We start from the raw sequence: 144,179 nt of genomic DNA on the forward strand, positions 1-144,179 counted from the left end.
GGTCTCTCATAATTATGACTATATGATCATGATAATATTGATTGAATGAAAATATCGAAAACCTAAATCAAAATGGCATCATCAATTCATCATGATAATTGAGACGCCCGTGAAAACATTGAAATTGCGCCCCTTCTTTCCCGACTGCACTTATGTACATGTATCGTATCTCTATTGTCATGATCATTATAGGCAAGGGGTGACTGGACAATTGCTCCGCCGACAGTTGCTCCGTCGACACTTGCTCCGCCGATATCAAGCGTGTGAGAGCTTTATTCAAATTGAATCCATGCCACGTGATTTCTTGCACTTTATTGCTCATGAAGCTAAAAAAATGCACTTGAACAATGGAAATGATAATAACATATTTGATATTAATGAACAGTCTTAATTGACTAAGTGTAAAGAACAAGTCCACTCCAACAGAATGTTGATTTGAATAAAAAGAGAAAAATGCAACAAGCATAATGATGAAAATTTCATCAAAATCGGATGTAAAATAAGAAAGTTAAGAAATTTTAAGTTTCGCTTAATTTCACAAAACATTTACATGCACATACCGATCGGTATGCAAATGAAGGAACTGATGACCTCACTCATAATTTATTTTGCATTCTGCCGAATGTTAGGGCCTCATGGAAGATCAAATTTTGTTGAATGATCTACCCTGGTGAAATATGAATAAATGAATGAATGAATGAATAAATAAATAAATAAATAGATAAATAAAAAAATAAATAAATACGATATATTATAATTTTCTCCCCATTGTCCTATGAAACGCAGTTTTATTTCTTCCTGAAATGTGGAATTACCATTGTTTAACATTTTATGGTTCAGTCAAATTGGTCCCTATTGTCAATCTGTAAAACTTGAAATATTGTATAATTCAAATAATTAAAAAATAGAAATAAAATAATATAATGAGTGAGGGACATAATCGATTCTCTCATTTGCCATGTTTGCATGTGACTAAATTGTGCATATACTATTTTGTGAAAATCAAGCGAATCTTTAAAATATCACTTTCTTATTTCACATCCGATTTTGATAAAGTTTTCATCATTTTTGCTTGTCTTTTCTTTCTTTTTTATTCAAATCAACATTTTTCTGAGGTGGACTTGACCTATAAAGATTAGATCCTATAGGCCTAATTTTGTTAGAAAAGGATTAGCTTTGCAATTTGTAGTTTTAAGTGATTTTTATGGACATAACCTCCCCCCACAACAACAACCGGTGTTTTGGGAAATGATATACGCATCATAACAGATTATTTGTTTGATAAAGTACACCGACCCTAATTAAATGTGCTAAAGGGAATTAATTATACACACAATATAGGAAAATACATCACAAAACATTAAATTTTGTACAGGTACCCTTTTGCTAAAATTGGAATAACAAGGAAGAAATAAAAATAGATGATTTAATAACTCAATGAGGAAAACTAATAGTTTGCCGGGAGATATTGATGGTTTATCATTGCCCTATCAGGATGATTTTTAGATTGAAAAGGTGCAAATTATGTGTGGCGAATCAGGAGTGTGCGTTGTGAATTTTTATTTTGGAAAGAGAAAGATCAAAATGTCTTATCTAATTTTTCTTCTGCAAGGATTCATTACTTCATAGAATTTCAATATCTGATATGATGGCTCAGACACTGAGTTTGAAATGAATATAGTTGCATTATTTCCTTTGGTTTCTGTATTAATTAATACACATGCATTCAACTCGATTTCAGATATTGAGCTAGCCTTTCTTTCGTCTTCGTCATACGTATCATGTAAGCTTACTATATATATAGTCCCTTCCCTCACATGCAGCAAATGCTACATTAACACTAAACTGCTAAAAGCAAACATATTTTATTAAATCGAACTGAGCGTTTTAATCATTCCAAATATGATAATATGAAGGATGAGTTAGGCTTCCGTTTTGTCTTCATGATGATGATAATAACGCCTTTTCAAATCTATCACTTTATATACCCACTATGACACAAGCCAAGTTTATCTTGCACGTGCAACGAAAATAGCTGGAAATTTCTAGAAATGGCCATCGATTACTTGATCGTTCTATGGGGGCGTCCATCTCAACGTGGGTAGTCGAATGGATTTCACAGAAGAGCCCTATAGCATGTTTATAGAGTGACACGTTTCGTTAATAAAGTAGATTCCTCTATATGTTAATCAATTCTACCCACACTTTGCAGATGGCCTATAGTTTACCACATTTACCCATTTCTCCGTTTTACTTTCCTTAGTTGGCAAACAACATTTTATTGATCAAAATTTGCATTGAAAGTAATATAGAACATTATACTTATGCTCATTGGCGGATCCATCCGTGCCCCTGCCCCCCCCCCCTTTAGAGAGCCATAATCAAACTTGTAATGTAAATATAATAATATACCGCTTTTGCCCAAGTGTGCCCCCCCCCCCCGAAAGTGATCAGGCCCCCTTCTTTTATTTAATTTTTATTTTTTCTTTTCAAATTTTCATCGGAAAATATGCCCCCTCCCCTTTTTGGAAAATCCTGGATCCGCCTCTCCTTATGCTGCAAGATTCCACTGACGATCCGATGAAATAATTTGATTTGATTATCACAAGCTTTATAATTCTTCGTAGCGTTCTTTCATGACCATATGGAACAAGGGAGTTACTCCATGATTAAAGGTCAAGTCCACTCCGGAAAAAAAGTTGATTTGAATCAATCACGTCAATAGAGAAAAATCAAACAAGAATAATGCTGAAAACGTCATCAAAATCGGATGTAAAATAAGAAAGTTATGACATTTTAAAGTTTCGCTTATTTTTCACAAAAACAGTTATATTCACATCTCAGTGATATGCAAATGAGAAAGTTGATGATGTCCATTACTGCCTATTTCTTTTGTTTTCTATTGTTTGAATTATACAATATTTCAATTTTTACAGATTTGACAATAAGGACCAACTTGACGGAACCATAAAATATTGAAATATTGGTAATTCCACATGTTCAGGCAGGAACAAAATTGTTTCACATGGCGATGGGGAGAAAATTAGAATATTTCATATTTCATATAATAAAATACAAAAGAAATAATGAGTGGATGATGTCATTAGTCCCTCATTTGCATACCGACCAAGATGTGCATATAAATATTTTGTGAAATTAAGCGAAACTTGATAATGTTATGACTTTCTTATTTTACATCCGATTTTGATGAAATTTTCAGCGTTAGGCTTGTTATATTTTTCTCTTTTTTTCAAAGCAAGTTTTTGTTGGGGTGGACTTGATAATGATCCTCAAATCGGTTCAGGAGGGGGGTGGGGGAAGAAACAGGAAAAAGGGGGAAGGCCTACACTAATTTGATTTGTATTAATTCTCTGCTTACTTTTATATCAAGAGTTATTAACTGTATTACGTAACTCTTGAAAATTAGCTCTCTTTCAATGAATCAAGTGCAGGACGTAAACGCAAAGAGTTGGATATAACTAAATGAAAGATTCAACCGACTTAGGACGATTATAACTGTTATTTCAGTCAAAGGCATATTTGAAGATATTTTCTTTTAAAATTTGATAAAACACACTACATCCCCACGGATATCCCCAGGGAGGGGGGACGTGGCTCCCCTACCCCCCAAAAAATAGGGGGACACAATATGAAATGTCCCCCTAATATTTTTGGTCTTTTATGATGGAGAAAAATACATCACTTCACAATATGGAAATAATACATGTATTTTGGACTAAATGACCTTCCAATTTGGGTGAAAACTTTTTTTTTTGCTTGTCAAATTTTCCATGATTTAAAATGGCTATACATTTTTGGTAATCATTTTTTTTGGCTTGTCAAATTTTCCAGGCCCTGGTCCCCCTAACTTTGAGGACAGATTTCTGCCAGTGCACGCTACCATTCGCGACTAGAATATAGTAAGAAATATGACCAGACAAAGTTGCACTCAGCTGACTACGACTTTCGAGTATATAGAGATTTACCAGGGGAGTCTTGGGGAATCGAAGGTGTGGGCGGTTGTCGGCTAAATGGAAATGAAACCATGCTTGTAACGTATACCTATATCATTTGAAAATAATTTTTTTCTACCTTGAGTACGATAAACATTCTATGTATATATGAAGTGCATGCCCTTTCTTAAAGGACAAGTCCAACCTAACAAAGAGTTGATTTGAATGAAAAGAGAAGAAAAAAATCCAGCAAGCATAACGCTGAAATTTCATCAAAATCCGACGTAAAATAATTATGAAAGTTATATACTTTCTTATTCTAATCAGAAGGATTCGATGATAAAAAACACACGAACGACGGTATAGAGGTGTCCTAATTAGATATTTCATTTTCAACTTTTCCCGAATTTCGTTGCTGTAAAATTATCAGAACTGTCTTTTAGATGGAAAACTATACAACGAGCCAAGGCCCATTGAGGATAAGGATCAAACTTGGACACTCATCATGACAGACAATGGTCGTGATGTTGACGAGTTCTGTAATACTTTTCTCTATCATTGCAGCTGTGGGTAGCCTGAGCATATACCGCGTTAACTCCACAAAAAAGCTTCAAATCCTTTCCAAAGGGCGAAAAGAGCAATTCGGAGGGGGGGGAATAAGAATAAAAGTCAAAATTTTCTTTGTTATTCAGACCTTTTGTCCTCAAAGAACCTTCATTGTTTACGAAAGTGCGCGTGCCTCACGCAAAAAATGCACGAATTTTAGTTGTCTTCTGTTCGCCGTCGAATCATTTCTTTGTGTTTCCTCGCGCTTGTTTCAACAATCGCCTGCATATAATGGTGTTTGCACGTATACTTATTGTCACAATTGTGGCACGCTTAATTCACTTTGTAACGAACTATTACAAAGATGGCATGAGTGCATACCTTCAATTTATTTAACCTGCCAACTAGTGTATTACGAGTGTATTTGATGACCACCACCAGCAACAACAACAACAAACCTATTCGTTTACAGGGAACAATTTTGAATAGCTGCCGACTGCAAATGTTAACCAAACCAAAAATCTTTCTTATTTACCCACAAAGATATAAGTTAGTAACAGAAACTACCGTTACCCGCTTATGTTTCTTTATCCCCGTTACCCTCCTATGTTTCTTTATCCCCGTTACCCTCCTATGTTTCTTTACCACCGTTACCATCTTATGCTTCTTTATCCCCGTTACCATCTTATGTTTCTTTACCCCATTACCTGATTATCCTCTTATGTTCCTTTACCCCCATTGCACTCTTATGTTCCTTTACCCCCGTTACCCTCTTATAATCCTTTACCCCCATTACCATCTTATGTTCCTTTACCCCCGTTACCCTCTTATGTTCCTTTACCCCGTTACCCTCTTATGTTCCTTTACCCCCGTTACCCTCTTATGTTCCTTTACCCCCGTTACCATCATTATGTTCCTTTACCCCCGTTACACTCTTATATACCTTTACCCCCGTTACCCTCTTATGTTCCTTTACCCCCGTTACCCTCTTATGTTCCTTTACCCCCGTTACCCTCTTATGTTCCTTTTCCTCCGTTACCCTCTTATGTTCCTTTACCCCCGTTACCCTCTTATGTTCCTTTACCCCCGTTACCCTCTTATGTTCCTTTACCCCCGTTACCCTCTTATGTTCCTTTACGCCCGTTACCCTCTTATGTTCCTTTACCCCCATTTTACTTGCACTATATAGTTTAGTTTTGTTCATTTGCACCAAATGTCATGTGTTTTTGTGATTGCGGCCTCAGCCAAGCACGACTACTCTGTAAAGAGGACTGTACTCAACGGAAGAAGAAGATCAGTCTGTCCACTTTTCATCATGATCCTGAAAAAAACACTTTTTGGAATTATCCTTATAAAACAAAACAAAAACATGAAAAACTAACAGTTGTTTTGTAGACGAAATTATGATTTCGCGAGTGTTGGTTGATTGTTTAACATAATAAATTTATGTTTTAAAATAGCATGTGACCGTTTTTTTTTAAATATATTTTATTCATGTAATGATTATAGCAAATTCCTTCGCTTTCTGTGCCCATATATTATTTTAATTACATGCCAAATCCATGCACTCAAAATGTGTAAAGCCAAATCAGTCAAACGATATTTTTTTTTTCAAAATTGAAATAGTAAAAATAAGTAAGTTCCGGAGTTAAATAAAAGGTAATTTTTAATTGCTTAGTATTCAAAGAAGTGGACAGGAAATGATTCATTTGGAGTATTTTTTAGTTGTTGCTTATTTATTATCACAGAGTCACATTTCAAATGTACCTAATAAAAGCTACACGATATACGCAATAAAAACGACACATGCACATAACATAGAATGACTGCAAAAACTACAAATAAAAATTTCTTACGAATATGGAAAAATAAACCGACACTGTGAAAACTGTGGTGTTAAAACTGACACCAATTGGTGTTAATAGATGACCACACCCTGAGGTGTTAAAATAACACCCTAGAGATTGAACATAACACCAAAGAAATGTAACAACCATAGGTGTTGTAATAACACCTATAGGTGTAAAACTAACACCACCAATTTAACACCGGTGTAAAATAACTGGCGTGGTCCTCTATGTACACCGGTTAACACCACAGTTTTTGCTGTGTATACTTACAGATTGGATAATCAAAATTGAGGAGTTTGGAGGTAGTCCCAGCATGAGATTTCCTTCTATTATCACGATAGTTCATGAAATTGATATGGGTATACCATGGAATTGTTAGAAAACGGTGCAAATAAATAGGTTGCGAAGGAGGCATATTTATTGGAAATTATTCTTCAAAAGGAATATTATAGATTCCGATTGTCAAAATTGAAGTATTGCATGCATGTAGTGTTTTGGGCAGCATAACGATGGATTTTTCTCTTTTCTTCTCTCTTTTAAATAAATTTGACTTCAAACATCGTCATCATTAACAAAAAAATTCATTCGTCTATATATACTATATTCAAATTGGATAAAGTGTGACTGTTAAGGAAAAGTAAGGCAAATGTACCTAAAGATTAAACGATTTAAGCGACGAGGGGGCGGGGCGGTAACCATCCTACTCATTTTCAAATATATAGTGAAGAAAGAAAAACGGGATAATGAGGAAGAAAATTTTAAAAAATGCAGAAAAGGAGAAAGACGATTAATAAAGAGAAGGGTTTTCGCCGTCAATGTGGATTATTCTTGTGGTTCTATTACCACGTGTATCGCAAGAATGTGTCAATATAATGTTAAGCAATTATTCATGGGGAGTTTTGTCGTTGTTGCTTAAAAAATCGAGTGTATGAAAGGGAGGTTAGAAACAGTGGCGGTGGAAGCTAAAAATTTTAGGGGGACCACAACATTTTTTGACAAGCCAAAAAAAAAGAAGGTTGTCAACCAAAAATTTGAGGGGGGACGCAGGAAAAAAAAATTGACAAGCCCCCCCCCCAAAAAAAGGTAATCAACCAAAAATTTCGGGGGGGGGATTGCCCCCACCTCAAACTTGGGGGGGGGGGGCACGCCCCGCTTCCGCTTATGGTTAGAACTAGAAGTCAAGTTAAGTAGCTTGGCTCCTGGTCTGTCTGGTAATGTTAACCCTATATAGCTTGCATCCGTAAGCATGGTATTAAGGGCTGCGAAGGGGAAACCCTTTGTAACTCCCTGGGGGTTGACTGCAAATTCAATCTACACATTATGGTCATATTACCGAATTATATGTCTTGAAGCTAATGGTTTATGATTTGGTAAATATGGGTCATTTCTAATCATATCGAGTCCGAAATGTCAAATGAATAAATTTGAAATAAAATAAACTATGTGCGACGAGACGCGTTAAATATAGCTAAACTATTTAAATTCGTCGCATGTTATGAAAAAGGACAAGGCAATCGTCATGATTTTCATGACCGTGATCTTTCTCCTTTTTTCTCTTTTTTTTTACTAACCACAAAGAATTCAGAATACCTAGCTCAAAGTATGGTCCGTGTGTGTTGTGGACATGTCAGATTCAGGATTTCACATTGGGGAGTGTCCGGAGGGGCAGCGCGGAAACTTTTGTTCGATGTTTTTCATTAGCAATCCCCTAAAAGCAAAATATCCAATCATATTTGAAGGAAAATAAAAAGTAGTTTTAAACCTGAATTGCGATTCAAGAGACAGACGCACTACCTGGAAATCGCTTATTTTTTACCGTAATTTCGTGAAAATGTGACCCGCCGCTCATCTCCTTCCTGTTATTACAGTTAAGACACGCTTGGTTGAAAAAGAACGTTTTTTATCGGTACCATACCCTGCTCGACCAATGCCAAGATAATTGAGTGACATGTCATCCAAACTATGGATAAAAATGGAAAAATAAACCTATATATACTTACAGATTGGATAATCAAAATTGAGGAGTTTGGAGGAAGTCCCAGCATGAGATTTGCTTCTATTATCACTACAATTCATGAAATTGATGTAGGTATATCATGGAATTGTTAGAAAGAGATGCAAAAAATAGGTTGCGAAGGAGGAATATTTATTGGAAATTATTCTTCAAAAGGAATATTATAGATTCCGATTGTCAAAATTGAAGTATTGCATGCATGTAGTGTTTTTTTTTAGCAGCATAACGATGGATTTTGCTCTTTTCTTCTCTCTTTCAAATAAATTTGACTTCAAACATCGGCATTTTTGTCACACCATTAACAAAAAAATTCATTCGTCTATATATACTATATTTCAAATCGGATAAAGTGTGACTGTTGAGGAAAATTAAAGCAAATGTACCTAAAGATTAAACGATTTAAGCGACGAGGGGCGGGGCGGTAACCATCCTACTCATTTTCAAATATATAGTGAAAAAAGAAAAACGGGATAATGAGGAAGAAAATAAAAAAATGCAGAAAAGGAGAAAGACGATTGGTGAGAAGGGTTTTCGCCGTTCTTATGTGGATTATTCTTGTGGTTCTTACCACGTGTATGGCAAGAATGTGTCAATATAATGTTAAGCAATTAGTCATGGGGAGTTTTGTAGTTGTTGCTTTAAAAAAATCGAGTATATAAAGGGGAGATTAGTAACAGTGGCGGCGGAAGCCAAATATTTTAGGGGGGCCACCAAATTTTTTGACAAGCTAAAAAAAAAGAAGGTTGTCAACCAAAAATTTGAGGGGGGACGCAGGAAAAAAAATTGACAAGCCCCCCCAAAAAAAAGGTAATCAACAAAAAATTTAGGGGGGTCGCCCCCACCGCAAATTTAGGGGGCACGCCCCGCTTCCGCTTATGGTTAGAACTAGAAGTCAAGTTTAGTAGCTTGGCTCCTGGTCTGTCTGGTAATGTTAACCCTAGCTATAGCTTGCATCCGTAAGCATGGTATTAAGGGCTGCGAAGGGGGAAACCCTTTGTAACTCACTGGGGGTTGACTGCAAATTCAATCTACACATTACGGTCATATTACCGAATTATAATGTCTTGAAGCTAATGGTTTATGATTTGGTAAATATGGGTCATTTCTAATCATATCGAGTCCGAAATGTCAAATGAATAAATATGAAATGAAATAAACTATGTGCGACGAGACGCGTTAATAGCTAAACTATTTAGATTCGTCGCATGTTACGAAAAGGGAAATGGAAATCGTCATGAGTTTCATGGCCGTGATCTTTCTCCTTTTTTTTCTTTTTTTTTTGTTTACTAACCACAAAGAATTCAGAATACCTAGCTCATTGGATTAACACAGCTCTAAATAAGATTCGTGCATGCATGGTCCGTGTGTGTTGTGGACATGTCACATTCAGGATTTCACATAGGGGAGTGCCCGGAGGGGCAGCATGGAAGCTTTTTTTCGATGTTTTTTCATTAGCAATCCCCTAAAAGCAAAATATCCCATCGTATTTGAAGTAAAATAAAAATGCAATTTTAAACGTGAATTGCGATTCAAGAGACAGACGCACTACCTGGAAATCGCCTATTTTTACCGTAATTTCGTGAAAATGTGGCCCGCCTCTCACCTCCTTCCTGTTATTACAGTTTAGACACACTTGGTTAAAAAAAAGAACGTTTTTTTTTTCATATGTACCATACCCTACTCGACCAATGCCAAGAAAATTGAGTGTCATCCAAACTATGGATAATTGATTTCATGTTAGATACAGGATCTACCAATGGAAGTAGTGGGCATAGAGGGAGGCAAGAAAATAATGATAATTTTCTCCACGAAGATTTTGACAAATCCTCCCTAAAAAGAATCATTTGAATGTAATCATGGTAATATTGGATTAACAAAACTGCTTTGATGGGGCCAAACTCGTTTTAGATAATACGCAACAAATTTGTTTTTTGGAAAAAATGAAAGTAACTGACTGAAATGTAGTCCTTTCAAGATGAAAAAAGAAAATTTAGAGACCGGATTCACCTTCTAAGAAAAATTGTTCTATTCCTTTTTTGTACTTTGGTCCTCATATTACAGTCACACCTATGGAAGCAAATCCCAAGCGATCGATGGCTTGTCTTGTCAAGGCAATGTCTTTGATCGATGCAGTGTCGATTTCATTGTGTGTGACTGTATCATGACAAAGGTAATGGTAGCCATCAAGTTTGACAGCAAAGAGGAGGTAATAGAGGAAGTAATGAAGATAGTGATATACGATCTTAATCATCATAGGACGCTCAGGGGTGACCTGTACTAATTTGGATGATATCCGCCAACCGTCACGGCGACAATATCCGAAATATCCCCAGGCTATGTATCCGCTCGGGAGAAGGGCATTTTTCTAAAGTTCACCCCATAGAGAACATTTATCAAGAAAAAAAAAGGAAGAAATAATTTTTTCTTCACCATATCCAGCCCTCATTTGAAATACAAATCTATTATTTCTCTTCTGCCTCCCCCCCCCCGAATTTTTTTTAAAATTTTCCCTCCTTCTCTCACAACACCATCTGAAATCTGTGTATGATTCCAGAATCCAGATTTTGCCCCTTTCCGTCTCCTTTTCTACAAAGACACAACCACTCCATGCCTTCACTTCAACACATCCCCATTCTCACCCTCTACCACTTTACATTGTATCCGTCGTTGAGGTGACTTGTCATACAGTCCCTCTTATGTCCTTTATCCCCGTTACCCTCTTTTGTTCCTTTATCCCCGTTACCCTCTTATAATCCTTTACCCCCATTACCCTCTTATGTTCCTTTCCCCCGTTACCATCATTATGTTCTTTTACCTCAGTTACTCTCTTATGTTCCTTTTCCCCCGTAACCCTCTTATGTTCCTTTACCCCAATACCATCATATCTTCCTTTAGCTCCGTTATCCTCTTATGTTCCTTTTCACCCGTAACCCTCCTATGTTCTATTGCCCCAATTACCATCATATCTCCCCCCCCCCCGTTACCCTCTTATGTTCCTTTACCCCCATTACCCTCTTATGTTCTTTACCCCGGTACCCTCCTATGTTTCTTTACCCCCGTTACCCTCTTATGTTCTTTACCCCCGTTACCCTCTTATGTTCCTTTACCCCCGTTACCCTCTTATGTTCCTTTACCCCCGTTACCCTCTTATGTTCCTTTACCCCCGTTACCCTCTTATGTTCCTTTACCCCCGTTACCCTCTTATGTTCCTTTACCTCCGTTCCCCTCTTATGTTCTTTACCCCCGTTACCCTCTTATATTCCTTTACCCCCGTTACACTCTTATGTTCCTTTACACCCGTTACCCTCCTTTCCTTCCCTACCCCAGTTTACGAACTACCCCTCCACCCCAACTAAAACTCCCTACTCCCTCTCTTTCATCCTATATGTTTTTACCTGTGCGTCAGTTGTAGGAATGACCTTTTCTCGTCTACTTTATTCGATCCAGACACTCGATAATAAACCACGAAGTCTCACATCATCCCTCTATATGCTAAATAACAACCAACATAATCAATCAAAACCTGAAATTGTACACCTACATCCAAAAGAACTCTGCTCGATTTATATTCTTCCTTCTCATTCCAAGAGTGTTCTGAAGGCGATGGCTGATGAGTAATTCCGTCTTTCAATTTCGAGCAAATCGTTAAGTTATCATGATTTTCATATCATTATCAAAGATGTTATATTTAAAATATTTGTAATTACAAATACATCATGGTGTAAATGTTTATGCATGTGTTTTATGCAATATTGTCAGATTGTGATACCAAATATCAAGCGCTAGCGCCCTTTGGTAAGACACTTACCAATAACAATAATGGATATCCACTAACAATCCTGATTTGATCTTAAAATCGAGTTTTCGAGAGTCCTGTTTTGAGGTCGGTGATATAAATATCAATTCCCCTTGGATATGTCTGAGAGGGTACAATTTTCCCCATAGGGAAATGAACCAATAGCATAATCATTTCGGTAGATTCGAACACCCAACGATATTTTTTACGTCTGTCTGGTCGAGTCATCTACCCCCCCCCCCTCCATCGCTCCTCCGTGTTGATAAGAAAACGAATAAGAGTTACTTGCTTCTTCAATTCTAAATAGGAAGTTCTTAAAAGTAATTTTCCCTATTGTTCCTTTTTGCAAATACTTTTAAACACATCACATGGACATGATGGGACTGCATGGGAGGATCTCCATTCATAATTGAAATAAAGAAGAAAACCTATTGCGGTAACTGCAACGTGCAAACAAAACAGTTGTATCCTTATCAACAAAAAGGCACCAAAAAATTACAGTTTTTTGATACAGTTTAATAACCTTTATTGATGTAGGATTAAATATTCTTTAATTTGGCTATATTGTACTATGATGAAGGCAACTGCTGCCAGAACAATTATCAAATATTATTGTTGTAAATATCGGAGAGACAGCAATAATCGACTTTTCCCCTCATGTTCACTTGCTTTTTAGTGTTTTATGTCAAGAACGTATGGTAAACTTCCCTCTTTAATCACACTTCCGTGTTCGTTTTATTAGCGATGCACTCAATTAAGATAGGTTTTCTTAAAATCTTCATTTTTATCATTTTAAATTGTAAAAAGGAAGTTATTTGAGCGGTAGTTTGATTAACGAATTGCAAAAAGAGGGATAATGGGAGGGGAAACCCGACCTTCAATTATTGTTAGTTACGTATCACATTGCTTGTTTTTTTTTTCAATATTCCGCATGTCTATCTACTTTTATTGTGTTATATTTACTTTGATTGGACTGTAAAATACATAGAACCAGAAATAAAATTCAAAATGAGAAAGGAAAAAAAAATAAAAATAGGAGTGCTTCTCTGCTTCGTATTAAACGGTACTGGGGAAGTAGATTCCGAGTGGATAGGATCATAAAAGATGTCAAAGATTTCGGTATCTAAAAATCAAACCCTTTTCACAATATGACGAGGAAAAAATTAAGATAATTGGAAATGTAAAAAGAAATAGTGAGTGGGTGATGTCATCAGTCCCCTTATTTGCATACCGACCAGAAAGTGCACAATAACCATTTTGTGAAATTACAGTATGCGAAAATTTAAAACGGCATAACTTTCTTATTTCACGTCCGACTTTGGTGAAACCTTAACAACGGTATGCTATGTAGTTGGATTTATTTATTTTTTTGCTACGGTGGATGTGCCCTTCAAGAAGAACATGCAGAAGAAAAAGAAAAGAGAGAGAGAGAGAGAAAGAGAGATGGGTGGGGGGGGGGTCTTGTGATAGTTCGCCCACCTTTGCGGTATATGTATTATCGATTTGTTATCGACGTCACGAGTTCTCGATCGTGCTCAAATCGTCTGCAAGACAGGAACTGGATACTGTGCAAATAACCATGGCAACCATAAACGGAAGTAGAGAGAAAAAGAGGGAGCAAATGGCGGGGCATCAACCTCAACAAATTAAGATGTTGTTTTCCCCGTTGCATTACGATTTCCGGGTAAAGACAATTAATTTCATCCATTCTATCAGGGACTATCATGCATGTCGATAAAATCCTCGAAAACGGAATCGATGTTCTTACCGTGATATTTTTTTCTTCTTCAGGTGTTTCATCTTTATCTCATAGTCGGTAATACTGCAGTCACATCAACTAAACCGACTCCAAACCGACCGATGGTATGTCATTCACTGTTAAAAAAACCGTGATTTTACAGAAAATAAACAGAAGATTTTGTAGAAAGCAATGACAGATTCATTTTGTAAATTCATAAAACAAGAATTTTTCTGCAACTTAACAGAACAGGTCTGTTTAAAAAGGGGAAAAGGGTGTTTTATTCAAGGAAATTTGTAAGATTCCATACATCAAGTACAAATTTCCTGTAAGATTACGCAATTCGGTAAGATCACAAGTATTCTCGAGACTCTGCTGCAGGAACTTCTTTTATTTTTTCTAACAGTGTTGGTAGTAACGTATTAGTATAGATCGGTCCGGAGTCGGTTTCTCGCTTTGACCATGGTAGGTCCATGCTTTGACCAAGGAGCTTCTTCTTGCTTTGACAGAAACAAAAATCATGAAGCAATTAAATTCCGCTTTGCGTTTAACTTGCTCCCCAACTTGATTTTGGATATTTTTAATAGACCTATGTATTTCGGTGTAAACAAAATAGAAGTACTGAATTAATTGTGCCGGGCTGTGTCTAGTTTTAAATCAATGCTATAAATGGGCGTTCTTGTCTTAAAAAAAAAACAGAAAGGGGAGAGAGAGAGTTTTACGGCGTTCTTTCTAAAAAAGAAAGAATATATCTACCTTGTCTGATTATGTTTTAGGGGGTATCTTTTCGAGCGAGCAAGCCCCCCAAAAAATGTTGTGTAATTATATAGCCCTTTTGCGTGATAATATTTTGATTATTTTCATCGTTTTGTAAAATATTCAATAAAAATATCGTTTTGTTTCATTACTACTAAACATGCTAAAGTAAATATCTTTTTCAAGACGCCACTGACTTCAATACACTCTAAAAACCTTGAGTAAAATATTACACAATATTGGGTAGAAAGGGAACATGCATGTTTGCTTGGTATCTTTTTTTTACCCCATATTGGGCTATTTCAACGCAGCATTGCGTAAAAATTCACAAAATATTGGGTATATTTTCACCCAACAAACTCGCATGTTCCCATTTTACCCAATACTGGGTAAATCTTTTCTTAGAGTGCAATGTTAAAAATGTTCACTAAGAAACAATAAATAAGAATCTCAGTATCTAAATCATCCTTGAGCTTTTTGTAAAACCTATAGTCTATCTCGTTTTAAGATTTAAAACAAAACATGTTTGGCAGCGGTGGGATTCGAACCCACGCCATCGAAATGACTGGTGCCTTAAACCAGCGCCTTAGACCGCTCGGCCACGCTACCTCTTACTATAGTATCATGATCATGATGATTAAAGTATTAAGTAAATTATTGAATTACGTTACGTTAGGTTGTGTGATACGTTATGTTACGTTACGTTAGGTTGTGTAATATGATATATTACGCTATGCTATGGCTCTCCTTGCAAGATAATCTTTTTTTTTTCGTTTTGTAAAACTTTATAAAATCGTTATCGTTTTTGTTCATTACGATGTAAGCTAATACCTTTCCCAGACAGCACTGATATTAACAGTAAAATACATGTCATAAAAATGCCATATGAATGCTCTAAAATTTAAATTCACTAAGAAATGAACAAATCTCAGTACGTCAATTATCCTTGAGCTTTAGTAACATCTATAATTGATCACATTTCTATAAAGAGTTATGAAAAAACTAATGGCAGCGGTGGGATTCGAACCCACGCCATCGAAATGACTGGTGCCTTAAACCAGCGCCTTAGACCGCTCGGCCACGCTACCTCTAGTTGGGTAGTCGATTTTGGAGTTGAAATTTTGAAACGGTATAACTAGGCCTATTACAAAGTTATTGCACCATCCGAAATGTCGTATAAGAACAAAAAAATGTACGGTTTATTTTTAAGGAAAAGGAAACGATCCTACACATGTTTACTCGTCAATTCAATAGACACAAACTCACACAACATGTTCATTTTTACTTACGATTCTTGTTTGCCTTGTTTACCATTTTCATAATTAGACCTACCTTCAAGAATGTCGCAACGCAAAATCGGTATAATTTCCAGACAAAGTGTTATTACGTCATCCTGATCTGCGTTAAACATGATAAGGTTTCAATCGCAAAAGATTGCCTTATTAAAATACCTTCACATCGATTCGAAACCTAACAAATTACTTGTATTCATAGAATAGTTTATATCATCAATTTTATCATTTTGCAAAAATAGATGATCTCAGTATAGTAATGAAACTATAACTAAACTAGGGTATTTTTGGCATTCGGGAAGTCATGGATTTCCGCCAATTTTTCTTTCAACATCTTGCTTTGCCTTTAAAGACCATTACAATACATGCATAACCACTATCACTTTAATGCATTCATTTTTTCATTCTTTCTTTTTCATTTCATTCGTTTCGTTACGTTATTTCAGTGGTTTATCACTGTTCACAGAATGATTATTGATTGCTACTTGCATTCAATCTTGCTAAATACTTTATAAAAATAATGATAAACAAATGAGCTTAACCAATAAAATGATAGCAAATTCCAGAGGAAATGGCCGAAATTAACAGGGTGCAATATTGTGTCCTTTACGGTACCCACGACTTCATATCAATAAAATTACTTTGTATTTTTAGAGGCGATTATTATTGGCAAAAGCCAGAATTTAATACATAACATAGCTTTTCTTTTGGTTATAATCATTAGAAAATAAAAATTTATAATTGGCTTTTCAGTGTAATACCATTTCCAATGGTATACGTATTTAGAAATTGTACTCTGTGTGTTCGGCATGAAGAACTACTTATACATTTAATGAACACCAAATATGGGCACAATTATGGAAGTTTATTACGATATAAGGATTTAAGGAAGTCAAGAATTTCCTCATGTTTGGCTCACACCTCCTTCAGTTTTCAAAAGATAGGTGATTGATTATTCAAGAGAAGTGTGAGAGAGCAAGAGAGGGAGAGAGGGGGGGGGGGGAGAATGAGAGAGAGAGAAAAAAAATGCAGTGGGGATAGAAATTGGTGGAGAGGGAAATTGAAGGAATTGAGAAGACATTCAGGAGGGGGAGAGAGAGGATAAAAATGAGAAAGAAAACGGGGAGGAGATAGATAGATAGAGAGGGGTTGGGTCAGAACAATTAATTTCGTTATAATTATATTTCATTTCACTACATGACTTGTGTGACATCACAGACCTTGTTCTTGCTATATACATATCACCGATAATCCACGTATAAAATAGCAAAGATTTTCACGATCATGTTCTTATTTTTTATCCGATTTCTAATGTAATTCTTAGCGTTGTGTACGTTTAATCTTTTTCCTTTTGATTTCAATCATTTTTTTTTAGAGTGGACCTGTCCTTTATGAAAGCTTTACTGAGAGTTACAGTGCATTAAGAATTGATAGAACTATCCTCAAATCCGATTCCATTTCCCTTACATACTCTTAAAAAAATCAGGTGATGTCATGATTTTCTCGATTGAATTTTATGGGTTTCTCGGTCACACTTTTCCCTTTTTATTATATATTTTTTCTTCTTCCCCCACTTTTATTTATTTATTTTTTTTTTTTTTGGGGGGGGGGTTGAAAAACCATACACTCTAAAAACAAATCAGTCAAAAATGACTAGTTAATAGGATCAGCTGGGTGCAACTGTTATTCTAGTCATATTTGACTATTTTCTAGTCATATTTTAGTAGAACAGAGTATTTCTGACCAGAATATATGTCAGAAATGTGAATATCAGTGATTGCCATATCAGTTGCTCCCAACTGACTACTGGTCTAGTCAATTTGACTGATTTGTTTTAAGAGTGTAGGGGTAATCACCCTCTACCCCCTCCTCCACTTTGGCACCACCCCTGTGGTTTCAAAATAATTTGAAAACCAGCAGAAATTGTGCTTTGTTATCTAATCTCAACCAACCCTGGAAGTCCGTCATTATATATCTCCTTGGTCAATCTGTATTTCATGACGTTGTTCAAATGTCCTATGAATAATACTCCCGATCCTTATCACGTTTTTTTTTTATCATGTATGAATAATAACACATTTGTTTACTCATAAACATGATTTCAGTGTAGATTTTATTTCATCTTGATCTCCAATTCTCCTAGCGATTGTTTGTGGTTCCTTATCGTTTTATTCCCCTTAGCTGTCTCTATCATGATCACCCCCCCCTGACTATTCACCATTGTATTGCATTGTATTTATTTTCCATTCATAAAAAACATGCAAAATACAAGCAAAATACATCAGATATAATTACAAAATAAAATGAATACATATGAATGGCTGGATTGCCCATTGAGAGTGGTAATTGTTACCACTCTGTTCTGCCTGGGGGTCCAGAACATAACAAAATAGATCAAATTGTATTATAAACATAATTAACAACAGAAAAGAACATTGTTAAACAAAATACAAAGTAATGAAAACTATTTGAGACATAAAACAAAATTTAAAGTTACGAGTTCAAGCTACAAACAAATACACCCCTCCCCTCCTGGCAAAACAACGCGTTGTTCAGAGATCAATATAATTTGAAATCTTAGAGCTCAAAGAAGTAATAAATGTAGTTAAGTTTTTGATAAATTTATACATACAACCTAAACTAACTATATCAAATTATTCAAGTTGATGACCTAATTCTCCATCTATGGTCGTAGGTAGGGGGCAGTTGTCATTCAGAAATTTTGAAAATTTATATTTTTTTACTGAAAATTGTCACAAAGTCTGCACCAAACGTATATAGGAATTAAATGCTTCAATTTCACTTTACAAAATGCAAAAGCACCCCACTGCCACCGAAGCTCGGTCGCTTCGCTCCCTGACTTTTGCTTTTTTCGGAAAATTTAATGAATCCTGCCCCAAGCAAAAAAGAAATCCCGCGTAAATACGGCAATGCCATTTATTTTCTCTGTAAACGAGAACGTTATTTTTGTAAATTGAGATATATTCACTGGCAGAAATGATTAAATTGTTTCCTCATTCAAATTTGTATTTTTTAAAACAGATTTGAATCCAACCCTGATCATTTATTGCTATAAACCCTGATATATCACTTAACCCCTCCACCCCCCCCCCCCCCCTCCGTTCTAAAGTCTTGTGACAAATCCGTTCCGTTCTGACTCTTCACGATCTGACGTCATCCATGACGCCATCAAGAAATAGCGGTTTGCTGGGACAGCGACAACGTCCTTCTTTCTTCCATTTCGTTCTATTTTGTTTTCTTTTTTCCCCCTCCCCCTATCACAAGGGGGGTCACCCCTTACCACGCCCCTGTTCTTGCGGTTCCGCCCCTGAACGAGAAATGGGAGTCTGGTACGTTTTGTCAGGGAAAATGTTAAATCAATTACATGTTTTGTGCAAATTGTATTAAATGGTATTCGCAGATGGAGGGGCGTAACCATCATGTTCATTACTGAATGAGGCTAAAGAAACCACGGGTTTGGTATCAAACATTCACAACGCGTTGTAGAGGATGCTATTGTATAAATTAAAGGGAAACTTTGTTTATGCAGGTTCAATAGAATAGAATATTCTACAGAATAACACTTGATCTATGAACTAATCCAATTTCCGGCGCCATGTCAGATACTGAATATGGTTCCCAAAGAATTGTGATTTCTCACATTTTCTTGAATGATCAACACAATCGATGAACAGGGTTTATGGTGTTATCAGGTTTATAGCCTTTTTTCAATTTCCCGTCCACGTATCTTTTCAAATAATACATCATACTGTATATTGTAATACAAATGATCCATTTATTGTATTTGATTGACTGAGAAGCGCTATTACTATGGCAACTGTCGGATAAAACAGGGCTTGTCAAAGAAAACGTCCGGCAAGTTCTTTCATAAAACGCTCCCCTAGCAGCGTAGTCGTGCTAGTAGTAAGAACAAAAGGGTAACGCTTTGATACTATTTTGTCTTCTCTCTTCATCAACATGATCAACTCCTTCGTTTTACCTTCTCTTTCTTTACTAATTGAAAAAAAAATCACGGGGGGCAGTCATCCTGCCACCCCCACTCTAGCGAGCCACTGAATACCAGTTGTCAATAATTCAGTAATTTCAATGAATTTTATACTACACTATGAGGCAATTTGCACTGTTAAAAAAATTATCCTTAATATAAAAGAAGTTCCTGCAGCAGAGTCTCGAGAACACCTGTAATCTTTTTTATACCAGATTGCGTAATCTTACATTATATCATGTAAAATTACAGGAAATTGGTATTTGGTGTATGGAACCTTACAAATTTCCTTGATTAAAACACACCTTTCCCCTTTTTAAACAGACCTATTCTGTTAAATTGCAGAAAATTCCTGTTTTATGAATTTACAGAATGATTCTGTTATTGCTTTCTGCTGCAAAATTGTTTTTTTCTTCTGTAAAATAAGGTTGTTTTTTTTTTTACAGTGTACCCCTCGTTTTGGTACAAGGGATCTCCGCACCCTGGTACCACCCGCAGTATTCCAATAAATTTAAGTGTGCGTTTCGTTTATTTTAGAATGATGCATACAGAATAAAGTATTATGATATATATTTTTCATATTCTCACTATTTACATCCCCTGGTTTCAATACAAAAGTGCGGGTATTCTCTTACGATCAAACTGACTTATTTTCTAGCATGATTCCGAGTATAATTATAATAGTGTTGATGAAATTCTATAATCCTATTTTTCTAGAAATCATGATAAACAGATAAAGAAAAGGAGTTTTATCGTCAGAATTGGTTTGCTATAAAAGAGTTTGTAAAACAAAGATGGGTTGTTGCCCCTTTGTTTGTATATAAATCTTCATTTTCTAGGGATCTATGTAAATTTGAATATGAATTTATTAAACATCAAGCTCCCAAGGTTACACAACTCCTGTGATGTTTCATCAACATGATTATGTTCCATTTCACTGCAAAATCTCGGGTGTTGATTTAAAACCCGCCCGGAATCTATTATGTCCACACCAGAGTGCCAAACAACACCAGTTTGGTTTTGGTCTAACACCAGATAGTTTGGTGTTTATATAACACCAATTTGTATTAAAACAGCATCGGTTTGATTCCAAACTGGTGTTGTTTCAATACTTCTCTGGTGTGGACTTACACAGTGCGTATCAAAAAAAGTTAACACTGAAAAAATCCTGTAAAATTATACATTTCTTATATCCTGAAGACTTTTCCACTTTTTAACATTGGTACAGATCCATTTAAGCAAATGACGATATAAATGTCGAAAGATATTTCCGCTTGAGTGCGCACCACTTACTTTTGAAATTTAGTGAAAAATATTTGCGCAGAGCTTTGAAATAGTTATGCAAATAAAAGTAGACCTTAATCATGAAGAAAATGTGGAATTTAGCTAATAAATTGATTTACCTTTTTAAACTTCTGTCCTTGTATTAAATGAAAATAAAATGTTAACCCACTTTAGATAATAAAAACTTAGTGAAAAAATGCTGGAGACGCCTGATATAAACTTTTGTTCATATTCAGTTATGTCCTCAGATCCAGTTGGCACAAAAAGGGTAAAGGTTGTGCTTACTAAATGTTGAAATTTCAATTTGGGTGGCAACATTGTTACAGAATGTTTGAATGTAGCCGTTTTATTTCAATTGACTCAAAGTGCAAGGGAAATGAGAAATGTTTCGCAGGATAAGTTTGATTTCGCCTTTTTCCCCTTGACACGGCGTAAAAACAAGCATTTCTGCGCAAACATTTTTCTGCGAGCTTTACAAAAATGGACAGTGCTCCCTGAAGTGTAACATTCTGTCAAAACTTTTACTTTCATTGGATAGATGAGACCCAAACCCAAGACTATATGTGAAAAAAATTACCCAAATGTAACTTTTTTCAATTCCCAGGACTTTTTCAAAGTGTAAACTTTTTTTTTGTTGATACGCACTTTATAGATTCCGTAGTAGGCCTATTAAAAAAAGCGTGGGACGTCATCTACTCTCTCATGTACATACTGAACATGATGCTGGTACACTCTTTAGGGGAAATAGCGAAGGTCGAAAATATATTAACTTTCTCATTTGACATTCGATTTTTTAAAATGATGTGTTCTATGTCTAGAGACTGCGAGCTCTTCCGTCCTAACAACAAACAACCAAAACCAACACCAACATAATCATCATCGCGATCACTTCATTTATTCAAGTCGGTTGTTTTTTCCGAAACTCCGCGGTTCTCAGGAAGTCATCATCCAGTATCATCCGGTATCATCCAGTATAATGACATCTTCACCGAGTGATATACCATATTGGTGTATGGTATGATCTGGGATCAATGTGGTCTGTTTTTGGTCTAATCTTATAGTTCATTTACAATTTTGTTGAATTTCCACTTGACTATACCAATTTCGTCTAATAATTATAATGATCACTTGGTCTCACACTACTCGTTCTACATGAATGGATGAACTATTTAAGACACAACATTTCATTTGAATGTACGCAAAAAAATAATTAGTATACAGGAAATCGTAGTTAAACTATCTCGATATTAGGCAGTTCAATACGAAATAGTTACTGGAAACAAATTAGAGAGCCCATGTTTTTTTTTTTTTTACTTCGGCCTACTTGATATGCATTTTCTGAAATCTTCAAGAAGTTCCTGATCGAATGATTACATGTCCTGTTCTAACCAGGGAAGTGTTATGTAGAACTTCCCTGTTCTAACATACTCAAACCAAATTTTGCAGTTTGACATCATTATGATTATGTCATAAAGTGAACGTATTATGACCATGCCCGTGGTATGTATATCTTGCACTGGAAACCCTAACTGCCTAATGCAACCAACCGTGGATCAATTATTAGAGGTCTACTCATTATAAAGAACTATCTCTGTTAACTGCTTCAGCTAAATGTTGACATTCAAATATCGAAAGTTAAGCTAGAAATATTGTTGCCTGGGGCTCAATAATCGTCCAAATGTCACTCTCTTGCTCAATAAGATTCATTACATTGAATAAAAGATGAGGGATCGCTTCATTCGATTTTCCACCACGATACACTCGACTTCAAACTCTGACATTTTGCCGATATGAAGATGAGGAATAAAATCATTCATTATAGACAGAGTATCAAACGAGGATCAATATACTTTGAAAACGATCTGTCAAATAGAAAGTGCAGACACGCATCATGCTCAAGGAGAAGATAATGGTCATGATGGTGTGTATTAATTTCTGTTGCCATATCCTTGGTAGAAAAAAACCCCGAATTGAGTCAGTCATGTTATGTAATAAAGCATTTTTTTTTATCAAGTGGGCACTGAATATGATGATGATTTCAGATAAGAAGTCACGCGTGTATGAATAAAATAATGATTATGTACAGCAAGTTGGACCACACGAGGAACGCTTTACCAATGTGTTTTAATCAAAAGAAACACATTTTCCCCTTTCAAACCAAAGTGCACAACGATAAAAATATGAATAGAATCAATATTCAGAGAATAATTTTGGTCCGTATACCTCGGATCAGTCGGGCGCAATCGAAAGGAGGCCGTGGGTTCGATTCCTCCCCAAAAGTATATAGGCCTTTTACCTTTAGCTTTTCTAGGGCGCTCTGAATGTCTGAATTCTATATTTAGAATGGATATAGGAAGGAAAGTACAAATCAACTGTTACTCTCGGCCCTTTCTCTCTTCCATCAACCTTCCTTTTGTCACTTTCAACGATGCCATCGACATTTTCAAGTTGAATATCAATTCCACGACAACCATATGCAACTTGCTCATTAAGGTAGCAATAATTATCCATTCCTAACGCTTATCCCCCGCACGCACGTTTTATTTCATTTGTCTTTGACTTACATCATGAACATAACTGATGATGGAGGTACTAAAATGAGGAAAATCTATCATTTTGTAATATTTACTGACAAAGTGATAGATTTGCTTATATGTGGCGTAACTGATCCTATACCATTGCTCATTGAAACAGAATGAATAGGGATTTTGAATCAAACTCACTCGCATGATGCGCTCAAAATCATTATTTTTGACATGTTTGAATTACATTTTAAAAATATCTTGTGTTCTTTTCTTTTTCTTTGAAAAAGGATTTTGAAAAAAAATTCTGTACATCAATATTTTGTTATGTATCATAAAGTAAGACCTCATATTGGCAAAGAGGAAGAAAGGCATGGCATCGCGAATATTTTTTGAGTATAATGAATACTACGACTTTTTGATGGTGGCGCCGAAATTACATGTATGTAGATATTGCATGACATACTATTAGCCAGACACATAATGGTTCAAGTCATGTGTCAGTGTTTGCGGGGAAGAGGGATTGCGACATATTGTCTCATATAAATAAAGTATATGCCTCTTCCATTTGTTCCGCCATTACGAAACGTGTTGCCCTTTCACGGGGAAACCCTTTAAAGGGGAAGTTCACCCTGAAGAAAACTTTGTAGTAAAAGAGCAGAAAAAAGTAAAAAATATTGGTGAAGTTTTGAGGAAAATCCGTTAACGAATAAGAAAGTTATTAGAGTTCAAAGTTTTGGATTGGTGACGTCATAAACGAGCAGCTGCCCCATGTGTTGTGTAATATTTTTGTATTTTGTATGGTTCCTGATGACTTAATTTTGTTTTCTATGCATGATCGGGTGTGAAGTAATTTGTCTATTGATATACAAATGGTACAGTGAAAACCATTTTCAATTTTCTGAGAAAATGACATTTCATTGATTTTTTACCATTCGCTGTGTAGGAATGCTGCTCGCATATGACGTCACAAATCAAATTCTAATTACTTTTTAATTATTTGATGAATTTTTCTCAAACCTTCGGTAATATTTTTTATTATTTTTTCTGTTATTTTTACAATAAACCTTTTGTTAGGGTGAACTTCCCCTTTAAAAGTATGTCTCCTTTGATTTTGATTTCATACAACCATGCAGGGCATTAGAGTTTTATGTTACATTTTTATTCTCATAGCGGTATATAAATCAAAAGAGTTTTAATATAATGTATTCTATATCATGTGTTTTGTATTTATCATTCTTAGAACACCAATAATATGGACATCGATTTTTTTTTTTCAAATACTTGTTTATAGGCTGTATAATTATTGCATTTTAATTTATATCATGCCGAAAATAATCTGGATCATGAGGCCGATTCACCGATCGCCTTGTCATTAATTTTCATATAGAGTGTTATCAAGCTACTGAAACATTGGCAGGGGCCCGTTGCAGAAAGAGTTGCAATCAATTGCAACTCTAGAAATCATGTGTATCATGCAATCAAACAGCGCGCATTTGGGACTATAGCGATTGATATTTTGACTTGCGTTTAAACGCAACTCTTTCTGCAACGGACCCCTGATTGGATGTGAGCTAATATACGGTACATCACAGAAACTTACCGACAAGACGCTTATAGTGAAACGCTCATTCTGGCCACTGACAACAAACCATTGAGATTCTTTTTGAACATGGTGAATGTAGTCAGGAAGAAGGAAACATGTTTGGATGAGGGAGGAAATAACAAAGTATAAGGAGAGAAAAATTATTTCCTAGCCCGAATTTCAAGAGATTATAGGTTTTTTCTTATTACTTTTTATCAAATTAGAATATTTCTGATTCCCACTAGCCATGGAAACTGTATACATACATGACATACGAAAGTAGTTACGTAGTTACACAGAGACTGCGAATTTATTACCAGAAGGAAATTCATATCCTTTTCATTTTACAGAGTGCCCCCCCGAATAATAATAATAATAATAAATAACTAAAATAAAATAATAATAATCCATAATCACACCTTTATTAATATTGATATAATAATAAAGGGAATAATGAAAAAAAAAGAATTCGTTCGTAAAATGATTCTCTATAATGCACATTTACATTCCTTAAATTAGCAGAGTAATGTTTCTTTATTCTCTTTTATCATTATTGTCAGTATCCAATGTTCCACTCTCTCTCAAGTTTCATAGTCATTTTGAGTTCATACAGTTTTTATTTCACAATGTATTATGCAATTCATATTTTATTCTTACTCGTATGTTAGAAAGCAAATAACATAAGTCCCCGGTGAGATATGTTAATAGCTCTGTGATCGTTTGGGATTAAATACAATCATTGAGGCAAATGAAATTATGAAATAAAAAGGAGTTGACAAGGTTTTTATGTAAATTAATCACACAACGTGTCTAGTCTGCAAACACAGACCTTGATTGAAACTTTGATCAACAATGGGGTCTACAAAATTTGCTGTTTTAATTCAGACCCTTAAATCGAGCAAAAGGTTTGCAGAACGATGACAATGTTTGGGTTTTTGTCCTTTCTATTTTGATGTTATTTTGCGAAATTTGCTTGCTTTGCAACTTTATCTTCCCCGCAGTCAAATGAAAAGACACCTCTGTTTTGGCTTCGATACCTTTTTAAAGATACCATACCTCAATCTACACTTAATAATGATAATTTCTCTGTATACCTATTTTCTCTCCCACCTTATATGCGGGGGATAATACGCCCCTTTTTCCCGGTATTTTAATCTTCACTACATTACACCCGCAACCTCATCATTCAATGTATGTTTTCCGTTACTATGGCAACGACGCATAAAATGCAGTTTAACAGAATATTGCATTCATGAAATTGACAGTTAAAACAGAAAGGAAGTATGGCCATGATGGCGTTGAATATCATTCAGTGTTTAAGCCCTGACAACCAACTGTTATGAAATTGTATTACCCCCCACACACACACACCCTCACACACGTAAAAGGCAATTCACATTAAAGGAAACCAAAACCCAAGAAGAGAACCAATCTTAATGGAAAGAGTAAAATGAGACGAACAATTTTAAAAAGTTTCATCAAAATCGGTTATGAAATAAGCAAGATATGGACGATTAAAAAGTTATGTTGTACTTACTATATTGATCCTCAAATTGGCAAACGTGCTTCAAAATGGCTGACTTTGTGGACAACTCTCCATTTGTTTTGTACACATATTTTCAAATTTTCCCCTTTATTTTACATATTTCACATTATCTCCTCCTGACCTTGACATATAATGGTGTGGATCAGGCGCGTACGCAGGATTTTTGAAAGGGGGGGGTTTCGAGCTGATTTTTTTTTTTAAATCTCCCGCCCAGTCTCTAAAAATTGATGAGCGGGGGGGAGGTGATGATTTTTTTTTTTCAGCGCTGCAAATAAGACAATAACATTTAAGTGGGGATGGGGTATGTAACAGTGCGGTCATGACCCGCGAGCGAGCAGAAATGTTCTCGTTTTTGCGTTGAAAACATAACCTTTTTGTCAATAGTTTGTTGGTATCATAGTCGATGCTACATGTCCTTCGGATCGTAGCACTCATGATATGGCCTTGATCAGAACACTAGAAACTTAAGAAATTTAATAATGATTACGAGCGAGCGGAGTGAGCGAGCCGAAATTTTCGCGTTTTCCCGTCAAAACATACATTTCTTGTCAATAGTTTGTTAGTAAATCAAGTATTAGTCGATGCTACATGTCCTTCTATTCGTAACACTCATAATACGGCCTTGAACAGGAGACTAGATACTTATGGAATTTCATAAATTATTACGAGCGAGCGGAGCGAGCTAACCGACATTTTAGCGTTTTCCGTCATTTTGGTTTTCATATTGGTAAAACATATTTTGTAACTGAGAAAACGTATGTCTTTGTCTTGGTTCACATCATGATAATCATGTATGGCCTTGTTAATGGCGATACGTGATCATGTCGGCGACATGCGGAAATAAAAGATGTAATAAAATGGAGCGAGCGAAGCGAGCGGAAATTTTTTCTGTGTTTTTCTTCGGAAACATGAGATTCTGTTCATTATTGCTGTCATATACATTATTGGGTAGGGGAACTGTCCGTAACCAGACCAAGGAGTTATCAGGCGCTTGTCCGATAACTCCTTGACCAGACCGACCTCTGGGGAGACAAGCAAAAAAAAAAAAAAAAAAAAAAAAGGAAACGAAAAGGGGGGGGGGGGGATTGAACCCTCTAACCCCCCCTTGCGTACGCGCCTGGTGTGGATTATATTTCCCATGACATATGTTGTGCTCAGGAGGCAAGATGCAATTTGAAAGATAGTGAGGAAAATCTGAAAATTTGTGTACAAAACAAATGGAGTTGTCCACAAAATCAGCCATTTTGAAGCACGTTTGCCAATTTGAGGATCCACATAGTAAGCACAACAAGACTTTTTAATCGTCCATAACTTGTTTATTTCATAACCGATTTTGATGAAACTTTTTTTTAAATTGTTCCTCTCATTTTACTCTTTCCAATAAGATTACTTCTCTTCTTGGGTTTTGGTTTCCTTTAACATTTCATTTTTCACCGCGAAGCTTTTTTATTTCAATCTATCTGTCTCTCCTAAATTTACATTCGAAGTAGAATTATTATTGAGGTTCACAGCCTCAACTTATATTATATACGTTTGTGATTGTATTTTTATTCCTAAAATTTCTACGAAGACCTTTCCACGAGGCGGAAGGAAAGGGGGGGAATCCTTTCGACATATAAAAATGCTTAATATCTTAACGCAAACACATGAATAAGTAGGTTGAAACATTAAATATGGGCCATACGCAGAAACTTATTTCCCCTTGGGGGGCGGAGACGAGTAAAATATCAGGAAGTAACTCTGAATCAAGAAAGCGAAGCAACCGAGCTCGTTTGGGTTGCCTTTAGATTTTCTAAATCTAAAGTGAATCTTTGGGTGAATTTGTTAATTTTTTTCAGTAAAAAAAATGTAAGTTATAAACATGTCGGGGGGGGGGACATGAATAAGTAGGTTGAAACATTAAATATGGGCCATACGCAGAAACTTATTTCCCCTTGGGGGGGGCGGAGACGAGTAAAATATCAGGAAGTAACTCTGAATCAAGAAAGCGAAGCAACCTAGCTCGTTTGGGTTGCCTTTAGATTTTCTAAATCGAAAAATTTCGTGCAAACTTTGGGTGAATTTGTTAAATTTTTCAGTAAAACTAAAATGTAAGTTATAAACATGTCGGGGGGGGGGGGGGCAACTGCCTCACTCTAGCTCCGTGCGACCATGGAAACAAATGATTAATAGTATATATGTAGCTCATAACTGGGGTTCATTCAACAGAGAACAAAAATCAGTTCCAATGAGGTATGCAATGGGCCAGGGGAGCGCTTCATCAATATTTTCATCCGACAAGTTGTCAGATCTGACATCTTTCCATGATTTCGATTGGCTGATAGGCACTGTTCCTATGGTAACTGTCGGATAAAATGGGACTTGTCGGATAAAACGTCCGACAAGTCCTTTCATGAAACGCCCCCAGGTTAATCGACATGCAGGAGTGCATACACACCTAGATTGAAATCACTATAAAAACACCCAACTGAACATGCCGAATTATGGTCTAAAACAAAAGCATAATAATGATCCATTGAGATAAGTTTATAAGTATTCTGTCATCATTCAGACTGTTTATATGATTAATGGCAGAACAACGAGCTTTTATTATACGAAGAGGGGAAGTTATAAGCATATGGAAAGCTTAAACGAATCAATATGATCGGTGTAGATTATAGTATCCCGGGAGAGAATTATTTAGTCATCGCACGGTAATCATTTTGTTCAAGTCAGAATCCATTATATCTTGGCTCTATTGTTAAATGAGTCATCAATTACGTTTCCACGCACGCCCAGTAAACATGCTAAAGAAGATAATATTCCCAATATCACCAAACTTGGTTGTACAATTGTGTTTTCTTTCTTGAATTTCTTACAACCTTTCTGTTTGATTCGCTTCTTGACCTTAAAAGGGCCAGGGAGGACGAAGTACTGTCTCCGTGCCCGAAACTCTTTTAATGACGTCATAATACTATAAGTGGAATGTGACTCATAGTCTTTCTCCGAGACCATTATAGCAGCGTTAATGAAACCGTCTCAAGACACGATTTTGATCGCATTCTCCTTATCTAAACCGCCCCTCTCATGTCCTTTGGTTTAGGACATAAATGATCTTGACTCACTTTATGGTTTATCTTTGGAGTTGGAAATGAAAGTAGTCTTGTTGCTTTTACCACCTGAAATGGCATGAACCAGGTGGGTAAATACTGACTCATCTTTAGGCCCTATATTAACACTTTTTATGTTAATTTATCGTTATTATTACTTTTTACAAAATAGATACATTTTGATGCTCACAAAGCTTAGAGGAAATGAATAATTTGCCATAAAGTTGAGTATGATTAATACAAAGGGAATGGATATCATAAAAGTAAGTATGATGAAGATGATGAATGTTAATTCTTTGAATCAACTATACTATTGTCTCTTGCCCACATGCCAATGCATATTTTTTATAATAATAAATGACCTGCCATTCGTTTAGTATAAAACGATGGACCTGGTCTCTTTATGTATATAATTTGTTTGCTACATTGATTAAAGTTATGATTAAACAACTTTACAATCCGAGTATAAGTTATCAGCTTCTGCGTATAGCTTTTATCAATGTCATGGAATTCTTTTGTAATATAGGTTTTCCCGTCCAATTTCGCACTTAGTGCATGCAAAAGTAAAGATAGGTCATTGAATTTTGCACATAGTGTGTGATAAAGTATGAATAGGTCATTCAATTTATTAGATAGGGCAGCCAAAATCACAAGTCGGCATTCAAATTCGCTATAGTGCAACCAAAATGGCCATTTGGCATATGATGATCGATTTAGAGCAACCAAATCCGCCACTCGGCGTTCGAATTTGTACATAGTGCAACCAAGTTCGCCCGTGAAACCCCCTCGAGCTATGTAAGGGCATTCAATTTCGCCATTGTGCATCCAATTATACAATTTGTGCATGCAATTTAGCACACGTAATTTTTTTCTATTTGTTTTATAACTTTCTCATGTTTATATTTTCTTCCATTTTATGAGCTTACTATGTCCATATTAAGTCAGCGAAACAATAAATATCGGATGACTGAATATTTTTTTTGTCATTTGCACCATCTCTTCGATATATGCATTGACTAGAGACATAATCATAGAATGTATATAATATCATGATTTTCTTCTTTCGTATTTACGTTTAATATTCTTTTTATCTTGCATCTATTTCATATGACTTTAATCATTTGAAACAGTAATATTTTCATTATAACTTAAGACATTGACTACGGTTTTCTTCCCTTATACAGTGCGCATCAAAAAAGTTTACACTTTGAAAAAGCCTTGAGAATTGAAAAAAATATACAACATGTGGGTAATTTTTTTCACATGTAATCTTGGGTTTTGGTCTCATCTATCCAATAAAAGTTAAAGTTTTGACAGAATGTTACACTTGAGTGAGCACTGTCCATTTTCGTAAAGCTCGCAGAAATCTGTTTGCGCAGATATCCTTTTCACGTTGTGTCAAGGGGAAAGGGCGAAATTAAACTTAACCCTGCGAAACATTTCTTACACATTTTCCCTGCATCTGTAGTCAATTGAAATAAAACGGATATATTCAAGCATTAGTAAGCACAACCCTTTTTGTGCCAGCTGGATCTGAGGACATAACTGAATCTGAACAAAAGTTTATATCAGACATCTCCAGCTTTTTTTTCTATCATTTAAAGTGGGTTTATATTTCGTTTTTCATTTAATTCTTGTTTCTCCACACTTTTCCCAAGCTTGACGATGATTAAAAGGAAAATCAAGTCTAAACCATTTCATGTAAATCACAGTTCAGCGTAAAGCAAATGTCGTCACGATTGCCTCGGTGTGGGGATGTGGTATGGGGTGCAATGCTCTCTTCGAAGTGTTTTGGGCAAGGAAACAAGTTTGAAAAGGTAAAAGATATCTTCAAATCAATTTTACTAGCGAAATTCTATGTGTTCTTCATGATTAAGGTCTACTTTTATTCGCATTTTTATTTCAAAGTTCTGCGCAAATCATTTTTCACTTACTTATCAAAAGTAAGCGATGCTCACTCGAGCGGATTTATTTTTCGACAGTTACATGTATATCGTCATTTGCTTAAATGGATCTTTACCAATGCTAAAATGTGGAAAAATCTTCAGGATATTGCAAATGTATGATACAGGATTTTTTCTAAGAGTAAACTTTTTTTATACGCACTGTATAATTATTTTTGAACCTTTTATATTCTTTAAAAACCATAATAACTAAATGTATATACTTAATATGACAAAATAGCTTCCTAAATAAGCAGGCCACTGCTTCTATATAATTTACATTATTTTTTTACAAGCATCTGTAAAGAATAATGTACAATGTCCAGTGCAGTTTTATAAATGGTCACTGGTGGCACACATACTGCGGGTTGGGAAAAACAAGCGAAGAATTTTTGAATATGTATTACAAGTCATGTAAATATAGTGCTGAATTAAATGCACTAGTTATGAACATGGATACCCATTAGCGAAATTGAACGCTCTGTCTTCAGTCACGTGACCACTGGTGTTAACTTGAGTGCACTATGACGAATCTGATTGATGTTCTTAGAATTTTGTTTGCCCTAAAGCCTACACTGAATGCCCATTATGAATTTTTGGCGGCCCTATGGCGATTTTGAATGACTAGTTTGAATTCGTGGTTACTCTTTTGCGACAATGAATAAACTATTTATACTCTTGCATGCACTAAGTGCGAAATTGAGCGGGAAAACCTAAAGTAATCAACTATACTTCTTTGCAAAGAATGCAGTTTGCAATAACTGTACATGAATTATGTATTTCGACAGAAAAACACCAGTATGTATGATTGCACCATATGCCCTATATCATGTATATCACGCATATTGAAATTCGTTATAAATATTAAACATTTATTTGAACATTTCTTATCAAAATATCACCTGTAGCAGACACAAGTTGAAAAGTTCCAAGGATAGTCATTAAGAGTATCATCGAACATTATAAAATCGCAGACTCTTCTTCTCATCTATATTTCAAATTTCTTTGTTTCAAGAATGATGTTTAGCTTGAGATCACGAAACATGAAACAAGGAGTGAAAGTCACTTGTATCTACTTTTCCAGGCAATTTCCTCGATAGAAAGAAAGTGACTATGGACATGGTAAATTCTTTGAGAGCTTGGTATTTATTTTGGGTGTTACTAGGATGCGTCACGTACCCACTACCAATCCCATCGTATTCAACTACTTCCCCATTTCATTCTTTATAAATTTGGTCAGTGCATGGTTCACCTAATTTCTTAACCGTTATTCCTTTTATGATAAAATCATCATGATATTATTCAAGTTATTCGATGCGAAATTCACTCATCAAATACTTCTTTAATTTTATTTGTATGAATAAAGCCATTTAAGATTATTTTACATGTGCTTCCATTATTTTGAATGGATGAAATACAATTTAAATCACATACTTCAATTCTGTCAAAGATTTTCACACTCTTTTGCAAGCCCACAAACAAACTGTTTATTAAGTATCCACAATTTCTTCTTTACATTGCTTCCTTTTTGTCAGCAGCATTACTACCTTTTAGTGTTTATAGGGTCATTCTCAAAAAAATGATACAATTCACAAAAAACGTGTCTCGACTATCTTATGGCCGCTAGCTTCACAACCCTGAACATTTTCTACAAAATTTTTATCAAGAAAATGACAATAATAGACTAGTTTCACAAAGCATATGCGACCAGTGACTTGTAAAGCTCTAATTTTATTACAAAAGCCTTTTAATTTTTGCTTTTTGTTAGAATAGACACTGTCTCGGGTCAGTTTTAGATTTTACTATCATTCTCTTTTATCATGTTTATAAGTACTCTGTATTTCTTACCTACATTGATGTCTGGTGAGGGCAGCATGGTGTAAACGTCTGACATACTTCGCTTATCCTAGTATTTGATGATCACTTTGTGATTAATTTCACTTTTAACTTTGTCCCAAATTTATTTTAACCTCCGTAACGAATACTGCCACAAGTTTTTTCTCCCTTTCAAACTAAATTATATTATATGATAATGTGTCTGCAAGTAGAGTGATAATCAATACTTAATAATTGATAGGGAATTATCGTATGTGTTTCCGGTTTTACACAAAAATAAAGGACTAATCTTACAAAATGAAATGTATGATTAAACAGATTTAACATCCGTAACGCACCTTAAGAAGATATGCACTTTAGCAGTTCTGTTGAGAATTCAGTATTATATAGAATAAGAGACACCTTTCATAATAAATACAGTTTGCAAAGTTAGGGCTGCTACATAAGGACCACGTTGGACCTTAAAGCATAAAGACATTAACTTCCGTAACGCATTAACTTCCGTAACATTTTTTCTTGAATATGCTACAAATTTGTGCTATATTGAATCACTCCGGATCATACAGATATAAATCATATAAGGTACCCTCCACCTTCTTACCCATAAAAATGATAGCTATTCATCCTTGTAAAATTATTATTACACACCTTATTTTCGACATCACTTTGTAAAGAGGGAAAATTGCAAGCGAAAACAATTTCCCGCGAATTATATACGATATTTAATGCTTTTGGAATTTTAAATAATTCATACTACAAATTTGGAATATTGGCATCTTCTTTAGAACTTAACAATTTTAACTTCCTTTGCTATGTAAAGTGCATTAACTTCCGTAACAATTATTGTTACGGAAGTTAATACACTTCTTTGATGTACTTTGCTGAGATTGATAGTACGATTCTAGTTCCAGAACATGTGACATGGCTTTGTCTAATGCTGAAGTCGGCAGAAACGGTGGAAAGAAAGGGAATAAGGAGAAACAATAAAACTTTCATGGACAAGGAAACAGAAAGGAAAACTATTTGCAATGACTCATGAGCAATGATGAGGAGGGTTATTTCACCGATCAAAAATGTGAGCGCAAAGCGCGAGCTAAAACTTGTGTATAGTCTAACCTGAAAACTTGAGATTCTAAGCATTTTTTGTAAAAATGATCAGGAGGATATCTGAATAAACTATTAATGTGAGTACAAAGTGCTACCTGATTTTTTTTAGCATTCTGACTGAAACCTTGACATTCTAAACAGTTCTTCAATTCAATTCTTCAAGTACAGTGTTTGTACCAATTACAAGGATGGGTATCGTAATTGATGCGACTGTAAATTTGTTATGTTTTGATCTGAAAACAATCATTTTTGGACGTTTTAATTTGAGAACAAGATATATATCCAATAAACAATTATTGAAAAGGTATATAAAACGCGCGCTTTTTGAAGTTTAGAACCCAAAACGGGACATTCTATTATTTTTTTTTAATCATAAAAAGGATGGGTGTCTTGCTAAGGAACTGATGCGCAGCGAGTGCAAAGCGCTAGCTGAAAATGTGTCATTCCAATATAAAAACAGACATTTTAAGTACGCTTTCAAATAAAGAGGATATAAATTGAATAAAAAAATAATTTCATGCAATAGAATACAAAAGAACAAGTGGGGGTTACATGTAAGTACACCATCAATCAACTTTTAATATTCATGAAGATATGCATAGACCAAACTGTTCCCCTAAAATAATGCAAATCTTTAAAATGGCATAACTTCGTTATTCCTTGTTCGATTTTGATCATATTTGCAGTATTCTATTTTTTCAGATTATTATCTGTTCAGAACATATTTTTTTAGCCTGGATGACCCCTTTAATGCGCATGAAAAGAGCTGAAATATTTGATATAGGTCTACCTGCATGAAAACGTAGAAAGGGGTATTCAAACACTCAAGGTTTGTTGGAATTTATTAATGAAATACGTATTTCGATAATCAAACATTTTGGCTATTCATCATTTTTGTAAATTATTTTTGTAACAGGATGCGTAATTGGGTATCTCGATGAAACAAAATAATGAAACAAAAATCGCGATTAGATCATATAGATTCCATTAATAATTTATGTATTTCTGATATTTTAGCCTCTTGTTTCATTCACCTCACTTTATTATTATTCGTTTCCCCATGTCCTTTTAAACGTTTTTTTTTCCTTTTTTTTCTCTCTCTATCTTTTTTGGCTATTGGCAGGATTGGCAAGCGGCAGGATTCCTCGTAATATAACCCAGAGAACTCATCCTGGTTACGGAACTACGATTGTTATATTTTGTTTATTGCCAGAAACTTTTAAGATGAACTGCAATTCTGTGGCCCTGTTATTCGGGTTTCTCATTCCAACTTTGAACAAGAACGACAATAAAATTACAGTTTCCGTTTCATGTTATGTTTTCACATTTTTAGGGGGTGGCCAATTAAGCTATGCGCTCCACATTTATCTTTATTTATTAAAAAAGGTAATACGAATACCTAAATATGGATTTTCCTAAGCTAACAATAAATATTGCAATTTGTAACTTGATTTAACTTCCGTAACGAAGATTGACAAGGGTAAAGGCCACTCGATGATTTGATGGTAAAGTATCTTGGGATTCCCAGAATTGGTCATGCATTTCTTAGGATCTTGCTTAGGATTACTTGAGGCCAGAAACTTCTAAGATGAACTACAATTCTGTGGCCCGGTTATTCGGTTTTCTCATTTTAACTGTGACCAAGAACGACAACAAAAATAACAGTTGTCCGTTTCCTGTTCTATCTTTAACATTTTTTTATTGGGGGGGGAATTAAGAAATGCGTTCTACATTAATCTGTTTAAAAAATGATATACGAATACCTTGATATGGATGTTCCTAAGCTAACAAAATAAGTATTGCAACTTGTAACTTAATTTTAACTTCCGTAACGAAGATTGACAGAGTTAAATGCCATCGAGAGAATTTAATGGTAGACTATCTTTGGATTCCCAGCATTGGTCATGCATTGCTTAGGATCTCAGGTTATGGATGAAACTTATTTTAAGGTTGCGTCATTCAAATTATGAACATTATACTGAACGAAAGATGTGCAATGATTTTTATGGTACTTTTTGTTATATGTTATTTGGTAAAATCCTGCTTCTGAAAAACAATATTGAATATTTTTCCATCTTGCAAACATTTTGGCTTCAGAGATAAAATTGTTGATACCACACTGAAACTAAATTGTGTGCATTTCAATTCCAATCATTTCAAAAGTGATTTAATCGAGTAACATAAGTGGGCAATGCTAACGATTAACCTCCGTAACGTTGATGTACAGTGCTCGAGTTAATCCGGTCAGTACTTCAAATTGACGCAACAGCGACTTGCCCCTTTTCTGTTGCCACTTTCTCATACATGGTACTTTCACAATATGCATCTTTCAACCCATTCTGTAGACTTCATTTTTACGATTCCCCCCCCCCATCAATTGGTGCATTTTTCTGAGAATGACCCTATAATCAGAAATGTGGTCGGATCTGTAATTCTTTTACAACCTGCTGGTATCACTGTTATAATGTATCTTTTTGTTTTTCAAGGACATTATTTTGATAGATTTTCCGCTATATACTTTCAGGGTACTATTTTTTCTCTGTTCATGAATTACCTTTGCAACGCTATGCTCTAGTATTGGTAAGAGTTGAGGGTTATTATCGTAATTATGGACAGACGTTTTGTCAATATATCACAATATCTGTCAGTCATAACCAAAGTAAAAGTGTTCTTTGAGTGCTCTCGTGAAAAACGTGTGACAATTATATACCTTTTGAGCAGAAAACAACGCGCAGTTAGGTGACACGCCTATTGCCTTCTGAAAGCTTGGTAGAGCTTGTGAGAGCCCAGTAACCATGGTAACTTTATTCGAATACTTGTTGATTCAAGGGCAGATTCATATCCATAAGAAGTTTATAAAAGTTACTTACCATATATAGCAATTACGTAATGGGCGTGGCCATAATGTTTTCACATAATGCTACCAATTGATATCGTCCATCGATTCGCCCACCACCTTAGTTGACGGGTTGCAGCATGGATGTAACCTCCTTACTCCCTGGTTATTATAGCGATGACTCACAAAATAAAAACAAAGTCAACAACTAGAGTGAATTGTAAATTCATGAGTATCCGCAGAAATAATTAAAAGGAAAAGAACGGTCACATTTTCCCACTTTTGGCTAACCACTGGACCCGATAATAAACGAAAGGAAATGATATTGGGCAATGATAAGGGAATTTTAACTGAACTCAAAGCAATGACATTGCAACATAATTATGCCTACAAGGCTGACTTATCCAAATATCATGAAGCCACTGGCGGATCCAGGGGGGGGGGCACAGTCGGCCCGTGCCCCTCCCCCTTTGAGAGGCGCAATTAAAATTTGTAAATGCAGAAATGCCATTAAAACAGAAATGTGGTTTGTCATTTTTTTGTGGAGGAAATCTCCTTAATTTTTGGTTAAAACCCCCTTTTTTTTGCTTGTCAATTTTTTCCTCGGAAAAATGTGCCCCCTTTCGAAATATACAGATTATCAAATAAGCTATGTAACTCAACATTTTTACACCTCTGCTATTCAATTGATAATGAATATATAACGTCACTTTAAGGTCACCCCACCCCCTATCAAAATAACCTGACAACCTATAGACGTTTTATAATAGTAAACTGATTGATTGAAAATGAAAGACGAATTTAAAGGTCGATATTAAAAAAAAACAGTTGAAGAACCTACATAAGAATAAGGAATAAAAAATAATATAGATAAGAATTAGTGTTAATTTAGTTATTATGGATATTAGGTTTATTTTCGGCTTTAACGGGAGCCATTGTCACCTGAGTCTGTTTGGGGTAGACTAAGGTTGACCTCAAAACGGGTCGACCCGACGGGGTCAAATCACCAGACAAGAGGACCAAGTCACAACATTGACTCGTGACACTCCATCTGACCTCATACAGAGTGTAAACACAGATTGGAAAAGGGTGACGTAGGACCCCGTATAAGGTTCGTTCACAGTTGGTGCAGAATATTTCGACATTTCACCGCCCTGTCTGTCCGATTCTTTTTTTTATTTCTAAGAAATAAATAACACAATGAACCGTCATCGTCATTGCCTAACAAGGGTCTTTCGTTGAAACTATAATCTGGGAGGTTTCACCCGTTTTTGTGTTCTGAATATACTGACATCTTTTGTGTCATTGTGCCGTGATAATCAGAGTAGATATGTGAAATGATCTGCTCGCCATTGAAGTTGGGTAGCGCAATTCCCTTTTCTACCCATTTTGAACAGAAAATTCAAAAGAGATTCTGTCGTCACAATGTAGAGCACTGAACCGGCTCAGCACGATCCCCACCTCGTGTTCCGCTGAGGCATAACGTTATTGTGTTTTGTGTAATGGTAAATTGATTGGCATGTAAATATAAACACAATACTCTCCAGTTTCCGCATTCGTTTTTCGTCAAGAAATAATCTGACGTCAACATTTTGTCGAGTTTGAATAAAAAACATGACGGCACGGAGGAGGAATATGTTCAAAACACCTGTTTTTACTCATAAACTAATCCACAATCACATAAAAAAAATCATGATACAGCATTGTACGAGGGTGTACAAGTAAATAAAAAAAACTATCAGTATACTTGTGAATTCAAAGGCAATCTTCCAAATTTCATTGTATTTGAGTGTTTTGTCAGGAAACAAAGGGAGATTGAATTATGTCAGCCAAAAAGAGAAATAAATTGCGAATTCGTTTTAAGAAATGGCGCATCACCTTTTCAACTTCCTGATCCAGTTTCCGTATCTTTATTATATTTTCATTTTTCATTTATACACATATATTTCCTATTATTTACTTTTTGAATAAAGCATCTTTTTCAACGTCTATAAAGACTTGTGTAACTTTCGACAGTTGAGATTATATATCAGTTATGTCATTCTTTATAATATTTTGCCTGCTATGTTGTACGATTATACATGTACATCTATGCAAACATTGTTCATATTCTTCCTACTATTCAAGGCCTCTCTTTCATTGATTTTTGTATGTAAACTCTGCTGCTTTTTAAGTCATTCTTTGGTTTTGTAACTTTTTTATCATTCGCCAATCAGACTAACTGTTTGTAAATTTTGTGATTCGATATTGATTTCCTAATAGAACATATAATTATATATATATATATATATATATATATATATATATAAAGACCTATCAGTACGCATTGCAATAGCTAGTAATTTGCATAGTTTTGCAAAATATGAACAGACAAATTTTCTCTCAAGACATGAAAGAGAGTGGACAAAATATTCTTGCTACCTTATATATTATTCATTTCCATTAGCCACACGACATGGTATCATAATTCTAGCAAATTACTTCCCAAATAGTTCCATTATTGAACCAGTCAGTAATAATTCTTTATCCAGAATAACGAGAAATATAGACTCTTCCAGAAGTTCAAAATGATGGATCAGATGATTATGTTTGGTGACCGTGATATTATTGCATATTTCCCAGAATCGCATGTAGTCAAAACGATGAGTAATACCCCACTGTTGTCGTTCCAGAAACGAGTCTTCCCGATTCAATTATAGTTCAAAATATCATTGGCCATTTCCTGTGTATACAAACATCAATTTATGTTAATTAGATGAAAATGACGCGAGGATGGGACAAAGAATACACTATACAGAGAGTGTATACCCATTTGCTTAGATTTGTTTAATTGATAAAAACATAACTGTGTTGTCTGTAGCATTAATGATTTAATAATTTGATTTGTATAACTGTTGAAATTTGTCCTTCTTATCTTGACATAGTTTCACATTTCCTTAATATTTGTGAAAGAAATTATGGCGATTTCCATGGTGATAAGATCATAATGTTTTTTGTTGCTATTGGTTATATTTCCTTTGTTTACATAATTCATTTTAGGAGTGATAAACTTTTAGGGATAGCACCCCCGTAAATTTCATTTCACGGACCTATTCTGGTTCTCCATCACTTAGGCGTAAGTGGACTTATGTTTTATACTCGCTGATCGCATAAAATATATGCAGCTTATGTCGCTGAAGTCCGCGAGTTCAACAGGAAAATTAGATGGGATAATTGCGTCATAGGGTTTTTTCTAGAAGAGTAAACAAAATGGCGCTATCATTTCCTAATAAAGTTTGGCATGCTTATCGATGAACATGATTATTATCAAGTCATCTACAAACATTGTACACTGATATGTTGCTGGCTACCGTAACGAAAATTATCAAACAAGAAAACAAACCTAGTTTAGTTTGATATGGAATAATATTGAAGTGAAATATTATCCATTTCGTTTAATCAGAATTTTTTTTTTGATTGAATTTATATGATCTTGAATTTGACGTCACACAAAGGAAAACAAACTTTATTAATTCAAATTGTAGCGATGAATTGCAAACATCATAATGCCCACAGGTAGGCAATGATAGAAAAACAATGAATGAATCTATATTCTTTTCATTGATCATAAAAAAAAATTAATTTGAAATCTGTCATACAGCGAGAATTTGTTTATGTGAATATAATCATTTCTGACAACAATCTTTATCCTTTCGTATTGTTCACATAAACATATTCGATATCAAATAAAATTATTCGATGAATATATACTTCCGACGATCATCAAAAAGTACCATGAAAACTGATGTCATTATAATGATAATATTGTTATCATTATTATTTAGAAATCTAAATGTTTTATTAAACGTTGGCCGTATACTCATGCTTTATAGTAATATGAAGGGGTCTTTTTGTAGTAGTTTTACTTTTACTATACCTCATCAATCAAATATATCTATATATCCCAGTAGTCATAAATTTCCTAAATATAATCATTTGATTGGTATATACACTTGAATTTTTAAGAGAGGGAATTACACAAATTGAATGAATAATCATTCCAAGAACACTAATATCCATTTCCCTTTTTTTGGAACAATATTCTCTTCAACAATAAAACTGAGCTGATATCGATGTAATAAACCAGAGACTATATATCGTTGGTACTAATAATCATTTAACGTTCTCGGGATGTGAGAGAAGCTTCTCGAAAAATCTAATTTTGTCTTCTTCTCGGAAATGTTGTCCTACCTTCCGAGAAACGGTCGGAATTTTTCTCGCACTTTCGTCATGGGTTTCGCATATACGTCATCGGGTCAAAAGAGATAAAGAGGGAGAGGGAGAGGGGGGGGGGGGGGGGGGGGGGAAGAGAGAGAGGGGGGGGTAGACAGAGAGACACGTAGAGAGGGGTGTAGTGATAAGAAATATATACGTTGCTTCGCATTCCAGACTACAATCTTAATTTAAAGAGACATGTCAGCATCAATGACGCCAGAAAATAATTTCAGTTGACCTACTTGGCAAGATTGAACTGCCTGAGGCTGAGGGAGATTAGTTTTGATATAAGAAGAGGAAAATAATTGAAATAATAAAGAAGAAGCGAATCATTTAATCTATACATCTTGTTAATGGCAATTTTCTTTCGATGATTAAAAACAAAATACCAATGATTGAAAAAAAAACATCCTTCGGATTGAGCTTTGATATGGTCATGTGAAATGGAAGATTGGGAAAACCCCAAATTTTTGTACGATAACAAACTTTAGCAATAGTCGATATTCAACGAACCTCTAAATTGTTAGGATAATTTCACATTTACAATTATTCAAAAGGGCATTCTACATTATTCAATGCAACATGCTATTCAATATGACATGCAGGGGGCGCGGGACGCTTTCGAAAGTGGGCGTTTGCATGACCATGCAAACAAAAAATCACGATCAAATTGTAATTTTTTAACGTTTTGTACACGTTTTTTTTAGAAAAAAGTGGAGGAATAAAGCCCCCTCAAGATTCCGCGGCCCCTGTTATCATGATTATGTATTGGTTTCGAGCTTCATATATTTCTAGATAACGAGAAGCGATTCTTTATGTCAACATATTTATCTATCGTATTTACACATGCTTTTTAATCGAAGGAGGCTAATTTGAAGAGTCATCCATTCATGATTTTTTTAATGTACAGTTCAGCCAAAAAAAACCTTGAGAAAATGATTATCTTGGGACCAGGGCAGATCCAGGATTTGCACAAAAGGTTGGGACAAACTTTCCCGATGAAAATTAGACGAGCAAAAAAGAAATAAATAAAAAAGTCATCGCTTTCAAGGGGGGGGGGGCACATTTGGGTAAAATGGCATATTTACATTAAAAAACATTATTATGACTCTCAAGGGGGGGGGGGGCTGGGGGTGGATGTACCCGACCCTGGATCCGCCAATGCTTGAAACCGTCGACCAAGTTGTCCATATCATAAAAATGATCGTCGGCTCGGTTGCAGAAAATGACAAGAAACAGATTATGCCTATGTAAAACAAAAATCATATGACAAAATACTATCGACAAATTTGGCTTATGACATCATCAACAAACGTATTTGCAGGTTTATGCACAACACTGTTTAGTGCAATGTTGCAAAAACCTTAAAGGTATTGTTTAACTTTGTGAGCAGCCGATTTAAAAAATATCTCAAACCAAGATGAAACATGTGTACAAGTGCATGTATTAGAACTCATAATCCCTGAAAACAACCATTGTTGAGAATGAAAAGCTAAAACTACAAGGCAAACCCTGATTTTGTAAATAGGTGTCTTATAGACGCCTAAATAGTACACATAACTGTATGGGATGAAATTAAGACGGTGTTTCCGGTCACTTTATATTTCAATTTTTGAAGCACTAAATAATGATTTTCGAATGCAATTTTTTCAGGGCTTCGTTTTTGAAAGTGTGACCTTCTAGCTCGGTATTTTTTTAAAAGTCAAACCAATGTTAACCAATCACTTTAATTACTTGTGGTTATCTTTTATAACGTTATAGCTATGTATTTGTTAATTCCTCTGGCAAGATGAAAAAAATATCGATAAAGACAATCCTGAAACAATGATAATATTAATTGGCTGCCAATGCATGATGCTCTCCATGAGATCGTGGCTTGTTCTCTAAATATTAAGTAAAATATAAACAAATGTTGAATCATGGACCCCCCCCAAAAAAGACGGTTAAACAATGATATAAAATGTGTCATTTTCCTCCATGGTTTTAGTAAATCCTCATCGCAACTTTATTGATAAGGATATTCAGAAGCAATAATTGTGACCATTTTGATTGAAAAAAAGAAGATAAATAATAATGTGTAATTAGCCTTTAAATGCCATACCTTAATAATTGAACTATGGATTTTTTTAAATGAATTTTAGAACTTACCGAATTAAGAAAAATAAAGAACAAGCCAATAACCATGGGACTTAAAGGGAAAAAATAAAAACAATACATAACAAAACAAATTTGATGAATGTAGTAAAGGTTTCAAAATACCTAAAATGCACGTATCCTTGATAATTTCGACATGTTAGAGTAAAAAAACATCTGCCAACTACGTCTACGGGCAACCCCATCTCTTTTGCCCTTTTTTCCGAGATCACACATCAATTATTCTTAGATTTTCCAATTTTACCACCGCTCCCGGAACTCGTGTATTTTCCCATTTATGCTTTTGAAAACCGGGAATAAAGGTTTCACACGATCTAGGTTCTAACACAATTTCATGACCCAGAAAATAGAAAGGGGATTCCTTTTCCCCCTTTTTATAGGAGGAAGAGATGAGATTACGAAACCGGAATTGATATGAGTGTAAACCTGTGTCGGGATCCAAAATGCACGGAGCCATTTCAGCCTATGTATCTCACCAACATTTTTGCCTACCTCACCTTACTTACCATGCTTATTGCGATGAGAGACAATAAACTACTTACACCACGTGCCAAGTCCATACAATATGTGTCCATTTCCAAAATACAGCGGCGTAACTACGGGGGGGGGGGGGGCATGGGGGCACGTGGACCCCCCCCATCGGCTGACCCCCCCCCCCCCCAAAAAAAAGGGAAAAAGGAGAAAAAGAGGGAGAAAAGAAGAGAAACATAGTGGGAAAGAAGACATTATTGATCATTATAATGTTATATTACAATTATGTTATGTTATATAACATAGGAAACATTTTTTGTCATAGCTTTATGAAGCATAATTTGCTTAAGGCCTATGTCTTCATTGTTCTTGGTGCTCGCATTGTCTGTTTTACGAGAAATATAATCCTGTTGTATTAAAACCACCCGTTTTCAGGTCCATAAACACCAAATATGTATATGTATACTCTACAATGGATTCCTAAAATATCCACCTTGAAATTTCCCTGTTTGGGGTCAATGTATACAAATATTTCAGCTCGCGCTTCGCGATCGAATTGTTTAGCGAGACAGGTACGTATCATGATTACATATATTATTATAGTGTCCCTTTTTAGCTCTGAATATCAAAAATTTTCAGCTCGCGCTTTGCGCTCGCATTATTTGGTCAATTATATACACATCGATTTAATGGCACTGTCCTTAACTATTAGGTCAGTTTACCTGGCAACTGAGCGCGTTTCGTGCGCTCACTAAGTGACATAAAATGTTGCTGGTGCCCCCCCCCCATGTCGTGACCCACGGTACGCCACTGCCAAAATATATTATATCTTCAAAAATGTTTTGCTATCATGACAGATTCGGTAATCAATCAACTGAAGTAGAAGTAGTGATTAGGTGACATTATATATACACTCTTTTGCATGCCGCTAATTATGTACGCATAATTCCAATTATAGCGCATAGAGAACTAGACCAGTTATTATGCGCTTAATAAGTATCCTCTATTGTTATTATTATTATAGCTTTGTGAAAAAATAGCGCAATTTTAAAATGCCATAAATTTCTAATTTTCCAACCGATTTTGATTAATACTCAGTTACCATGGTTACATTTATTTGATTTTTTCCCTCTACAGATGCAAAAACCTATTGGTCAATGTTTCAAGTCAACGCCATCATGGTCACATTCATGTTTACAAAAATGGCAAAACTATTTTTACTTTGTTCTCTTACTGTCTTGTCTGTCAGTAACAATGGTAACCAAAGTGTGTTGATTCTGCTGTGATTTATGAGAATACAGAACTATTATAGGGCCTGCTCCTACTCATGATTTTTAAGTCATTATCATACAATATTTCACCCTTTTATCTGCCTTATGTTTGCTGAACACATTGAAGTTAATTATCATGATTTTGTGTTATCAGAAAGAATTCAAAATCGAATCCATTTCGCACAGATATAAAAATAACATTTATCATGTTTATCAACGTTTCGGTGTGATCTAGCACGAACACTTCATACTTCACCTTATTCGAGTTAGGCCGTCTCATAATCAAATAATTCAAAATTTTGTCGATTTATTTTGGGTTACAGACGTCACGGCTAAACCAAATAAAACGCACGACGTCTGGCCATGCATCGGGGAGTCATCAATTCCTGTATACAATTCCTTCTTTGATATCATCTTCCATATTGCCATTGGCTTTACTGCACGTGAAACCACGCATGATCACTTTACATATGAGGTGCCATGGCAGTGCTCCCGAAATGTGTAAATTTCCTCTGTCTGTTCATGGATCCATCCATGATCTGTTAAAACTTGCAGGGAATCCTAATTGTTAGGAGAAAGGTATCAATATTTGATCCTGTTGATCAAAGAAAAAAGGTAGACTCCAATCACACCCCCACCCAAAGCCAGGGGCCTAATAGGCTTTTTGATTGTTACATAACTTCAATTGCCATTTTAAATAATCAAACATCTTGATGTCATGGTGTACTTTCCCTCTGGAATTTTTTTTTATGATCATTATTTTGGGGGGATTTCGCTCCGAAAATTTACCATCGATACATTAGTCCTATAGGCCTATAAGTTTAGTCTGCCGTGCAAAAAGAATATGTCGAGTTCAGGAGAAAGGTCGGGGAAATTGCCAGAGGTACAATAGGTAGTTCGCCGGAGATAAAACCCCGAAATGTCATTAGATAACTGTGATGATAAACTGAGTTGCCGATTTCCCTTGCCGGCTGATGTAGACCACTTTATCAACATTTTCATAAGCGCTGAAGGATGTATGATGAATTGATTTTTTTTCTCCATTGTATTTTTTTGCCATTATTCGTCTTTTGCATGCACCGATGAAAGACTCCTTTAAGATTTCTTGAAGATCCAATGATCAGTACTTCTGCATTAAAATCGCAAGACAGTTTATTCATGTTATTTGGATGCACAAATGCTGGTCAATCCAAATCTATTTCCAATTAAAAGACAGACGGGGTTGTCTTTTTTTCCAAGCAATCTGCTTATAATGACAATCTTTCTCCTGCAAACTGTAAATGTTAAATGTTTTCTTTCTTGGTAGTCATGGTAGTAGATCATATTTGCTTAGAACGACTTTTATTTATTTAGTATTTTTGTTTTATGATTCATACCAAAATCAATTACCGATATATTATGTTTGTTACGTTAAATGAAAATTGTATTGTATACGAATGTTACGAATACAGAAGAAAAGATAAATAGAATCAAATCAAATCAAGATATCGTCCACATCATTTTACTTTAAGCATTTGAATGGATATCAAAACATCGAATAACTACGCAATTTGCAATAAATCAGCTGGAAATAAAATGTAGCATATAAACCTTTGTTAAAGTGATTGGTTAACATTGGTTTGACTTTTAAAAAATCTGAGCTAGAAGGTCACACTTGTCACCTGTGTCTGTGATATGTTACACTAATGAAGCCCAGAAAAAAATTGCGTTCGCAAATAATTATTTAGTGCTTCAAAAATTGAAATATAAAGTGACCGGAAACACCATCTTAATTTCATCCCATACACTTATGTGTACTATTTGGGCGTCTATAAGACGCCTATTTACAAAATCGGGGTTTGCCTTGTAGTTTGAGCTTTTCATTCTCAATAATGCAGTTTTGTACACGTGTTTCATCTTGGTTTGAGAATTTTTAAAATCGGCTGCTCACAAAGTTAAACAATACCTTTAAGCTTTGAAGGTGATTGGGAGTGTCCTGTGAATTGCAGTTACTTCAATAATTTGGAAATTTCGTTTTTCTTTCATTCTTTCAAGTCTTAACTTGTTTGCATGATGGTTTAGACTTGTCACAGGGAAGCAGAATTGAAGACAAAGTTTAATCGAACATATATTTGAAATTGAAATGACGAAAGTGCGAGAAAAATTCCGACCGTTTCTCGGAAGGTAGGACAACATTTCCGAGAAGAAGACAAACTCTCCATTTGTTTTGAACACATATTTTCAGATTTTCCCCTTTATTTTACATATTTTACATTATCTCCTCCTGACCTTGGCATATATGGTGTGGATTATATTTTCCCATGACATATGTTGTGCTCAGAAGGAGGCAAGATGCAATTTGAAAGATAATGAGGAAAATCTGAAAATTTGTGTACAAAACAAATGGAGAGTTGTCCACAAAATCAGTCATTTTGAAGCACGTTTGCCAATTTGAGGATGCCCATAGAAAGTACAAGAGAATTCAAACTCCCATAACTGTCTTATTTCATAACCGTTTTTTATGAAACTTTTTTTTTTAATTGTTCTCATTTTACTCTTTCCAATAATATTACTTCTCTTCTTGGGTTTTGGTTTCCTTTAAAAAAAGGACAATTTCATTATTAGGAATTCATGAAACTGTCACCTTATTTATCAATCTATTATTGATGAGAGCACGAAATATGTTGGCCTGAAAACCGGATATTTTTTTAAACATTTTCAAAATATTGTTTTACGGCCAACTTGTGCACATTATGGTAATCCTATATGCAGAACTAATTGGCCGTTGGTGGGCCGTTGACGCGTTTCCGTTTTACACCTTGGCGAAGGCATTTTCCGGAAAAGTAGCCAAAAAGCGACTAGTGAAGAGTCTACGTCTACGTTTGTTTACATTATCAGCTGGGCGCGCGATCCAAAGTCCGCACCGAAGTTATCCGCAGAACATACCGTACTTGCAAATACTTTCCAGGTTCAATACGAATGTTTGCCTTGATCATTTGCCTTGCCGATTTGCTGATGTCTGTCTTTCTCTCTATCTGTCTATATAACTATCTCTCAAATTTTATCTCTATCTATCTATGTAACTGCAGTATTTATCTATCTAATAATCTTCTCTGTCTCTCTCATTCTTTATCTAACATCTATCTCAGGGTTGATCTATCTATCTCAAATTCTCTATCCATCCATCTGTCTGTCTTTCTCTATTTCTCTCTCTCTACCTACCTAAGTAACTACAGTACCCTACAGTATCTATCTGTAAATTAGTCGCTCTTCTCTCTCATTCTTGATCTATCTGACATCTATCCATCTCTCAAATTCTCCAGCTCTCTCTCTCTCTCTATCCATCTGTCTATTTTTCTTCTATCTATTTATCTATCTATCTATTAAACTACAGTATCGGTTAGTTTGTCTATCTTCTCTGTTTCTCTCATTCTTTATCTATCTAACATCTATATTCTCTATCTATCTCTCTCCCTCCCTCTATCTATCCATCCGTCTGTCTTTTTCTCTATTTCTCTTTTTCCGTCCATATATCTATAACATATCTCCATCTCTCAAGTTCTCTCCCCCATCCATCTATCTATCTTCTATCTATTTTTGTAACTACAGTATCTATCTATCTGTTAATTTGTTGATAATCTTCCCTGTCTCATTCTTTATCTATTTAACATCTATCTATCTCTCCCTATCAATCCATCTGTCTGTCTTTCTCTCATTCTCTCTATCTATCTATTTTTCTATTTTTTAACTATCTATCTGTTAATTTGTTAATAATCTCTGTCTCTCTCATTCTTTATCTATTTAACATCTATCTATCTCTCAAATTCTCTCTATCTCTCCCTATCTATCTATCCATCTGTCTGTCTTTCTCTATTTCTCTCTATCTATTTATCTATCTATTTTTTAACTATCTATCTGTTAATTTGTCTATCTTCTCTGTCTCTCTCATTCTTTATCTTTCTATCTATCTATCTGTCTCTCAAATTCTCTATCTCTCTCCTTCTCTAGCATCTGTCTGTCTTTTTTCTCTCTTTCTCTTTGTCCGTCCATATTTCTTATATCTCTCTCTTTTTCTCTCTCCCCCTCTCCCTCTATGTATCGACCTCTCGGTCTCTCCCCCTCTCTCTATCTATCCATCCATCTCTCCCTCTTTCTATCTATCTATCCACCTCTCTCTCTCTCTCTCTCTCTATTTCTATCTATCTATCTATTTATCTATCTATCTATCTGTCTATCTTGTCTCTGTCTATTTATCAGTCTTCTATATTTCGGCAGCTTCTAAGTGTATCAATCCATCAAACTTCACTTTGTCTTTCCATTATAAGTATCTGTTTATTTTTATTTTGTCTGTCATTCTATTCATTTAGTTAATAATTTATAATTTATCATAAACAACGCGACTGCAAAAGCATGTTTGGATTTCACTCCTGACTGCCGCTCTCTCTGTACGTACATGAAGTGCCGAGGAACTCTGTGCTCTGATCAGTAACTGTGCAAATTGCATGCGGTGGTGGACTCGCCTGTGTCGCACGCTGCATGCAACCAGCGACGTGTGTAGACTCTTCACTAGTCGCTTTTTGGCTACTTTTCACGAAAATGCCTTCGCCAGGGTGTAAAACGGAAACGCGCGGGCCGGTGCAGGAGACCCACGTGCAGGAGAACGTCTTGATGCGCGCAGTTGCAGTAGCATGGTTTATCTACATGTGAACTAACAGAATGCGGCGCCACTGCAAGTAGGCCTGGGATCGGGCCGGCCCTTACGAGGCTGTAAATTAAACATGGGTATAATACCTCCTTAGTACTTTTCTCTCTGTTTTTCAGCGTTTCTCTCAAGTTAAAAGGACATTTTTTTTTGGGGGGGGCAGCCGCCCCCCCCCCCTTTGGATCCGCGCCTGTATTGTATCCTAACATGAAATCTTAATGACTTGATTTTGGATGGCCTATCCATGACTTCTATGTACTTGTATCATCGCCACAATAAGTAACACTATTTTTTCTTTATCTTGACTATACGTAACTATGTTATTATTCATTCGATAATACGATTTCAGGCCCGGTTCCGTATAGGAATTATACAATCTAAAATGAAATATTAAATCAACATTATTTTGAAAGGTTGCCGGGGAGTGACAAACATTTTCTAAATATTGCATTTACCACTTTAATTGGTTCGACCCAATTAACACTTAAAAATTTTGTATTCAGCTTTGTGCACGGTTAGATTCATTAATTTTGGAAAAGGTTGTCATACTTCCATGCAACATGTTGATTTAACATTTCATTTTTCATATAGTGTGTATGATTTCCTTCTTCATTATATTTTTTGTTTTCTTATTTTTCATTTATGCATAAGGAATTGATTTCAAGGATTCTTGAGAAAATGCAGGTTTAGCCAAGAAGCCGTACAACCAAGTAAGCTCCTTGGTGGCATATTCTGCGGATGTTTAAATAATAAAGCTAAATTAAGTGCAACATATTACAAAAGAATACTGACCTTTTGTTAACATGACAAAGACATTTATCTTCAGGTAAACATGAATTGCTGAAATTTGTTATGTTTGATCATTACTTCAGAAAAGGAATTATAGGTATTGTTATTTGAATTTTCAATTCATTCCTTCAAATTTTCAACAATCACTTCCTTGTACACTAACGCATTAATCTAGCAATGTTTGATATAAAGCAAGAATTACATTTCCCATTTCGACGCTATTTCAAGTTGGATAATAAAATTTTTGAACTTATTTTGATATAACTTTTTTTAAAAATCAGCCAGTATCTTTTATCACGCCATTTTTGTGAACGAGACTTGGGCATGTTCGGGGAAAGCCCATAGATATTTATACAGGTAGTGTTTGCTCTTAATGTCAGGGAATTTTCGTTAATTACAGGGGAATCTAAATTTGGTAATAAAAAGATTTCCATCGTAGATACAGAAAGATAAAGTTTAAATTCCGTTGATTACAAGGGAATCTACATTTGGTAATCGAATGATTTTCATGGAAGTACAGTATATGTAGTAAATATATAATGATAAAGTTTAAATCCGTTAATTACAGAGGAAACTAAATTTGGTATTAAAATGATTTCAATGGAAGTACATAGTAATTACAGAATGATAAAGTTAAAAACCTTATTCTATATATCAAACTAATACGTTAGTGAGTATAGAAATCAAGGCGCCGAGTTACTCTTTCAATCAAGATGCTTATCATGTAATGTATATCAATATTATTCATAGTTTAGTTTTATTATATGAAATTAGGTTTATTCAAACATTTCTACTAAGGACTAAAACAATTGGATTGACAACTGATTAAGTGCATTAGTTATTTATTGCTGCGACATTTTTCATCATTATGGAAACACAATGACACATCATTAACATTTACACATTTATGAAAAAATTATGGTTCCATGTAATGATATTAGAAAAAGAAAGAAAAAGAAAGTGGGGATGTGACATCATAAGACCACTTGATGAATATTCATGAAGACATGCCTCAAACTGTTTCACCGGAATAATGCAAATCTTAAAAATTTGATAACTTCGTTATTTGTTATCCGATTTTGATGAAATTTCCAGCATTTTGCTCTGTGAATTTTACTCTGTAAATCTAGATATGAATATCTTCAGCCCAGAGTATCACTTTAATAATCTACATCGCAATTACATTACATTGATGGTTACTAGAGCGGCCAATCTGAAATAACCATGAGTGTAATTTGTTGAAATTAATAAAAGATCATAATTTTGATTGTTTATTGAAATTTATTCGACAATTCATTTACCTTCTCTGTTTTTGTGTGTTTGTTTGTGGGGAAAAACTCAGTATTCCCTTTTAAAATGATGAAATCGAATTATCTGTTCTCGATCATTTTGAATAGATAAAACGTTACCATTCTTTGAAAGGATCATTTTATTCGGATTTGGAAATTGAAATGTTACTTATCTTCCTTAAGATTTGAAAATAGCTGATGTGAAATTTACATGATCTACAAGCCTATACCTTGAGCGGACATGAACTATTATTTCAAATTTTCCTCTGCGGACATACCACCGTGATTTCTGGCGTAATCCGGGAAGCTTTTGTCAGATTTTGCAGAAATTTGGGGAAAATTAAGGAACAACTTATGAAAAATTAATTTGCGTATGCCATGCATGTGCGGAGCATTGAAGAAGGGTTACAACATTATCTTGCAACTGTTTAATATGAAAGGAGGGAGGGTAATACCAAATATGGCTCCATAGGGTGATGTAAGATTACTCTCATAGGCCTAACATAAAACTTATAATATGACTGCATGTCATTAGTCACTGCAACGACCATACCATATCTATTTTTGGCAACATACGTCATGATTCATACAATTTTGCACTTGGTTACAGCGATGATGGTGTATGATCATTTAAATATCGATCTTTTTATTTTTTTTTCATTGCATTCTTTTAGATAATGATTAGTGACTTTTAACAAGGAGCTTCACTTCAACGTATTCAATGCATAATACTCCCATTTACCGGAGGGCCATCCGATTCGTAAATGACGTCACTACTTTATAGTAAACACTCCCAAATTGGTGACGTCACTAGGGCTGATGCTTTCGGAGGGGTATATAATAGCCTGACCTCGCTGCGTGTGTTTACTTCGTTATCCAGAAGCAGCTGATGGGTTCGGGAACAGACGGATAAGTTCTCGCGCGAAAGAGATCGGATTCATTGGCGGTTGGCTCAGTGAGGTGTGCGTTATTGTGTGTGTTCAATACTCTTTATGCGAGTGTGTATGTATCGCACGTGTCTGTGTATGTCAATGAACTGCCGAGTGTTTCACACAGTGCGTACACAGTGCTGGCTTCGGTTTGGCTATTAGGAGGCGTGCCAGACACAACGATTGCATTTAGCTGCAAACCGCGCTGTTTTTATCAGCACTCATTCAGCCGTTACACTTCAAACAGTCTGCGATCTTCTCACTGAGCAGACACTCCGTGGAAGTGAAAAAAAATCTCTCGTCGGGTATTGAGCAATTACCAAACACCGAGGCGAGGTGGCGGTGTTTCGGAGTCGTGAAAGGATAACTTTCTAGTTCTTTCATCTGCTGCTTTTCCCGACGTCCCTTGGATCAATAAATAGCTCTCAACTGCAGCAACTCTCCATCCCATCATCGCTTTACCTGGATTTTATAACTGTTGGAAATATATCAATCTTGCCCAGACGTCTGATCATCATCATCATCATCAACCTGCATCTCATTCTCTCCCAGTGGCAGTAGTGAGAAATATTGGATTTTAAACTTGGAATAAATCACTCATTTCTTTATTTCGCTTTTTAGTCATCACTTAATCTCTTCAACCGAGATGGAAGCCGATCAAATATTTACTGCTGACTGCATCAAGAAGAGGCGGATTAGAGGGGTAAGTTATTATGAAAGTTATGATTTGAATTCTAATTGTCGTGAAGATGGTGACGGTTGCTATTGATATTTTCCCATCGTCTCGGATGACAGACCGTTGGCAGGTTCGCCAGGTTCCATAAAGTACTCAACGGTTGAGGTGTGTGTGTGGGCGGTGGGTGTTAACATGATCCGGTTTGAATATCTACTGTCGTTCTGCTTGGTCGATCATGATTTATTACTCACTTTAAATGCTGAAGCTCACGGTATGTGCGTTTTATTCGATGTGAATAGCAAATTAGATGATCACATTCGTACGATCCGACCAAGGAGCTTTTAAATATGTTGACGTTTGAAAGAAGAGAAACAAGCCAAAAGAAGAATGGAGAGACGGATCGGCACTGACTGAGGAACGAACATATTTTTGAGGGATGGAGGAGGAGGGGGGGGGGGGGGGGGGGGGGGTCATTAAAAGATAACCAGTAGGGCCTACGATCATGACGATTAGTTTTTGTGCACTCACTTTTTGAATATTAGGGCATTATATCTTTTAATGATTTACCTGGTGGCTAATTTGAGGTTTTATCAAGTCAGACATTTAATTTTGTTCCATTAATTAATCGACGTAGGTATGGACGTCTGACGTGGTAGGCCTTTTTGTAAAGAGGCTTTGAGATCATAGATTTAGCCTCTTTAGAATCAGAACAGGTGTACCATATTCGCCTGTTAAAGGGGAATCCAGCCTTGGCCATAAAATGTTGTGTCGGGAAGGAGAAAAATAAATTAAACAGAATGGTGAAAATTTGAAAGAAATCGGACAAGCAATAAGAAAGTTATAGCTGTTTAAAAATTGGGATCACTATTAGTATGTAGATTCCAAATTGGCATCTGGGTAAGTAAATTATGACAAGGGGCAAGGACAACTTTCCCATAGGCCATGTACTTTATTATCAGGGATTTGTGGTTTTCTCCTAAGTACCCATTCCCCTGGGGCAGTAATCTAAATATAACCCAGGTAGTATATTGTTTAATGTCCTCATGAAAGAAAAATATAATTTGAAATAAAACTTTTGGGAAAAATGACATTTTAGCCATAATATGTAGTGGAGTACATGAAAGAGTAGTCCTTGCCTTACATCACAATGACATCCAATTATGCGGCCAGTTTGAAGTCTCCACGAGTATAGTGATTACCAATATTTACAACTTTTAAAAATTCATAACTTTTGTGTTGTTTGTCCAATATTGTTCAAACTTTCACCTATCAACTTGTCTGATTTTTCTTTTTCTTCTAAAAACAAGTTTTTATTTGGGTTGGATTCCCCTTTAATGAATAAGAACCCGTAGAAATTAAAATGCTTTTTTATTTTACATTTTTTTATTTTCCGTAAGTTCATGCATGTCTTTTGTTAAAAAATTAAAAATATAGGGCCTATATTAATTCTACTATTTTCCATATTAATAAAAGTATTTACCAATTACCGTCATATGCCTATTAGTAACTATCCAAGTACTGTTAATGATCTGTAGTAGATGAATTTAGCCCCCCCCCCAAAAAAAACTATAGGCCTCTCAAATAACCCGTAAATGTAGCAGAGGTCACGTTTTTGGCCCCATGTTTATGCATCGAAAACAATAATTTACTTATTTCATAATAGCATAGGCCTATTAACATTTAGAGGGAACCTAGTTTGTAAGATACAAAACAAAACAGCTGCTAAGCTTAGCCAGGTCTTCATTAATCAACGTGGATATACTTTCCATTTCTGATACGAGGCTACACTCCCACGGGTTATGTATCATGCTTACAAAACCATTCCCACGTAAACACCATTCAGACAGCAATCCAATCTAAATATTAGCACTGTCATGAAGTCAATAGAATTTCGCCCAAAGTGCCAGGGTAGTTTTGAGAAAGGTATTATAACAGATTAGGGTTAAATAATAACCACAAATACATGATACAGGAGAATTTAGTAGTCTAATAATAGGAACTCAGGACGGTTCTTCAATGTAAAACGACTGTAACCCGGGTGTAATTAATGCCTAGCCTACGCAAGGACTATTAGTACAAAAATCTTTAATTATATCATTATCTTCGATGTTGGTGAAAAAATGATTTTGTATAGTGTAGTTAATTTTCCTGGCGTTAGAACTGTGCCATGCATAGCCTCGTAACAATACCTGGGTCGTGTTTCATAAAACTTGTCATTTATTATTGATAACAAAGATGCAATTGACCTTTTGATTGGCTTAGCGAAAGTTTTGAAACTGAATTAATTAAATGGTTCAGAAAGTCTGTGCGCTCCGTTACACCATGGAGGTAAAATCACAATTTCTCGCACATTTCGGATATTGAGCATATTGGTTGCTTTGACTTCATGCAGTCCAATTGAATATTCCATTGCAAGATTGCAAGTTTTGCGATTGATGGCAAGTGTTAAGATTGGTCCCAGATTTCGTGTATAACAATAGGCATCGCAACATAACAATGGCCAGTCGATTTGGTGGAGTTGTGTGTGAATTTTTCTTCAATATAAGGCCGTGCAAATAAGAGCATACTGTTCAACAATAGGTCTAAAATGTTAATACAAGATCATCTTAGGCCATGACCTTGATTGTCCTATTGATTGACTCATGATTGTCCCCGGTGTCCCTCTCAGTGGCCTCCAAAATATATTTTGCGCCCTTTTTAATCTTCCTCATTTTGTGAAAGTGGTCTTGCCCTAATATATAAATACCTATGCCTATGAGCCTGATGCAACCTCAGAATCGATGTTGGTTAGAATTTGGAGTTTATTTGGCCCCTTATGTTTCATAAAGCTTGGGACTGGGTATGAAGACCCTTGCATTGGGTAGCAGGTTGGGTGACGTCTTACCGTGGTACGACAGTGGTACGATTTTCATTATGAGTCATTCCCTTGTCGATGGTTTATGATTTCATCATGATCACTGTCATGGTGCAATCATATTCGATATTGTCCATTTCGTAATCCAGTTCATCGTCAGTTCTATTAAAATGATAACATTATTTGAATGGGAAACCATTTTTACCTTTTAAAAGTCATTCTTTGAATTATAACTTTAAATTATGTTCTGATCTGATTGGGATTTATTTTGTTTCATTTCTACGTTTTGTTCACCTTCATAGTTAGTTGGTGTTCTTTTGGACATGCATGACAACGAGATCTGTAGAAAATAACATTGAGACAGTGTGAACATGAAGTACACTGTATATTGCATATTCATAATTAGTTGAAGAATTTTACTTGATAATCATTGTTCTCTGATATATTAGTGCGGTTCGGCAATTCTGAATTTCATATAATGCCCCCTTTTCAACTGATGTTAGAACACGAGGGGTTCTCAATCTCAACTTCATTCTTTCATGGTATTATATTTTTCTTGTCTTTTTTCCCTTCTTCTTTAGGGCAAGGTGCAATATTTGGTGAAATGGCGGGGATGCTCTAGCAAGTAAGTATCCTATATAGAGTATACATTCTAACACGCAACGTTTTTCTGCACATGTACTTGGCAAATTGTCCAAAATACTATTTATCTCTTGTACTAGTGGTAGAAGCAAAGATGTAAACGGTTACACAATCTGTCCTCATAAATTTGGTACCACTTGGCTAATCGGGGAAACTCCCCTTTAATGTGGAAATTATTGCGAGTTTTAATTCCTAGCAAAAACAAATCTACATCAATCAGGAAAATAATTTACAATGAAAGGGAATATGTTGGTGACATCAATATAGCAAGTGTCCTAAATGAGTACTTTTCTACTGTCGCCAAAACCCGTAAAGAAACTGCCATTTTCAAAAGTAATCCAGAACAATATGTTGAACAAGTACAGTCATCTTTCAGTTTTGAACTGACCACTTGTGAAAATGTTAAAAAAGTTTTACTCGAAATCCCTAGTAAAAAGGCTACTGGTATTGATGACATTCCCTCCAGTATTTTAAAAGATTGTTCTCCAAGTATTGTTGACTCTTTGACTCACATTATAAACTTATCTTTGAGGGATGGTCATGTACCCGAAGAGTGGAAAAGGGCTAGAATCACTCCGCTTTTCAAGGGTGGGGATGCAACTAACCCAATGAATTGTAGACCAATTTCGGTTCTACCCGTGTTATCGAAGGTTTTGGAAAAAATTGTCTTCAAACAAATGTATAAATACTTGAATGAATCGAACATTTTAGCGCATAATCAGTACGGGTTTCGACCAAATTTTTCAACTTGTCATGCTTTGTTGAATATGACAGAAGATCTAAATAAAGCAATTGATACAGGTCATGTCATTGGTTTAGTAACATTAGACCTGGAAAAGGCATTTGACATGGTATCCTATGAAATCCTTTTAAAGAAAATGAAATGTTATGGTTTCGATGACACTGTTCTCAAATGGATAAAGGATTATTTTTACCTTAGAAAACAGGTTACAATTATCAATGGAAATAGGTCGAAAGAATCTTTTGTAACATGCGGTGTGGCTCAAGGGAGCATTCTTGGCCCATTGATGTTTATTGTCTACATGAATGATATTCCTCGTGTCACCAAGTACAGCACAATGTCGCTTTATGCTGATGACACGTGTTTGTATTTAGCATCCAAAGACCCTATTCAGTTACAAACAATGCTAAATTCTGACTTGCAGTCTATTCATAATTGGTTGTTGCATAACGAACTCTTGCTAAATGTTAAAAAGTGTAAGGTCATGTTATTAGGTACAAGACACAGACTAAAATCGTTTAGAGATGTTTTCTTTCACATAAATGGTCAACCATTGGAGGTTGTCGATGAATGCAAGTATTTAGGCATTGTGATAGATAAACATTTGTCCTGGAAAGGCCAAATAGACAATGTAAAGTCTAAATTGCTTCGAAGTTTTTTTATGCTCAGAAGAGCAAGACCGTACATTGATGAACAAACTGCGATGATCCTTTATCAAACAATGATACACCCGCATTTCGATTACTGCAACATCATATGGATGCATCCAAACTCCCAACTGTTAAAAAGATTACAAATAATCCAGAACAGAGCCTTGCGTACTGTGTTACAAGTAGATTTCCAATATAATAGAGTTGAACTATTCAAGAGGATTAAGGTTGACTGTCTAAATGTTAAAATAAAAAAGGACTTAGTAACTCTAATTTTCAAACTTTTAAATAATCTAGCACCAGTTCTTATTTGTTCCAGACTATGTACCAAAACGAGCTCATATTCACTAAGAAATATTGAAAGAACCCTAGTTTTAAATAAACCCAACACAAATATTTTGAAATTAAGTACACTGTACAATGCATCGCATATTTTCAATGAACTTCCTCAACTGGTCCGGAATGAAGTAACTCTTTCTTCTTTTACCCGAAGCATATCAAATTTATTTCCCATGACATTTTAGCTTTATCATTAAACTACACGTGTGTATATTTTTTGGTGGTTTAGGGGGGGGGGGTTGTGTGTGTGTAATTAAGTTGCGAAATATGTTATTCTAATGTCACTTTGCTTTTATTATTCACTCATGTATAAATTTGTTTTTGTTGTTTTTATATTATTGTACGTATGTTCTACGGACTTGCTGAAAAACAGCCTGACGGCTGATAGCAGGTTTTTTACCGTATGTAAATAAATAAAACAAACAAACAAACAAACAATCCCATTCACATCTAGGAAGCAGAATCCAGACAAAGCCATTACGTTATGCCAATGGCATTTCATTGGTGGTTGGTTTTGAGTTGGTTTCGTTGGTGTAACCAGGGATGTGAGAGTCTCCCTCCCACGTCCCTGGTTCGACTATGAAATCACGGTGGGGGCATTGAAAAAAAAATGATATCACCGGTAGCTCAATTCATTGTCATCACTCTTGTGAAATATAATGGTATCATTGCTAATATCAGCGGATTTAAAAAAATCTATGTTGTCTTGGTTGCCATAATCAAACATTTCATCGAAACTCCGGGGGCAATTTTTGGGGACAATATTCTTTTTTTTCTTTGAAACCCTGATACCGACCCCGGCGCGTCACACGGAGGAAGCCCCACCAATTGATATCATGATTGATATGATTGATATGATAAGCAAATGTATTAGTTATGGAAATGCATTGCATAATCTTTAATTTGAAGAATTAGATCTAGTTGTCCCTCTCTCCGGATTCTTTTTTTTTTTAATCTTGTTGTATCTTACACAATACTTCTATAGATCCATGCTTTTCATGGGTAAAACACACGATCGGTATATTTTTTACACTTGTCCAGGTAAAGAATGATTGCATCACCAAGCTCTCATCAAGTAGAACCCGCATTGAGACAATTAATTAATATTTGTGAGATATGGAAATGGAAATGTGTGGTTTCATAAGAAATAGCAATTCCGACAACAGTGTATAGTATATTGATTAAATTCACGATCTAGTAGTACCAGACGATCAGGAGGATAATTCTCTTGTGTGTTTTTTTTTTGGGGGGGGGGTAGGGGGCTTTACAACATTATTTGTATCATAACATCTGTATTTTACTTACCTTTATAGGTATTCGCAGACCTGGCAGATGGATTATAAATCAAATGAAATATGAATTCGAAATTCCCATTCCATCTCATGATTGATCATTGACCATCAACTGACAAATCTGGGCACAATGTTTTGTTTATTGATAAGCTCTGGACTTATATAGGGATTAGGTAGGGTCAATCATTTATTTCAAGGCCTACCTTGAAATAAATGATTGGTTTTGACTGCGAAAATACGATATCCATTGATGCACGAACAATTCCCTGAGCTAACCTTCCCTTTCCTAGAATGATGGACTACAAGTAAATTATAAGCCGATTGGAACCTTAAATTTAAAATGACAAATCATATAGGCTTGCATCGATTGGTATTTGTTGACGAAATGGCGCTTGAAATGTGAATAAAAATGGGACGATGGACACGTCTTCGTGTATAAACCACAGAAGGCTGAGATTTCCGAGTTAAATTGAATTATTCAAGGGCTTGTGTGACGATAACTATTGATCATAACAATTTCCTCGTGTTTTGTCTTAGTCGGAAACTCATGGATCATACGAGATCTTTCATCTCTTTCCATCCTCATGAAGGATACAGAATAGCCTTTTTTAGTATACTCGCTCGCTCGAAATTCATATTTACTCATCTGCAATATTCAGTCTACCCGTTTGTGCGAATAATATAATTCTAAATAGAAAGACAGCCAAGATATTACAAAATAGTGTTATTTGATAACATTTTAAAACATTAATTGCAGACATAGGCGTCCACCTTCATGGGCAACCTTAAAACATACCAGTATTAGGCCTATGAATGTTCGAAAATGCATTAAATGTGAGATTGATTTTTTTCTCTCACTTTCTCTATTCATCAATTCATGTAATGCACTAAAACGCCTTGAACATCTAATTAATTAATAAGATGGAAAGTGTGCTATACAAAAGTACAGAATTGTCGCACATTTAATCATCGCGACAGGCCATTATGTATTATGATTCCCATTCCTCTGTCCGAACGTTGAATAATGATGGTTAGTTGTGAAAATAATTTTCCTAAAAATAACGATCTTTAAACGATATATCTTTTTCGTCAGATGTATTTCGGAAGTATACAGATACGCGCATGCACATTCTTTGAAAACAACTTTGTCTTACAATAATGAACCAGACATGCCAGATGTAAACGGAAGGTCGGATGCAGAAATATTTCTGCAATAAAAGTCACTTTCCTTCGCATTTGCTGCCCTGAGCATGGACCCACACGTTTTCGGAGAAATCCACGGGGCTTTTCCATTTTTCTTCAATGGATTTTGAGTGTCAAACTCCTCCATCTCGTGAAAGTTGAAGGTCAAGAACTCCAGGCATGCTGCGCCCAGATGTAATATTTCTTCGGTGGTCTTTAAAGGTTATTGCAATGCCAACTTCCAAGCTATACCTCGGGGAATAGGTTTCACGTCGGGATCATGCTCGTGAGAAGTGGTTAATGAGAATGTCTGACCTCGGATAATAATCCTTGATGGCACATACTATAACAAGTTTATTTACTGGATTGGTAAATTGTAAATAATTATGGTACATTGCACTCTGGTAACTTCCGGTCTTCCTGGCATGTGTCGATTCGCATGCTTATTCTGTACATTCTGGAACACATGAGTGTACTTTACCCGGGTACTTTATGGAATGGAGGTAGATGTTCCTCCTCTCAGGCTGGAAATGTAAAACAGGCCTACCCCCAAAGTGGCAAAATTTTCGAGTTAAAAAAATTGCTAATTATATAGGCCCCCTATCAGTATTGATCAAGTAACTGTAACTCCATGATCGACAGTTGTTTTTTTTTTGGTCGATGAAAATCACAGTTTTACAAAGTCACCGCCCCCTTCAAAAATGTATATAAAAGGGCTTTGTGCCTTTGCTTTCATACCATGGGACATAATGGAAATATGTATAGAGATATGAATTGAGCCGCAACAGGATTAGTACACTAGCTTGTAAAACGGATTCGAGTATGTCGACCCTGGTACAAACGAGACATTTCCAGCGAAGCGTATTCATGCGAGCGTACGGAGCATTTCCAAGAAGCCAATACTTCCTAGCTAATTAGCCCTGCCAATCTTGAATGTCAATATTCGGTTCTTTTATGGGCAAAGCTATTCTCAACGGGACAAACTTCGCCGCAATAATAACCGCAGACACAAGTATCATTAAAGATGTTAAACGTGTGTTGTATAAACGATCCAGGGAAGAAGAAGAATAAGCTACATTTCATTAACAGTTGAACAAGTTGATTACGGTATCGCTTCCAAATTGGTTTATTGTAAGCATATTTTGCTAATCTACATTGTTCCTAAAGAAGAAGCATTTATATTTCCTTTTCTATGGCAAATAAGTGCTACGCTAGGCCTATACTGTTTACTATCAATACGTTTATACGACTGCCAAAGACATGATTGTCTCGAATTTTCCTTTGAAATTCACCTTTTCATCATCAATGTCATTGGATGGTTTGTATATATAATCGAATTATCGGTTGTAATTGGATGTGGCAAAGAGCAAACCATGAATGCAACAGGCCAAGGATTGAATGATTTTATTTCGCATACTTAAACAATGTGCTGAATAATGCTTGTTTGTGAAGACGTGACTTCATTACAAAATGGAGGACAGGGGAAGAGGAAATGATTGTCCCATCTGCAAGAAAAAGAAATGATACTCGATATATCCGCTTTACTCCGCTTTAGTATTACTAGAAATGGGTTTTCAATTTGCAATTCTCCTCCAGCATGAATGTATCGGTAATGCAAAATGAGACATTTTGTGTAAATGGGCAAACATTCGGGGGGGTAGTGAAAATCGATTTAGAATTGAATGCCATTGAACTGTTTATTGATGATGACCGAAAATCGTATCTCTTTTATGATGTTTCTGCATGTTTATATTAATTTTATTTCCTGTCAAATAAAAAATCAAAGATGTCACAATTATTTAAATTGAATCGAATTGAATTGAAAAAATATATATTTATTCAAAGTGATTTGAAAATGTTGATTATGATTAGAAATTAAACTAAATCTTCCTGTAATGTGAGCGACATGCACTGGACACATATGTGCCTGTATAATAACTGACCAAAATAATTCAGATGATTGTTGTCATATTTTAAATCCAGGGGAATCTGAAGAGCTGTCATTAATCTAATGCTAATCTGAAAATTACACATGCTTTGATGGAAAAAGAGCACTTTAATCTTCCTTCTTACTTTCATGAGAAAATTCGTGACGTGGCAAATCGCAATGATTGGTTTCCAACTTGCCCACAATTGAATATTGGAGTTCATGCATCTCTGCTATAGCTTTTATGTTTAACACTGAGAATTTCTTGATTACATCATGGCAACATGGACAAACGTTTTTTTTCCGTGACTGCATTTTAAGCGGGCAGACAAAGCCTTAAAAATGAAAATAATTTTATCTCTCAAGTGAAGGTGTGGCTGTTGCTGTTCGTACAAGTATCAACAACCCCTGATCATCGACAGGTTTGATAATTTGCTGTTAATTAGTCTGTCTTATATATACAACGTTTCTCGAAACTTCTTAAATAGGCTGTCAGAGACATTGTCAGAAGGTCAAAATCAATTGAACAAATTTCTCTTGACAATGATCAAGTTTGACCGCAAATGGAGTTTCGCTAAATTGAATTCTACGTACGAAGGACATTTCAGTCATCACCATTATTGGAAAATATGATGAGATGATCTTTGTGTCAAGGAACGAATAGACAGGTGGTGTGATAGTACCGTGGGATATCCGGGGCAAGATGAGCATGCCCATGGCTCAGAACGATCTCGAGGATGTCGAGACTGTCCTTGTCCTACATCATGTACATCTTCTCCGAACGTCTTTGTCTTTATATTCCCTCTATCTCGAATCCTCGATTAAACAGATAATTTCATAATGCAATCGTGTACATTGATTGAAGGTATTGCCCAGGGGTATTGCCTTGGAGAACGAGGGAAATAGGACCACCGAGTTATTTGGAAAGGCAAAACTTTATATCTGTAGGCCTACATGTATATAATTCTAGGCTAGACAACACAAACAAAATCATGTCATTTTATCTGTTTCTTTCTGTTGAAATCACAACGGACAAATTAATCAAAAAATCTGGTATTCTTTAAAGATTAATGACAAGATAGCAAAGACGTCTTAGGCTCTCAGTCCGCTCTCGGGCATATTTTTTTTTCTAAACTTAAGAGACCTATGATTGTGACAATATGCATATCCATACTACTACTTATGTCATGCTAAAACCATATTTACCTCTATGACATTTTGTTATAGGTCCATAGGACATTCTATTTCAAAGACAGGTAATGTGACCATGGAGGTATAGACTTACTACATCCATGACGTGACTGAGTGTTGACAGCGGCACTCACCTACTTACCATCACGTCAGCTTCACTTCGTTGAAGATCGAGCTCTTCAATGGTGACGGGTCATGACCTTGTAATCCGATTGACCGTCTTCAATGACATGTGACACCAGGGTCACAAAAGGTGCACTTTTTTCGATGACATATAAAAACTGCGTAGACGCGATGTGGTGCCCATCAAGCACCAGTCGTCTGCCTCTCGGGGTGGGTTTATGAAAATACCGAGTTCAAGTTTTATGAATAGGATGTTATTAGCCTAGATCGTAGATGTATATGATTTTGTTACCTAATGAGTGCAAACCGTATAAATTAGATCATTGTTCCTTATACATATAAACTTATTCCGACCAATCCCATGCCCTGCAATCATACTTTATGTAATTGGACTAACAGCGATGAGCTTACATCTGACCCTGTAGACTATAGAGGAATACATCAAAATTGTGTTCGTGCGAGAAATGGAAAGAACATCCATGCATGGACCTATTAGGTTCATGATCCATGTAATAATCATATATTAAAGTGTGCAAAGATTGGACTGGGTTCTACGTTCTAATCGAGTGAACCTTAGAATGATCGATTCATTCGATTGCCAAATGGTAAAACATCTTTAACTGAAGTTTCTTCATGATGATGATCATGATCTAAACGAGGTTTTAGTATGTGTCTTTCAAGATAGAGGAAACCCATCTTGCTTGAAATCAATATGGATATTCACACGTCGAGTGCTGCTGAGGGTTAAGGAGAATCCTGTCCGATTGAGTCTGGTTACAAATAACGATTTTGAGATTGAACCTGGTGTTGTTTAGACGAGCCATAGGTGGCTGTTTTTGTTCAATTTGGGATAAGGTAAATTAAATGCGTCTTTTTGCTTGATTCCCCCACGTTGGTTGCAAAGTCGACCGACCGTTGTAATCATTTGTTTTTACCACGACATTTATACTTCACGGTAGACAACAACAAACAAAGATAGTTTTACGCAATTTCACACAACTCTAGAGATAATGACAGTTATTTCTTAGCCGTCTGTTGTTAGGAGAATGTTTGGAAATAGTATTTATTTTAGCATGACAAACGTTGCATCTTTTTTTTGTCTGCCTCTCTATCGAGCTTCTATCGTGATGATTACTGAGCTAAAAGAAGAAGAGCACATGTGTTTGGGGGATCCATTAAACAACTATCCAACTAATTTCCCGCGGAAATCTCTCCTTAGAGCTAGAGCTCACCCCAGATAATAGAATGGCTGATTATCATGAATATTGACAAACGTAGGACCAAATAGCATTGCCATGCAAATACATGTAAATTGAAAAAAATATGTATACTTGACAATTGGGATCCAAACATTTCTTGCGACTCTGGCCAGATGCATGCCTTTTTTGCATTTAATATTAACATGATTAAGGTTGTGGACCTTGGTATGATTGTATTGATTGATTGATTGATTGATTGATTGATTGATTGATTGATTTATTGAATGATTGATTGAATGAATGAATGATTGATTGATTGAATGATTGATTGATTGATTGATTGAATGATTGAATGATTGATTGATTGATTGAACGATTGATTGATTGATTGATTGATGAAATGATTGATTGATTGATCGATTGGTTGACTGATTGATTAATTGATAGGTTGATTGATTACTTGATGAAATAATGACCACTATTGTAAAACCGTGTCTAAGCCATTTTACTTATTTGACTACATAACAGTACTTATTATAGTTTCTTTCAGGTTGTAAACCCTATATGTTTGCATGTTTGTTTATTTCATTTTTTTTCAATTTGTTGATAACTTCTACTCGAATCTCCATCGGTGATGGCTATTTGTTACTGCACAATTGAGATGGAGAGAGAGAGAGAACTCCGCACACACGTTGTGAATACATCCGTAGATATAGATATAACCAGGTATTTACTTGACATTTCGCTTTTCCGCCGACAGGAAGCCATTGGAAATTCAATGGTAAAGGAAAAGATTAAGTTATCAGGAAATGACAAGGATGTGATTTTTGTGAGGTTTTGGCATTCTTGATATTATCATTGGATCTCTGAAAATAGGATTTCTAAAAAACAACAACAATACTCTTTATATGAAAGGAGATACTATATTGCAAAATCGCAATTAATATGCATTCATAAAGCCGCCTTGTTTTCCGCAAAAATAACATTTATTTTAAAAGTCTTTTGTGGACCCGTCCATTGCAACATTTTGATATTGTCTTCTGTCCTGAATTCGATCAAATTTCAATTGCAATTTGAGAAAAGAGAAAAATTTTCAAGTTGAATAATTTTGTGTACGTAATAAAAGATGTAATAACATGACGTTCCATCCTGGGTAAAAAAAAAAAAAAACGAGAACTGTGAGCAATTCCGAGTGCAAGCTGATGCTATATTCAATTCAGTGTGGATGTGGAATGTTGTATTTAACATTATAGGCCTATAATGAAAGGTTCCATCATAATATCGTACAAATCTCGCCAAACGGTAACCTTTAATATTTCTCTCGTAGATTATTGATTTATCCATTCCGACCTTTCCTTTTCCACGAATGAACAAAAATAGTTCTACTGATTATAATCCATGATTTTACATTTACCAGAATCGATTGGGAGTGGCATTGAGGTGAAAATACTTTTTACTTTTGGTAAGCTGATCGCCCCCTCCCTCTCATATTATTACATTTACACAATAACGATTCTTATTAGCGAGCCATGTAATGCTTGTGACGACGATGATAGGCCTAGATCTGTCCCAAGAGGTAAACAATTGCATTTAATTTTAAGTAAGTGGGTGGAAAAGTCAACAATGTTAAAGGGCAGAATGTCACATATATACAGGCATGACAGGAGAAATATTAGTAATAGTCGCGAGTATAAACGCGAGTGAGTAAATTTTTTGACGTTTTTTTCAAATAACATGAATAAAGAATACAGTTTTGGGACAGATTTTACAATAATATCCAGAGAAAAGGTTAAAAACAACTCATGTTTTACAATCTTACCATTCACTTCTTCTCTGTTAGTATCGTTAGTGACTAGTGGAACATTTTGTTAGGGGGTGTGAGGGGAACGCAGTCAGCATGGACGTGTTTGACCATGGAGCTATCAACATCTAATAGCTCCATGGTTTGACATGATATCAGTATGTTATACCATGGAGCTATCAACATCTAATAGCTTGGTTTAACATTGTGTTATCAGTATGTTATACCATGGAGCTATGTGCTTAATAGCTCCATGTTGTTACCATGCTACTGGGATCCATGGTTGTTACGGATGTGAGGCAAGAGAGAAACAAGCTCTGTCGCCTTTTGAAAGGGGTGACCATTCAGTGCAGCACCCCTTCCCATTCCCCTTCCTCATGCGATTACATCTCACATCATGTGAGATGATTCACAGACATGACAGAGCTGGTTGTTAGTTAAATTTTCCTTTTTTAAAGGAAATTGAACGATCTATTCTGATGCATATTCATTAATATAAGAATGATTTTGTGGTGAAAATTTGCATTTAAAACTCCCTACCCAAGGCTCGCCAGAAAGCACAGAATACAATGACATCCATTATCATCTTCATCATCATCTCATCACCATCATCATCATCATCCTCGTCAGCTATTATCATTCCTTTTCAATTTATTTTCCCTTGTACATACTGTGAAACCTCATTACCCTGTAACGAGTTTCCGTCTAAAATCATGTTTAAATCATTGCTCTTCCTCTCTTTTGAAATGTAATAAGAAACAATCATTTATCATCTCCTTTTTTACAGATACAATACCTGGGAGCCCGAGCATAATATTTTAGATCTTAGCTTGGTTCGCGACTTCGAGGAAAGGTAAGTCTAGTCACTTTCCTTTTATTTTCAATTTTGTCTTCTTTTTCTTCCTTTAACATCGCTTCCACCAGTGTCCATAATCCAGCTGAAGAAAAAGGCAAGTATGGAAATTGTTCATTCCGCAGTTGTCATAGCAACTTGGTAAAATCTATCAAGGAGCAAAGATAGTTTGGTATTCATTTTGTCTCATGCTAAGATTAGGAATTTCCACTTTGTGATTACTGGCTGTGGGCAGTCTCTTCTCTAACATCTCTTACAGTCATACCCCCCCCAAAAAAAACGACTCCAAACCATCCAGTGGTATGTCGTTGCTATATTCTGTATAAACCTTTATCAGTGTGCAGTCGGTTTGGTTCGTGTTAGTCTGCGGGCACAGACCCTGATTGAATCTTCAATCAGCAAGTGTGTCTCCACGCAAAGACTAGCACATACAAAACTTACTGTTTCAATTCAGCGAGAGGGCCTTCAGTACACAAGGCATGAGTAGGCTGCACATTCAGATTCAAACCCTGAACTCGAGTGAAGGGTTTGCACAGCAGACTAGGTTCGTGTTGCCACGATATCGGATAGTGGCACCGAATATTCAATAGCGAGTTTTCGATGCATTTACAACATAGTGTATCTAATGAAATCGTTCATCAAATCACTTAGAGGTCTTTGTCGTAAATTGTTGAACCGGACAGCACATCGCCCTAAGATTCGATGCTGACGGAAAATGTGGTTTGTCCAGAGTCCAGGACGACACTGCTATTTTGATTCACCGATTTTCAACAAAGGCTGCTTATAGCATTGTTATGAAGGGTTTTTGACAATAGATCCTCAGCGTTCCAGAAGGCGTCTGTGTAGAAGTTGCGAACACTCCCTGTTATCCCTGGAACTTCACAGACCAAAATATAACGGTGACACAATAATACGTCCACTCTTGAGGGAATGGCTAATGATCATTCCTGATTCCCACCTCGGTGTGATATCAAAATCATTCCATAATTACAGTATGTGTAGGTCTTAATAATTAATGAGCAGGGGAGGTGGCAGTGCATTTTGATAGGGGTAAGATGACCTTCAGGTTACCTCTTTTGTTTATTTTTTTTTCAAAACCTTAGTTATTTCTTCCTTTCTTCCTTCATATTTTTTCCTCTTCTCCCCTAAACTTGAAAAAGTGCCCCTTGCCCCATGTAGCGTCGCCCCTGAGAACCTCCGGAGAGGTGGTTTCCAATGCGCCTTATGCCAAGTCGTCAAATTGCCAACTCGTCTACTCTCATTTGGTCTACCATCAGCTCGTCCACTATTCACATGGTCTAATTGCCAATTCGTCCACTCACCATTTCGTCTAATAACCAGGTGGTCCAATAGCCAATTATTCCATGTACCATTACGCCTAATTTGAATCGGTATTTATTATGTAAAATGAATGAAAGTGAAATGGATATTAGATCAACTGATTATGAGACGAATTGGTCATAGACAAAATGGTGATTACACGTAGTGATGATTGGACCAAATGGTTGATAGACGACATGTTGATTGACGGAATGGCATTAGACTAAATGAAAGTAGACCATGTGTTGAGTGGACGAGCTGGCAGAAGACGAATTGGCAATTTACCCTAAGCGGTGACCCTACCCCCCCCCCTTAATCCCCTTTCAGCAATCACTCACACCATAACTGTTTTTACAATATATAACAATACCTACCGCAAACCGAGTCACATGCTTTTGGCTTTGAACCATATTAGTTCAATTCAAATTATCTTTTTCGGACGCAAGCCAAAAATCATTTTAAAGGGGATGTCCACCCTGACGTGATGGTGGTTTAGAAAAGACGGGAAACATTGAAAATGAAAAAAATATTTATGAACTAGGTTTTGGCGAAAGTCCACCTAAGAATATTAGTCTTGAAATAATAGCCAGAGCTCGAGATAAAAAAATCGCGAAACGTGGCAGTTAATATGATTAAACAGTAAGGAAAGAATGAGAATGAACATAATGATGAAATTACCCAATTTTCAAGCCATTTCTGAAGAAAATGAGGTATTTTGAAGTTGAACTTTGAAGTAAGGTCCACTTCGCACAGATTTAACAAATTTAGTTTCTTATAAAATTGAGATTCAACTGCATGCTTAGCCAAAAACTTGACTGGAGAGAAGGCTATGTATACGACATCCTCGATCAGCAACGTCTATTGAGCAATATGGGCGATGATGGGGGTTGAAAAGAGAAATGGTCACGAAGATGATGAACATTGACAATACATCTCGGGTGTAGAATAGCGTGTTTGTGAATAGAGTGAGACCTCGATCACATATTTGTGGTTCATTCTGGACGGTGATTGCAATGTCGATTGGAAATTTGTATGATTTTAATAATCCGTGGATTCACTAAGTAGGGCTAAGTTATAAGAGGTGTCACCATATCGAATCCATAATCACCAAGACCAAGGCTTGTTTAAAAATAAACTCCATTAAAAAATCCGTCACAGCATGGAGTATAAGTTGATTCCATACAAATATATTTTTTTATTGTGGTCAATTTTAGTAGGTATGTTACAAAAAGAGATTCTTACCTAGAGAGAGAAAAGCGGAAAACATTACGAATCAATTAATCTTTAGTTTCGTTACGATCTCTTCGCTCATATTATTTAACAATTTGGCCTGACATAAAATAATGTAGGCCTACATGTATTTTGTGAACGCAGGAGACCAGTCGAAAATACATTATACTTCCCATTGAAAATATTTTGCTTTCAGACTGGAATTTCGTAACAAAATATTTTACCAAAATGTATTAATCAAAATGAAAAAAAATGTATTTATATACTAATATTATTTTAATTGCGATAGACTTCTGCACGGAGCAGTTCACGTGTTTATATATATATTTCCTCATTATTTCGTACAATCTCTTCTAAATGTTATCCCTAATATTTAATACAAAATGAACGTATACATGTACATCTGAGGACATTCCAAGTTTCTTTCCATAATCGCGCCAATCTTCAGCTACATCGCTTGGACAAGATTTCAGTTGCACTTGGCAATCTTCCTGTTACCATTCTTGTCATATTTTCTGTGAACCCATATCGAACACGAGCCTGTAATATACATTCCAGTCGCTACCCATTTCGAAAGAACGCGGAAGTGTAAGTGACAGCTCACGGGATTATTTATCATGTCATAATATTTATTATATAGGATGGGGCGAATTGAGGGTGATGCACCCGATGTAAATCTCCCCATTTTCCCCCAAACCGTCATTCTATTTGGGCTGATAAATGTTTTAGAAGTGACAAACGATAAATTTCGCTAACTTCAAAGGGCAGAGGTATATGTCCTGAGATTCAGTTTCCATGAATATTTCTATTATTCATTCAGTTGTTAAGTGTCGGGTGGAAATAAAACACTTTATGCACTGCAGAGGGTTGGGTACGACTTAACTCAATATTGAGTAAAAGGGGAGTATATGAGCGTTTGTTTGGTATTCGGCGGTAATAAAGAGACAATCGTGAGTATATTTGTATTGCATAAAATTATTTTCCACAGCATGTTATGTTGCAAAATATTTCACATTTCAACATATATTGTGGAGGCCTCAACTCTTTTCTTTTTACAATGACCATGGCCGTACGCTGCACCCCCCCCCCCCGATATTAATCATTGAAATTTAGTTGTTTACCCATAATTTTCATAAAATTTTGGCAGAAATGTGCATGAAATCCGTCAAAGTCACTTACATGACTTCTAAAGCGCACTTATGACAAGTTCGATCGCTTCAATCCCTCAGAAAAGTCAAGGGAAACTCCCAAAATTTGCGCTTTTGATCGGTTAAAAGTCAGGTTGCTTTTGGTGTGTTTGCATGTCTATCTGCAACTACCTCTTCTCTGCAAGATCTAAACATGTTAAAGGAATTTGAAATTGATTTTATTTTATTTACACACCGATTATAAATTCAAATATGTAAACTGATATTAGTCATGTCATCCTCGCTCTATAGGAGCATCTACATGGAGTTTGTCCCAATTGAAGTGTTTACATTCAGGTAAATCATTTCCGCAATTCACTGTCGTATAGATGGGGAAGGGGGCTGGGAGGCATTGGCCGCCCCCCCCCAAAAAAAAAAAAAATCCACGACCAAGATAATAAAATTGGAAGAAAAGAAAAAAGGGTGAAATTATATTTTTGTCAAAATCTATCACAAAATTGGATGTTTGTTAAAAAATATGTCGAAATTTTGGCTCGTCGGCTTCACTCGTTCGCAACTTTTTACAATTTTTGGCAGATATGCCATATCTGCCCCCCCCCCCCTCAAACTTTTTGGCTCATTACGCCACTGCGTACTCCTTTATAGACTATAATTTTTAGGCCAAGTCAACTCCATTTTAACGGTTGATTTGAGTAAAGAAATAAGTGAGTTATAGAGACTGCATGCCCCATACACACCACCCTTCCCTTTCAAAATAATGAGTAATGAAAAAAAGACGAAAGGGAATAAAAATTCAAGAAACATAACATTGATGTATTTATTGATATCGATAAGATAAATAAAGTCAATGGATCATTAGATTAGGGAATTAATTAATATGTTAATTCAGTGTATACCTGTACATATACCAGTTTGTAATTGTAGGGCCTATTTTGTAAAGATGAAATCGCATACTTTTGTGAATGTGTGTGTGTGTGTGTGTTAGGCGCCTTACATGTAGACCAGGCAGCGATGCATTGCGATGGCACATCAACGGTCCATTTCCAACACGCTCGCTTTGCTCACGCGTAAATTTTCTCCAGACCGAAAATCGTATTTGTTTACAAAGATGGCAAAAAAGGTGCATGCGAATACTGACTTGTAATTGGGATACCAGGCTCATCGCTTGTGTATTGCATCCGGGTATATTTATAGGCACCCCTTGGGTTTTTGTAAACCGCATGGAATCCCAAGGTCCTTTTCGGAGAAATTCAAATTTCAGCGTCATAAACCATCCAACCAGGGATCCAACTATGGATTAAAACCAAATGGAAGCAAGATGAATGTAAACCCGCCTATACCATGCAGTACATGTCTATAATGTCATCATATTTCATTTGTGTCATTTTGTGGTACTTGTTTCTTGATCGCTTCCCGTTCCTGATGAATCTAATTGATTTGTTTTGTGTTCTGTGAATTAGGTTTCTGGTCAAGGATTATTTATTTTGATACGTCAATCCTCCTCGTGAATCGATGCCCTGTTTGTACTATACATGGAGGAAGTACTTTTCGTCGTGTACATGACTTGTATGAGGCAGATAAAGAAAGAGACATCCGTATATCTGACCATTTCAGACAATGGAACTTGGAAGACTTCGATCATTTTGAAAAGCGAATAATAGTGTACACCTATTACAATAAATATCATCAGGTCTAATACACTCGTCAAGAGTTTTTGGCAAACTCTACCACTTCTTTAGCTCACTTCCTCTCTGTATTAGGTGAGAAAAATGTGCCTATATGCATTCAAATAAAAAGTAATGATCTTGTATTGGTATTATTTGATATATAAATAGTAGATCAATGGCCAGTTATAATATATAGTGTAATTTTCATTTCATAATTACCTCTAGCAGAACTTTCGATAGTGGACTGTGATATAAGCAAGTGTAATAGTTCTAATGTTTCCGACCCGACAAGAAAATCCTTGGGATTAATTAAACCGAAAGCAACTTATAAACTTACACCTACATTCAATTCAAGACAGGTCAACTCGTTCCGGATGACATTTCTCCCCAAACCTCCTTGAAGACCATGTTGCATTGAACCGTTGAAGAATTTGCGTTGGCGGCAATGACGTGTCAATACCTGATGATGAGAAGGTGTGGGGAATGAGGATCGGTTGTACAAGACCTTGGACTAGCTATAAAGAGCAGGATAATTATAAGCCAGCCACAGCTCTGGTGTATCTTCGGGGCAATTAGGGCGGGTATCTATCCGGGGAGGGGGGGGTAGTCAAACGTTTTTACCCAATATTATAAGGATATACGCTTGTTGAATATTAGAAAGGAAAGCGAAGCCTGTGTAGAATTTACCCAGATGTTGTGTTCGAGTTTTCCCCTACCAACATTTATTCACCTTCGCGATGTGGGGGCGGGAATATCAATATCAACAGACGTGCATGTCCTCTTTTTACCTGACATTTTGTAAATTTTATGCTCGGCGCTTTTAGACTGCACCGTGTGATTGTTCCCTTTAACCGTGTATACCGAGTAGCATGATGGCATGGAATGATAACGTGGCATAATTTCTCCACGACGTTGTAGAACGCTAGAAAACACAATCGAAACATTTTGATGAATAGAAGATTCTGTGGAAATAGATCAATGTATGATCAGTTAAGCAGACGATTGTGGATACATTAACAAGTCAATAATTGTGTTCAAAACTGTAATGGTAATTTGATAGTGCGAAACAAATCTTTTTGAAAGTGATCGTTGAATAAGATAAAATTATGGACTCCATTTACAGTCAGTCGGCAAGCCCCTGTGTTAATGAGCAAATGGGCCAGATTTATCCAAGTCCTCTCGTGGCTGAATTCATGTCCCTGCAAAATCTCGTGAATTGTGAGACTTTCTTTCTCAAAGAATTTAACCACTTTCTCCTGGAGTAAAATTGATTATTTTTGTACCATTGGGAAGAGTAAATGTTACTCTTTCATATTGGTTATTTCTTTTGAATAAAATATTTTGATAAATAAGTGATTTTTTTACGAGAAAAGATGCATCAAACAGAAATTTCTTCCTCTGTTTTCACTTGCAAATTGTGCAACATTTTGTGTTTTTGGTACCAACATTATTTATATCATCAGAAAGCTCAAACTCTATACTTTCTTACAATGTCACTCTTGATATGTGGCATCTTTTAGATGGGTCAGCAGCCAGCTTTTTCCATCAAGATGCAAGACGAGATTTCTAAAATTTCTGAGTAACATAAAATCCAGAGTTCTGATTGGCTGAATAATGTTTTCACAACAACAGGCGCGGGTTATTTGAAGGGATTACCACATGGTGAGTGTGACCTTGCAGAGGCCCAGTGTGGGGAACACTGGAATTTGCCTGGGTGTGTGGTCTCTGTGACCAATCAGAGTGCAGTATCCTTGTTTTTGAGCTGCTAAATGTACTTGGCCTATGAAAAGCTGGCTGCTGACCCATCTAAGATACATCTTCTTATACAAATTATATCATATTAAAGCGTAGATCTTCAGCTTTATTATGATCTGAAAATCATTTGTACTCAAACAGAAATAAAGTGTGAAAACAACAACATTTGTTGCATGAAAAAATCATTTTGTTTCATGTTTTATATCAAAAGTTTTCCCTATACTACAACATTTTTTAAAGAATTCCAAACACATGACCTGAAAGAATGATTCTTCTTCTTTACAAAGATACCAAAAACATGAAATTTGGTTAATATTTAGAGCAGCAATGGCAGAATAAAAAGAGGTGTTTTGGTTCGCACCAAGCTCATTAACTATGCAAAAACCCTATAGTCATGAATATCACTTGGATAAAAGAAGCTACTTTTTCAGGGCTTGCTGACTGACTGTTTAGCATTAATGTAATGTCATCGTCTTTATCACCATCTTCCTTATACTACTCATCATCATCAGCAGCAGGATCAGTATTGTCATATTGTAATCACCACCATCATCGTCATCACCATCACCACCACCGTTATCATCAATCATCATCACACTACCATTATCATCATCTTCATCATCTACCACCATCATCATCATTATTATCATTGTTATCACCCTCAAGATGAGTTGATTTTATTGATCAAGTTTTCCAGACCCGGCGAATTAAAGACTATAAATAAAATGGATATTAACCATCGACCGTCATTAAACGCCATTTACGTAATATTGAGCTATATAAATACACTTTCTTTTCATTCAAATTTAGTCAATGTTTTCAATTAATATGTTAATTTTGTCATAGCTTGAGGTTTTTCATTGTTAAATTTTGCTTAATTATGTTTATTGTTTCATATATTTTATCGTTTAAATTAGAAAAAAAATCAACCCAAAACTTTTCTTCATAAATTGTAATAAGAATGTAATGTAAATTGTAAAGTTTACGTGTTTACAAACTAGTTTAAACTAAGAAAAGTTCGCTTCACATTGGATGTTAATGACCTCCAGTATCATTTCTCACATCACGTATTGGAATAAACACGATTTTTCCGTGGCATATTGATCCAAAACATGTGATCAGATGATATGCATTATGCACAAACTTTATAATATCAGACATAGTTTCGAGTTTAATACACGTGGATTTAGCAAATCCTTCAAACCATATTCTCCATGTTTTGTGGGCACCGAGCTAACCGCCATACAGGGTGTGCCATGAAAAAATAATAAACCCTATCGACTTGAATATGAACTTCGTACTGTTTCCTGATGTTTTATTTCTTAATAATTTTTTCATGTTTTCCTGATTTCCTCAATCCGTTCCCGATGTGAAGTTTATTATTTTATGAGAACGGATGTAAATTCATGGGAATATCTTTGGACAACTTCTGCTATCCACTTCACAAATAAGCAAAATTCAAAAAATAAAGTAAAAAATAAAATGAAATAAAATAACATTCCAGTTATGATGGAAAAGTATTTTTAATTATTATTTGATAATGCCATGATCATTCTGTTTAGTGTTGTACTAATTAGTTCATCATTACATTGTTAGGCAGTGCCTATGTAACAACGTATCTCTAAAACATTATACAAAATATCAAGTTTTAGGATCACAGAACTGCTTACCAATACTAGTTCAGTATCTGCTATCACGTGATATCATAATCATAATGAGTCTACTTTTAAATTGACGTACAAGTAGAAGGTAATTATATCACATCATTTATCAACGTGACTTTATCATATTCATGTGATGCGGGATTATCATGAGTATTGCGGGTTGTTGTTCTTTTTTGGACCACCCTGTAGTGAGAGTTCATTAACTTCTCTGGCGGTGTATCTTGTATTACGAGGGAAATTGGTTAATGCTCTATTAAGAGACTTGACATTGACTGATCCGGGACACAACTGTTACATCAACAAATAAAACTATTTGATCAAATATCATTATCAGGCCTATGCATCACGAAAGGTCAAATTTGTAAAAAAAAAACTTTTAGAGACTGTGATCTGTTTAATAATGATAATGATGATAATAATAATTGCTCTATGCGCTTTGTACAAATTGCTCTCCAATATTACAGTTACACTACAACAAAAATTACACTACAACAAAAATTTGCATTTGGGTCGCGTTAATTTTCAAAAGTTTGATTTAACCCTCTGTGGTTGTTTATTTTGGTGCATATTGTGTAATTTCATGAGAATTATTTATGATCGAGAAATCATAATTTTACTCAACCTTTGTAATCTAAACGTCTGAACCATGCAGGGACATGAAAGGGAGTCCCCGGTCCGAACAATTATTATTAGAAAAATGAAAAAAAAAAACAGTCAAAATTTCTGAAAGACAAAACATTTGTTTGCTTTAAAACTCATATCGTTGTGAGGGTTTTTCTTTTTTGGGGGGGGGGGTGTAAAGAGATTTTTGCGAGGTAATCTCGTCCGAAAAAAAAAATGTTTGTGAAGATAAAAAGATGTTTTTAGTCACTCTTCGAATAAAAAAGAGCCTTTTATCGAATATTGTTATTTCTGAATAATTCGAATGTGACCATTGAGATGGTCGCGACAAAAATTACCCACGTCAGACTTTCGTAACATAAATTTATCCGTGAGTATTTCTTTTATATCTTTATTTCTGTTAGGTCTTCATTTAGGAATTGATCTTACCTTCTTATTCTAACAAGTTTGTTGTTGTTTTTTGTCTATCTTCATTTAGATTACTCGAGGAGTACAGGAAGGGTCGACCTGGTCGAAAACCTACCCTCCTTAAAATCAAGGTAAGTTTATAGAATGTGTTTTTATTGACATTTTTACCCAAGAATCGTGTTCAGAAAAATATAATCGTATATAAAAGCGCATGCATGAAACGCTCATACAGGTATGAGGGATATAATAGTAGACCGGCCAAAACGATTTTTTATACTTTGGACGGCAAAATTTGTTAATGCTTGCTAATGCTTGGCATCCCAGCTAATAGTCTTGCAAAAATACCCAGGAATAGCGTACGGCCGGATGCCAAGCGCAATTTTGCGTGAAAGTGTCATTTTTAGCGTAAAATCTGAAAGACTGTCGAAAATCACGCATTTTGATATTTTGACGGATTATCATCATATTTTTGATTATCTTTGATATGAAATTATTTTTATTCAGAATTTCAAATTATAAGTCTACTTAATATGCATTTCAAATTTGAATATTACACACACTTATATGGCACAGGGAAACATAAAACCGCGATTTCCTCGAAATAAAAGTTTGTGAAAACTATCAATAGTTTGAAGTTTTTTTACGCAACATAAATTCTTCGATTTAAATGCGTTTATCCATCGAATGTATAGTAAATGTCCTAGTGCCACAAATATTAAAAGAATTTTCAAGTAAGATGGTAGATATCTCATTTTATGTTATCCGAAAGGAGACAATGTGCATTTTACCAGGTGCGCATTTTGAAAGAAAAATTGAAAATACCGTACATTATGCACATAATTACATGTATAAGTACATACTAAAGCGAGTTTTTATTTACATGTATAAGTCCATAATAAAGCGAGTTTTTAATTGAATAGCACAATTTTTCAATTCCTTGCATCCCAGCCAAAAGTCTTGCGGAAATACTGAGGAATAGCGTACGGGCGGATGCCAAGTGCACTTTTGCGTGAAAGTGTCATTTTTAGCGTAAAATCTGAAAGACTGTCGAAAATAACGCATTTTGATATTTTGACGGATTATCATCATATTTTTGATTATCTTTGAATTGATATGAAATTATTTTTATTCAGAATTTCAAATTATAAGTCTACTTAATATGCATTTCAAATTTGAATATTACACACACTTATATGGCACAGGGAAACATAAAACCGCGATTTCCTCGAAATAAAAGTTTGTGAAAACTATCAATAGTTTGAAGTTTTTTTACGCAACATAAATTCTTCGATTTAAATGCGTTTATCCATCGAATGTATAGTAAATGTCCTAGTGCCACAAATATTAAAAGAATTTTCAAGTAAGATGGTAGATATCTCATTTTATGTTATCCGAAAGGAGACAATGTGCATTTTACCAGGTGCGCATTTTGAAAGAAAAATTGAAAATACCGTACATTATGTACATAATTACATGTATAAGTACATACTAAAGCGAGTTTTTATTTACATGTATAAGTCCATAATAAAGCGAGTTTTTAATTGAATAGCACAATTTTTCAATTCCTTGCATCCCAGCCAAAAGTCTTGCGGAAATACTGAGGAATAGCGTACGGGCGGATGCCAAGTGCACTTTTGCGTGAAAGTGTCATTTTTAGCGTAAAATCTGAAAGACTGTCGAAAATAACGCATTTTGATATTTTGACGGATTATCATCATATTTTTGATTATCTTTGATATGAAATTATTTTTATTCAGAATTTCAAATTATAAGTCTACTTAATATGCATTTCAAATTTGAATATTACACACACTTATATGGCACAGGGAAACATAAAACCGCGATTTCCTCGAAATAAAAGTTTGTGAAAACTATCAATAGTTTGAAGTTTTTTTACGCAACATAAATTCTTCGATTTAAATGCGTTTATCCATCGAATGTATAGTAAATGTCCTAGTGCCACAAATATTAAAAGAATTTTCAAGTAAGATGGTAGATATCTCATTTTATGTTATCCGAAAGGAGACAATGTGCATTTTACCAGGTGCGCATTTTGAAAGAAAAATTGAAAATACCGTACATTATGTACATAATTACATGTATAAGTACATACTAAAGCGAGTTTTTATTTACATGTATAAATCCATAATAAAGCGAGTTTTTAATTGGATAGCACGATTTTTCAATTCCTTGCATCCCAGCCAAAAGTCTTGCGGAAATACTGAGGAATAGCGTACGGGCGGATGCCAAGTGCACTTTTGCGTGAAAGTATCATTTTTAGCGTAAAATCTGAAAGACTGTCGAAAATCACGCTTTTCGATATTTTGACGGATTATCATCATATTTTTGATTATCTTTGATATGGAATTGTTTTTATTCAGAGTTTCAAATCATAAGTCTACTAAATATGCATTTCAAATTTGAATATTACACACACATATATGGCAATATGAAATATAAAATCGTGATTTACTCAAAATAAAGGTTTGTAAAAATTATTAATGGTATAATGTTTGTGTTCCGCATCTCAATTTCGTCAAGATTTAGTGCTAACCGAATAAATACTTAATAATTGTTGTCATGTCACATATAGTGAAAACAAATACTGAAATAAGATGCAAGATGTATATCATTATATGCGAAATATAACAATGCACATTATTTTATCAGATGCGCATTTCTGATAAAAAAATAAACAGCGCACAATATTACATCAATATTTCACATATCTTATAAAATATCAGTGCGATACTCGTCATGATATCATACAGGATTATGTTTGCTTTTGTAGAGTTCGATCTTCTTGCTATTTCCACGAATGAATTGGTGCTGAACTTAAATCTACCTGTGGCGATATTCAGAAATAGGTCTGATATTTAATTTGCCGTTACCATGGTAGCATTAATTTTACAGGAATATCTATATCCGAAATCATAGAAAACATACATGTATGAATAAAGCGATTGAATTAGCATTTTTAAACCACTCTGTCAATTTTCAGTGAATTCCTTTTTTTTCTCTTTTCAATCAAATCAATTTTATGTTGGGGTGGACTTGTCCTTTAAAGTTCACTTTAAAAGTTCACATTTCAAATCTTAAAGCGCATTTCATCACAGTGTATTGCCATTTTGGGAAATGCCGTCGCACGAGCATTATGACAAACAAATCTAAAGGCTAATGACCAGCGTCCAGCGCATATACTGTAATATATAGATGGTCGTACAACTGCATTTCCCAAAAGGGATTTGGTATGTCCAGGGCTGCCCAGGGTCGGGCTGTCCGGCCCCCGTCTTAGACCAGGATATATAACATGGACCTGTGATAATAGCAAATGCAAAAACTTTGATGAAGTAAAATGAATTGAATTAAAATTATAATTTGCAATGCAAAGACCAAATAACATTTATTATTCATATTTTAACATAATAATTATAGCAGCAGGACATTGGAAACAACTGAAATTAATAATTCAAATAAACGCCATCCATAGCTCATCGAACCAAAATAACGTATGACCTTGATCATGTGAACTGAAATTTGTGCAAAATGATCGATGATGCTTAAATACCCTTATGTTCAAGTGTAATCTTTAACTAGATCAATAAAAATAAGAAGTTATGACATTTAAAAAAATACACCCATATGGCCAAAGTTCAGTGACTCTAAATGACTTTTGAACTTAATCATGTGATCTAAAACTTGTGCAAGACGATCAGTAATACATGAATATTAAAGTGTCATTAAAATTAAAGTGTCATTATTTTTTTCTATACGTTCAAAGTTATAATGAAATTTTGAAAAATGTAACTTTGGTTAAGATTACAAGGTTGATATGACGCTGTTATTTCAAAACTACCGTCACCTCCACCGGAGAAGTGGCTCCTTCAGTCCTGCTCTGCTATGCCGGCGAGACAAAAAATAGGTACTGCCGTGCAACGGCCATTTTTTTAAATGTACTTTGATAATCAAATAACTGAAGTAAAATGTAGATTGACAGAGTGGTTTAAAAATGCTAATTCAATCGCTTTATTCATACATGTATGTTTTCTATGATTTTGGATATAGATATTCCTGTAAAATTAATGCTACCATGGTAACGGCAAATTAAATATCAGACCTATTTCTGAATATCGCCACAGGTAGATTTAAGTTCAGCACCAATTCATTCGTGCAAATAGCAAGAAGATCGAACTCTACAAAAGCAAACATAATCCTATATAATATCATGACGAGTATCGCACTGATATAAGATATGTGCAATATTGATGTAATATTGTGCGCTGTTTATTTTTTTATCAGAAATGCGCATCTGATAAAATAATGTGCATTGTTATATTTCGCATATATAACATAAAATGATATATATCTTGCATCTTATTTCAGTATTTGTTTTCACTATATGTGACATGACAACAATTATTAAGTATTTATTCGGTTAGCACTAAATCTTGACGAAATTGAGATGCGGAACACAAACATACCATTAATAATTTTTACAAACCTTTATTTTGAGTAAATCACGATTTTATATTTCATATTGCCATATATGTGTGTGTAATATTCAAATTTGAAATGCATATTTAGTAGACTTATGATTTGAAACTCTGAATAAAAACAATTCCATATCAAAGATAATCAAAAATATGATGATAATCCGTCAAAATATCGAAAAGCGTGATTTTCGACAGTCTTTCAGATTTTACGCTAAAAATGATACTTTCACGCAAAAGTGCACTTGGCATCCGCCCGTACGCTATTCCTCGGTATTTCCGCAAGACTTTTGGCTGGGATGCAAGGAATTGAAAAATTGTGCTATTCAATTAAAAACTCGCTTTATTATGGACTTATACATGTAAATAAAAACTCGCTTTAGTATGTACTTATACATGTAATTATGTGCAAAATGTACGGTATTTTCAATTTTTCTTTCAAAATGCGCACCTGGTAAAATGCACATTGTCTCCTTTCGGATAACATAAAATGAGATATCTACCATCTTACTTGAAAATTCTTTTAATATTTGTGGCACTAGGACATTTACTATACATTCGATGGATAAACGCATTTAAATCGAAGAATTTATGTTGCGTAAAAAAACTTCAAACTATTGATAGTTTTCACAAACTTTTATTTCGAGGAAATCGCGGTTTTATGTTTCCCTGTGCCATATAAGTGTGTGTAATATTCAAATTTGAAATGCATATTAAGTAGACTTAAAATTTGAAATTCTGAATAAAAATAATTTCATATCAAAGATAATCAAAAATATGATGATAATCCGTCAAAATATCAAAATGCGTGATTTTCGACAGTCTTTCAGATTTTACGCTAAAAATGACACTTTCACGCAAAATTGCGCTTGGCATCCGGCCGTACGCTATTCCTGTGTATTTTTGCAAGACTATTAGCTGGGATGCCAAGCATTAACAAATTTTGCCGTCGAATCCTTATCTAGAGCACTTTTTGAGGTTTGGCCGGTCTACTATAATGCAAGTTCTTGTAAATACGCAAATGATCATAAATGGAATATTATAGTACATGTATATTTTTTACTTAACCTTTTTCTTAATGTATCATATTGAATTACAGTGCATTATATTCGGGATATCAAACAAACTACAGTCGATATAATTGCTAAGCCACTTTTGCCATTAGCGGAATATACTTTCATATGTCGGAAAATTATCCCTTCAGTGTTCGGCGTTTATGCAAACCGTCTTACTCAAAATGAATGATTATTTATATATAAATGACACCAACACATTTTTACATTAATTCATTTCATGAAGGAGACTGTCTTTGCCATAAATTGCCTTAATGACTCTGTCCTCCCTGCATTAATTAATTCACTCGCAATTTAATGAAGTCATTTAATCGCTTGCTCGCAGGCAACCACCAGCTCTTGAGCAATAATAGTTTGTTTAATAGGCAGAAAGGAGACATCAGCAGGAGATAATTATGATTTTTTTTTTCGGATAGCGATTTGTTAGAATATACATGTTAAAATGCCCAATTTAATTAACTTAAATTTTAAAATGAAAGAAAGGATATATGTGTTATGACCTTTAATTTTTTTCATTGAAAAATAAAGAAAACCGAAATTTTACCCCAACGTTTTTAATCTGCCATTTAGTGAAAACTGCAAAGTTATATTGAATTATAAAGTTTTCTTCTAATTCACTCGCAATTTAATGAATTCAATATCTTTTGCACGGCGGATAATGTTTATTATGCAGTCATTTCTGAGGCAGCGGGAATGTACAAAATTCTAAGGCCTATTCTACTGTATGTTCTACGATATTTTGCAGTGTACTTCTCACCATGATCTTCTTTTCATGTAATGAACGGGAACAGTGTATCAGTAAAAACCCGATTCCCTCCCGAACATAATGATTGGGATTTTTTTATATTAATGTTAATGTCGTTAATGGAGTTCACACTGTCATGGAATTACCATGGATATCATTAATAAGACATGGCCTGAAAAATATGGCAGCAGGAACTAGCTATTTGTGGTCGTGTTCCCCATTATAACATCTTCCCTTACAATGAGATACATGGGGGGGGGGTGGAAATCTACTTGAATTCGATAGATGTACACCTGTTTATCTAACTCCTCGTCTGATGATGTACCCGTTCAGTATTATTAATATATTTTTTTTTAAAGTAATTCCTCAAAAGATGAGATAATACTGTAACTTGACCTGGTCACATGGGCGGCTAGGGTATGAATTTATTGATTTGTAGGGGATGGGGCCGACCCCCCCCAAAAAAAAAAAAATATATATATATATGTATATAATATATATATATATATATTTATATGTGTAAGTTGCGGTGTTTCATACATATAGTAAAACTTCATTTTCCCCACAACTTAATAATACATGTACCTATGTATCAACAAACTTTCATTACCTGATTCCATACATTCATGTCTTTCATAGGGCTTTAGCCCTCTGCACAAGAGGGATCTGAGGTTAAGGCTATTGCCCCCTTGGACCATAAATCTATCAGTGTAGTGCATTAATGTAATGCACAATGACCACTTTCTTCTTTACCCCTCTTCTCTCGTTCCCCCCCCCCCCCTCTCTCTCTATCTCTCTCCTCTGAATTTGTAAGGCCCTGCTGTTTTATTTTTCAATATATTTATGCTCCCCAGAAAAGTTGGGTGTGGTATATTGGGAAGGGAACAATATAGGGCAGAGCAGTGTAGAGATCGTCAGGAGAAGGAAGGGTATTTTCTGTGTATTGGTTTTTCATGATCACTGTCTTCCGTAATATTTTTATTAACATTGTTTGTGCCTGGTCTGCTATTCTGCTGTGCTAACGGATAAAAAGGTCTATAGAACACGGAGTAACTTCACTAATAACAATAACTAAGAAGAATATTGATATAGAGAGTGGACGCTATCCAGCATATGTTACTTCTTCGCCATTTTGTTACTATTACAAGTAAACTGTGAACTGCTTATACTACATATATTATATGAAGGACGCTTTCCAGACGTACATGATTATTGTGGACCCCATCTATTCCAGAACTTTTCCTGAGTTTCTTCTAAATCTTATTAGTTCATGCTTTTCTGTATTTTGCTCAACCCTTGGAAGACTTTGAGTGTTTCATCTTCTTCATCCCTGATCTGCTTGTTTTTGTGGACACCTGTGATTATTTTATCTTCGTTGTGTTTTGTATGTCTACCCTTGGAAATCTTGCTCGCGAGGACAGCTACTGTTAAGACATTATTCTTTATCATCGATTCCATTTTCCGCGGTTAATAGAGTGGCCACTCGCAAGTTACACAGACATTCTTAAGTATTGGTTATTTTTCTTTGAGTATTAGATTTTTAATTTGTGTCATATTTCTTTTTTTATTTTCATTTGTTTACACAAGTGTCAATTTTTTGTTGAAACATATATCTCTGTTTATTGAAACATAGTGATAGGATTTTAATAAACCTCTTGTCTCAAGAGCAATACGCATTTATGTTGCGTCTCTTTCAATTATCATCTCGTAGATTCTTATTGGTAGTTCGAACCCGAGGGCTAATTAAACAATACTGATTTAATTTATGACGCCTACATAATTTGGTGGCAGCGGTGGGATTGATATTGAAATAGGACAAGAGGTTTGCTTTTGTATGACAAGTGTTTGGGGTATAGTATAACGTATTATAATTGTTTCCTAATTGTAGAGATAAAGATAATATTAATTTGCCCAAGTCAAATTCCGTATTCTTTTGACCATAAACTTTACTCTTATTATATTCATCATGTCTCTTCCAACGCCCCAACATCCCGACAGTCGAGCTGACTCAGCCCCCAACCAAATGTTCCCGTTTAGTTATGTGCCCCTCTACATGACCATCCCCACATTCACTGGTGATAACGACGGGGTGGTGTTAAATCAGTGGATCGCCCAAGTCAAGGCTGCTTTCCAGTCTTGGCGGACACCTACAGATCAGCAGGTGGGGGTCATCCTCTACCACCTAGCAGGTTTGGCAAAGAGGGAGATCCTCGTACTGAGCGAAGACCAGCGAAGAACCCCAGAGCAGGTTTTCAAGGCCCTTGACGGTGCTTTTGGGGACAAGGAAACTATCCCCTCTCTTTTGGGCAGGCTACATGGAAGACGCCAGCACAGAGAAGAATCTGTGAGGAGGTATGCGCTTGCATTGCAAGAGATTGGGGGAAGGATTAAAACGATTAACAAAGACTATGTAAAAGACATGAGTGACTTACTCAGTAGCTGCTTTGTCGAAGGTTTACGGCAAGGCCAAGTGAAGGTTGCGGTGTCACGCTACTGGCGTCAAAACAGAGGTGGGAGTTTTGAAGATCTGAAGGATGAGGCCACAAAGATTGCAGAAGAGGAAGAGAAGGGAAATCAGGATGAGTTTTCCAAGGTGGAGAGTGCTGTCCTAGCTATGGAGAGTGAGAATCCAGCAACCAGGCAGGGGGAGAAGGAAACTCAAGAGCTCCTTCGCAATCTAACCAAGGAGGTTGAAGCACTGCGATTGCGGGTAGACCAGCTGACACCCAATAGGCAACCGCCAAGAGCAGGCCAATCAAACACCCCCAATCGATCACTACTTTGCTATAACTGTGGTAGGGCAGGACATATGAAAAGGGAGTGTAAGGAGCCTCTTAGACCCAGGGCTAGACCAACCCAACAGCAACAGGTTCTTTATCAGGAGTTTGCCCAGCCAACACCCTCCTCATTTAATCCTCATGCACAAGGGTCTTTCGAAAGCTACCAGCAATATCAGCCACAGTACCCACCCCACTTCCACCAGGGAAACTAAATACTTCCGGTTCCAAGGGTCTGATACCGGAAAAAGAATTTAATGACCCTCTCCCCCTCTTGGATCCAACAAAGACACCTCCAAAGAATCGACCCCCTCTCCTGGGTGGACATGTGATGGCCGATGCCGAAATTGAAGGGATGCTCGTTACCTGTCTTCTTGACACCGGCTCTCAGGTCTCCACCATTGGGAAGGATTTCTTGCTTGCCCTAAAGGGCAATGGACACACTCCAGAAAGCATACCCTGGTTGAAGTTAACAGGAGCAAGTGGGATGAGAGTCCCCTACTTAGGCTGTGTGATGCTGAAGATGACAGTTCTTGGACAGGACTTGGGACTTGTTAGCATGTTAGTGGTGGACAAGCCGACCTCGTCTAAGTGCCCCTGCCTTATTGGTACCAACATTATCGACCAGTGTAAAGAGCGGCTATTCAGTCAGGAAGGGAAGGGCTACCTTAGAAGTGAGTCTGCTAGAAAAGATGAGGCGTGGAGCAGAGTCTTGGCTGCGACCACAGAGTCTGATGCTATCAACAATGGTGAGCACATTGTAAGAGTTGCTGGTGGAAAGGTACGGATAAAGGCGGGCCATGAATCGATTGTCCGTGGGTATTGCCATCCTATGAAATCAGCAAGGGAGCTATTGGCTGTCATAGAGCCAATGAAAGAGAACAGACTGCCCAATGGGATAATGACTGCCCGCTCTTTGGTGATGGTTGATGGAGGAATTGTTCCTGTTCGGGTTGCCAACCATAGCCCACGTGACATCATTCTCACGAGATACACACAGCTGGCGATACTCAACACTGTGGAGAGGGGTGCAATCTTTACTAAGCACGATATAGAACTGGAGTATGTGGATGCCGAGACACTGCAGGTGACAATGACCAAAACAAGTCCTCTCCCAGCGAAGTTCCTTTCGGAGATTGATATCTGCCAAGATGGCTTAACTGATGATCAGGTTGCCAAGACCAGTGACTTGCTACAGCGACACGAACATGTTTTCTCAACAGGAAGTGATGACTACGGTTGCACAAATCTCACCACACACAGTATCCCAACTGGAGATGCCCCACCCCAAAAACAAGCATTCCGGAGAATCCCTCCTCAACAGTATCGAGAAGTCAAAGAACACCTCCGTCAGCTCCTTGACGCAAATATCATCCAAGAGTCATACAGTCCTTGGGCATCACCAATTGTTGTAGTAAGAAAACGTGATGGCAGCATGCGACTGTGTGTTGACTATAGGAGGTTAAATGCCAAAACAAGACATGATGCATTCCCCCTCCCACGTATAGAAGAGTCACTGGATGCCCTCGGTCAGGCCAAGTACTTCTCGACGCTTGATCTTGCCAGTGGATATTGGCAGGTGGAGATGGAGGAAGCAGATAAGCCAAAGACAGCTTTCACTACGCCCATGGGGCTGTTTGAATTCAATAGAATGCCCTTCGGTCTGTCGAATGCCCCAGCCACCTTTCAAAGACTCATGCAACGGTGTCTGGGCGACCTGAACTACGAAACGTTGCTTATCTACTTAGACGATATCATCATCTTTTCCAAAGATTTTGAAGAGCACTTAGGGAATCTAGATGTAGTCTTTTCAAGACTTCATCAGGCTGGTCTTAAGGTGAAACCAAGCAAGTGTCACCTATTCCAACAGAGAGTGCAGTACCTAGGACATGTGATTTCAGCAGAAGGCATTGCAACCGACCCCGATAAATGCAAAGTACTGGAGACATGGCCATGCCCAAACAATGCCAAAGAGACTCGCAGGTTCCTGGGTTTCGCTGGGTATTATCGGCGGTTTGTTAAGAACTTCTCTAAAATCGCTAAACCTCTCTTCGCCCTTGTCGGTCAACCGAAGAAGGGCTCCCGGAAGTCTAGAGGTCCACCTTCACCTTTCATCTGGTCAGATGAATGTCAGGGAGCTTTCGACACCCTCCGTCAATGCCTTGTTTCTGCACCAATCCTTGCCTATCCTGATTTCAATGCACCATTCCGACTCTACACTGATGCTAGCAGCCACGGACTCGGGGCGGTGCTTGCTCAGAATCAGGAGGGCAAGGAGAGGGTAATTGCCTATGCCAGCAGGGGTCTCCGGAGGTCAGAGAGGAACGATGAGAACTACAGTGCGTTCAAGCTCGAACTGTTGGCCCTCAAGTGGGCAGTGACGGAGAAGTTTCGGGATTACCTACTTGGATCTCAAGTAGACGTTTACACCGATCACAATCCCCTCCTCTATCTTCGCAAGGCAGACCTCCGTGCCACCGAGCAGCGTTGGGCTGCAAAGTTAGCCAACTTCAATATCAAGGTCCATTATCGTCCTGGCCATGCTAACCAAAATGCAGATGCCTTATCCCGCTTACCGGTTAGCGAGGACTTCAGTCAAGAGCTGACCCAAAAACAAATGAAGAAAGATGAAGAGCAGGAGGATGGGGAATTATTGAACATACATGCTCAGACTATCACTGGACCTACTCACCGATCCCAATCGCTGTCTCAGAGGGTAGCCAACCTCCAGGCTGGAGACCCTACGACATCCTTCGTCGCCGAACTTGTGAGTAGTAACAGACGCCCATCAGCACAGGTACTCCAGACTGGAAGCAGGTCTTTTCGGAGGTTGATAGGGGAGTGGCCAAAGTTGACAGTCCTCAATGGAATCCTGTATCGCACTTGTTACAATGACAAGGAGAGAATGGAGTATAAACAAATGGTTGTACCACCTGTGGCTAGAAAAGATGTTTTCCAGCACGGACATGAGCAGGCAGCCCATATGGCTGCGGATAGGACTCTCGACGTCCTAAGGAGAGATTGGTACTGGCCATACATGACGACAGAGGTAACTGAATGGTGCCGCCAATGCCCGAACTGCTGCCTGCGGAAGGGAGGGGCCGGCGTTACCAGAGCCCCATTGGTAAATATATCCACGACTTATCCTCTTGAATTGGTGATGATGGACTATCTGACGCTACAGCGTTCATCGGGAGGGTATGAGAATGTACTGGTCATCACAGACCACTTTACCAAACTAGCCGTAGCAGTCCCAACACGTGACCAGACTGCACGCACTACAGCCTACGCGTTCTGGAAACACTTTGTGATGGTGTATGGTTACCCTCAGCGAGTGCACACGGACCAGGGTGCGAACTTCATGTCCAAGCTAATGAAGGAAATGTGCATTCTATATGGAGCAGCGAAGAGTAACACCACTCCCTACCATCCACAGGGAAACGGCTTGTGTGAAAGATTTAACAGGACATTGATCGGGATGGTTTCTGCCCTCAATGAAGAGAAGAAAGCCAACTGGGCACAGTTTCTTGGAGAACTGATTTTCTCCTACAACAATACCATTCATCGGTCCACTGGATATACACCATTTTTCTTGATGTTCGGTCGGCATGGCCGAATTCCCCTACACTTCAGTACTCCCTCCCTATCGGTGGACCAAACGCCACCATTATCGACAGAATGGGCGAAGGACCACTGCTCGAAGCTGAAGTTCGTCCACAAGTTGGCTCAAGGGAGTGCAGCTCAAGCAGCAGATCGACAAAAGATGCTGTACGACAGAAAAGCAAAAGAGGTACCACTAGCAGATGGTGAACGAGTTCTTCTTCGCAACCATAACCCAAGGAAGGATAAGAAGATCGGTCCCTTCTGGAAACCGAACCCATACATCATAGTCTCACAGCCCAACCCCGATAATCCTGTCTACTGTATCAAGCCAGAAAGAGGAGATGGACCGGAGAAGCTAGTGCACAGAAATGAATTGAAGCCCTGTTGCTTTGAGACTTTTGACCAGGAACAACCAACCCCAATCAGCCCCTTCACGACGAAGAACCCCTGCCTCTTCAACATGAACCATTCATGCTCTACCCTGTGCTCATCCCTCAAGACACCGTAGCTACATTAACCTCGTCCCCAGATACAGTTTCCCATCAGAGCTCTATTGGACCTCCTCCTGGTGAAGAAGAGGAATCCCTCCCTCAAAAGCCAAACCTTGCTAAGGAAACAGGTATACAAATCACTGAACCATCCCAAATCCCCATACCCCAAGCTAGGACCTCTTCTAGGTCGACCCGAGGTATGCCTCCAACACGCTATGATGCATCTCTTTACCAAATACATGTAGCCCCATGTGCCAGATCAACCTCTTCAAATGGTGATCGCTGGTTTCACAAACCACTATCTGCCCTTTCCATGGTGTTCTCCCAACCAAAATCCACCCAACCCCCAATTACAAACATAATAGATGTATAAGACTAAACCCAGTCCTGGATGTGTACCTCATTCACAATAGTAAAAGTCTGGAGTACAATTTCTACTATCAGGTTGTTGTCCCTTTTCCTTGTGCTAAAAAAAATATATCTTGAGTGTTCCTATATGGATTATAATCGTGAGGTTTTTAATCATTATTGTTTGGTGTTAAGTCAGAGTGGTAGAATATCGTGAGACAAACAATAATCTTTGCTCTCTTTGGGCCAAATGGCACTGTATATAAACATGAAATTCTACCTGAAGTTGCGAGTTAAAACATTTTTTTACATGTACTGTGCTAACTACATTTGTAGGATTGGTGATGATCCTCGCCATGGGAGTGTAATGTATATAACGTGCGACTTCTTAATGTTTGTTTTAGTTGTAGTGTATATATGTATATTTCAATCATTGCTGTTACTTTTCTATTATTTTTTTCTCTTGTGTAGCCCTGAAAATATTCTGTTAACATTTTTTCTAATGAGCTTAGCTGTGTTTTGCTTTTACTTCTTTGTAAAAAAAAAAAAATCTTTTTTTTCTATCATGACAGTGGAAGTCATGATAAAACTTTGCAGGGGTGTGTGTAAGTTGCGGTGTTTCATACATATAGTAAAACTTCATTTTCCCCACAACTTAATAATACATGTACCTATGTATCAACAAACTTTCATTACCTGATTCCATACATTCATGTCTTTCATAGGGCTTTAGCCCTCTGCACAAGAGGGATCTGAGGTTAAGGCTATTGCCCCCTTGGACCATAAATCTATCAGTGTAGTGCATTAATGTAATGCACAATGACCACTTTCTTCTTTACCCCTCTTCTCTCGTTCCCCCCCCCTCTCTCTCTATCTCTCTCCTCTGAATTTGTAAGGCCCTGCTGTTTTATTTTTCAATATATTTATGCTCCCCAGAAAAGTTGGGTGTGGTATATTGGGAAGGGAACAATATAGGGCAGAGCAGTGTAGAGATCGTCAGGAGAAGGAAGGGTATTTTCTGTGTATTGGTTTTTCATGATCACTGTCTTCCGTAATATTTTTATTAACATTGTTTGTGCCTGGTCTGCTATTCTGCTGTGCTAACGGATAAAAAGGTCTATAGAACACGGAGTAACTTCACTAATAACAATAACTAAGAAGAATATTGATATAGAGAGTGGACGCTATCCAGCATATGTTACTTCTTTGCCATTTTGTTACTATTACAAGTAAACTGTGAACTGCTTATACTACATATATTATATGAAGGACGCTTTCCAGACGTACATGATTATTGTGGACCCCATCTATTCCAGAACGTTTCCTGAGTTTCTTCTAAATCTTATTAGTTCATGCTTTTCTGTATTTTGCTCAACCCTTGGAAGACTTTGAGTGTTTCATCTTCTTCATCCCTGATCTGCTTGTTTTTGTGGACACCTGTGATTATTTTATCTTCGTTGTGTTTTGTATGTCTACCCTTGGAAATCTTGCTCGCGAGGACAGCTACTGTTAAGACATTATTCTTTATCATCGATTCCATTTTCCGCGGTTAATAGAGTGGCCACTCGCAAGTTACACAGACATTCTTAAGTATTGGTTATTTTTCTTTGAGTATTAGATTTTTAATTTGTGTCATATTTCTTTTTTTATTTTCATTTGTTTACACAAGTGTCAATTTTTTGTTGAAACATATATCTCTGTTTATTGAAACATAGTGATAGGATTTTAATAAACCTCTTGTCTCAAGAGCAATACGCATTTATGTTGCGTCTCTTTCAATTATCATCTCGTAGATTCTTATTGGTAGTTCGAACCCGAGGGCTAATTAAACAATACTGATTTAATTTATGACGCCTACATATATATATATAAATGAATAAAAAATAATGATGATAATATTAAATAATGATAATGAAAAAAAAAAATATATATAATTATACACACATAATTATGGTTTCGGGGATCTCGGGCAAGGGGATGCTGGAGATGATTTCATCCCGACTATTTTTTATCTCCAGAACACAAGAAAATGTTTATAGACCAAGTCCGTATAGGAAAATTACTGTATATTTCCGTATTTAGGGGCGGAAAGTGTCCACCTGTGATACTCGGGGCTTCACCATTGTGATCCCATAGCTTGCAGTGTCGCGTGGGGAAATTAGATTTCATCGCGTAGGGTTATCAAGACTTCCCTCGCTCTAATTAAAATGGCGGATGGATATCAAGGAGTCTGAGTGATTAGGGAGGATCACATCATGATCACATCCGCTTAAAAGCAAAGGGATAATTATGATAATTTTCCCTTTAATTTCAAGCGAAGCAAATCTAAATCCTTCATCATGTCCTTGATCTTAAGGATGCGTTATATCTTCATTTCACTGAGAGCTGTTGAACTAGAGTAACCCCGCAAAAAAAAACTATTATCTATCAGATGTGGGGGCTGTCCGCCCAAACAAGTTGATTTTAATAAACAGTGAAATTTCAGACAAGCATGAAATTATATAGCACTGAAAAGTTTGATGGAAATCGGATATTAAAAAAGAAAAGTTTAATTGTAAATGCTGCTGATTTTATGCAAATGAGTGAGCCGATTATGCCACATAGTCACACACTATTTATATTTTATCAGGGCCATTAGTAATGTCATTATTTAGATTTTTATAGATTTGATTAAAGGATGCCCTCTTTAAAATCACAATCATAACAGTGATGATTTTATATTTTCATGGGGAATCAAACCAGGGGGGCAGTCAAATATATTGCTGTACACACGCGTGACCCCCCCCCCCAAAAAAAAAGCATTTAAAGGGATGTTTTTCAGTTTTGGACGCGGGCCGCGCGTGCACTCGTTAAGGGTATAAAAAACACCGATTTTCGAGAAAAATTGTGGTTTTGAAAGACTGGTCAATGGTCAATTGCGGGTTCAAACGTATTTAGAGTATGTTTCCCCCCCCCAAAAAAAGAAACTTTTTTAAGACTAGCCATATGTGTTTAGGGTATGTTTTTCCCCCAGCTTTTTCCCGATATCATATTTGGGCGACAACTTGTTTAGGGACCAAAATGTGTAAATATAGCTCGCAAAAAACTTGTTTAGGGGGTTATTTTGCACACAAGAGAAAATATCTTTTAGGGGGTGATAGGAAATTTCTTGGTCACGCTTGTATATACAACAATATATTTGACTGCCCCCCCCCCCCCCGGGGGCATCAAACAAATTTTTATGTTTTGAGAGGTAACAAAAAACAATGAAATGTCATAAACTTTTAAAACCCAAAATGTGTGATGTCATAATTATGTTCCCTCAACCCAAAAGACAATACCGCCTATGATCACTATTTTGTGAAAGTATAAGCGAAAACATAGAATGCCGTTTTTTCCCCGTCGCTTTGGTTGCACCAGGGAAGTCCGACGAATATGGACCTATGAGTTTGTGACCTAAATTTTGGTCAAAATACCCCGCGTGGTATCCTCATGCATTCTTTGCGCCATTTTTCTGATGATAGTCTCCAATCACGTGACTCAGAGTGATTCACAGTTCCATCCATGCTACGATGTATAAATATGGTAGTCGGGCGGGGCCTCGTTGTGATTTTATTATGATAATGGGCATTTGTATCAAATTTGTAGGAGAATGGAGAATATGAGTCACAAATTTAGCAGAGCCCAGAGGGATATTGCGGGACCAGACACAATAGGACTTAAATACAACCTGGGATTACATAGAATCAACAATGAGCGCAGGAGAAATCGGGAGGGGGAGGGGGGGGGGGTCTGCAAGAAAGCCCGTTTTATACTTACCTTTATGTTGCTTTTGACTTCTGTGTCGCCGATTAAGTCCAGTTAATATGGTTCGAGTCAGAGAAAATACCAGCTTCTCTCTGTATCGTTCTTCCATTATTAATGTGTTGTGGGAAGTTTCATAGCGTTGGCACTTGTAAAAATCAATTTATCATTCATAGGCTGATTCTCATCTTAATTCATTGTCTTTTATTTTATAAAGTAAATAAATTCTTACAAAACAGTTGATCATCAACGGTTTTTGTGTCTCCCCCCCCCCCTCGATCCGCCAGTGAGTTGATGTTATTTATTTCTGTACAGACATAATTTTTCTTGAAATAAGTAAATTATGTTGCTTTTAGGCACTCGCATAATTTGGTCGTGACTCCTCGCACCTTGAATACAAATTTTTAACTTGCAAAACACTTATCTTGACATATTATTTTCATTAGATCTATATGGTTATCGATTTAACCGTGGAGGATTCGTCATGTTTTCATGATATCAGGTCTACTTTTATTCAGTGTTTGATAATATTGTGAAAATAGATATTTATTTTTTCGTAATTAGCAAATATCACGGTAATTTACCTATGAAATACAATACTTTGCATATACTGTGCCTTGCTATTGTTGGCAACATCTGGCAAACTTACGATAAGTTGTAGGTAAACCTCAAATGATCGAAAATATGGATTTGTAAACCGTCATGTTTTCAAAATTATTCTATTTTGTTAGCATCCATTAAATTGTTGATGGAGTGCCTCTACATTTTTTCTTCGATAACGAGGAAATTGTATTTGTGGGTGAGATAGACCAAGAAAGGGAGACAAACAACGTAAGGAAGGAGGGATGAAGTGAAAGAGAGAGAGAGGGGGGGGGGGTAAGGACCCGATGCCAGCTCCTGTATTTCATTTGCTTGTCTTGAACGGTTAACAGAATATGACAGAATTTCAGAAAGTGATGTAAATTAATTGTTATCTTCCTCGTTCTTGATCGTCTTCTCACTGCGAATGATGCTTCCCTTTTTAACTTCTTTAACTTCCCTTTATTATATGATGATTTATGTGATTACGTAATTTTAAAAGACGTCATTAATTTGACCACATAAAAACGTCACCTTTGTAACCTATAAAAAACTATTTTCAATTTCATTTTGCGCTGTAATGAGACGCTTGGGAAAGATAATTGCAGGGTCATTTTTGTTTCAAATTCCGCCATGCTCTGATAAACAATCAAGCAAAATCACCAGAGTCGTTAATAACTTAACGATAAGTGTTTAATACATGTTGATAAAACGTGACATGAGATTAGAATTTAAAACCTCTTAAATACTTTAATTATTATCGTACCGTTCGTTGAACATATACATTTTGTAAATATCTCTCAATAATTCTTGTTTGTGGTAGATTCGGGAGCTTCAAAATTTTAATGTCTAAGATAGCGTCGACCAAATGATTCAAGTTTATTTAATTGTAGGAGCAAATAACGTCATGTGATGAGGGCGCATTCTCCCTTCGCCGTCGTGTACTTTAGACGATGTTATAATATCATTCATATTCAGGGCTTTAGCATGTTTAGTATAATGATTCAGCTCAAATGTAATTGTTATTGTGTAAAGTTAACTGTATTTACATTTTGCTATAATCGCGCATGGACCTACATAGGTTCTTAGATCGCGCAAGTCGAGAGAACAATTTCAATAAAAGATTGTAATCTTCAAGCCTGAATGAATATCCAAAATTGATTGATTGATTATTTGTCAGGTAACTATGAACAAGTACATGAAAATATGAACAGAAGTGTATACCTTGAATATCCAAAATAGATTTTAAACTCTTTAGATGAATAATGAAAATAACATTCTTCAAGAATTCCTATACCTAGAATATCAGAAACTGAAATTAGATGAAAATGGAGGGTTTAACAGGACCTTTCACAATATGTATAACCAATTAAAGCTCAAAACACGAGATGTACATAAATAATTGTTTTTGCCAGTTCATGACTGTAAGCGGCGACGTTGAAAATTGACTGCTTCGATACCATACACATGATCAAATAAAATGAGTAGGTGTAGTGATTATTATTGGAGACGTACTATTTATTGATTTATCCCGCTATATAGTCACTTTGTGGACCAACTACCCTTTAAACGAAAACGAAATTGAAATATGCAAACTCCAGCGCGATGACTACTTCATTCTAACCACGATGTTGCTTAAAATGTCAAGGCAAAGATCACGAGATGTTTCCATAAATTCCTTTTCCCCCTCATATCTTTTATCATGGACCAATCTCCGTGTTTGGTGACTCAGTTTATCCCTACTACATAGATAACCCATTAATATATTATCTGGATTTTATGTGAGCAAACATGACATGACAATACAGATCTTTCGATTTGTCATGAATATTATATTGATCATTATGATTCAGTCTATGTCACCGTTGGACAGATAAAGCGCGGGGAGTTGTATTCGTGCATGCATGCTTAATGTTTTGTTATGAAGGCGTGCTATCATATCATATTGACTTATGAATATGTCAACATGATAATGAAAAGAGAGCCTTGCTTATCATGGTCGTCGTTGTTGTTGTTCTTTTTCTTCTTATTGGTGTTAGATCTTAGTTTTTGTTAATGATTGGCGGTCACTTTAAGTCCCCACAAGAAGTTCATTTGAATAAAATAATAGAGAATGATGAAGAATGTCGATGCAATTTTCATCAAAATCAGGTGTAAAATTAGAAAGTTGTGCGATTTTTTAAGTTTCCTTTTTTTACGAAACATTTTATAAAATATTTCTTCAGCAAAGACGCAGGTGCACCTTTATGGATATCGAGCTCGGCTTTGTAGATAAAAAAATATATTTGTTGTTTTTTCTCAATATTTTTTATTAAGAGAGTGTCAAGATTTCAGAAATGTACCTTATTTCCATAATACAACATATTTCCATGATCACACGTACAGGAATCCCCATTATTGGGAATTCGGAAAATGTAGTCTTTTTTCTATAGAGATAAATAAAGTGTGATTCCGTTATCTTGTCAATTTTAAATATTTTTGTTGGCAAAAGAGATCGACCACGCCTTTATTCAAGGCAATACCTTTTCACACATACTGTTATGCAATCAACGCCCACCTATTTCGTTCTATATCTGACACCGCCCATTATAGAGCCTATACAGTCATTGACAGTTGGGACAGATGGTATTAATAGGTTTTTAGGGGGGCTGTTTGTTGTTTGTGTTTATTTGGGGGTTTTTCTCCTTCTTTTTACATGTCTTATTTGTATTTTCTTCTTCTTCGTTTCCACCTACTCTTAATCCCCCCCCCCCGTTTTAGCCCTTCCCTCTTTAATGTCTTCTTTTGTTTCTTTCTCTTTCTTATTGTCTTCCTCAGTCTTAATCCGTGTATACATGTAGAGCAAAATATTGTTCATAGTTGTTGTTATTTTCTTCATGATTTTGATTGGGTTTTTACTTGATCATGCGCCTTTTTTTGTAATTTCGCAACTTTTACTAGGTTGGCATATACGCAACTACATTCAGTATTTGGCTTATGTCGAAAGGGTGGGTGCTGTCGCGTTAGGGTGCGTCAACGCGAACGCGAAGATTCGTCCAAAGCCCCCCCCCCCCCGGTTTGGCCGAAAGGGTGCGTTGGGAGCGCCACGTCGCGTCGCGTTCACTGGAACGCGCCCTTTCGTCCAAAGCCCCCCCGGTTTGGACGAAAGGGTGTGTTTAATAATAATGAATAAATAAATACAAATATTTATAAGAAAGCTGAATATAAGGTATTTTGTCAAACATTGCCAATTTGCACGTAAAATAGTGGATTTTCAATCATTTAAAGCATTGACAATTTGAGGAAAAGAAAGAAAAGTTCAACTAAGAATAATAATGATAATAATAATAATGATAATAATTATGATGATGATAATAATAATGACAATAATAATAATAATAATATTAATAATGATAATAAAATCAGATACCCACCCTTGCAATAAGCCACTTGGCGCCAATTTTTCACTCCAACTTCATTTCCATAAATTCACTCTTTGGGGTGAAAATTATTATTATTATCATTATTATAAGTATTATTATTATTATTGTTATTATTTTTATTATTATAAGTATTATTATTATTATACAAACAACACGCACATATTATCATTATACACACAACACGCACACATACACAACAGATACATCTCACAAAATATACTGAGGCAGGGTCTCAAGTGTAAAATATAGTAAGGTAGGGTCTGAAGAGTTAGTTAACCGTTGTGAAAGCTGACCCGACATCAATTTTGGCCTTGCCCTTCCAGGACACATCTGCCGTAAGTTTTATAATTTTTAACATTGCCAATTTGCACGTAAAATAGTGGATTTTCAATCATTTAAAGCATTGACAATTTGAGGAAAAGAAAGAAAAGTTCAACTAAGAATAATAATGATAATAATAATAATGATAATAATAATTATGATGATGATAATAATAATGACAATAATAATAATAATAATAATAATAATATTAATAATGATAATAATAATGATAATAAAATCAGATACCCACCCTTGCAATAAGCCACTTGGCGCCAATTTTTCACTCCAACTTCATTTCCATAAATTCACTCTTTGGGGTGAAAATTATTATTATTATCATTATTATAAGTATTATTATTATTATTGTTATTATTTTTATTATTATAAGTATTATTATTATTATACAAACAACACGCACATATTATCATTATACACACAACACGCACACATACACAACAGATACATCTCACAAAATATACTGAGGCAGGGTCTCAAGTGTAAAATATAGTAAGGTAGGGTCTGAAGAGTTAGTTAACCGTTGTGAAAGCTGACCCGACATCAATTTTGGCCTTGCCCTTCCAGGACACATCTGCCGTAAGTTTTATAATTTGGGGGACACCAAATATCTCCAGGTATACGAATGTTTTCCTTTGTAATAAATACACACCTGCAAAGTATACAATTGAAGGTAAGTTACTTTTTTTATTTGAAAGTACCTTGAAATCAGTCATAATTTTTACATGTATCAATATTACACCATAAAACATTTCCACCGAAAAATCCTCATGCAGCATGCCGTCGTTGTTTTTTTTTACCTTAAAAAGAATGTTTGTGCCATATGATGATTTATGTTCCTATGCAAATTTCACATATCACTCGTCTTTTTTGTTTGTTCAGCTTTCTTATAAATATTTGTAGTTATTTATTCATTATTATCAAACACACCCTTTCGTCCAAACCGGGGGGGCTTTGGACGAAAGGGCGCGTTCCAGTGAACGCGACGCGACGTGGCGCTCCCAACGCACCCTTTCGGCCAAACCGGGGGGGCTTTGGACGAATCTTCGCGTTCGCGTTGACGCACCCTAACGCGACAGCACCCACCCTTTCGAAATAAGCCACTACATTCAGTATTTTATGGTTTACAAATTTAACAAATATTTGTTGTACGAATCTTTATGGCAAAACGAATTGAAAATCAGAATCCAAGAAGATCACCAATTTCATATAGCTCGTCCTCGATATATAATAGATCAAATACATCGCTTGCAATTCCAATTACCGTACGGTATTCTTGTATTGAATGTCATTTTTTATCGATATATTCAGTTTGATTGTGAAAAAACGGTCAGTTCGAGGCGTATGTTAATGGTCATATTTGATTGATAAATAAATTTCGTACCACCCATACACACGAACACACACACCTCCGCACATGTCCTTTAATATGGTCCATTGATGGGTTCAGTGAAGTTTCTCTCTAGAATGGAAAATACTCATTTTCCCTTCATTTTGACACAATTTTGACCAAAAAGGATCATTTTTAATCATTTATTCGCCTTGTATTTACTATTTTGATAACAACCAGGGCATTGAAATAAATATGTCTATCTGTGTATCGATTCCAAATTCATAGAATCTTCTACGCAGACGAAAGTACACAAGCAAAATTTTGCACCTCTTCGTCCGTGCATATATTGAAAACTGATAGGATCGTTTTACACGGATCACGTGGTGTATGACGTAAGAATTTTTGAGAAAATTGAACTCAGTCAATCGGTCGATTGTGAATCGAGTTTGCGTCTATCACATGAATGGCCGGGGGGGGGGGGCGGGGGGGCATAAGAATCGCAATCTGATGGTCATTTTCACGTTTTGTACATGGTTGCTGAAAAAGTCCGAGACTGAATTAATTACCCCCCCCCCCCATTCCACGTCCCCTGAATCGAATATGGAACAATTCGACACCATGGAGGCGTACACACAGATAACGGTTTTACATGAATAAATGTTGTAATAATCGGCGTTTAACATGTTTCCCTACAGAAATCATTCATGTATCAACCACACGCAAGGGTTGGTGTAGTTTGATATAGTTTTGAGTTAAAGCACATCGGCCAACGGAATCATTCCATTCTTTCCTATATTTTGGGGAGGGGTATTTCTCAAACTGTAACGTTAAACCGCTCAATAAGTTTAGTATATTACAACAGCATTTAAATTCTATCCCAGCTCGATAGCACAATCTGCATCAGAAACAAATAGGCCTACATTGAAAAATAAAATTACAAACATGGTCAGTTGATTGCCGCTCAGGCCTACTCATGATATGAAATGAAAATTGAAAGTTTGTTTATGGTTTAATAAGTAACTTATTGAAATATTATCCACCGACGTATGTAAACATAACACTTATCCCATGATGACACCGTGAAGGAATTTCACATCATGATGCATATGAACATATTCATCATGTTTTATCACCCGATTTATATTATGTGATATTGGAAACGAGGAACATGGCAAAACCGTTTAAACACCATTTAGCCTATACCCCCGTAAGGTGAGCTGGAAGGATGCAAAGCAATAAGGGAACCGTCGAGTGAAAGTGTTGAGTTGGGGGTTATTTTTAGAGGTTGATGTGCCATCAGCAGCCACCACGGTAATGACTTTCTTCTCTCATGTCTAGGCCCTTGAGAATTGCTGGGTGTATGATGAAACGAGACATGGGACGGGAGAGAGAAGACAGAAAATATGTGATGGAGAATTGAAAATGAATGTAGGAGGAACGGGGAGAGATAAGGAAGAGAAAAGGAGGGGGAGAGGGGTAAAAGAACGAAATAATGAGGATAGGTATTGAGAAAGAAGGGGAGTAAGAGCAAGAGAGAGGAAGTAACGATAAGAGAGGAGAAAGGATGATGATATCAGAAGATGGATAACACGGAGAAGCGGGGTGTGGGAGGAGGAGGGAATATAAAAGAGATACAATTGTCGGCAGGATATTTCGTTAAGGGTAAAAACAGGGGCATGAATATTGGGATGGGGTCATAAGAAAACAATTATCCATCAAACTCTTAATGAAATTTCACAAATTGTTTTATCGCCATATAAAAAAAAATCGTATCGTGACATCGACATTTTATTCCCTTCGTTCGATCGACACTAACTTATTTCTGTTTGATTTTCCCCATATTTCTGAATTTATTGTTCCCCCTAAAGCCTTCTTTTGTCAATAACCGATGACCTAAAGCCCTATTGTCGTACAAAATACATACATTGTACAGTTACATGATTTTAGACTGCCAGCTATATTTTGTTTACCTTTGCTGTGATTTAGGTCTTGCGTGTGACACCCTATAATATAAGGTCAAACGGGTCATCGTTTTATCTGGAAATGTAAACCAATAGCATTGTCATAAAACATTGATATGAATTGAATATTGTACTCCATGCTTCTTTTCGTTTCATTTGCATGTCCTTACTTTGTGGAATGCGTGCATGGGTCGTTCGTGAGAAATATTATTTTAATAGAACACACTTGATTGAATGAAATCAGAGACTGTGCTTTGGGGTCCTGGGGCGATACCTCCATGGTTTTTCTCACTAAAAAGGGGGGAAAGTGGGAATAACAGGATAGAATACAACAAAAGACAAGGAAGAAAAGAGAGGATGGGTATGTATGTAATCATCTGAACATTGTGAAGATTTTGCTTGGTGCCCCGGCTTTTTGGTCACACCCCCGAACCAAATACACTGGATCCGCCCCTGAATGAAACTAGAAATAGTTGATGGAAACCAATACTACCACGGGGGACTTATTGGCAAAATCATACCTCATGTGTTATCCCAGAAATAATTTACTGGATATTTTCATTCTTTTATATCGAAAATCAGTGTAGACTTTCTTTGAAAATAGATGAAATATGAAATTTAAATTTGATTGTTTTCCGAGAAGTGTATCAATAATCGGTCTACATTACCGATACCAAGCAGTTTCGTTTTCCATTCAAAATAATCTGGTGTGGATCCAGGGTGGGAGGGTGCAAAGTGCGCTTGTCTTCCCCTTTAGCACTTTACAAACTGTTTTTAAGGGGAAAAATAATGTTCTCCATGAAAGATGATATTTTTTTATTTAAAGTGTCCCTTTTTGGTAATCGCGGATTCAGGGGCACTTTCCAGTACTTTGGCGACGCCAGGGGAGGGCAGTAAAAAAAATCGCGCAATTTTTTTTCCGTCAGGAATGATAGTTTTTTTTGTGTGTGGGTTGTCTTTATGGACCCTCTTTGGTGCTTTGGTAAATCTTGGGTCCACCCCTGATCATATGATTTAAGCCGGACTGACAGGTTATACAAAGAGATGGGACCTATTGTTCGTTTTTCCTTTCTTCGAAGTCTGGAAGTCTGAACTGCAGGCCTAAATGATAGTTTTGCCACATTATACTGGCTATATTATTTAGCGTGTCTTTCACGTCACGTCAGCATAAAATGTTACTTGTTTTCACACTGACATGTCATTGTTTGTGGGTTTTTGTTTGCAATTTCATGATTTCTCCATCCGAAGGTCATGTACTAGGCCGTTATGTATAAACATCTGGTTTGGGGACTCTAAACATTGTGCACATTTTGTTTTCTCATGATTTATTGTATTTGTACTTTATTTTCTATTCCATCAAAATTTCATTGATTGTATTTCAGTATTGCATTTAATTGGGCATAGTCTCATGCAAAATATTCCGACCAAATATTTCGGCTCTCTTGCTTTTCTCGCCATTTGAGGACTCTTGATACGTGATCGCATTCATGTTATTACTCCACTGTTCTCGTGAACGTAATTCCCGTTTCCGAAGGTGTTGACAACTCCTTGGCATTATAACAGATAACCAACATTTTATGTTTTTGTTTCTCTTTTTATTATTATTGTTTATTTTTTTATGGCCGTGATGAAACCATCAATTTGTATTTCTATGGGTATTTTGCTGGTATGGAAGTGATATTGATAATGATTTTATTTGCCACACACGACTCTTGACTGAGAGCCAATAATCCAAGTAACCGCCTGGCTTTCACGCTATAAAATGTAAAGGTCAAAGGTCAGAACGACATTGAAAGAAGTGTGTCCTTTCACAATTCCTGGGATATTGCACCCCCCCCCCTTCCTCTCCCAATCACCAAAACGTTGGCAAGTTGAGGGAAATTGCAGATTTATACTTTGAAACGTCAGTGGACACTTTAGTAGGCCCATGTTTGAACCAAAGCGTTTGTAAGAGACCAATCAAGACATTGTGGGAAAATACTATGTAATTGTATAATAACCATGAGACTAACTAGCTGTTTTTATTCCATTCAGTCCATATTCCATATCCACGTCAACTGTCTGCTCAAGTTTCATTTAAAGCATGATCAATGTTTATTTTGTGTCAGGTGAACGATGAGTAGCTCGCTACGGAATTTGAAATGAGCTCTGGATATTAAACATGACTTGCGAGGATGCAGTGCATGTTGACCCGAGTGAGATTTTTCTAGATCCTCACGGCGAAGAGCCTCTTTCCTCAAAGTCATTATGCCATCTTCACCCCATGTTGACTATGGAGATATGAAATATTCGCAGTCAAAACATGGGGCGATCGGAAGCTGTCGCAGGGCGTAAAGGGATCATTTTGCACCAGCTCACTCATAACGTAAACAACTGATTATGAGTAACGCGACCCGTGGAAATGAAACTTCCTTTTATAGTGTATACCCCCTTTACTTTTCCTTGATCGAGTAGCCTACATGTCTGATATGGCATAATCGCGATAATGTTTTCACTTTTTATCACGTTATTTCCAGTCAATATTAAAAGAGGCTCTCACTAGCTGGATGATAAATTGAATTTTGATAGGCCTCTTGAATGATTAAATCAAATTCGCCATTTCAAAAAAGGGAGTTTTTGTCTGAGAGAACATCGGTTCAAATGATGACCATCACAATATGATTTTGTGAACATTACTCCTGGTATAATCATGGAGCTATGACAGGTCCATGGTATAATCATAATAACACATTTTACCTAGTTATGGTTGATAGTAACCGGCCGGGGCGTAATGTTCCAAAGATTTTGAGGGGGCGAGATATGGCAGAAAACGTCGAGATTTTTACTACGAAAATCCTATTTTGTGATAGATTATTTTGGACACTATATTCAGAAGAGAAAAATGTATCTCAACTTTCTCTCCTTTTCTTTCATTTTTCTTCTTGGTCATGATTTTTATTTTTTTTCGCCCCAAGCCCCTCATTTGTACGCTACTGAAAGTAACTAAAAAATACATGCCCGATTTGTTCCTAAAAACCTAGCAATCAACAAATACATTTGCTCTCAGCGTCAGATGTATCAATCGAGAGCAATAATTCAACAAAAGGTGTTTTTCTCAATATTGAATTGCTACATTCAACCGTCGTATAAATGCAGAATCGGGGAAAAATATCTAAAAACGAATCGCATTTGTCATTTGACAAACTGCTGAATATAGAGGAAATGGGACACACAATAAAGCATTTGCATCTTAAACTTGGATTTGACAAACTTCCACATTTGGCATCTTGCCAAGTACATCAAGGCTTCTTGGCGCACGATTTGTTTTAAGGTGATCTTTGGCTGGCAAGGATTCGATATTTTCTCCTTCTCTTTTTATTAATAAGTGAGAATTGAGAATGAGTAATCAGTCGGTGACGTTAAATGACATTTTGAATTTGGCCAAGTGTCTTTGAGCGCCTGTAGTTTTGTTTCTCGTCCGCCGTTTAATGCGGAATGATGCCTGGCGATTGAATTAACCATGCCAAGGAATTTTTTTTTCATCTCATTCAGATTTTATTAAATTCATGTGGCTTATGTAGATCTTGGCTTTGTTGTGGCGTTACTCCTTGAAAATATCAAATAGCAGCCAAATTCAAACGACAGTGTGGCTGCATACATTGGCAGGAGAAGAGATAACATGCCATTGTTCAAAGTTTAGGGACAAAGTGATTAATTGTTACCGTCTATGTTTCTTTTGTTTTTTCCTTGCAGGAATTGAAAACATGGCGGAAAACCAACGACCTGTACTCGAAGGAACGGCAATACCGCCTTCTCACCGAACTGACTCAGAACAAAGAACACGAAGCAAGCAAACCAAAGACTAATACTGAAGAACAGAATACCAATCAGCCAGAAAAGGTCATCACGAGCTTGGCTGGTGTAGATGAGAAAAATCACTTCAAGGATGCCAACGGCAACTACCCTATAGTGTCCAACCGCGAACATGACCTGAAGGTTCTCAAGAAACCAAAAACTCTGTTTTTACGCGATCACCAGAATGAAAGTAGCCATCTTTTGCAGGTGCAGCGTCAACAGCAATTCGGCAACTGCCGCGATGCCAACTCTCCGATCGCCGGCAGCCTTCCTACACCTTGTGCAGCTACCCCTACGTCAGCATCCCTACCCACAACACCGACCACTGATCCATTCAGATCGATGGCATCACCAATCAGCCCCGTCGCTGTTTCTCCGACGCCGTCGGTAGGTAGCTTGAAACAGGGCAAGTTTGCACTTCTGCGCAAATACCGCAACTCTGTCGAGGAGAACCTTCAGGTGACCGTTACGGATGTGACCGTCGGAGATGTGACAGTAGCTATCCGGGAAGGAAACATGCCAACTGGTTTCTTCAGGGAATGCGAATCACCTTCATCGGTATCTGGCCAAAGTAGCAATGGTTGGTGTAGCTCGTAGCTCAAGGTCACGTGGCATTGCGAAAATGCAAGATTCCTTTGTATTGTGAAGGTGCAACTGTTGGAACTCAGAAGATCATGATACCGTATGTCAAGGTCCCTTTTCGAAGTGAACTCTGAGGTGAATTTCGGCCAGAAGGTCGTTGTTCCTATCATCGCGGACAACTGGTCAATCTCTGATAGTTCGTCAAGTACAGTTTCAACCAGCAAAATGTTCAACATGACTGATGAGCCAGCTTTTTTGGCGTGTACCAGGGAACAATTCCCTTCTTGTAATCTTGGTTGACAGACCATGTACAACTCAAAGATCTCCTAGGTTCCCGGATGTTAGGATGCAGAAGTTTTGGGAGCAATATTATGCTGACCTCACAAAGGGCCCAGGATTTCAAGCTAGGCATCACTGCTTGAATGCCAACACGTAGAAGTTTTGACTGTTATTCTACGCCGTTAGCGGAAGCAATTCTTGTTTTCAACGGGAAAATGACTGTAAGGTGCCAAGTAGAACGTTGTGAACCTGAGCACAAGATATTTCACTACACTGTCTCGTAACAGGAAATACTATGTACATGTTGTACAAAGGTTACTTGATAAGTTTTTAAAAAAAAATACACCAAAAACATTTGTCTTTTATCTGTTTGTCCATGTATGGAATGTCATGAAACATTAATATCAACTTTTTCGTCTATAAAGTATATTCTCCACAATATTCTGTTTTTTATATAAAATTCAGGATGGTACCTGATTGCATTTCTATGGCTGTCATATCATTGTTATTGGGTTTTCTTTTCTTTTCTTTTATGGTTTCTTTTGGAGAATTTGCACAGGAAGAGCTAAGTTTAAAACAGAACAAAAGTAATGAAAATCTGTTGTTTTTCAGAGAAAAATCCATGAATCTTAACGGGCATATGCGTACATGAGGTCAAGACGCTAATTAATTAATTTTAGTGTAACAATTTTGATAATTGTACCTTCTTTATTTATTCTTTGTTTTTACAATAATTACTCCTTTGATTGCAGTTGTTCCTGCATCATTCCCCAGTGTGAATGACACTTTATATTATATTTTTAGCAAACTCCATGAAAACTCGGTTGTCTTTCTTTTATTCCCATGGGAGAGGAAAGTACAGACTTACTGCCGGATATTTTACGATAAACATTACTTTTCACTCCGTACAATCGTTTGGAGTGAAATGTCGATTTACTATATAGTTCATAATTGTTCTCTGAAAAATGAAAACAAATATTAAGATTTGTAAATTTTCACAGGTAATATTTTGTTAAATTTTCACCCTCAAAAAGGTTACGTAATCATGGTAATGAATGGATCAATTGATTCTTGAGAGTGGATGTACTCGTTAATGAAAGCTTTTCTGAATATTTAATTGATTTTTATTCTTTGTTGATTACATACTTTTGTAGATCAGTTCTTGGGTCGTATAAATCTGATAAAGTAGTTGGTCTATCTCTCAAAAATGATGACTATGACCTTTTTTGGATATTCGACATTACTCCACTATAATTAATATCGGCATGATTATTTTTACTATCTACAGGCGCGTTTGAATGCACAATGAATTTGTTGTCATCAAAATGTCAAATGTTAGTGTAGACCTGAATGTAATTAAATAGATTTAATTAGATTTAATTAAACATGCCTTTGTCTTGTTTAACAAGATTCCAGTCCGTTGTGGAAAGCTGTTATTTTTTGTAATTTAAAAGAGCATTCCATCGATTCCACTATGTCCACGGTGTTGTTTAGAAGATGTATAACTTTCAATTTCATTATCATATTTTTTCTGGTTCTCTCGGGAAAATTTTAATAGTAGAAACCAGACCAAGTTGATTATTGAAGCAAATGTTCACTATATATTTTAACCGTGTCAGTCAGTACTTAACTAACTTTAAGATGATGTGAATTTGTTAATAAAAATTATTCAATATGAAGTTATGAACGTTGTAATTTGATATGTTTAAAGATGTATCTTGCCTAATTTTCTCCTGCTTTCTTCTCTCTTTTCTAAATCTCTTTCTCCCACATTTTTTTTCTTCAGATTTTTCTCCGAGTCTTTATGTACTTTTTTCTCCCAAACATGAGAGATGACATATTTGTTGACTCCTTTTTTAACATGTTTAATGTGACTTTCTATTTCCTTTCATAATATAATTGATGTAGTTTATTGTCTCACTTTTGGAGGAAGTATGTAGTAAAGTGCCTTTTTTAAATAATGCAAATTGACAGTGAGGCATGGAAACAGAGTTTTCTGATTGGCCAAATGTGTGAAAGGGAAAAGAGGGTCATTCTAACTTGACGAAGAAAAGTAATAAATGAAGCATAACATTATTTCTTTTTTTACAATTATGAGCTTCTTTTAAATGAATAAGGAAAGGCTTCCGAGATTGTTTTCGAGTTGTGAAACTCAATGACAGTGATGTATATATGCGAGTGTTTTTGGTACAGAGGTATATTTTTTAGAGATTGTACATAATGGAGAACACTGTTCCCTTTGTGGAGAGAATGGTTCGTTAAGTTACGTAAGTCATGCAGTTTCGTCAAAAAAGTGACCCCAATGTGATGAAGTTGGCGCGTTAGATCGAAATCGAGTAGCTTTAATTGGAAATTTCAAAGAGAAAGATTATTGAGAGAGGAAAATAATGTTGTTTTTTCCAAACGTGATGTACTGTATTAAATTCTTTATGGAACGCTTTTGATGTATTATTGAATTTTGAAGGATATGTGAACGATATGTGTTCGTGTTGTACGAATCCATATTACTTGTACAGCTTGAGTTATTGAATAAAGGTTTTGAATAAATCTCAAGTATGAGACGAAAGATATTTGTAGTCGCCAGTTTATTGGAATAATTTAAGTTTGATCAGATGACAAATGAATGAATGAATGGATAGGTTAGTGAATTAATGTCATTAATGGCGGGATGAATGTATGTATGAACATGTAGGTGTGATTGAATGAGAAATGAATGAAAGTATTAGAGATAATTGTCAGTTGTTGTAACGATATAAAAAATAGTTCTAACAAAAATTCAGTAAAATGGCTTTCAAAGTCTTTATATTTATTAATTAAAAAAAAAACTATGTGTCAAATGATTCTGCCATTGCTGATAAATTGACAAAACATTAATGGTAATCCAACCAAATGTTATAATACACTCTAAAAACAAATTAGTCAAAAATGACTAGTTACTAGGGTCAGCTGGGTGCAACTGTTATTCAAGTCATATTTGACTATTTTCCAGTCGTATTTTACTCGGAACAGAGTTATTTCTAACTATAACATAAGTCAGAAATGTGACTAGCATATCAGTTGCACCCAGCTGACTACTTGTCTCGTCAGTTTGACTGATTTGTTTTAAGTGCTTATCTAGTGTGGCCACTTTTAGCTAAGTTTTCATGATTTCACAGAGTTTGGTTTATGAAAATAAACCAGATCTACATCTTCCATGATGTGATGACGATAGACCTGGAGTCCTAGACCTTAATGATTTCAAAGACTCCCAAAACAGTGCATGCTGCAACTACAATGAGTGAGTGGGTGATGGGTTGATTGGTTGGTTAATTGATTGAAAAATTGAGTACTTGATTGATTAAGTAACTAACTGATTGATTGATTGACTGAATGATTGATTGATTGACTGATTGTCTTATTGATTGATTGATTGATTGATTGATTGATGATTGATTGATTGATTGGTTGACTGATTGATTGATGATTGATTGATTGATTGATTGATTGATTGATTGATCGATTGACTGATTGATTGATGATTGATTGATTGATTGATTATTGATTGATTGACTGATTATTGATTGAGTGACTGACTGATTGATTGATAACATGATTTTGGTGATTGATTGACTTAATTGGTTGATCGCTTAATTGGTTTAGATTGGTTGGTTGTTTAATTGATATTATAATATTCAATGTTCTTTTATTTATTTGATTGGCCGATTGTTATTGATTACTTGGCTGATTGATTGCTGGCCGCTTGCTTGATTGATTGATTGATTGATCGCATGATTTGATTATTGATTGGTTGATTGTTATTGACAGACTGACTTGATTGACTTGGTTGATTGATTTCTTAATAAGATTTAGATTGTTCGGTTGGTTTGATTGATTGACTGATGAATCGAGCGAGCAAGCTATTTGAATGAATTGATTGATTAATTGGTTGCTGATTATTGGTTGGATTTATTTATTGATTGATTGATTGATTGACGATATTTTTACGAAATGATAATGGTTGATTAATTTAATGATTGCTAATGTAATTGATTGTTGGCTAATTTATTGATTAATTGATTGATCTATAATTTGGCTTGTTGAATTAAAGAATAAATCATTCCTCATACATAATCGCTTCCTCTAGTTCCTCTATCTTTTCTATTATGTCTTCCTTAATCCCTTTATTTCCTCTGATACAATAATTACATCCTGCTTCATGCACTTGCCATCGGCCATCATGGTTCATGATCGTTAATACGACTTATTTTTTCCGTTCTTTGAGGCATTAAGAAATTTAGTCACGAATGATTAGATAGGAATTCACAGTAGAGCCATTTTGTGGCTTAGCTGTCATTTTTATGGAATCAAATGTAGAAAAAGAAGTATCAGATATGAACTAACAAATAGTTCAATATCAAATTATTTTCCATGCACATTTATATTAAAAAACAATGAATTTACAGTCTGCAAGATTTTCTTATAAAAATCAAAACAAATACAATATAAAAATGTAGCACAATACTTAGTTTAATGTAGAATAATATTTTTTTTTTAATGAAAACCATATTAATAATTTGATCTCTTATGTAATAGATAATTCATTTGTTAAACGCATAGAGATTACCAAAATTATGCACTATATAAGTACAATATTATTATTATTATTGTTATCAAAATGTACCTAGTTAGATAAGAAAACACGTGATAAAATGTGTGAACAGGTTGAAAAATTGTAATGGGGACAAAAGAACATAATAAAAACAAAATCTAACTCTAACCTTACATCTTAGACGAAATAAAACCCAGTGCGAATGTCGTGGATTAGCGGCTTCTCGATTCCGTCTAAATTACATTCATCTGCCATTTCTCCAGATTGTATCACAAACGAACTCCCAAACATATTGATTAACATGTTTACAAAAAATAACGCCATTCACAATTACCCAACAAGACAATCACTCCGTTTTCACCTTCCCGTACCCGCACTCAACTCGCACAAAAAACAATTTCCTTTTACGGTCCTAAATACTGGAATACACTCAGTCACGACATCATTAACTCCGTTAGTCTGAACTGTTTTAAAATCAAGCTAAAAAAGCACATTCTCGAATCTTATAGAGTAAGTCCAAATTGAGCGCTCAGGACCCAACTTCTCTCTTTCTCTCTCTCTTCTTTCCTCTATGTCCTTCCCTTTCATCTGCCATCACCCTTATTTCCCCCCCCCCCCCCTTCATTCTCTTTCATCCACACAGGTGCACCAGTCTTTCTTCTCGGTTATCTATCTTTTCACTTTCATCCATCATTTCCGTACTCCATCCATCACAATAGCTTTCTTACGATTTTTTTTTCTCGTTCTTGCATTTATACTTATACCTACAAACCTGTCTTTTAACTTATTCTTTGAGGAATCCACACTCAACAAGCCCTGCTTTTTAGTGGATCCCTCCATTTCCTCAACATTTATTTAAATAGTAAAGATGAATAAAATAAATCATATGCAAAACTCTTTAACATGAATAGTCTGCAGCTATCTGCAGATTATCTAGTTCATCGTAAATATCATTATTATTATGATTATATTGTTTCGTGTCTATTGTATATATTTACTTATATATGCCACATTGTCATACTGTATATACTTGCATATTCATTTATATCTTTGTAATGATTTCTTTTGCTGTTAAAATTGATTTGAGTTGAAATGAAATAAACCAAACTGAACTGAACTGAACTGAACATTTGGATTCTCGATATTTTATATGTGACAGATGGGTGCCAAAATAATCCGGTAAGTTGAAAAGTATACTTTATTTTAAAAATAGACCTATACCAGTAACATAACCAATGCAAAGTCCATTTCATTGTCTCACTAATGGTACATTTTATTTGAATTTATTTGATACATAAAGGTTAGATTTTGTAATCAGAATGATCCTCGTCTGCAATATCCACGGCGGAACCGAAATGTTTATTTCGTAACGTAGATGGCACTATACCTCCAATCGCACTGATAAGGCATGTAAGGTGGTCGAATGATTTGATGCATGGGGCTGCATGTGTCATATAAACCTTCCTTTCATTTTCTTATTTATTCTCCCATTGGAAATTATGATTTAAAAGATATTCAAGTATGGTCTCAGACTTTTAAAATATTGATGCAATGAAATAAGTTTCTTTAATGTTGAAAATGATACTAGAAATTATGTGTACTGAGTTTATGTTTTCATTGTATACAAATATCGAATATTATGACACACTTTTTTAATTATTTCTTGAAATGTAAACAATCTGAAGAGGAAGGAAATATCATTTAAACATAAAGGGGAGGTGCCACTGGCGAGTGGTCTATTTATGTATATCCTTCTGAAGTGAACTATACATATTTTCACTTGAAAAGAAGCAAATCCACTCTCAAAAGACGCTAATCTCACTCCACAAGAAGTGAGGTAAACTAACAACGAGACTATACTTACTCTAAAAGAGGCGTGGTCATAGAGACCAGATAAGTTTTTTTCCGGACTGAAAGTTTTTATATTTAAATAAATAGAGTTAAAATTCACAGAAGGCAATGCTGAAAATTTCATCAAAATCGGATAACGAATAGCGAAGTAATTGAATTTAAAAGTTTGTGAATAATTTGTGAAAACAAAAAGTTTTTAGCATTTTGCTTTGTGAATTTTACTCTATTTATATCGATATAAATATTTTCAGCTCGGACCATCCCTTTAAGAAGCTTAATGATGTATGTACATGAATGTCTATTGAGTACATGGTATTTAATGTGCATGTTGTAAGCCTTATGCCTCAACTCATGACAATAAACATAATTGTATGTAAAAAAATAAATAAGTGGCTCTTCAACAACAAATCATTGAATAAATAAACAAAACTTTACGACAGTAAAAGGCACTATAAATCTCACAAAAGTATCAAAGTATCAAAATTCATTTCCTCAAATTATTTTGTACGGTCACAAGAACACTTTGTAAGACTATTCCTAACTTATGCGTAATAAGAGAGCACTTCTAACATCTCATAATGATAACAATATAATGTGCAATAATATTTTTGTTTCCGTTTCTGCTCAAACAATCTTGGGATATCATGCTGGATTTTTAAAGGGTCAAATATTTTATTTTCAACATGGCTATAGAGAACTGAATGAGAAGGCCACACTTTTTTCCTAATGAAAGGACTGCATCTCAATTTTAAGCAATTATTATCATTGCTTTATTTATTATTTTATTTATATATTTCTTTATTTATTTTTTTCTTTCTTTCTTTTTTTTTATTATCAGTCAATTTTTTTGTCTTAATATCATCATGTATCATACCACACAGCGTTTTCTCGTTTCTTCTTCTATTCCTCCTTCTCCTTCTTCGTTGTCTTCTTTTTCTTCTCCTCCTCCTCCTTCTTCTTCTCCTTCTTCTTCTTCTTTTTTTTCTTCTTCTTATCATTATTGTTATCATCACTATTATTGTTATGGTTATTGTTATTGTTGTTGTTATCATTATTATCATCATCATTATTATTATTATCATCATTATTATCATCATTATCACCATTATCATGAACAGCATTCTTCTTCTTATCATTATCATTATTTTTTTTTTCTTTCTTTTGTACCTATTCTTCGCTATATAGCCAACAAACATGTATCCCTTCCAACAATAGAGTTGCTAGCCGGTATTAGTTTCTTGATATTACATATTCAAATAGATTTTTGTCATTTTCCAAAATGGTTTGGAAGATCGCTTCCAAGACCGCTTCGAGAGTTATCATTACACGTTAAACTAGTTTCCACCAAAGTAGTTTCCAGAAAACTAGTTTTAGGACAGTAATGAGAACAGGCGATGGATGTGGTAGTGGTCTTTAATAGAATTCGTCCTTTGATCAGCATTCAGGTCGCTGTGATGTTTCCATTGATAATCCATCAGGTTCATGATAGTGGTCATTCTATTCTTTTTCAGATAGGACTTCAGAGATGATGGTCCTTCGATTTCATCTATACTTTGCTTTGAGAGTGAATTTATCATCCTTTTTTATTTTTACTCATTATGTTGTCCCCTGAGTCGAAAATTTAAAGGCCAAGTCCACCCTAAAAAATGTTGATTTGAATAAATCTAGAAAAATCAGACAAGCATTTTGCTTTCATCAAAATCGGATGTAAAATAGAAAGTTACGACATTTTGAAGTTTCGCTTATTTTTCACAAAATACTTATATGCACAATTTAGTCACATGCAAATGAGAGAGTTAATTATGTCCCTCACTCATTATTTCTTTTGTTTGTTTTTTTGTTGGAATTATACAATATGTTAGTTTTTACAGATTCGACAATGAGGACCAACTTTACTGAACCATAAAATGTTAAACAATGGTAATTCAACATGTTCAGGGAGAAATGAAACTTCATTTTACAGGACAATGAGGAGAAAATTAGAATATTTCCTATTTCATATAATGAAATACAAAATAAATAATGAGTGAGTGATGTCATCAGTTCCCTCATTTGCATACCGACCCGGATGTTCATATAACTATTTTGTAAAATTACGCGAAACTTAAAAACGTCATAACTTTCTTATTTTACCTCCGATTTTGATAAAATTTTCAGTGTAATGCTTGTTGGATTTTTTTTCTCTTTTTATTCAAGTCAACTTTTTGTTGGGGTGGACTTGTCCTTTAAGCATAATCATCATGTCTATACCGCGAACCAAAGACCCCTTTAAAACCAACATCTGACCAGGGATTTGAAAGTATATAGACCCATCTCCCTGATACCTCTATGATCTGACTATGGACATAGTAGGTCCATGATCTGACCAAGGTCTGACCATGGACATAGTAGGTCCATGATCTGACCAAGGTCTGATCATGGACATAGTAGGTCCATGATCTGACCAAGGTCTGATCATGGACCTCGTAGGTCCACGATCTGACCAAGGTCTGACCATGGACATAGAAGGTACATGATCTGACCAAGGTCTGACTTGTTATGAACAGTGTCTTCAGGACAAAGCAGATAACGTAATGATTGAATTGAATTGAATTTATTTCCGTTAAAAAACAGATAACAATACATATAAAATTATACATATGGATTGGTAAATAGAAAACGGGAGGATGGCCCTACTCAGCAGCATCAATCATGGTGCTGCTGGTCTACCGAGGGGTCCTCAATGATGAAGATGCTGGAAGTGCCATCAAAGATCACTTTGAACTTCAAAGATGCATTGCCTTCTTAATGTATCCTGACTTGAATATAAATACCTATTAAGAGGAAAGAAGACAAACATAACATGATCAAACTTATTACATACTTTCATTGGTTAAGATCCAATAAGCATATTTTACTATGACATTTTATTAAAGACAAATAAAAACGTCTGTTAATTTCCATAATCATGATAATAAATTTTGAATCAAAATATTGGTAATTATGTTAACAAAGATAATATAGTTTACGTTTAGCTAAATATAGTCATTTGTATGGTCAAACATAATCTTTTTAAAGGGGTACTGAAAATAAATACTTCTAAATGAATAGAATACAATTCGCTGAGCAAAATCCTGAAACAAATCGGATAACAAATAACAAAGTTATTGAATTTTAAAGTTTAGCACTATTTTGGGAAAAAAGTTTTAACACGTCATCATGAATATTCATTAGATGGGCTGATGATGTCACATCCCCTTTTTCCTTTTTCTTACGTTTTGCATGAAATCATGATTATTTCATTTTTCACATATGTGTGACTGACTGACTGATATGTCTTTCTTTAAGTTGCAGCACTGAATGACTAACTCATTAAGTCAGTTGTCAATCCATTTTTTTAGTTCTTGGAGGAAAAATTTGAAGGAAAAAAAAAGAATTTCATAAATAATTAAATACAAAATAACAAGTGGGGATATATGACATCATCAGTTTGCTCATTGAATATTCATGAAGACGTGCATAGAACTGTTTCACTGAAATAATGCACATGTTTAAAATTTCATAATTTTGTTATTCCTTGTCCGATTTTTGTCAAATTTTCAGTGCTTTGTTTGTCTGATTTTTCTTTATCTGTTCAAATCATAATTATTTTCAGCCTGGAGTACTCCTTTATCTTCCCTTTACTGTATGGGTTGCACAGACCTACATGCCTTGTTATTAGTTATTTTTTCATACATTAAAAAGAAATATTGGAAGAAAATTGATATTATCATGCCAAAGGATCATAGCCTTTAACAAAAGTAATGGCCTTTTAACCATGTTAACTATCACCAAATGAGATCAAATACAGGTCGTATCCGCAATTGATGTATATAATCATGTAATTGCAAATGGTGACATACAATAATAAAGCAAGCTACCTTTTTCATGATGACAATTTAGTGCCAGACATCAGTTTCGCTATCTTTTTACAGTTTCATTTCTATTTCTGAGGCCAAGTATAATTAATACCTAGTTTCTCGATTCCTAGTGCCTTAATTTCCATGTCAAATTGTCATGTTTTGTGAGCGTTGTTTGTTTTTGTATTATTTTTTTTTCATTTAAGTTTGTTTGTATTGATTTTTTTCATGAATGTTGATGTGTCATGTTTGCCTTGATCAAGTGGATTTACACATTTGGTAGAAATGTCTTAATTCATCTTTATTTTTTTCTGAATAAGGACGGATAACAAAACTCTGCATTTCTTTGCCTTAAATTAAGACTACGAACCCGGATCCTACCGAAGGGTAAAAAAAGAATAATATCCTCGGAAAAACAATATGAATGATATGATATGCGCTTGCAAACCAGGATAGATTTTAAAGACTCTGTCAGATAATTAGATTTCATATCCTTGTTGTTAGGATGTACGGGGCTGCTTAGCCCCCTTTTTTATGAAAAAGGCTTGATAAAAGGATAACTAAATTCAATGATGTCGTAGTAGTGAGTATATCTAGGAAGAGATTTACTATGCAACACGAAGAAAAAGATGCGCAAGTTTGCATCCTTTAGTTGGGGTGCAACTTTGTACCTAAGAATAGGTTTGCACCTTTTAGGGTGCATGTTGAATAGCTTTTTTACGCACGATTTTATGGTGAGGGTGGAGAGCTATTGGTCGAGTTAACCAGTTCCGTAGTAGAAACAAAGCTGAGTCTATTTAGGTCGATTGCGATTTATCAAAAGTGCGACTGAATTGAGGCACCTGGACCGCGTCAGTGTGTAATCGATACGATACAAATAGATGAACTTCAACATAGACGATAGATTACATGATTAATAAGAAGGATTCAATCTCACCAGCAGATACAGGATTTCTTCTAAAACGAGGGGACGAGGTCTTGTTCACAGAATGCCCTCCTCTTCAAACTATAGGGACCTAAAACTATACCGCTATCATGGCTATTAGATGATGAGAATTAATTAAAGGGTGTCCCTCCCCTCCAAAACGACCCCCCCCAAAAAAAATAATAATAATGATAATAATAATAAACAAATAGATAAAATGAAATGAAATAAAAGAATAAATGAAAATAAAAAAATAAATGAATAAATAAAAAAATATATATAAATGAAAATAAAAGAAATAACAAAAAATAATAAAATAAATCCACCAACTGAAAAGCGCGGTTTTTATCGTCAATATTGAGAGTTTGGCGGTTGAGTTGAAGGGCTTCAAGATCTGGTTGATTACAAATGACGGGGTTCGAATCCCTCTTGGTACTAAAAGGTTTGACAAGACATAAACTACACTGTTAAAAATAATTCAAACAACGTTTTTTTTAACTATGTGAATCGAAAAGTAATTGTTTAAACATTTGAAACAAATAAAGTTTAATGTCATATAGTTAATCATCAATGATTTAAGCATGGTTATTTGATACTTTATACACCTACCGTGCGATTCACATAGTAAACAGCGTTGTTTAAATTATTTTTAACAGTGTACAAGATTTTAATCTTGATTTTTTTTTGAAGGCATACCATGTGCGGTGTACCAGTCAAAAAGTCTAGCTAAAAACCCAATTAATGCTCTTCTCAGGGTGGTTCATATGGATTATTTGGAAGGAAGGAATGGATCACATTACCTACATGAAGGTATTCTGCGATTGATGAGCAATAATGATAGATTTATTACTGATTCCATTTTGTGTATCTGTATCTTTCCCTTATTATACAGTAAGTTCCATTGATAATGGGTCAACACTTAATCTCGTCAGTCAAATCACAAACTACCCCCCCCCCCCAAGTAAAATGTACTACATTAAAGCGAGCTGATGATTTTATTTGTACAAGATTTTCCAGGGTGAATTTTATATTAGTTGGATAGATGCAATCAGATTGACCAAGCAATTACTACAATTTCAATATTTTTTAATGAAGTGATAAAAGGGATGGTCCAGGCTGGAGATATTTATATCTCAATAAATAGAGTAAAATTCACACAGCAAAATGCTGAAATTTTGATCAAAATCGAATAGCAAATAACAAAGTTTTAAAGATGTACATTATTCAAGTGAAAACAGTTCTAGGCATGTCCTGATGAATATTCATTAGGTGGGCTGATGATGTCATATCTCCACTTGTTCTTTCGTATTTTATTATATAAAATTAGGTTCATTCAAAATTTTCTACCGAGAACTTAAACAATAGGATTGGCAACTGATTAAGAGCATTAGTTATTTTATTGCCGCAACTTATTTCATCATAATGGAGACGCATCATTTACACATATATGAAAAATTGAAACAATTGTGATTTCATGTAATAACATAAGAAAAAGGAATGTGGGGGAAATGACATCATCAGACCACAAAATGAATATTCCTGACGATGTGCATCTGACTGTATTAAAAAAATATTCATAAACTTTAAAAATTCAATAACTTCGTTATTTGTCAGCCGATTTTGATGAAACTTTCAGCATTTTGCTCTGTAAATTTTACTCTATTTATTTAGATATAAATATTTTCAGCCCGGACCATCTCTTTAACAGTATTTAAGTCATAAAAGCAATGTTGAGGTGGACCTATGTCATTAATCATGTCGATCGTGTTCAATGAGTTATTTTGCATTGTCACTTCCTTTTTTAAATGTTTTATCATAATAGGTTCTTGATTGTTACAAAAAACATTCGAATTTTGTTGGGCATTTCAGAGGAATGATAAATAAGTAGGCATTCCATTTTTACACTAATTTACAACAAATTCGTCATTTTATCCAAATTCGATATTACTTTTTAAAGTTTTAATCGTTTAATTCCAAAATGCTCTAATACAATCGACTCATTTTTAATTAGATAAATTTATTAGAGGGGCACTTGATGTGATTTCTATTAAAAAAGGGATTTTTTCGAGGCAGTTTGTATCACGTGACAATTATTACAATCACGTGATGAGAGATTTACTTAAAATCACATGACTCCTCACGTAAGTCATGGCGAGATGATAATCAAGGGGTTGAGGAAATAAGTGATGAAAGAAAAGGTTCTGACTGTAATCATCACGATGAATTACAATATTAGAATGTCTTCGACATGCAGGCTTTACTAAGAGAGGACGCATGTGTGACATTCTGAGTTCACCGATTTTTTTATTCTATGTGCCATTTTTCACTAAAATAGTTTATTTTTTTTATACAGTCGAAGCTCTATCCCTTGAGTGTTGAACGCCAAACTGGGTAGCAGCAACCCCATGATATTCCGGGGTTTGAACTTGCGGTTGTGAGACAGACACTCTACCAGCTGAGCCACCCCTCCACCCCCTGTATTCGCCTTGCTTTATTTCCGTAATACGTCTTACAGGTGTTGCAGTGTTCATCCTTGAACTAAAAAATCCAAGTCACATTGTTTTCTATTCAAACATTGTAGATGGCGCTATTCCACATTACAACTTGCGTTGTCGGCAGCTCGCGATGGCTCTGATCATAGTTCCGTGCTCTGATCGTCTTTTGGTATATATTTTCATGGTTTAACAATGGAGCCACGGTTTACCTATGGACTTAGCAGGAAATTCTTCTGTTTGGGGGTAATTCGAATCGTAAATTGGGTCACTCTATCGTTATTTGACCCACTAGTGTACCTACGGGGGGGGGACAGTCTGCCCCCCATGACGAGTCACAACCCATGCAAATGACTATCCCTGCCCCACTGACGAGCTTGAAAACCTATTTTGCCCCCTGATGAGTTTGAATACCTACCCCCCCCCCCCGACGAGCTTGAAAACTTTTTTTTTTTGCTTGTCAAATTCAGCGGACGGTTTTGCCCCCCCCCCCGTGGAAAATCCTAGGTACGCTACTGATTTCACCTCTGCTAATATCGGGTCGGTCGTAGTAGATTTACATAACATGATTGGTGGGGGGGGGGTGAGCAGTTTGACGTGGCCCAGATAGTTAAGGCTTCATCCAGCAACGCTTTAAAAAGTCACAAAAAATGTGATAGACAAATCACAGATAGTTAAGGCTTCATCCAGCAACACTTTAAAAAGTCACAAAATGTGATAGACAAATATGATATGATTCTTAAACGTCGAATTGAACACTGAAATGGTAGTCGTGAATCATTCATGTGACTTTTAGAAGCATGTTTATGAAAATCATCTTACACTGATTATCAATGAATGAATGCTATGATAACATTCTCTCAGCTTAAATTCCATAAGATTATTTTCACAAATTCGTAGACACAATATAGGCTTATCTCCTTTAACACTAAAAATATGGACTATAATATTTATGTTTCATAAACCTGTCCTAGGCACGAACTTCTCGATCGAATTTCCTTGGTAAAATCCCTAATCTAGTAAATACATTTTGACAGGAAATAAATCTTGCGTTTAAATATCTTAATACAAAATGTCGTAATTCAGATTCATCCAAAGGGCAAATTTTTGATCAGAATGCAACTCATTCCGTTGACATTATTATCTGCTTGATCATGTTGATGATATAAATTGTATCTTTTTTGTGCCAATTATAATGAATTCTTAAGAGAAGCTTACCTGACAAAACCTTACTGTGTTTTCGCTTTTACAGCTAGTGTCTTTGGACAAAGTTATTTATCACATGTTAAATGTGGTTCCTAATTTAAAAAAAAGGATTGCAATATTGTTATGACTGACGTTATGACTGACGTTATGACTGATCATGACCTTAAGTGAAAGCATTTACCACATCCTTACTGAAACAAAATAATGTTATTATCTTTGGTCTCAGTTTCTTTTAAAAGATAAGCACATTATTCGACAACGACCCTGTTGATGTGCATTCGCAGGAAATTCAAAATGGCTTTCAACTTGACCAAAGATAACAGTACTGCTCCCCAAACAAAGTTGTTTATAGATATTTATACTAAGTCATAGTAAACATGCTAAAGATTGAGGCAGATGAATACAGAAAGAATGAGATTAGGAGGAGAGAGGTCGTGGAAAGCATACACTCCAAATAAAGTTTACCCAACATTGGGTAAAATGGGAACATGCATGTTTGTTGTGTAAAAATATACCAAATATTTCGTAAATTTTACGCGATGTTGCGTTGACATTTACGATTCAAACATGCATTTTGCACAATATTGGAGGAAAAATCACCCATGCAGCAAACATGCATGTTCCCTTTCTACCCAATCTTGGGTAAAATTTTTACTCTTTGTTCTGAGAGTGTAAAGTAATGGAGAAAGGAGAAATAAAATAATGAAATGGAAATGGGGAAACGAAATAAACGAGAAAAGAAATGTTATAAGAAAATGAAAGGGAAAGAAAAGAATGAAGGGTGAGATGATAAAGGATAATATAAAGAGAGATGGACAGAAATACAGAAAGGCTGGAATACACTTGAATATTAGGATTTCGTTATCATGGTCATACAAACAAATGTCAAATTATCATGTGCATCTTACAAACAAAACTAGTTTGGCTTTGTCTTTATTAACGTTAACATTTTTGGGTGTGAGGGACCCATATTTTAACCTGAAATATCAATACCATTGTTTCACACCACTGTTTCTCTTTATATCATCATGATTATTCGAGGGATGGAAAATTGAACCTCCTTTCATCATTAAAAGGCCCTATGGTTGAGAATACAATCGCGTTTCAATCGATTGTTTCAATACTTTTGAGTTAAAAGTACACAGTTATCTTATTTTGCTTGCGTATACCGTCTCCCAAAATCGAAATGACCGAGTGACTCTTCTCCGAGTTTTGACTGACCACCGCCGGGTGTGAACGCCGGTGACCCAGCCCTGCCGGACCGGGGGAAGAAGCCAAATATAATCGGTATTGATCAGTGAAGGACTTTGCGTAAAAACATGGCAAACGAACTTAAAAAAAAAACAGTTTGTAGTCAGAGATTACCATGGACGCATGCAACGAGACTACTCTTGAAAGCATGACACAATGTAAGCAAAAAGTAAGCTCTCCATATCAAAATGGTGTCACTTCTCAATGAAACTGTTTCGAGTAAACTAAGCTGGTCGAAGAGATATTGACTTATTTCTGAGTAAAAATGAAAATGATCAATATTGCATCATGTATGAATGACCAATAAGGCAAAATCATTACTTTTTGCTGTTGAAAGGATACCTTTTTTTTAGCATTTATCGAGAGAATTTGAGAATGTCCTGTCAACCTTTCAACGTGAGCTGAATCTCAACCATGATCAAAATATGAATATGTCCCATCTTTATAGAAGTTTTTTTTCTTACATTGATGTTGCGTATTGTCTTATGCATGACTAAACGAATCATTTTTTACTCAGTAGTATAGTCAATGAGTGTATAGGGACACTCTGTTCAAACGAGGTCATTTGCTCAAAACCTTTGAGTAAAAAATCGCGCCAATTTGATTTTGGGACAAACCACCTTGTGATGGTTTGTCATTTGGGTTTTGGACCTGAATTAACAGGTCATTGGTTCGAGGCCCTGTGTTATGTTTAGATTTAAAAAACGGAGCCCGTTGCAAAAAGGGCTTATTTGTCACACAGCTCTAGACAAGTATCGCTGACCTAATTATGAATTAAAACCTCTCAGAGAATAATTATAGGGCTTTTTGCTTTGCCCCAGTTTTCACAAAACAATTCTCTCATTACTTGCTTTGTTGTTGTCGTTAAATTCTAAACTCTGTTCGACTAAATACTTCTCCTTTTTATAATATATGTATTTTTTATTACCTATGTTAATTTCTCCAGGTATAGTGAAAGTGGTATTTACTCCAACTACTCGGATTCAAAACCCAAAAGCTGCCGGCGGGCCGTTTGCTAGAACACTGACCCTAATAACAATTCCCTCGGAGATGAGTTAAAGTTGGCGGTACTTTCACCACCAGACATGCCAAAACACTGAAACTGACACAGATCTAACTTACTAGAATTAAAATAGCATTGATCCAGAACACAGGGACTGTTTCTTCAGTGTCAAAATTAGCTCAATGCTAATTTAAATCTGTCGACACGTTGGTGTATAGTCATAAATGATATTGTTCCTTTCCAAAAAAAATATTTGAATTCGTTGTGAGCTATAATAAATAGCGGAAAACAAAATCAGATATGTTAATTAAATCCCGATTAAAAGAAGCAAGTAGAATTATGAAGTGAGAGAATATGAGTTTTTTTGGCCGGGGGGGGGGGGGTCCTTGCTGATATACCACACCAATTTTCAAACATGGAATTGTGGTGGGGCGAAAACTTTAATAAGTCTCAACAATTACGATTCAATCTTTGATGTCATCTAATTATGAACTAAATTCTAAACTAAATAGTAATATACTGTAGTTGTAAAGCAATGGGATCTACACACCTAAAAATATATTAGGAACATAACATTATTCCTCTGCTCAGGTAAAATACCTAGAGTAGGTCGAGAATGATTTAAGTGATTGGTTAACATTGGTTTGACTTTTAAAATATCTGAGCTAGAAGGTCACACTTGTCACTTGCGTCTGTGATATGTTACAAAAATGAAGCCCAGAAAAAATTGCGTTCAAAAATAATTATTTAGTGCTTAAAAAATTGAAATATAAAGTGACCGGAAACACCATCTTAATTTCATCCCATACACTTATGTGTACTTTTTAGGTGTCTATAAGACGCCTATTTACAAAATCGGGGTTTGCGTTGTAGTTTTAGCTTTTCATTCTCATTAATATTTGTTTTCAGTGTTTATTAGTTCTAATGCACTTGTACACATGTTTCGTCTTGGTTTGTGAATTTTTTAAATCAGCTGCTCACAAAGTTAAACAATACCTTTAAACGAATTCAGTTATTTCCGAAATATGCGAGAAAGACGATATTCACATACGAAATTTAATGAAAATTGTATAGTTCAGGAAAATACAATCAGTTCGCAAACAAAATACACATCGTATCTAAAATTCAAGGATTGTTAAGTTAAAGTGATTGGTTAACATTGGTTTGACTTATAAAAAATATGAGCTATAGATGTTCACACTTGTCACCTGTGTCTGTGATATTTTACAAAAATGAAGCCCAGAAAAAATTGCATTCAAGAATAATTATTTAGTGCTTCAAAAATTGAAATATAAAGTGACCGGAAACACCATCTTAATTTCATCCCATACACTTATGTGTACTATTTAGGTGTCTATAAGACGCCTATTTACAAAATCGGGGTTTGCCTTGTAGGTTTAGCTTTTCATTCTCAATAATGGTTGTTTTCAGGGTTTATTAGTTCTAATACATGCACTTGTACACATGTTTCATCTTGGTTTGAGAATTCTTTAAATTGGCTGCTCACAAAGTTAAACAATACCTTTAAGAATCACTCAAACATTATTTCTTCTCATGATAATGATGATATCTGTTAGCCATGCGGGCTTTTCGATCATTAATGCATATTCATGATCTTAAACATTTGGACAGTGATATTCGTTGGTCAGAATGTAATATAATATGCCTTATTGCAAAATGACGACCACAAGGCATGGTTATCAATCAGTTTAAATTAACTATAAAAGATCTTCCGCTTACAGCTACAAGCATGCATGTATCACATTTTGCTCTGTTATATAAGGAAATGTCTGTATCATTTCAAAATTTAGTGGCTTCCCCTTCACATTTAATAAACAAAAGTACTTAAAGTGGTTCTTTTTCGGAAACATGAAGTTTATCTAGCCATAATGATAAAAAGATTACTATGCCTGGTACATACTCGGGACATTTTAGTATCGGTTATCTACCGATGTATAAATATCCAGGTAACATTACTATCGTAATCAACTGTGTAATACATGTAGGTATATACAATATATAGTAGATAATGTGTATCATTTATTTGTAAATATTTTCAGAATGGCAATATGAAAATACCGAATTTTGCTGGTTATCTTTGCCTTGGTAAATAGGGAACTGTCCTCCAATGAGCCCAGCACATAGTGGCTTCCCTGACATAGCATCATGACTATGTTAGCTTTACCTAAAATTTTGAAGCATGTTGGGAATTTAAAGAAAAAGTATTGTGATGGCCATTGGTAGAACGACGCACTATTAGAATCAGAGATCATTTTCTAACGTGTTGATTTGTTCCTCGGATGTAGCAGATTTTGTAATAAGCAAAAGCAAGAGATGCCTATCATTCTAGTGCATGGGAATTATACATGACTTATATATGTTATAAAACTGTGTAATCATGAGTGGGTTTAAAGAAACCAAGAACCATTTTAGTAGTTGCGTTAGACTTGTAAGATGTGCACTCCTTATAACAAGAGCTTTCTCCAATCTTTCAAATAGACCATGTAGACTGCAACAACGATGCTCAGTCATGTTAGTCAGGTGCTGTTGTTCGATTGGGGTTGGCGGACGGGGAGGGGGGGGGGGGTGGGCAAGCAAAGGAACGTGTAATATATTCAAGAAACTATGTAAACACAATAATAGAGTGATGTGAAAAAACGAGTTGGTCTTGGATATGCATTTTTTAATGCAGGGATCAACTCACACTATGCGAATATTTTGGGTGGATTTCAATATTGGTAACATGTGGCATTTTCCATGGAGACCCAACTTGAACCCCAGCTCAACCCGCGCTTGCGCACTGCTACAGTCAGGGGCCGCTGAAGCGGGGGGGTGTCTGCGGAGTCTTCAGCCCCCCCATTTTGTCCCAAAAGCGTATACAAAAGCGTAACAATTACCATCCCATAATTATTTTTTGCATAGTCACCCCCCTCCCACTTCCCACTTTCAAAACCGTTCAGCGGCCCCTGACACTGGTTGTTATAAAAGCATGTCTTGGCTAAATCATCTTTGCATTTCTTTTTCGGTATTATTTCTTCGACAACACATTTTACATTTTTATAACAAATATTTTAAGCCGCCGAAAACATACATGCCCCCTCTGTGTCTCCCCTCTCTCTCTCTTTCGTTCTCTCTCCCCTTCCCCTTCCTCCTCCCCCCCCCCTCCCCTGCCAAAGACCCCCAATTCAAACACCTCTTCCCATCTTTGTCATCATTTCTCTCCGCTTTGCTCTCGCAGAACCATAATTTGTATCTCCATGCACAGATGCATGGTCATGGCTATGCGAGCAATCGCCCCATCATCTTTCTGAGGTTTTATCTCTGCCTTCACGATACACGATCGATCAATCAACCCTCTATCGTTTTATCTCTTTCCTCGGGACATGAAGAAGCTGAAAAGGATGAATTTGGAATGCAATACCTAAATCGCTTTCTACATAAAGTAGTCATGAGCCCACTCATAATACTGTAGGAATTTAAAGTTAATTGCATGCAGGTTCTAGGAGTATATGGCAAATAATTTACTATGAATTTGGTTTCATTATGTAGTATAAGCTGAAAAATCATACAAAAATGTAAATCGAGTACACTATTTGGGCTCGATATAAGTCGTCAATCAAGACCACATCAACCTCATTAAAAATCCAAATACTCGGAGCTCGTAACTCTTTGGGAGATTTAAAATGCATTATTGGAGAGAAATATTTAATATGGACTAAATTTACTAATAAATTGGGTTTTGTTTGTTGTTATTTTGGATGAAATCAAGAGAAACCCAATTATTTATCAATATGTATATAGACAGTTGGTCTCCGCTCTCCGGAGAACTACGTAAAAATTTTATGTCTCTCTAAGACTATTCAGGGGGTCGGGGGGGGGGGGGTGGGTTAGGTCTGCTGTTCAGTAAATTAAGATTGAATGTGAGCACAAGTAAGGACGTTTTGTCTATGATAACTCAGGGCCAATAATGATAAGCACACTGGAATATTGAATCGAAATTGTCTTTGATGACAATAGCGATTTCATCAAGACAAAAATAATATCTTTTATTCCTTTTCATGAGTCCTCCCTCGGTGTTCTGCCCTATCTACCTTCTTACAGAATGAAAACAATTTTATACAAGCATGTAGGCATACCTGTAATTCACTCGTGCATTCATCTAAGATTTTTTCTAAAGCATAAGATTAATGCAGCTTGCTTGTTTACCAGTTAGGAAAATGACACCCCCCCCCTTTCCTTCTTCTCTATCTCTCTCTCTCTCTATCTCTCCCTTTTTATCTTTCTTTCTATCAATCCCTATAATCTTAACCTGTCCCAATGCTGCTGTTGCTGTGCTCTCTCTCCCTCTCTCACATACACATAATTTATGCAAGCTCCTATTTTTCGCGAAGGAGTCTTTCTACATCTACCTACGACGAAGCTTGTCCAATTATAAGAAGTAGCGCTTTCTTGCCTGGGTACAGGCGAGCGTGCTATAGAGGACGTAAACCATTATTTATGCATGTCGCATGAGCAAGCCGTATTCTACCCGTCTGGGGAAACCCTATTGCATATCATACATACGATGTACGCCGCGGCTAGCCGTGTGTAAGCACTATGGCAAAGCCTTGCCCTATTGGATTTGCGAGGGCCTCTTGCCATTCCCGCGTAGGAAGGGATACGGAAAGAGAGAGAGTGAGAGAAAATGAGATGGAGAGAAAGTGGGAGTGGCTGAAGAAAGATGAAGAGGAAGAGGATGTCATGAGTCGATCGTGCGCGAGGATGTGAGGTCTCCTTTCTCGTGTAATCCAGCGGGAAGCTTTGGCGTTAGAAACTCCGGTAATGCGATAGCGTACTAGACTGAAAGGAAGCTATCTTGAATGGCGTGGCCATTATTTTTCTTCTCTCTCTCTCTTCCCGGGAATGCATTCTAAGGCGAGGGATTGCATAGCGAGGGCAAGTAAATACTAAGTAGGAATGAATAGGCCATAGCACGCTTATCAACTACTACTCCTTTCCTCGTTAAATAAAATATCCAGGCTGCGCGCCTCCTCATCGATTTTTATATGCAATAAAAAAGGTAAAATAACATATGCTCGGAAAGATGGAAACTTACATACTTCATTCGTTTTTTAGTATTATTTTAGTTGTATCATATTCATGAAGAAGGCCTACTATGAAAAGTCATCTCAAAAGGCAAAGGATTCTTGCCAAATTATCAAAAACTTGTTCCGTTTAATGTAGGGGGCTCCATCGTCATAAGTCATTGTACAGTCAGAGGTGTATAGTAAAAAAATGTGCATATAATTACAGTAGGGTTATATACACTCTATAAATTTTAGGGAGTTCATAATACGTGAATTAAATCCCAATCGAATGTGGTTTACATTTAAATCTTAAGGATTTAGATTTTAATCATGCTTTATAGAAATGAATATTAATTATTATAAACCCAAACCCAGAGAATAACTGACCACTAAACCATGCACACCATTTCATTTTCAGTCCGAACGATGAGCATAATTACTGTATGTCATTTTGTCCTATTCCGTATAGGATACGATTCAGTATGATTTAATAATGATGGATTCTGTTCGCCCCGAGAGTCTTGCTTCTGAATTCCATGCCTTGATCCGTGTTTTGGGGATCATGGGATGATGTCGATTGAACTTGTTGAACGCAGCCGCTAATGTAGGAAGGACCATATAGAGCTGGTAGGACAAACAACTATTGATTTGAAAAATGGTTCCAAACCACCCGGTTATTTATAGATCTATAGAATCTTACAGCTTGTAACAAAATCTTCCCCCTCCTCCTCATCATCATCTTCCTGCTCCTTCTTTCTTCTTCATCTCCTCTTTCTTCTTCTTCTTCTTCTTCTTCATCATCTTCTCTTTCTTCTTCTTCTTCTTACTTCTTCTTCTTCTTCTTCTTCTTATTTCTTCTTCTTCTTCTCCTTCTCCTCCTCATCTTCCTGCTCCTCATTTTTTTCTTATTCTTCATCATCTTCTCTTTCTTCTTCTTCTTCTTCATCTTCTCTTTCTTCTTCTTCTTCTTCTTCTTTTCTTCTTCTCTTTCTTCTTCTTCTTTTTTCTTCTTCTCTTTCTTCTTTTTCTTCTTCTTCTTCATCGTCTTCTTCTCGTTTTTGTTCTTCTTCATCTTCTTCTTCTTACTTCTACTTCTTCGTCTCCTTCCCCTTCTTCGTTTCTTGTTCTCTTTTTACGTCATCAAATTCCAGTTGTTTTAGTATTTGTTATTAGTCAAATATAGGATATGATTGACCATTTTTTAAAATTATTATTTACAAGTGTAAAAAACAAGCGAAATAATTCCTTGGTAATCTTTTTAAAGACAGGGAGACGTATAGAGAATGAGGGAGGCCTCTGTGATGTTCGGATAATGATAATTCACTTCATTACATACTCGAAATCATGGCTGAAAAGTTTGAAAAAAAGAAAGACAGAAACAAACAAATCAATAACGTATAATGCGCTATCATCAGACCAATAGGCTACTACACTGTAAAAAATAATATTGGGTAAAATTTAACCAGCACGAAGGTAATGTGTCCAACCAATCTGGACAGCATTTTGCCCAATGCGGAAAGCATATTGTCCATTAAGGTTAAAAAAATAAGCAGCAATTACTTTACACGGGTCGTGTGGTCCAGTGGTTAGAGCATTGGACTCATAATCGCAAGGTTGTGAGTTCGAATCCCAACTCTGCCATTGTCTCCACTTTGATAAAAAGGCCCGAGAGTGATATCTGTCGTCTATAACGTCAGTCACTATGACTGATTAATCTAGACGTAAAATGTTTCATAGGTAATTGGTTATATACCAGCTTGGCGTTTACCAGCAAAATGCTGTCCTGCCGAGTTCCTACGGGAGTTACCACAAACAGAAACAGAAACAGAAGGACCAAAATTTTCATCACACCATGATAAATAAAAATGCCCAATGTTGGTTGGACACATAATCACCTCATGGAGCATTTTTACCCAATATTTTTTTAGAGTGTATGGGGACCTGCATAAATCTGTATAGTATCCCCAATCTGTTGAATTTTGTTGCCAATCAAATCAATGAATATTTTGTTAGTGACATTCTCACAGTATTATAAGACGTTATCTCACCAAAAATATATCTAATTTTTACGAAAAATTTGTTCAAGACATCACCCGTCCTGAAAAGAAATTATCCTTCTGAATAATACAAATGTTGTAATAATAAGTTTATACATATACGGTAATATCAAAACATGCATCTACTTTATAATCTATAATCGGTTAAATAAAATTCCTCTTTTCAGGTCTTCCTGAACTTTCTATTTTTATTTTTAGAAAAGAAGTGTGCACTGTTTAATTCTCTTTTCTCCAAACTGCCATACGCATTGCTTTGTTTATCATGTTTGTCATAATCCTCGGCTGTAGTCGGCTCAGACACCCTTCGCGTCTGCACGCTCCATTTTAATCTTCTTTGTAAAAAAAATCCCTTTGTGTTAAAACGCTCTTTCTTGAGCGCATTTTTGTTTTGTTCAAGCAAGGATATTTCTGTCACGTTAAATTGATTTATTTCCATAACAACATTTGAGTGTCGTTCGAATCAAATCTCTGCATGCGACCGTACAAACTTTTCCTATACATGTATAAAGGTTTGTTGCAGTGTGACATTTTCGAATGCTGACTGTTCCCCATGAGATAATTCCTGCCGGATATTAGAAAAAGGAACATGAAATATTTTCACGGAAAGCTAAACCAGAGACTGTTATGAGTCATGGCTTCGAATTCCAGTTTATCATACACTCTGAAAAGGGAAGGTTTATCCAATATATTAATGTTTATTGGGTACACTAAAGAAAAGGGGGTAAAAAAAATGAGTCCTAGGGATGGCATTCTGATAGCCATGGTTCAGTTAAAATTGGCTTAACTTAGACCAAAATTTTATGGAGTGCCAGTTGACAACCCAATACCCATTTAACCAATTTATATTATTTTTATCTTTGGTGAAAAAATTTCAAAAATTAATTTAGTCGTGAAATGGATAGGATAGGAAAATACAGGAATGCTGTGAATTATATTTAATTAACTGATACATTAATATCATAGCCAAGACTATAGAATAAATAATAGCACAGCTTTCCATAGAAGTGCGGTTTAAAATTCTTGTTAAACCTTGGTTTACCAGCGCGCTATCATTTCCACAGTCAACGGGGCATTTGTCTACATATTCATTTTTTTCACTTAGGATGCAAGATTACACCCAAGAAAAGATGCTGTTTGTGTTTCATTTATGATGCAAACTTGTCACATGTTCTTAGCAGTGGCGTACCGTGGGTCACGGCATTGGGGGGGGGGGCACCAGCAAACAATTTTGAGTCACTAAGTGAGCGCGCGAAGAGCGCCCATGCAGTTGCCAGATATACTGACCTAAAAAAGACATTTTAAGGACAGTACCATTAAACGGATATGTCTCTCACTGGTCATATAATGCGAGCCCGAAGCGCGAGCTTAAAATTTTTGATATTCAGACCTAAAAAGGGACATTATAATCAATCTCTTGTAATCATGATAGGTACCTGTCTAAATAGTGCGAGTGCGAAGCGCGAGCTAAAATTTTTGTAAATATTGACCCCCAAGCAGAAAGATTTTAAGGACTATATTTTAGGAATCCATTAAGCTGAAGATTAAGGAAATTCAGACCTGAAGAGGGGCATTTTAAGACTTGTTTGTAGGAATTCACGAAGACCATATATAGTTCACTAACCAAATGATGCGAGCGCGAAGCGCGAGCTGAAAAATTTGAATATTCAGATTAGAAAAAGGGACATTTTAAGGACTGATTCTAGGAATTTATGGAGAGCAGACATATTTCACCAATTCACTACTGCGAACGTAAGCACGGACAGGAAATGGTTTATATTAAGACCTTAATATGGGGCAATAACTTTAAGTAGTCATGAAAAAGAAGCATACCATTGTACATAAAACAATAATAACTCGAAGTGCGAGGAAATATATTTGGCATTTTGGTGTATGTTGACTTGAGAACATGAAGTTTTAGTATAACAGGATTATATTTCTCGGTAAACAGACAATGCGGGTACCAGGAACAATGACGACATTGAGCAAATTATGTTTCATAAAGTTATGAAAAAAAATGTTTCTTATGTAATATATATAACATAATTATGATATGATATAACATTATAATGAACAATAATATCTTTTTCCCATTACGTTTCTCTTCCTTTCTCCCTCTTTTTTCCTTTTCCCCGTTTTTTTTTGGTCAGCCGATGGGGGGGCACGTGCCCCCCATTCCCCCCCCCCCCGTAGTTACGCCACTGGTTCTTAGTGTGCAAAGTTAGCGCTAAATAAAGCTTTACACGGTGTTTATTCAAGATTTTTTTTCGAATAGACTCAACAAACATGCAGTTTGTTTTATTTAACCCATATCTGTTGTTGTATGTTAACTGATTGGCTTGTCAGCCCAAACTTTGGTTAAGTGTCGCATGTTAATCATGGATAGTAAATACGTTGTACATGTATATACGTTTCGCCTATTACAGTAGTTTGATTGCTATAATTCCTGAGTTGCTGTTCACGATTGAATTGAAAAAAAAAACCTAATGGTACAGAACATTTTGACAAACTTTAGGTCAAACCTCATTGAACGAAAATGAGGGAAGTTTCAGGATATGATTGCACGGCTCAAGAAAAAATTTGCCAAAATAACTGTTATGACAAAAAGGGTATTCATTCCAGAACGGGGATTCATTTTGCTTCCATCCTCTCTTCCGAAAAGATAGCTAAGCCGGTAGAGCGGGGGATTCGTATTCCGGTGACCTGGGTTCGATTCCCACTTGCGCTAGTGCCCTTTGGTAAGGCATTGATCCTCATTACCAGGTCCTTCGGAGAGGACATTAAGCCGTCGGCCCTCTAGTTGCTTGCTTATAAGCATTCATGATTTCTTAGCAATCAGTTAAAAAAATCCCCACCAATCAAAAAGAGTGTGGCATAAGTTGGGACACTACTCAATGGCACTGATGACAACTAAATGGGGCGGGGGCCCCTTGTGCCCCCCCCCCACCTCCTTCTCTAACTGTGCCTGAACAAAATACGACAACCTCCATAACAATAAAATGGTGATAAATATGAATGAATTCTGGACTGCAAGCTGTGCAATCGATGTGCTTCTGTCATTTCAAATACTTTCGAATCACTCAAATATTGAAATGATTCGATATGCATGAGGTGGAGGTAGAATCCTGTGCTGCCGAACGAACACGGTGATCGTTCCTCAGAACCGGGGAGTCGGAGAGTCAAGATAAAGAAACTATACGATTTCACTCTTTAGCATGGCAATTAACGTTGACACTCTTGGCAATTAAAGGGTTAACAGCAATGTGATTTAGTATTTTTTACCAACTCTCAAAATAATAAACCGACGTCTTATAGTTTCAAAATTTTCATAGTCTAACGAGTTGAAGTTGGTCTTGTCCTTGTAGGAGAGTGGTGTTTTAGCTTTGAAGGCAAAGTCCAACACAACGACAAGCATGGTGCTAAAAGTTTCATGGAAATCGAATATTGAATAAGAAAGTTATGATTTGGGGTATTTCAATTATAAATGCACATCCTGGTCAGTATGCCAGAGGAGCCGATGACGTCTAGCCATCACTCTTTCATTTCTATTTAAAGGTCAAGTCCACCCCAGAAAAATGATGATTTCAATAAATAGGGAAATATCAAACTAACAAAATGCTAAAAATTTCATCAAAATCGGATGTAAAATAAGAAAGTTATGACATTTTAAAATTTCGCTTATTTTTCACAAAACAATTATATGCATATCTCAGTGGCATGCAAATGAGACAGTCGATGATGTCCATCACTCACTATTTCTTTTGTTTTTTATTGTATGAATTATACAATATATCATTTTTTACAGATTTGACAATAAGGAGCAATTTGACTGAACCATATAGTCTTAAAACAATGCTAATTCCACGTGTTCAGGGAGGAATTGATCTTTGTTTCACTTGACAATGAGGAGAAAATTAGAATAGTTCATATTTCATATGATAAAATACAAAAGGAATAGTGAGCGAGTGAGAAATGTCATCAGCCCCCTCATTTGCATATCGACCAGGATGTGCATATAACTGTTGTGCAGAAAATAAGCAAATAAAAATGTCAGAACTTTCTTATTCTACATCCGATTTTGAAGAAATTTTCAGTGTTATGCTTCTTGGATTTTCTCTTTTTATTCAAATCAACTTTTTGTTGGGGTGGATTTGTCCTTTAAGGGTCAGAAACATCTTAAAAAGCTTTTTCGTGAAAATAACTAAAAACAAACAAGTAATAATACTGAGGATGCAACATCTGCTCGGCTAACTCCAGGCGAGAGTAATTTTGTATTGTATGGGGCTTATAACATCTGAAAGCCGTATTGTATTAACAAATCTAAAATCGTTAATCAGATATTAATTGAGAAAAAGTCATGCATATGTACTGCAAACGGACGGTTTCTCCGAGTAGGACTTGAAAGTACTGAATATAATATTGTTGAATGATATTTTTTAGTGAAAATATTATGGACATGCTCTAAATTTGCAATACCACTTATAGTTAAAAAATACAAAATTACTTCATATTAGTAATCAACTCAGATTTTTTAATCTTAATGTACTATTTCACATGATTGACATTGAGATTTTTTATGCGATATTTTTTCTTTACAAAATCATTGTAATTGTGTTTGAACATGAGCGAAAACAACTCCTCAATCTCAAAGTTGGAACCAATAATCACACAATCCTATCATTGGCGGCGGAAGCGTAAAAAATAGGGGGGGCGGAATTTTTTTTTTAGTACCCACATTTTTCCAAGTCAGCTGCTAAAAGCTTTTTTTAGGGGGGTTATGGTGTAGTCCCTGCTAAGGTCTGAAGTTTTAAAATCATCTAAGTTTTTTTTCTTATAAACAAGATAAGATCTAATCGCTAGAGGGTATTCATTTGTCTCGCAATCTACTATGGTCAACAAGGAAATTCGTGATCACTCTCGCAAAAAGTGCTCACTGGCTTTCTAGGAAATTCGTGATCACTCTCGCAAAAAGTGTTCACTAGCTTACAAGTTCACGAGCTTTCGAGTGCCGCTGCAACTCTTTATCAAGTGACAAGATAAGATCTATTAAGATCTAATAAGGCAGGCGCATATCCAGGGTTTTATACCGCTGGGGCCCAAAATGTTTTGGTGCCCGTGTATCATGTGTATATACTATTCGAAAAATGGCGCGCGGGCCTCCTCCCCTCCCCCTTTCCCTACTCTATATAGGCTTTCAATAGTTCTTGTTTCAGCTGTTCAGTGTACTTTTCATTCTCCTTTTCCTTCCTACTTTTCTTTTCTTCTTTCTTCTTTACTTTTTATTTCTATCTTTCTTCCTTTTTTCTTCTTTTTCTTTCTTTCTTCCTTCTTTTCTTTCTTTCTTTCTTTCTTTCTTTCTTCTCTCTTTCTTTTTTTAAGGGTGGAATGTCCCTTTCACCTGATATTAAGGGGAGACATGCCCACCCTCTTCGCTACCGCCGCCTGTGCATCCTATTTATAGCAATGAAGACATAGTAAATTTTTAAGCGTGTCCCTTTTCAATTTCAAAACACAGCGCTCTTAAAATGTTGGGCAACTTACTATCCACACAACAATTATTGTTTATAAAAATTATCCAGCTCTGGGTAGTTTTCATCAAAGCACACAATACTGGTTTAAAAATGCCCATAATTGTATAATGTTTTACCCAATTGTGTAGACAGTATGTTGCCCACCTTTTTTAATAGTGTAGTAACTTTTTACCACTTGTGTAAAGTTTTCCTAAAACTTCAACTTGTGTACTGACACTTGTGTACTCACACTACTGACGCTTTCCTGTTCATTTTGTTGTTGTTTTCTTTAAACAAAACATACTTATATGCAGACCTTAACGACTTGCTTTAGGTAAAAAATCATCACTCCACGGTGTAAATCCCGGTGTCAATATTTTGTTTTGTAATATTGTATTATGTAATGGTAGAAATAAATGGAATTGATTGGAACATTGTCAAACCCTTTTTTTCAGAGCCTTGTCTCAATAGAACCTTTAATAACATGAGCATAAAATACTCTTATCCTGTTGATATATCTCAGACTCGGGAAGAACGGGCAATGTACAATTTCTGATATATCTAGAATTACTCACTCCCTCCTTCTTATGCTGTGTTATCAGATGGCGTTCACTTCTTAGAATCTATCTAATAATAAAACTTCGCTTTATTGGGGTATTTCATTTCAATTCCCGCTCGAAACAAAGGAAACTCCCACAAAGTCATTGCTACAGCGGCATGACCTGTATAATGAGATGAAATTCTGCCCTGTAATGATCTTGAATTACCCCCAACTTGAGCGGCTAATTGTTTCGGAAATTCGGGTTTGGTGAGCGAACATGACGCGACATCCAGCCATTTTGAGCTGGGCCCACCACTCCCCACCCTCTGCCTTCCCGCCGAACCTCATGGGGGCAAGGCAGGACCTACGCCTCGCTGCCTCCAGGTTTAACGGTGGCTGTATGACGCGGTTTGCGCCCGCGCTACGTAAACTGTGTTGATAGCTTGCCCTCAACGCTTTGAGGCGGGCTGAGGCGAGTTCATGGCACAGCGGAGAAGGGGTGGGGAGAAGCACAAGGGTTCCTCCGTTATATTCTTTGCTTTAGTTTTTGGTGGGTAAGGGCATTTTTGGCAAGAAACATAATAAATCATAAAAATATTGCTGACCGTATGTAAGTTTTATTGAATTCAAGGAGGCAGTCCTATGCTTCGCCAAATATACATTAGCAGCTATAAGCATTAATAATTAATAATGAAAAGAAGATTGCTTTAAGGAAGAATGTCTTTCATTATTTTTATCTAAAAGCTTATACTATGTAAAAAGGAGAACTTGCAATAATCCGTTCTTAGCGTTATTTTTTTCGAAAGACCTTACTGTTCTTTCTATTTTGATCTCATCTTTTAATTACCTACCTCCATCTACCGGTATTTTTTTTGGATAATTTATTACCATATCGTTTTTAGACATTTTGGGGTTAGTTTCATCATTTTTTCTGCTTTTCCATTTTCTCTCATTGTAGTCTTCGCCCTCTTCGTATTCTACATTTTCTTCCTCCTACTACATAATTTATCTCCTCATTCTTCTTGTTCTTTCTTTATTTCTTTTTTCTCTTTTTAAATTTTCTTCTTCCCCTTTTCCTTTTATTTCTTCATCCTATTCCTGCTGTTCTTCTTCCTCGTCGTATCCTCCTCCGTCTCCAATTACACTGTATTCTTCTCCCCTTCTTCTGCTTCTTCTCCTCCTCCTCCTCCTCCTCCTTCTTCTTCTTCTTCTTCTACTTCTTCTTAAAACAGTAGAGGAATCAGAGATAATCTTGGTTGGTGCGTTATCTCTTTAGTTCAGGTGTTTTCCTTTTTTTTCAGTTTTCGAAACTTTACCGCAAGCTCTACTAACCTTGTTAACTGCATGTAATTATTGAAATCTTGACTGACAGATCAATGTTAAGATGTTGAGATTTGTTCACCCCTTCCAAAAGAAATAGAAATAAAATGGTACATAATTTTGGAAGGGAAAGAGAAGATATCAACGGAATCTAAAAAATAAGATCACGAAAACTTAATGCTTAATTATTCATAAACACAGTCATTATCTACAAGAATTTGTTTTATTTCTAAAATCAAAAGTGGATTTCAACATCAAAATTATTTTCTTCACATAATTCACATCGATTTCATATTCATTCATCATGTTTGGTACTTTTCGAGTAATTAGTTATTTTAGACAATCTACAATGCCCAACGGAGTCTTTGCCAAACTGGGGGCACCTATTATGCACCGACCTGAAAGGTGAAAAAGTGCACCTGTATAGAGCCGCACCTCGACCAAAAGATGCTCCCAAGGCATGCGTCATTTTGAGTACCTTCTGAATGTGTGTGTGTGTGTGGGGGGTCCGTAAAAGTGATTTAAAGGGGAACATTGGGCTAAAATAATTATATATCAATAAATACAGTAATATTCACCGAGCAGAATGCTATTTCATCAAAATCCGATAACCAATAACGAAGACAATTGAATTTTAATATTTTCGCAACATTTTTTTTTAACAGTTACAGGCACGTCGTAGTGAATATTCATTAGGTGGGCTGATGATGTCACATCCCCACTTTCCCTTGTATTAGGATACAACATGAAATTATGTCATATTTTCATACATGTGTATATGATATGCCTCTCTTTTAAAATGATACGTTGCATCAATAATCAGTAGTCAGTCCATTTCGTTTAGTTCTTGGGGGACAAAAAATGTGAATAAACATAATTTCATGTAAAGAACAAGTTTGAATACGACATCATCGGTTTGCTCATTGAATATTCATGAAGACATGCCTAAAACTGTCTCAACAACTTTTGAAATGTTATAAATTCGTTATTCTTTGTCTGATTTTAAATGAAATTTTCAGTGCTTTGTTTTTCTTATTTTCTTTTATCTGTTCAATAATTTTCAGCCTGGAGTATACCCGTTTAGTGATAATTCAATATCCCCCCAGTTTGAGATGGGCACTTTGCTGGTTTAACCCTTTGGGTTTGCTCCCTCTCTGCATCTTTGAATAAGTGATGATATAATTAATATTCATATCCTTGGTCATTAAACTTAACCTGCTCCAGTAGCTTATAAACCTGGCAATGTTTTCTGACAAGCACACAACAAAGTTATCATCATTTTTGGAGCTATAATATTTATTGTAGCTTTCAAATTCTCTCAGGAGACACTCTGTCCCTTCAACCCCCCCCCCCCCCCCTTTAGGTACGTTATACCACATTTTCTCCGAACAGCAGTTTATGTTGAATTGAGATTGAGAGAAGAATGATAATGTTATGTTGCGTATTTTTTATGTAATGTTGTTTGACTTTCTATCCATGAAAAAATGATTGCCCCAAACAAAATATATTAGTTATGTTTCTGTTATTCCCAAATGATATTGGGAAATTTTTGTGCTCAACTCTTTTTATAGAGTATTAATGATTTTCTTTCCTTTTTTGACAAGGTCAAGGGAATATAAATCTGAATGAAAGGCCTACATGTATTCTTACACTGTAAAAAATATTGGGCAAAATGTTAACCAGCACGAGGGTAATTATGTATCCAACCAATTTGGGGCAGTATTTTACCCAATGCGGGAAACATATTGTCCAGTAAGGTTAAAAAATAAGCAGAAATTACTTTAGAATGAGCAAATTTTCATCACACTGGATAAATAATAATGCCCAAAAGAAGTGCCCAATGTTGGTTGGATACATAATTACCATCATGGAGCATTTTTACCCAATATTTTTAAGAGTGTAATAAGAACAAGTCCACCTTAACAAAAAGCTGATTTGAATAAAGTGAGAAAAATCCAAAAAGCATAACACTGAATTTTTTAATTAAAATCAGATGTAAAATAAAAGAGTTATGCCATTTTTAAGTTTCGCTTAATCTAAAAAAAACAGTACACCCCGGTCGGTATGCAAATGAGGGAACTGATGACATCACTCACTCACTATTTCTTTAGTATTTTATGAAATGTGAAATATTCTAGTTTGTCCTCGTTGTCATGTGAAAGATGAAATGAAGTGTTCAGTCCATTCTACTCATTATTTGTATACTATATTGAACACGATGATGTCATATTATTCTATTCAACTCAAATGTAACACGATTATGTCGTATTCTTCTTTTTCTTCCTTCTTCTTTCTCCTTGTTCTTCTTCCTTCTCCTATTTCTGACCTCTTTGATCTTCTTTATCGTCTTCTTCTTCATCTTCTCCTTCTTATTTCTCTTCCTCTGTTGTCCTCTCCTTCTCTCTAACTTTCTTTCACACCATTGTCTTGTACAAATGTTATATTATGTATATTATTTCTTCTACATTTATTGTGTTTGAAATATAATGATGAATATTTTCCTCATAATACTTATACTAGGGTGGGAGGGCGAGTACAGCAGCATACAGACCTTTTCTCATCATCCACATGCATCATGAATTTTGGGGGTATTAAAGCAATTACAGACGGTTATCAATTATCAATCCTGATTGTTCATGTAAAGTATTTCACTTTTGTTATGATTTTACTTTTTATCTTGTTGTATATATCGTTAAAGCCATTGGAACCCTTTGTATTCGTACATTGACCAATAAAAGAATCTTGAATCTTGAAACAAAGTTATATTTGTCCCTGAACCTGTGGAATTATCATTGTTTAACATTCAATGGTTCAGTCAAGTTGGTCCTTATTTTTAAATCTGTAAAAATTGACATATTGTATAATTCAACCATTGAAAAACAAGGGAAATAGTGAGTAAGGGACGTCATCGATTCTCTCATTTGCATGTGACTAAATTGTGCATACTACATGTTCTATAACTATTTTGCGAAAATAAGCGAAAATACAAAATGTAAGAACTTTCTTGTTTTACATCCGATTTTTATGAAATTTTCAGCCTTGTGCTTGTATTATTTTTCTCTATTGACTCAAATCAACATTTTTCTGAGGTGGACTTGACTTCTTCTTTTTCTGAGGCAAAAACAAATTTTGAACACCACTGCAAGCTTAAATCAATTAGGAGACATTAGATAAATAGTGTCCAGAAGTTTGAAAATTGAACGTTCACATGATGACCGGCAGAAGATATCATTGAAATTGTGAACATAATGACACATTATTTGACATCGGTCAACTCTCAATTAATGAAATATTTTTGTACCATCGAGTCCTCTGACTTTACAATCACCTCTGAGAATTCATGGACTTGGTAGTTGTTTAAAAGTCGCCGCCCAAGGGGCTGATATCCATCAATGCCCACAAACAATAAGCAAATGAAAATGAAAAATAATTATAGTACAACAAATTAAAGGAAATACAAAAAGAATATCGCGAAAATTAATTTTCATAGCATTTTTCATCTTCAAGATAACCAGTTGATTCCTTCAATATTTGCATTTCAACATGACTTTTTACGGACCAAGTGTGTTAAGAAATTTATAATAATTCTATTATAAGAATTCCTGACTAGCTTGCTTCGTTTTATCGCCTATTTCCGTATCCCTCACCTTAATTTGAAAACAGCCCCCTCGAAATCTTGGTCCCAGTACGCTACCGTTCGAAGATCATAAAAATATGATTATCAGTACTGATAATCTGCAATTTAATCGCAACATTTCATAAAATGAAATTATCATTTTCAATAGATAAACTTGGCGGACACGCATGAAAGCAATGATACCATACACAGCATTGCGTGAACGCCCGAGGCTCGGGCAGCCAAAGAGATGCAGGGAGGCAGTAATACAGCAGGGGTCTCTTTTTTTCCTTCTCGTGTCTGATTTAACTCGATCATTAATTACTCGGTCAGGAAGCCCGAGTTTCCTTCGTACAGTCCCGTTAAAGCAATCTTAAAGGGAGTTATCGCAATATAAGGTGCAAATTCATTCCACTTTAGT

General features: G+C 35.9%; 1 protein-coding gene and 2 non-coding genes across 3 annotated transcripts; 1 reads left to right on the forward strand and 2 right to left on the reverse strand.

Moving 5' to 3' along the window:
- Positions 1-15,180: 15,180 nt before the first annotated feature.
- On the reverse strand, positions 15,181-15,262 carry TRNAL-AAG. The gene has a single exon. It is a non-coding gene; the product is annotated as a tRNA-Leu (tRNA).
- A 397-nt stretch (positions 15,263-15,659) lies between these two features.
- Positions 15,660-15,741, reverse strand: TRNAL-AAG. The gene has a single exon. It is a non-coding gene; the product is annotated as a tRNA-Leu (tRNA).
- Positions 15,742-53,301: 37,560 nt separating this feature from the next.
- On the forward strand, positions 53,302-111,011 carry LOC121423262 (chromobox protein homolog 8-like). The gene is made up of 5 exons (XM_041618591.1): positions 53,302-54,240; positions 57,649-57,692; positions 68,943-69,008; positions 78,892-78,952; positions 107,495-111,011. The coding sequence occupies exons 1-5, from the start codon at positions 54,184-54,186 to the stop codon at positions 108,191-108,193; spliced, it is 927 nt and encodes a 308-aa protein (XP_041474525.1). The 5' UTR covers positions 53,302-54,183; the 3' UTR covers positions 108,194-111,011.
- Positions 111,012-144,179: the final 33,168 nt, after the last annotated feature.

Source organism: Lytechinus variegatus, chromosome 10 (genome assembly GCF_018143015.1).
Source record: "Lytechinus variegatus isolate NC3 chromosome 10, Lvar_3.0, whole genome shotgun sequence".
Taxonomy (NCBI): domain Eukaryota; kingdom Metazoa; phylum Echinodermata; class Echinoidea; order Temnopleuroida; family Toxopneustidae; genus Lytechinus; species Lytechinus variegatus.

Bases quoted from the DNA above. Each gene is read 5' to 3' on its own strand.
- LOC121423262 (XM_041618591.1), top strand. From the start codon at position 54,184: ATGGAAGCCGATCAAATATTTACTGCTGACTGCATCAAGAAGAGGCGG. The intron at 69,009-78,891 runs GTAAGTCTAGTC...ATCTTCATTTAG, and splicing joins GTTCGCGACTTCGAGGAAAG to ATTACTCGAGGAGTACAGGA. The intron at 78,953-107,494 runs GTAAGTTTATAG...TTTTCCTTGCAG, and splicing joins CTACCCTCCTTAAAATCAAG to GAATTGAAAACATGGCGGAA.